Here is a 143458-nt window from a genome sequence, read left to right on the forward strand (position 1 = left end):
GTAACAATTTTTAAAAGACATGTTTAGAAGTGTTTAGAAGATAATGATCCAAACGCTGGCAAATGGGACTAGCTTGATTGAGGCATCTTGGTTGGCATGGACCAGTTGGGCCAAAGGGCCTGTTTCTGTGCTGTATGACTCTATGACACTAAATGATTGCAAATGATTAAAAGGAGTTATGGGAATGGCCATCCCCACCACCTCCTCTGGCAGAGGGGGTTCGGAGGGATAGCGGTGGGAAAGAGTTCAGAACCAGGAATAAAATTAAAGCCAGGTTGTTCAGGGATTTTGTCTGGGTGCAATTCTTCACACAAAGAATTGTGAAGATCTACAAAATCCCAGCACTGAGATTGAATGAAATTTTGTTCAGCTCATTAAGGTTGGCTGAACGGAAGTGGATAAGTTGAGGCAAGCTACAAGTTACCATGATCTCAGCAAGCGGCAGGAACAGATAGCCCTGAGCTGGTTCCACGTCCCTGCACGGCACAATGGTCTGGTGCTCCTGCCTTACAACTCCAGTACAAAGTGGCGACTAACTCCACGTCGCTGATACAACCATAACGTTCGGGTCAAAGTTGGGGCGATGTTACCCTCGGCCACATGTAATGGGCTGCGGCATCGCTGGAAAGGGTTAAACAGGTTGTATTTTCCCCAGTTCCTATCACTTATGAGAGAAAAAGCCGAGATAACAAAGGACCTTCAACAACTGATGGAGTCGGTGTGGGATAAGCAGGCTCAGGTTAACAGAGAGATCTCTGATCTACGGGCTGTTCACAGGGACACACCGAGACAGACATCAAGTGCTGCTGGAAGCTCACCAATTGGGTGAAAGATGCCCCTTTGGTCCGTCCAAAACTTGTTGGTCTTCCAGCACAGCGAGGTGTCCGTAAGGAAATGCTGCCGACTGGCACATTCCAGGCTGCAGGAGTACGTGCTGAGGGACGCACTGAAGCAAAGGCTCTGTGCGGAAGGACCACAGTCAACTCCTTCCACTATCGCACATGGAGGGGCTGATTTGGGTGGGGAAGCCCCTCAAACATTGAAAGGGTTTATCACGGTAGTGTAGCGGTTAGCGTAACGCTTCACAGCGCCAGCGACCCGGGTTCAATTCCGGCTGCTGTCTGTAAGGAGTTTGTACATTCTCCCCGTGTCTGCGTGGGTTTCCTCCGGGTGCTCCGGTTTCCCCCCACATTCCAAAGACGTACAGGTTAGGAAGTTGTGGGCGTGCTATGTTGGCGCCGGAAGCGTGGCGACACTTGCGGGCTGCCCCCAGCACACTCCACGCAAAAGATGCACTTCGATGTACATGTGACTAATAAAGATCTCACCATCACCACCACCACCCCAGGGGGCCACATAAGTGACAATGGTGCCATGGTTTTAAAAAAATAAGTTAACACTACCGAATGTATTGACCATGAATGCAAGAAATTCTACATGGTTTATTCCTTTGTATTTTTTTATTATGAATAGTTTATTTTTGAAATAATTAAAAAAATGCAACCCCAGGGACCCAGGTTCGATCCTGTCCCTGAGTGCAGTCCATGTAGAAGTTGCATACTCTCTCTATGATCATCTGGGTATCCCCCAGGAACTCCGGTTTCCTCCCACATCTCTAAGACGTGCGGGATGGTTAACTGGCCGCTATAAATTACCCCTGGTGTAGTTAAAGGAGAGTTGACAGGCATGTGTGAGAGAGGGAGCAAGTTTCAGGGGTAGAGGAAAATGTGATGGGGAAATGAGACGACTCCCCTGGCCGCCTGTGCTGGTCGTTATAGGTACAAGACATGCAAATTATTTCTGAGACAACCTTAATCTAGTAAAATGTGGTTGCGCAAAGCTTTCACTGAATCATTGCAGTACCAGAATTCTCAGATCAGAGAGGTCACAAGATGAGAAATGGCAAATGCCCCAACATTGATTTAGAACTTGTATTGGGGTATTGATTTGAGGTTGTATAAGACATTGGTGAGGCCAAATTTGGAGTACTGTGTGCAGTTCTGGTCACCTAACTATAGAAAGGATATCAGTAAGATTGAAAGAGTACAGAGAAGATTTACTAGCATGTTGCTGGGTCTTCAAGAGTTGAGTTACAGGAAAAGATTGAACAGGTTAGGACTTTATTCCTTGGAGCGTAAAAGAATGAGGGGAGATTTGATAGAGGTTTACAAAATTATGGGGGGTATAGACAGAGTAAATGCGAGTAGGCTCTTTCCACCTAGATTAGGAGAGATAAGTACAAGAGGACATGACTTTAGGGTGAAAGGGGAAAGGTTTAGGAGGAACATTAGGAGGAACTTCTTCACTCAGAGAGTGGTGGGAATGTGGAACGAGCTGCCATGTGATGTGGTAAATGCGGGCTCACTCTTAAGTTTTAAGAATAAGTTGGATAGATACATGGATGGGAGAGGTCTGGAGGGGTATGGACAGGGTGCAGGTCAATGGGACGAGCAGAATAAAGTTTCGGCACAGACTAGAAGGGCTGAATGGCCTGTTTTCTGTGCTGTAGTGTTCTATGGTTCTAAGGTCAGGGAATGATAAAGAGAGGGCATCATTCTATATCTAGGGGCGGTACAGTGGGGTAGGCGGTCGAACTGCTGCCTCACAACTCCAACAACCCAAGTTTGATCCTGACCTCTGGCTCTCTCTGTGGAGTTTGCAACTTCTCCCTGGGACCCCCATGGACTCCCGCCCCCCCCCACCCCTCCACCCCCCCCCCCCCCCCCCCCGAGTGATCCGGTTTCCTCCCACGTCCCAAAGATGTGGTGAGTGGTAGGTTAAGTGGCTGCTTTAAATTGCCCCCTTTAAATTGCCCCTAGTGTGAAAGTGGAATCTGGGGTGCTGATGGCAATGAGGGGAAAAGGAGGAAGAGAATGAAATGGGATTGGTGCGTTGAGTATAGAAGTTGGGATGTTATGTTGCACTTGTACAAGATGTTGATGAGGCCACACTTGGAGTATTGTGTTCAGTTTTGGTCACCCTGCTGTAGAAAAGATGCCACTAAGCTTGAAAAAGTGCTGAAAATATTTATGAAAATGTTGCCAGGACTCGAGGGACTGAGTTATAGAGAGAGGTTGGGCAGGTTAGGACTTTATTCATTGGAGCGTAGGACACTAAGGGGTGATCTTATAAAATCCATGAGGGGTATAGATAAGGTGAAGGTGCACAGTCTTTTTCCCAGGGTTGGGGAACCAAGAACTACAGGGCAGAGGTTTGAGGTGAGAGGGGAAAAATTTAAAAGGGACCCTAGGGGCAACTTCTTCACTCAGAGGGTGGTTGTGTATGGAACGAGCTGCCAGAGGAAGAGTTTAAGGCAGGTATAAAAACAACATTTAAAAGACAGTTGGGCAGGTACATGGATAGGAAAGGTTTAGAGGGATATGAGTCAAATGCAGGCAAATGGAACTAGCTTAGATGGGCATCTTGGTTAGCATGGACGAGTTGGGCTGAAGGGTCTATTTCCACGCTGTATAACACCATGTCTCTAACATTGGTGGAAATGAGTGCTCACTTGGTGGGCTGAAAGGCCTACTTCAGTGCTGTGTAAATCTAAGATTAACCCATGATGTAGCTGACCAAAAGAAAAATACAGACATTTACACAGCACCTTCCGTGACCATAACCACAAGACACTTAGTTACTGAAGTACAGTCACTGCTTTAATGCACACACCCAACTTGAACACAGCATCTTTTAAAGCAGCACCGGTTAATCCTTTGCAAAATTTCTTTTAAGAGACAAATTCTGGACAGAGCAGCAGAGAGAAGTGCCGAGCTCCTCTGCAAAACAGCACTGTGCGATCTTATGCAGCCGACTGAGAGGGTACATCACTCCAAACCCAAAGCAGCACCTCCAGCAGTGTAGCACTCCCTCAATACCATACAGAATTGGGTTTCATGCCCGAGTCTGCAATGGGGCTTGATTCTGAGGTGTGAGAAATTCCCACTGGGTCATTGGGCAGAATTCATTGTGACTGAGTCAGGTAATTAGGGAATGGATTAACTATTCAAATGCAGCAGTGGACTCTAGTAGCGATCAAAACAGCCCCACGTACTGACGATGAAAGAGATACAGGACATTTCTGCAAACAACACAACTGATGAGTCAGTACCTGCAGAAATTCAGAAGTACACTCTGAGCAATTTCTTCGAGAAACAAAGGACTTTCAGATGCTGGAATCTAGATGAAAAAACAACAAGATGCCGGAGGAGCTCAGCAGGCCAGGCAGCATCCGTGGAGAAAAGCAGGCGGTCAACGTTTCGGGTCAGGACCCTTCTTCAGGACTGAAGATGGGAAAAGGGGAAGCCCAATATATAGGGAGGGAACAGCAGAGCAGTGATAGGTGGACAAAAGCGGGGCGGCGGGGTGGGCACAGGGCAGTGATAGGTCGATGCAGGTAAGAGATGGTGACAGGCAGGCGTGGGGGAGGAGGGGAGAGCAGATCCGCCAGGGGATGGGTCAAAGGGAAGGCAGGAGGTGCCCCCATGGGGGGAGGGCAGGAGAGGAGAAGAAAAAAAATAGACAAGGAGAGAAAAAGAGAGCTAGGCTAGGAAAGGGAAGAAGAGGCATGGTGGGTGGGGGGGGCGTTTTGGTTTACTTAAAGTGGGAGAATCCGATGTTCACTTTAAGTAGATCAAAGTCACTCTAATCTCCCACTTTAAACAAACCCCCCTCCACCACGTCTTTTCTTTCATTGCCTCTCCCTCTTTTTTCTCCCCTCGCCTATTTTTTTTACTCTCTCCTCTCCCTCCTTCCCTGTGACCCATCCCCCGGTGGATCTGCTCTCCCCTCCTCCCCCGCACCTGCCCATCACTGTCTCTTACCTGCATCTACCTGCCCACCCCGCCTCCCCTCTTTTGTCCACCAATCACGGCTCTGCTTTTCCCTCCCTATATATTGGGCTTTTCCCCTTTTCCCATCTTCAGTCCTGAAGAAGGGTCCTGACCCGAAATGTTGACCGCCTGCCTTTCTCCACGGATGATGCCTGGCCTGCTGAGCTCCTCCGGCATCTTCTTGTTTTTTCATCTGAGCAATTTCTTAGGTTTTTTGTTTTTCTTCAAAGCACAAAACAACAATGAAAAAATTTAATCAGCATGACCTAAACCACCAAGACATCTTATTTTACAGGACTGAGGATATGAACAGCACTGCCCCACAAGGCTGGGTCCTCAGCCCCCTACTCTATTCCTCATACACTCACGACTGTGTGGCCAGATTCTGCTCTAACTCCATCTACAAGTTTGCAGACGACACCACTGTAAGTGGCTGTATCTCAAATAACGATGAGTCGGACGGAGTAAAGGAAGGAGATAGAGAGCCAAGTGACATGCTGTCATGACAACAACCTTTTCCTCAATGTCAGCAAAACAAAAGACCTGGTCATTGACTTCAGGAAGGAGGGCAGTGCACACGCTCCTGTTTACATCAATGGTGCTGAGGTCAAGAGGGTTGAGAGCTTCAAGTTCCTAGGAGTGAACATCACCAATAGCCTGTCCTGGTCCAACCACATAGATGTCATGGCCAAGAAAGCTCACCAGTGCCTCTACTTCCACAGGAAGCTAAACAAATTTGGCATGTTCCCTTTGACCCTCACCAATTTTACAAATGCACCATAGAAAGCATCTTATCTGGATGCATCACAGGTTGGTATAACAACTGCTCTGCCCGGGACCATAACACATCACAGAATCCAGCCTCCCTTCCGTGGACTCTGTCTACATTTCTCGCTCCCTCAGTAAAGCAGCCAGCATAATGAAAGACCCCACCCACCCCGGACATTCTCTCTGCTCTCCCTTCCCATTGGGCAGAAGATACAAAAGCCTGAAAGCACGTACTACCAGGCCCAAGGACAGCTTCTATCCCACTGTTATAAGACTATTGAATGGTCCCCTAGCACAATAAGATGGACTCTTGACCTCACAATCCACCTCGTCATGGCCTTGCACCTTATTGTCTGCCTGCACTGCACTTTCTCTGTAACACTATATTCAGCGTCCTGTCATTGCTTTTCCCTTGTACTACATCAATGCACTGATGTGATGAAATGATCTGTATGCATAGCATGCAAAACAAAGTTTTTCACTGTAGCTTGGTACAAGTGACAATAATAAACCAATTTATCAGTTTACCAGTGTGGTGCAGCTAACAGAGGTTTAATCCCGACCTCAGGCGCTGTCCACATGGAGTTTGCACATTCTCCCTGTGAGCGAGGGGGTATTCTCCCTGTGAGCGAAAGGGTTTCCTACTACAGCCCATTCTGGTCACCCCATTATGGGAAGGATATGGAGGCTTTGGAAAGGGTTCAGAAGAGGTTTACCTGGATTAGAGGGTATGAGCTCTCAGGAGAGGTCAGACAAATTTGGATTGTTTTCTTTCTGTACACAGAGAGTGGTGGGTGCCTGGAACACGCTGCCAGGGGTGGTGGTGGAAGCAGACGTGATAGTGGCGTTTAAGAGGCTGTTAGACAAAGTTTTTCACTGTACCTCGGTACGTGCGACAAAAATAAACCAATTACCAATCAGGGCTCCAGCTATCTCCTCCCTTGTGTCCACGAGCATTGTAGGAAAGATCTCATCTGGCCCTGGGGATTTATCCACATTTATGTGTTCCAAGACATCTAACACCTCCACCTTCCCAATACTGACATGCTCCAGACTATCTACATACCTTTCCTTGAACTCACTACCTTCCACGTCCTGTTCGTTCATGAATATATGTAGATGGAAAGTATTCATTTAGGTCCTGGCTCCACACATCAATTGTTCCCTCTTGTTCCCTGAGAGGACTCACTCTTTCCCTGGCCACGCTCTTGGCTCCAGATATACTTTGAATTGTACAAGATAGAATTAGGCGCATCTATGCTGACCATTGTGCCTATCCATACTGAGCCTACTTGCCTATTCTCTTTGGAAAAAAAACTCCCACCTTTTAGATGTCCTTATACCCACTAGCATCTGCTGCCAACCTATCTCCACCAGGTCCTAACACTGTTGAAGTCAACATTCGTCCAATGTAGGACCTTAACTTGAGGACCAACCTTATCCCTTTCCATAACATAGAAACATAGAAAACCTACAGCGCAATTCAGGCCCTTCGGCCCACAAAGCTGTGCCGAACATGTCCTTACCTTAGAAATTACTAGGCTTACCCATAGCCCTCTATTTTTCTCAGCTCCATGTACCTATCCAAAAGTCTCTTAAAAGACCCTATCGTATCCGCCTCCACCACCGTTGCCGGCAGCCCATTCCACACACTCACCACTCTCTGAGTAACAAACTTACCCCGGACATCTCCTCTGTGCCTACTCCCCAGCACCTTAAACCTGTGTCCTCTTGTGGCCACCATTTCAGCCCTGGGAAAAAGCCTCTGACTATTCACACAATCAATGCCTCTCATCATCTTATACACCTCTATCAGGTCACCCCTCATCCTCCGTCACTCCAAGGAGAAAAGGCCAAGTTCACTCAACCTCATAAGGCATGCTCCCCAATCCAGGCAACATCCTTATAAATCTCCTCTGCACCCGTTCTATGGCCTCCACATCCTTCCTGCAGTGAGGCGACCAGAACTGAGCACAGTACTCCAAATGGGGTCTGACCAGGGTCCTATATAGCTGCAACATTACCTCTCGGCTCCTAAATTCAATTCCACGACGGACGAAGGACAATACACCATATGCCTTCTTAAACACAGAGTCAACCCGTGCAGCTGCTTTGAGCGTCCTATGGACTCGGACCCCAAGATCCCTCTGATCCTCCAAACTGCCATCCCGAATTATCCAGTATTTTGATCACATTTGCCAAAGTTTTCTCCCACTAACACTCCTACCTGCTGCCCAGTTTGATTTCCTAAATTAAGGTCGCGCAATCCTGTAGTTCACAGGATTAACCACATAGTATTTCAAAAAACTCTCTTGGAAGCACTTAACAAATTCTACCCCATCTGAGCCCCTTGCACTAAAGCAATTCGTCAATATTGGAAAAGGTAAGCCCACTGTTATAACCCTATTGCTCGTATATCTTTCTGCAGTTTGTTTACATACCTATTCCCCTAATTGGAAGGCTGATAGTATGACCCCAGCAAAGTGATTGCCTCAAAGTGATGGTGGACAAGCACTCAGTGAGCAGAAGTGCCTGTTTCTCTCTCTAACTCCATAATACTTGAGGATACATTTTTAAAGCACAGCCACAAAACAGATTCTTGCATCCCTGCACCTGAGGAACCTTCCTGGACCACCGCAGGTTCTCCCATTCCTGCTCAATGCAAGTTCTTCCCTGCAATTTCCCTCATTTTCCCCTTCATTTCCTCCACCTGACCCTTTCCACAGCGTTGACTGAAACGTGCAAGATCCTGAGGGGTACAGACAGGTTGAACGTACAGAGGACATTTCCTCTTGTGGGAAACTCTAGGACAACTTTTAAAAAAAAGAGGTCAACCCATTCAAGACAAAGGTGAGGTAAAATTCTGTCCCTCAGAGGATCATGTTTTTAGACCATAAGACATTGGAGCAGAATTAGACCATTTGGCCCATCGAGTCTGCTCCACAATCACGGCTTTTTTTTCCAACCCCATTCTCCCGTCTTCTCCTCGTAACCCTTAACCCCCTTACCAATCAAGATCCTATCAATCTCTGACTTAAATACACCCAATGACTTGGCCTCCACAGCCCTCTGTGGTAATGAATTCCATAGATTTACCACAAAGAAATTCCTCCTCATTTTAAAGGGATGTCCCTTTATTCTCAGGCTGTGCCTCTGCATCCTGGACTCTCCTACTAATGGAAACATCATGTCCACTCTATCGACATTCAGCATCTGGTAGGTTTCACTGAGCTCCCCCCCTCATCCTTCTGCACTCCACTGAATACAGGCCCAGAGCCATCAAACACACATTAAGCCTTTCATTCCGGAGATCATTCTCGTGAACCTCTTCCGGACCCTCACAATATTCCAAATGCAATCCGACCAATACCTTATAAAGCCTCAGCAGTACATCCTTGCTTTTATGTTCTAATCCTCTCAAAATGAATTCTAACAATGCATTTGCCTTCTTTACTATCGACTCAACCTACAAGTTAACCTTAAGGAAATCCTGAACTAAATCCCTCTACACCTCCAATTTCTGAATTTTCACCCCATTTAGAAAATAGTCTACACCTTCATTCTTCCTACCGAAGTATGTAACCCCACACTTCCCTATGCCATATTCCACCTGCCATTTTCAGCACCAGCGACCCCGGTTCAAATCCGGCCGCTGTCTGTAAGGAGTTTGTACGTTCTCCCCGTGTCTGCGTGGGTTTCCTCCGGGTGCTCCAGTTTCCTCCCACGTTCCAAAGACGTACGGGTTAGGAAGTTGTGGGCATGCTACGTTGGCGCCGGAAGCGCGGCGACACTTGCAGCCTGCCCCCAGAACAGTCTACGCAAAAGATGCATTTCACTGTGTGTTTCAATGTACATGTGATTAATAAAGGTATCTTATCTTATTTCTTTGCCCACTCTCCCCACCTGTCCAAGTCCTTCTGCAGACTCCCCGCCCCCACGACTAGAACTCTCTTCCTCAAAGGGCGGTGGAAGCCAGTCTTTGTTGGTTTTTAAGGTTGATATTCTTGACAGATAAAGGTGCCAAAAGTTAGATAAGAACATGGAGGTGATCAGACAACTATGATCTAATCAAATAGCAGTGCAGGCTTAAGGGACAATGGCCTACTCCTTCTCCTAATTCATATACTCCACAATATCCCTCATTTTCCCCCTTCCATTGCAGATGCTCTTTGCATCGTCCCTCATTTTACCCCCTTCTGCTGCACGCACACTGCAAATTTCTCATTGTACCACATTTCAAATGCTGTGACATCCCTTATTTCCGCTGTTGCAAACGCATTCTGCAACCTCATTCAGCTCATTCGCTTCTACTGAAAGACGCTCCCTGCAAATATCCCTCTTGTCCTCCACTGCAGACCCCTTACTCAATGTCTTTCGTTTTGCCCCCTCCTAATGCAGCCTCCTGTCAGTCAAGATCACCTTACACAGGTTGTGGACGCAGCAAGCATTTCCCTTGATTGACGGGCGCTGCAGCTAATCAACAGGCAGGAGACCCCGTCCATCAGCGCCTGCCGCCAATAGCAGAGCTCGGTGGATGGGCCGGGGGCGGGACTAGGTGCCGAGCCCGGGCAGACCGGATCACAGGTCGGGCAGAATGTGGCCTCAGGCCGATTTAAAGCTTCCTCACTCCCAAACCCTCCCTTATCTTAAATCTGTGAACGATCCGGACCCCACTTACCGAGCCGTCGGGGCCGCGGTGAACCCGACGCAGCTTCGGTCCGACGATGCAGCGGAGCAGCCCCATCGCCATCGCTGCCATCCAGCCGACCACCGACCGCCGACTACGGGGCGCCCGCTGTACAGGTTCACGGCGATGAAAACGCGACCGCACATATTTCGATACGAAGCCTCAGCGCAGAGACAAGCACATACTTTCCACGTACGCTGCCCGATTTGATGAGTATTTGCAGCATTTTGCGTGCAACTGCAATCTTTTTTGATCTTCTCAGAAAGAGTTGGTTGCACATGTTTTTATTTTTTGCGTCACCTCCAATTATTGGTTATTTCAAAGCATTGAAAGTCAAAGTCGAGTTTATAGACACATGCACAAGTACACGTGTGCACAGGTGCAATGAAAAACTTATTTCCAGCAGCGTTACAGGCACAGAGCATCAGATAAGCAGCATTCGCAAGAAAAATATAAACTAACATAAATTATACACAATATTTGGAAGAAAGAACACAATTAGAGCAAAAAAAATCCACTTTAATGCAAAGTGGTCATAGTGTTGCTAAACTCTAATGAATTGGGTTGTGCCGGTTGGTTCAAGAACTGAATGGTTGAAGGGAAGTAGCTGTTCTTGAACCTGGTGGTGTGGGGACTGCAGGCTGCTGTACCTCCTGCCCGATGGGAGCTGTGAGAAGATGGCACGGCCCGGATGGTGGGGATCTTTGATGATGGATGTTGCCTTCTTGAGGCAGCGCCTCATGTAGATACCACCGATGGTGGGGAGGGATGTGCCCGTGATGTATTGGGCAGAGTCCACCACTCTCTGCAGCTTCTTACGTTCCTGCACATCCTGCACATTCCAATTGCTGTACCAGACCATTATGCATCCAATCAGGATACTTTCAACACTACATCTGTAGGAGTTTGTTAGAGTGTTCAGTGACAAGCCAAGCCTCCTTAATCTTCTGGGATGCAAATTTCAATGATGTTGCCTCAACACAAGTTCCCACACAGCAGAAGATGCCTGCAGCTCCACAGCAACCGGCAAATCCATCCCACTGGTCTCCCAAACACTCATTTGTTTTTATCGCTGTACATAAGTCAGGCACTCCTAACCTGAAGAGGACCTGTACAGACCTAGTCTCTCACATGACAACCCTGCCATCCCAGGAATGATACCACTGGGCTGTGTGGCTCAGTAGACTGGATGGAACAGCTTCATCAGACCAATGTAAAAGATCCCGTGATACTCCTTTAAAGAGAAGAAGAGTAGGCCATTCAGCCCACTTGACTGCTCTGCCAAACAATATAATGTATGTCCTCTGTCCTATGTACGTCCTCTGTTGTGTGAGTCTGGGGGAAATGACATTTTGTTCCGCCAGGTGTTTTTATAGCATATGGCTGAATGACAATAAAGTAACTTGTACTATTCTGGACCTGGTTCTCAGCACCCAGCTAGGGAAGCAGAATCCTCACATCAGACCCTATTCCCTTAGTGTTCAAGTGTCTCTTGATCTCACCCTTGAATGTAGTCATGCTACAACTTTATAAAACTCTGACTCAGCCACAGCTGGAGTGTTGTCTGCAGTTCTGGTTACCACACTATAGGACATGGCTGCGCAGGAGATTCACCAGGATGTTGTCCGGAATCAACTGCTTCAATTATGAGGAGAGAGTGGATAGGCTGAGCTTGTTCTCCTTGGAGTAGAGGAGGCTGAGGGGGGAGCCTGGTAGAGGTGTGCAAAATGATGAGGGACAGAGATAGAGTGGGTGAGAAGAAACATCTCCCGATAACAGAAACATCTCAAACCACAGAACATCGGTTTAAGGTTGGAAGTAAGAGGTTTGGTGGAATTCTGAGATAAACCCAGAGGGGGGGTTGGAATCTGGAGCGCACTGCCTGTGGGGGTGGTGGAGGCAGGGACTCTCACAGCATTGAAGAAGTATCTGAACAAGCACTTGAATCGCCAAGATATTGAAGCCTATGTTCCAAGTGCTGGTAAATGGGATTGGTACAGATGGGTACTTGATGCTCAGCACGGGCATAGTGGGCCAAAGGGCCTGTTTCTGTGCTGTACAATATCTGACTCTGACTGAGCATCAAGGGCCCTCTAAAACAGCAAATTCCAAAGATCTATCACCTTTTGCAACTGGAAGTTTCTCCTCATCTCCTTCCCATGTGATCAATCCCTAATCCTTGGACCACAGTGCCTGGCTCTGGAGTCTCCATCAAGAAGTAACAGCCTCTTGGCATCCACTCTTGTCAGAGTCTTTCAACATCCTGCCAATATTTACCCGGAACAGATTATCTTGTCCCTTGCAGTTGTCTCTTAGATCCCCGACGATATGAGGGTGACAATGCTACAAAAAGGATCTCATTGACGGCAGGACTTCCCAAAGCCATTCTGTGATATCGGGGAAATAAAGCAGTTTTTTTTTCAATATCATACCAGAAATTCAGACAATAGGAGCAAGAGTGAACTATTCAGCCTCTCAAGCCTATCCTGCTATTCAAAGTTAACCTAAAGTAGTGGGTTAAAGGTTGAATTCAAGTGCTTAGTTCCAAAGACAGTTTTCAAGACTAGCAGAAGGTGAATGAAAATCGAAAGGAAAATGCAGATACCGGAAACCTGACATAAAAACAGAAAATGCTGGAAACACTCAGCAGGTCAGGCAGCATCTGTGGAAGGAGACACGAGAGACTGCAGACACTGGAATCTGGAGCAACACACAAAATGCTGAAGGAACTTGGCGGGTCAGGCAGCATCTGTGGAGGGAAGTGGACGGTCGATGTTTCGGGTCGAGACCCTTCAACTTGAGTCCAGATGAAGGGGTTCGACCCAAAACATCGACTGTCCACTTCCCTCCACAGATGCTGCCTGGCCCGCTGAGTCCCTCCAGCATCTCATGCGTTGCCCTGTGGAAGGAGAAATAGTTATGCTTCAAGTCTGGGCCCCCTCGTCGGAACTGGGAAAGTGAGGAAACAAGTTAGCTGTTCCTCTCTCCACAGATGCTGTCCAACCTGCTGAGTGTTTCCAGCATTTTCTGCTTATAAGGTAAAAAATTTATTTAAGATGATTCAATCGGATAGTTGGACAACATTTCTGGAATAAGGGAAAGTATCATTATTCCTACATCCAGCAATTCTCACCGGTGATTTTCACAGCTTCAGGACACCCTAAATTGAGTGTGTAAAAAGAATCCTACTGCACTTTTTTTTGGATAGAATTATCCTCCTGGTTCTGGCTAGTTACCCCCCTATTTCTGGTTTATCTTCCACACTTAAATCATCAAGGAAAGCTTTTCAGGTCAGTCTGTGGAAGTTGGCTGAGTGCAAATGAGTAATTCTGTTTGCTAATTACAGCATGGATGGACCATAGTCCAAAAATATTTCATTGGGCGTACACACTATATGACTATTTGGGATGTGCAAGTGTTGCTGCCCTTGTTAGAAATGTCTACATCATGTAACTGAATTTAAGTAATGGCATTTTTTAATGTTGTGAAAGGTTATTTATAAATACCGTAGTTTCCCTTGTGTTCTCAGCTCGGATGGAGTCATGTTTTCCAGAGATATACATTGGGCTCTTGGCTTTGCCTCAAACATTTCAGTGACCTGATGAAGCAATGGAACTTTGTCAAAGCTTGCAAGGAATGCTGAGCTGGGACAAACAGTGAGGTCATTAAGCTGGAAAGGGTGCGGAAAACATTCAGAAGGATGTAACCAGGACTGGAGGGATTGAGTTAGAAGGAGATGCTGGATAGGGCTGGGACATTTTTTCCCTGGAGTGTGTGGGGTGACCTTATAGAGGTTTATAAAACCATGATGGGTGCAGATAAAGTGGACGGTCACAGTCTCCTTCCCAGGGTAGGGGAGTCTAAAACTAGAGATAGTTTTAAGGTGAAGAAGGGAAAGGTTTAAAGGGACCTGAGGGGCAACTTTTTCATGCAGAGGGTGTTTGGTATATGGGACAAGCTGCCAGATGAAGCTGTAGAGGCAGGTACAATTACAAGGTTTAGAAGACTTTTGGACAGGTGCATGGATAGAAAAGGTTTTGAGGGATATGGGCCACATGCAGGCAAATGAGACCAGCTCAGACCACCATCCTGATCAGCACGGACAAGTTGGGCAGAAGGACCTGTTTCCAAGCATGGCAGTGTAGTGGGGCAGGCACGGTAGAGTAGCGGTAGGCATAACACTTTACAGCGCCAGTGACCCGGATTCAATTCCCACCACAGTCTGTAAGGAGTTTGTACATTCTCCCCGTGACTGCATGGGTTTCGTCCGGGTGCTCCGGTTTCCTCCCACATTCCAAAGACGTACGGGTTAGGAAGTTGTGGGCATGCTATGTTGGCACTGGAAGTGTGGCGACACTTGTGGGCTGCCCCCAGAACACTCTACGCAAAAGGTGCATTTCACCGTGTGTTTCGATGTACGTGTGACTAATAAAGATATCTTGTCTTATCTTAATAGAAAGAGAAAAACCAAGACAAAATGATGACTGGCAGAAATGACCAGTTCTGACACAGAGAGACAGAAAGACTGTTTTCCTGAGTCCTGGAGACTGCAATGTACCCAGATAACAGATGAGGAGTTGTTCCTCAATGGGGCTCATTGTAACAGTGCAGGATGCTACAAACAGAGAAGTCATAGTTGGATGGTGAACTATGTAGTAAAGTTATCATGTATGTGTTTCCCTTATGGAATGCAAGTGATGTGGGCAGAGCTGATCTTTATTGCCACCCCTAACTGTCCTTGTGAAGGGCAATCAGGAAAAGTAAACGAATCAAGAGGTTAAAGTCCTGGGCTCAGGTGAGGGTCACGGGTTTCCGGCTCCAAGTCAGAGCCAATCAGAAGCGTGGATCCACAATTTTAGTTCCTTATGACTGATGGATGGAAGTTATACTGCGTGGCCTGATAAACAGTGCAGCGATTGCCAGTAGTTGTCCTCAGTGGGGAAATTCTTCCTATTCAGTTCACTCACTTGCTTTGATTTCAGAAATAGAACATAGAACACAGAACACTACAGCACAGTACAGGCCCTTCGGCCCACAATGTTGTGCCGACATTTTATCCTGCTCTAAGATCTATCTAACCCTTCCCTCCCAAATAGCAGCCCCCCCATTTCTCTATCATTCATGTGTCTATCTAAGAGTCTCTTAAATGTCCCTAATGTATCTGCCCCCACCACCTCTGCCAGCAGTGCGTTCCACGCACCCACCACTCTCTGTGTAAAAAATTTACCCCTGACATCCCCCTTATACCTTCCTCCAATCACCTTAAAATTATGTGCCCCTCGTGTTAGCCATGTACTTTATTATGAGGCAAGACTGGAGAGGCTGGGTCTGGTTACGCTGGGGCAGCAGAGGTTAAGAGGGGAAGTGATTGAGGTATATAACATTGAGTGGTATCGGTAGGGTAGTCTGCAGGAAACATCCCCATGTCAGAGGTAGATAAAGCTGTCAGAATCAGAATCAGGTTTATTATCATTGACAAATGTCATGAAATGTGTTGTTTCGCGGCAGCAGTACAGGGCAAGACATAAAGACATAAAAATGACTATAACTTACAAAAATAAATAAATAGTGAAAAAGAGGAATAAAGAGGTGGTGTTCATGGGTTCATGGACCGTTCAGAAATCTGATGGCAGAGGGGAAGAAGCTGTTCCTGAATCGTTGAGTGTGGGTCTTCAGGCTCCTGTACCTCCTCCCCGATGGCAGTAACGAGAAGAGGGCATGTCCCGGATGATGAGGGTCCTTAGTGATGGGTGCTGCCTTCTTGAGGCACCGCCTCTTGAAGATGTCCTCAATGGTGGGGAGGGTTGTGCCCGTGATGGAGCTGGCTGAGTCTACAACCCTCCGCAGCCTCTTTTCGATCCTGCGCAATGGAGCCTCCATACCAGGCGGTGATGCGACCAGTCACAACGCTCTCCACCGGACAAGAAGACAAATTCTAGTCCACCGTACTAGAAGACAAATATTTAGGGTAAGAGGTTTAGTGGGGAACTGAGGGGGACCTTCACCACCCAGGGAGTGGGGGTACCTGGAACACACTGCCTGAGAGAATGGTGGAAGCAGAGCCGCTGACAGCATTTAAGACGTTTTATCTACCTCTGATATGAGGAAAAGGTTCCTGCAGCCTGCCCTATCTATAATCGACCAGAATTTCATATTATGTCCCCTCTTACCCTCCTCTGCTCCAGGGAAAATAGACCCAGCCTCGCCAGCCTCTCCTCATCACTGTCTATATTATGAATAAAGTATATTTTTGAATTGTCGAGGCACTGAAGGGCATGGGCTGAGTGCTGGAGTGTGGCAGTAATGCAGATTGGCCCCCAGTGGTCAGTGTGGACATGGTGGGCCGAATGGCCTGGCTCCATGCTATACATCTCTACACAGTGAATACAATCCAGACACATCTTTCTCTGCATCTCTGTGTGGGACTTGAAGACCTGAGTTACAGGGAAAGGTTGAATAGGTTCGGACTTTATTCCCTGGAGCGCAGGAGAATGAGGGGAGATCTTATGGAAGTATACAAAATTATGAGGGGTATAGATAGGGTGAATGCATGCAGGCTTTTCCCCCTGAGGTTGGGTGAGACTGGAACTAGAGGACATAGGGTGAGGGTGAAAGGTCAAAAATTTAAGGGGATTCTGAGGGGGAGCTTCTTCACTCAGAGGGTGGTGCGAGTGTGGAACGAGCTGCCAGTGGAAGTGGTAGATGCGGGTTCAGTTGCAACATTTAAGAGAAGTTTGGATAGGTCCATGGATGGGAGGGGTTTGGAGGGATATGGTCCGGGTGCAGTTAGGTGGGACTAGACAGAAGATCAGGTCAGCATGGACCAGATGGGCCGAAGGGCCTGTTTCTGTGCTGTAGTGCTCCATGACTCTATGCATCACTTGTAGAATCAAATCAACACATTCCCTTACAACGTGTCAAGGCCGCTCATGTCTCTTCCTTAGACACTGCACCCATGAAAAGTTTGAAAGAGTTACACAGGCCCCATCCCCTCAGTGTCCAGGTAACAGGCTCCGGTCGTTCCCCACAGCACTTCCATGCACCCCTCTCCACTCCTTCACGAAACATGGTCGTCACTGGCAAGGTCAATAGTTGTAGAACATAGATCATAGAACTGTAAGGAAAGAGTTAAGTTAGCCAAAACTCATTTCAGATTCCTCCTTCGTATGTGCAGTAGTGTGTAACACGACATGGTGTCAGCTCGGACTGTGGGAATGTTTTGAGAACTGACAGGAGTACAGATGCACGTCCTTGAGATTAGATACCAGTGAAGAATGTTTTCTTCTTTACAGACCTGTTTCTATAACCTTCAACATGTGTACAGTGCCTCCTTTGTTTGCAAACACCTCTTTCTGTTGAATCAGGACAGAACAAGGAACGAATTTTCAAATATTTTCGTTACAAGAACATAGAACAGTACAGCACAGGAACAGGCCCTTCGGCCCATCATGTCTGTGCTAAACACGATGCCGAATTAAACTGAATCCCTCCTATGATCCATATCCCTCCATTCCCTGTACATTCATATGCCTATCTAAAGACCTCCTGAATACCACTATTGTATCTGGCTCCACCACCACCCCTGGCAGCCCGTTCCAGGCACCCACCACTCTCTGTGTAAAAAAACTTGCCCTGCACATCTCCTTTAAACATTTAATCATTCAAAATGACGCAGACCATCTATGCCTCTCCTAATTTTATAAACCTCCATCAGGTCTCCCGTCAGCCTCCGACGCTCCAGAGAAAACAACCCAAGTTTGTCCAACCTCTCCTTATAGCTCATACCCTCTAATCCAGGCAGCATCCTGGTGAACCTCTTCTGCACCCAATTAAATTACCCTTGAGTGGACACCTCAAAGGGCACCTTGCCCCCTGTGTCTGTGAATATCAAGAGTAAATCACAAAAGCAAATTCTGCCAGATCTCTGAGAGTTTTTTTCCCCTCACCTTGGACTGATGGTAAAATTTTGGTTAATTTGTCCTTGGTGATTTAAGTCGGTGTGAGTTAAGAGCGAATTGGTGAGTGAAGTGCTGACCTTTGTGAATGGGTCAAAGAACATAAAAGGCCAAATATGGGCATTTATTGAGTGGAGATCTAGGGGCGGAGGCAAAATCAGGGGAAATGCCTTAGAGGGAACTGGGCAGGGAGACGAAGTTGCGGTTTGCTCCTGAAATATGCATATATTTCAGGGTGAGATACGAAAGTTCCTCTGCAGACATGATTGAGTGGTCGCTGTGTTTGTGTGTGCGTGTGTGTGTGTCTGTGTCTGTGTGCCAAAGCGAAAACAGAATGAGATCCCGGCCGATTTCTTTTTGTGGCTCATCACAAAAAAGAAATAAAGTTGGGGATTTTTTTTTCAGCGGGTTCCGGGACTTCCACCCGGGGATTTCCGAAATGCCGCAGTGAACCGCCGCCTCTTGACCGGTGAAAATGTCAGCCTCGTCACTCCGAGTTCCCCAAGCCGGAGTGGGTAATGGGGACAGAGTGTCTGCTCTCTCGGGGGAGACGCCAACACTTCTTTCACTCTGTTCTCCTGGAATAGTCATCGTTTAGGGGTCTCCCTCACTCCCTCTCACATACACAGCAGAAAGCAAAGGGCACAACATTACTCAGAACTCAGGACCGAGGGATTCAGACGGGGTGGGAAGAGGGAGGCTGATCATGGCCGGAGACGGGGAGTGGAGAAGGATCGGGGGAGAGACGGGGGGAGTGGTAGGTGCAAAATGAGGAGGAGGGGGAAATGGGGAGGAGGAGGGGGAAATGGGGAGGGGAGGGGATGGAGAGGCAGGGGAAAGTAGGATAGGTGGGGGAGGCAGGGGGAGGGGGAGACTGGTAGTGTGGGCGAGGAGGCGAGGGGGGAAGGGAGAGGATGGGAGAGAGGGGAGGGGGAGAGTGGGATGGGGAGGGGAGCGGGAGGCAGGGGAGGGGGATGGGAGAGAATGGAGGGGGAGGGGAGGGGGCGAGGGAGAGGGATAGGTAGGGGAGGGGAGGGGGAGCGAGAGGGGAGGGGAGTTGGGAGGCAGGGGTGGGGAGGGGAGTTGGGAGGCAGGGGAAAGGAGGGGAGGGGGAGAGGGAAGGCAGGGGTGGGGAGGGGAGATGGGAGGCAGAGGAGGGGAGTTGGGAGGCAGGGGAGGGGAGCAGGATAGGTGGGGGGAGGGAGGGAGAGCAGAGAGAGAAAGGAGGGAGAATTAAAGGACGGAGAGCGGGGAAAGGATGGAAAAGCTTGTGGGATTTGATCCAAGGTGGAGAGGAAGGGAAATTGAAGGGGAGGGGAGGGAAAGGAAGGGGTGGGGGGAGAGGAGGGGAGAGACCAAGGAAGAAAACACCATCCAAGAGTAAGGAGGGGACAAGTGAGGCGAGAGCTTGTAACAGGGAGCACCTAACAATCTGCCGGAGGAGCCCTAGGTTTCTCCAGCATATTCCAGATCCAGATCGCTCCAGAATCCCAGCACCTCGCCTCTCCGGCTGTAACAGCGAGACGGGCGAGGTCCCGGACCCGGGGAAGGCAGGCGTGTCTGAACCGGATTCGGGAGCAGCTTCCAGTCATTGCGAGAGAGAAGCGAGGGAGTCAGTCACAGTCTGACAACCCTGTGATATACGACTGTGCGCCAGCAGGTCTCCAGGGGATTTGCACAATCGACATCGACGCCCGTGCGGGTAAAAGTCCCGAAGGAAATTCTGTCACTGAGGCTTGCGTGGAATTTCCAGCGGCGCCCTACATATTGGGCCATTCCTCCGCCCAGTCTCCCAGTTACACTCCCGACCACGGAAGTACCGAGGAGCGCTCCTTCCGCACACGGTGAGTTAACACACTATCTGTACTGAAGTTCGCCCATTTGTTGCAGGACTTCGGTTTCACTGTGCAATGTGTTGCTAAACGCCGTTTAAAGTGTGCTCCGTGTAATAACTGGTGTCGGATTAAACTATTTGTAATAAAAAAAAGCCCACACTGGCCACTGAATGGTGAGTAACCTTTGCTCTCTCTGCTTCTGCCTCTCTCTGTATCTCTCCCTCCCTCTCCCCCCCCCCCCCCCCCCCCCGTCTGTGTCTGTCTCTCTGCTCGTCCTCGTCGTTCTGCTTCAGTCGCTGACCCTCCCCTCCCCTCCTCCTGGGGCTCTCGCTTCTAATTTCCATGTAAGAACGAGCTCACTGGGATAAGGCAAACCGAGCGACGGATGACAAAGATGAGGCCGTAGGGAGGCGATAGTAGACGAGGAGAGGACCCGCCAGCCCAGCGGTCGGGATGGACGGGGCGAATTATCCGTCTGTTCCGAGCCCCACCAAAGAAGTGGACAGCGGATCAAGCGACCGACTAGAGGAATGGTCCATCGGACAAGGGACCCGAGGGTCGAATTGTATGCGGGGCAGGTGATCCGTGGGCCAAGCGGTCGAAGTGGGCTCTGAGAACAACCGGTGTAATATTGATCCTTAGGAGCTAAACGATCCAACGGACAAGTGATCCACTGATGCCTGGGTGAAGCGATCCACTGATCCAAATGGTCCACTAGGCGAGTGATCTACTGGGTGAATAATACACGGCCAATTGATCCACTGGACAAGTGACCCAAGGACTAAATGATTTACTGGATGTGACCCATTGATTGAACGATCCCCTGGGCGAGTGATCTGTGGGACAATTGATCCAAGCAACGCGTAAGGCAAATGATGCCCAGGCCAAGTGATCCACTGCTCCGTATGATCCAGTGGGAAACTGATCCATTGGATGAATGATCTCGTCGGTCAAAGGGTGCACTGGACTTCACCTCGTGGGCAAATTATTCCTGGGATGTTTTCTAGCTCATGTGACACCATGGAGGAATGATCCAAGGACCAAGTGGTCCGTTGGACAAGTGAGGAAAACATAATCCTACATTTACAGGAATCTTTATGTTGGGAAGTGTTTCCTGGCTAGGTGGCTTGGCTTGCTAATTTTGCTTCCACAAGAAGAAATGGCTTCTCTCCATGTATTATCAATTCCTTTAAGCATCATAAATTCCTTGATATTACTCTAACATAGCTGTTATTTAAAGATATTTATTTTACTCTGAGGAAAAGAAATCTAGATTATGCCAGCTCTCCTTGTCAGTTAACTGCTCTTAGCCTGGTATCATTCCAGATTATAAAAGCTTTGGGATGGGTGGATTTATGGTTGGTACCAGTATTCCGAATGGCTCCTGTTTGGTGCCTACAGTTGGAGCCAGCCCATGTGGTGCCCTGGATTCTCAACAGTGAACACTAAATGAGGAAGAGATGATGACCTCATGATCTACCTTGTTGTGACCTTGCACCTTATTGCACTGTACTTTCCCTGTAGCTGTGACACTTTACTCTGTACTGTTATTGTTTTTACCCTGTACTACCTCAATGCACTCTGTACTAACCCAATGTAACCACACTGTGTAATGAAATTACCTGTACGATCGGTTTGCAAGACAAGTTTTTCACTGTACCTCGGTACAAGTGACAATAATAAACCAATACTAATACCAATACACTGGTTTGGAAGGGGCAGAGTAATATAAGGGAAATAGTCACAGAGTCGTGGAGTGGTTACGGGATGGGAGAAGGCCATTCAGCCTGTCAAGTCTGTATTGAGTCTGTGCAAGAGCAATTCAGCCAGTTCCCCATCTCCGTTCTCTGCTGAGAGCTCTGCACATCCTGATGGTCACCCAGTTCCTCATGGACCACTACAATTGAACTTGTTTCCATGGCTACCCCTGGCAGTGCACTGCCACTCTTTACATTACACTGCTTTCCATTGTGTTAGCTTTGATTCTTTTATTAATTACCTTCATTCTTTTTCTTCCCCCACCCCACCCCCGCCCCCATTCTTGACCTTTTTGCCAGTGGGAACAGTTTCTATCCACTCTGTTTATGGCCTTCATGACTTAATTCCTTTTATCAGATCTCTTAGCAACCTCCCCTGTTCCAAGAAGAATAGCCAAAGCTTCTCCAGTCTGTCCACAGTCCCTCATCCCTGGAATCATTTTAGTTAAACCCTCTACTTGATCTCGACTAACACCCAGACTTGGACACATTATTCCAGTTCAGGTCAGACCAGCCTTATAAAGGTCAATCGTGACTTCCTTGTTCTTGCATGGGTTGTTTTTTGGACTCCTGGTCTATTAAGGGATACAGTAAAGGATGAAGGAGATTCACCAGGCTGATTCCTGGGATGAGAGGGCTGTCTGATCAAGAGAGGCTGGACTGGTTGGGTCTGTATTCCTTGCAGTTTAGAAAAATGAGGGATGACCTTGTTATATAAGGTCCTGGAGGGGTTTGACAGGTTGAGACTCAAGAGACTGCAGATGCTGGAATCATGACCAATAAACAAAATGCTGGAGGAACTCAGTGGGTCAGGCAGCATCTGTGGAGGGAGATAGACAGTCAAGCTTTTGGGTTGACACCCTCCAGATCGAGGGCCTTGATCTGAAATGTCAACTGTCCATTTCCCTGACCTGCTGAGTTCCTCCAGCTTTCTGTTAGACGTTGAGGTGTTTCCACTAGTGGGAGAGTTATGAACAAGGGGACATGGTTTCAAGAGAAGGGGCCAGTCATTTAAAACTGTGTAGAGGTTTTTTTCCACAGAGGGTGGCAAATCTTTGGAATTCTCCACCCCTGGGGGCTGTAGAAGCTAGATCATTAGAGGTATTTCAGGTACAGGGAGGTAAACTTTTGAAAGTTCAGGGAATTGAAGGCTATGAAGATCTGGCACAGAACAGTTGAGGCCAGCATAGATCAGCCATGAGGGGCTGAGTGGCCTATTTTCTTGTGTTCCTTTGTTTTGTTCCTGTACGGTATTGATCTCCTTGTAAAGCCTAGGATTTTTTATTCTTGTTTAACCACTGTCTCAACCCGATCTAGCACTTCTGGCGAACCATCCATTCACACCCCAGGTTGTCCCAGAGGGACCGCAAATAGGTGTTGCAACTTGGGAAGACATATCAGTGTAGGACTTTCACAGTGAACGGTAAGGGCACTGAGGAGCGTTGTAGAACAGAGGGACCTAGGAGTACAGGTACATGGTTCCCTGTAAGTGGCATTGCAGGTAGATAGGGTGGTGAAGAAGGCTTTTGACATGCTGGCCTTCATCAATCAGGGCACTGAGTATAGGAGTTGGGATGTTACATTGCAGTTGTACAAGATGTTTGGCGAGGCCGCATTTGGAATATTGTGTTCAGTTTTGTTCACCCTGCATTCGGAAAGATCACCATTAAGCTGGAAAGAGTGCAGAGAATTTACGAGGCTGTTGCCAGGGCTTGAGGGACTAAGTTATGGAGAGAGGTTGAGCAGGTTGGGACATTTTTCATTGGCGCATTGGAGCATGAAGAAATGTATAAAATCATGAGGGGCATAGATAGGGCGAATGCACACAGTCTTTTTCCCAGGGTTGGGTAATCAAGAACTAGAGGGCATAGGTTTAAGGTGAGAGGGGCGAGATTTAATAGGAACTCGAGAGGCAACATCTTCACCCAGAGGGTGGTCAGTATGTGGAATGAGCTGCCAGAGGAAGTGGTTGAGGCGGGTACTTTAACAACATTTAAAGGGTAATTGGACTGGTACCTGGAAAGGAAAGTTTAGAGGGATATGGGCCAAATGCAGGCAAATGGGACTGGCTTAGATGGGAATCTTGGTCCGTGTGGACCAGTTGGGCCGAAGGGCCCGTTTCTGTGCTCTATGACTCTCTCTGTCCATATAACCCTTGTAGAATTATCCCCTTTAGTTAACATTGCCTCTGTTTATTCTTCCTGCCAAAGTACAAGCCATATGTTTCTCAGCTGCAGAACCATAATCACTACAGCTTAGCAACACTATGACCACTAAAATGGGCAGTTTTTTTTGTCCTAATTGTGTTCTTTCTTGTAAAAATTCTGTATAATTTATGTTTACTTTGTGTTTTTCTTGTGAATGCTGCTTATCTGATGCTCTGTGCCTGTGATGCTGCTGCAAGTAAGTTTTTCATTGCACCTGTGCTTGTTGTCACATGTACTTGTGCATGTGACAATAAACTCGACTTTGACTTTGACATCTGCCACCCATCTATCTTTTAACTAATATTGCGTACTTTTACAAAGTGAAGGAAATAAAAGAAAATCTGTAATTGTGGGCCTCTGAATGCTGGAGTTTAAGTGAGATCTCATTCACAAAGGAGTCTGATTTTCTTTCTCTGTATGAGTGGAGAGGGAAGTTCAAAGAAACTGAAGTAAATCAGAATCAAAACTGAAATTAAAAAAAGGCATCGGCTTTTCATGTGGACCATGCCTATGGTCAAATAGTTCCAGGGAGCTTTCTATTTGGACTTTAGGTCTGAAAACATTTGTGGGACTTTTTGTCTACTCAGGCTGCCCTTGACAGATAACATTATCAGGAAAGGTATGTGGGGTGGGGTGGATCGGAATGTACGGTGACTTATATAAATGTGTTTCACTTTGATAAAACGAGAAACCCTTATTAACAAGCCCTTGGTTACTGGAAGAACTATCCAAGGTTACTCGCATTCTTAGCTCTGAATCAAATTCTTCTGGGTCTGAGTCCCCACTTGAGAGACTCAAGCAGAACAAAAACCCAAGGCTGACATTTCTTATGGGCACCTACAAGAAATCTCATGGCACTTTTCTGAAGGGGAGCAGGCTTGTTATTACCTGATGTGGGGTTTCGACCCGAAACAGCAACAATTCCTCTCCCCCCCCTCCCCACAGATGCTGCTCGACCCACTGAGTTCCTCCAGCAGATTGTTTGTTGCTCCAGATTCCAGCATCTGCAATCTCTTGTTGTTCGCCTCAGTGCCCTGGCTGACATTAATCCCGTTTTTTTAGAATATCTGGACTCTGCCGCATTGCTGTTTGTGAGATCTTGCCGTGCACAGACTGGCTGCCACGTTGCAACACTGGTTACACTTCATGGGCTGTAGAGTGTGGTGGGATGTTTAGGAAAGGATGTGGTGCCACATGAATGTAAGTTTTTTTTTCTTGTTTACTTGGTTTAAGTTTGAGTAGGGGAATATTCCCAGAGCCAAGGACATGAGCCTGCTTCCTCTGAAGCATGGGGATGAGCCCCACCTCTACAGTTCGGTGTGCGTGGAGAAGATGGCCCCGTTCTCCAGCACCGTCGCAGAGGAGACAGACGGAGGTTACGTGACAAACACTGACTGGGACTACAACCGCAAGTACTACTGCGGCGCCTGTGGGCTTCTGATGAGGGATCCGGTTCAGACGGAGTGCGGGCACAGGTTTTGCGAGACCTGTCACAAGAAAGTATTGTACGTTGTCACTGCATCCCAGCGCATTGCTGTCTGTGTGTTCTCTGCTGATGGGATAGAGCTGAATCGTTGAAAGGATTTAAATCACAGAATCATACAGCACCTTATCTATTCCCACCTCAATACCGACCTTGATACTCATCTACACTAACCCATTTGCCCACATCAGACCTGTACCCCTCTATCCTATCCAAGCACCTGTCCAAATGCCCTTCAAGTGTTGTAATTGTGTCTGCCTCCACCACCTCCTCTGGCAGCTCGTTCCAGACACCCACCACCTTCTTTGTGGAAAAACTTAGCCCTCACACTTCCTTTGAATTTCTCCCCTCACCTTTAGTTCCGGACTCCCCTTCCCTGGCCGAGAAAGATTCGGACTGCCTCTGTTGCTCGTAATCTTGTAAGCATCTCTTAAGGTCACCCCTCAGCCTCCTATGCTCCAGTGAGAATAAACCCTTCCTGTCCAGTCTCTCCGTAACAACTACAGCCCTCCATTCCGGGCAATGTCCTGGGGAATCTGGAGACACGAGAGACTGGAATGTGGACTAACAAAAAACAGACGAGCTGCTGGAGGAACTCAAGTGGGTCAGGGAGAATCTCTGGAGCCATAACGTCATACTGCATGGAAACAGGCCCTTCGGCCCAACTCATCCATGCCGACCAAGATGCCCATCTAAGCTAGTCCCGCTTGCCCGCATTTCGCCCCCATCCCTCTAAACCTTTCCTATCCACCATGTACCTGCCTTTTAGAGGGAAATGGACAGTTAACTCAGTCCAGATGAAGTGTCTTGACCCAAAACGTTGACTGTCCATTTCCCTCTACAAATGCTGCCTGACCTGCTGAGTTCCTCCAGCAGTTGGTGAATCTGTTCTGCACTCTCCCTACTGCTACCACGTCCTTCCTGTAGTGTGGTGACCAGAACTGCACACAATATCCCAAGCAGTCCCATTGCTGGTCAGTGTGTCCCTTTGGGCTGGTCAATCAAGGGTGTTCTTGCTTAGAGTCCTCAGGTCATGGATACAAGGGGGTAGTGTAGTGATACAGCGGGTAGTGTTGCTGTCTCACCAGTCCAACCATGTTCGATCCTCACCTTGGGCGCTGTCTGTGTGGAGTTTGTACGTTCTCCCTGTGACCTTGTGGGTTTCCCCTGGGGGCTCCAGTTTCCTCTCATGTCCCAAAGGCGTGTGGATTAGAAGGGTCATGGGGGGAGTAAGTGGGGAATGGGACCAATGGGATTGCTCTGGGAGCCAGTGGGCTGAATGGCCTCCTAATCATAATGAGATCAAATATGAGGGCCACTGCATTAAATTCACCATGTTGCCTCGCAGTTCCAGAGACCTAGGTTCGATCCTGACCCTCCAGTTCTATCTGTGTGGAGTTTGCATGTTCCCTCTGTGATTGCATTCCACCCCCACCCCCACCCCCCACCTCCCGGGTGCTCCAGTTCCCTCCCACATCCCAAAGACGTGCGGGTCGGTAGGTTAGTTGCCCGCTGTAACTTAGCACTTAGTGAAGAAGTGGCTAAAGAACCAAGGGGAGCTGATGGGCATACGTGAGAGAGAATTGGTTGTAGGGGTAAAGGGAAGTAAGGAGAGGGGAATGCGGCTGATGGATTGTTCTCCTGGGAACTGGCATTGATCCAATGGGCCAAATGGCCTCCTTTGTGTCATAATATTTAAATATTCTTACACATATTTAAGCATCAATTAATCTTCCTTCTCTCTCGCTGGCCTACAGGAAAGAATTGATGATGTGTCCGTCTTGCCTGAGGGATAAAGAAATATATGAGAGGGTTTCAGTGGCTACATTTGAAAAAGTAAGAAAATGTGCTCTGCTTAAGGTCAAATGTTAAATAGTGTGATTATCCAGTTAAAGACAGGCAATGCCGGGAAGACTCAGCAGGTCGGGCAGCACATCTGCGGGGGAACAAAATTACAGCGGAAGAGTACAGGACCTGAGACATTGGCTGTTTCTCTCTCCACAGATGCCGCCTGGCCTACTGAGTGTTTCCAGGGTTTTCTGTTTTTATTTCAGATTTGCAGCATCTGCAGTAAATGAATCTCAAAGATGCTGCAATTCTGAAATAAAAACAGAAAACCCTAGAAAAGCTCCTCATGTCAGGCAGTATAGTGTTGTAAAAACATAGAAACAGGCCGAGTCTATGCTGATCATCATGCTTTTCTATGCTAATCTCACTTCCCTGCATTAAATCCATATCCCCCGGTGCCCTGCTCATTCAAGTACCTGTCCAGATGCCTCTGTTGCTACTGTTCCTGCCTCCTCATTTCAGATACCAACCACTTCTGTGAAAGATTTACCCCTCAGATCTCCTTTAATTCTCCTCCCTCTCACTCTAAGCCCATGCCCTCTAGTTTTAGACATCCCACCCATGGAAAACAGACTCTGGCTATCTACCCTATCCATGCCTCTCATGGTTTTATATACCTCTATCAGGTCACCTCTCCGCCTCCCCGTCGCTCTAGGGAAGACAGACCCAGCCTGTCTAATCTTGCCTTCTGTGGAGAGGAAAACAGACAATGCTTGAAGTCATAGGCCCTTCATCAGAACCGACAAAAAGGACATTAACTGTTTCCCTCTCCACGGATGCTGCCTAACCTACTGAGTATTCCCAGCATCTTCTGTTCTCATTTCAGATTTCCAGCAGCTGCGGTATTTTATTTTTATTTTGATGATCCGGTTTATTTTTAAGGGGAACTGTGGGATTTTCCACCTTTCATCCCCACCGCTTCCCGTTCAGTGAAGTGGAAGGTGTGCCACCGCAGTATACGGCTGTCCTCATGGTTAGTTCTCAGGGTCCATTCTGCCAAGTGCAACTTTGCATGCCAAGGAAGCTCACTGGAAAAATCCCATTGGAAATTCCCAGGCAGCCCACTTTTGGTTTTCCCATAAACATCCACAGAAAGTTTAGACCCTGCTGATGAAAGGGAGGCTTTGAAAATTCCATGCCAGCCAGTTTATGAGGAACTCATGAAACTCGTGTCTTATGAGGGTAGGTTGAGTGAGCTCCGGCTTTTCTCTTTGGAGTGAAGGATGAGTGGTGACTTGATAGAGGTGTACAAGGTGATAAGAGGCATAGATCGAGTGGACAATCAGAGACTTTTTCCCAGGGCAAAGATGGCTAACACAAGGGGGCATCATTTTAAGGTGATTGGAGGAAGATATAAGGTGGATGTCAGAGGTAAGTTTTTTTACACAGAGGGTGGTGGGTGCGTGGAACGCACTGCCAGTAGACGTTGTGGGGGCAGATACATTAAGGACATTTAAGAGACTCTGAGATAGTCACATGAATGATAGAGAAGTGGGGGGGGGGGCTATGTGGGAGGGAAGGGTTAGATAGATCTTAGAGCAGGATAAAATGTTGGCACAACATTGTGGGCCGAAGGGCCTGTACTGTGCTGTAATGTTTTATGTTCATTGCCTTGTCTGGTAACATTTAAGACTGGATCGTGTTCTCCTTCCAGGGGGTGGTGGATGGCAGAGACGAGATCAGCATTTAGTTCCCCCCCACCCCCCAGCAGTGGTCTGAGCCACCTTCACACATGTTGTGATATATGGAAGGAAGCTCCCAGACTCTGACAGCAGGGGACACAGTGGCACACCTAGCAGAGCCACAGTCTCACAGCGCTAGAGACCCAGGTTCAATCCCGAACTCCGGCGCTGTCTGCGCAGAGTCTGCACGTTCTCCTCCATGTTCCCTGGTTTCCTCCAATATCCCAAAGACATGCAGGTCGGTAGGTTCATTGGCCGCTGTAACTTGCCCCCAAGTGCCTGGGTGAGTGGTAGAATCTGGGGGGGGGGGGGTGGTGGGAATTAATGGGAACATGGAGAGAATAAAACAGGGTTAGTGTAGGTGAATGCTTGATGGTAAACACAGACTTGGTGGGCCGAAGGGCCTGTCTCCACCTGCAAGATGAAGTGACTGGAATATGTTTCCAGGTCAAGATGGTGTGTGACTTGGAGGGGAACTGGTCAATGAACCTGCTGCCCTTCTCCTTTTGGGCCACGGTTGTTTTTGGATTTGGGACATGCTGTTAAGGAAGCTTCATGAGTTGCCACGCTGATCGCTGTGGATGGCACTCACTGCAACTCATGGTGCAGGGGGTGAATGGTATAGACGGTGTATGGGGTACCAATCAAATGGGTTGCTTTCCCCTGGATCGTGTCGATCTTAGAACATAGAACAGTACAGCACAGGAACAGGCCCTTCAGCCCACAATGTTGCGCTGAACTGATTAAACTAGTAATTAAAAGCTTACTAAACTAGTCCCTTCTGCCTACACAAGGTCCATATTCCTCCATTCTCTGCACATCCATGTGCCTATCTTAAAACGCCTCTATCGTATTTGCATCCACTACCACCCCTGGCAGCACAATCTTGGATCTACACCCATCCAGGCAAGTGCAGAGTATTCCATCGCTCTCCTGACCTATGGTTTGGAAACTGCGGGAAGGCTTTGGAAGCTCTTCCATCCGAGCGTACATTGCTCTTATATTGACACGGCTAGTCCAGTTTCTGATTGGTGGCCGGGGACTGGGCAACGTTCAGAGACAGTGGTCACACTCTCATTGGAGAGGTGATCATTGCTTGTAACTTGTGATGAACGGGGTTAGCGGTTATTGACTCATTGTGGCTTTCTGTATATTTCAGTGTTTTAAGGACAGGGCAATTGCGAAAGAGATCCTAAACCTGGAGGTCTCCTGTCTAAACCAGGGCTGCACGTGGACTGGTCCACTGAGGGAACGAGAGGTAAGTCCTTTGCCTTTGCTTCACAATACTCTCACTTAAATTATACATTGAAGGCACAAGTTATGCAATAAAGGTGGATATTTCAAATATATTGGTTCTTGTTGGCAAATCCTGAGTTGGGACACATTTCTTCCCTGCAGTCCTGAAAATGACAATTTACTCAGCTGAGGATAGACCTTTAAGGCACAGGAGCAGGCTACTCATCCCATCATATCCTGCATCTGTATGGGTCTATGATTAAAACTGGGGCGGCACAGTGGGGCAGCTAGTAAAGTTGCTGCCCCACCGCTCCTCCAACCCAGGTTCGATCCTGGCCTCCAGCACTGTCTGTGTGGAGTTTGCACATTCTTCTTGTGTTTCCCCTGAGTGCTCTGGTTCTGCCCCACCTCCCCCCCCCCCCCCGCACTGCACAGAGGGGTTCAGGTCGGTAGGTCAATTGGCCACTGTAAGTTAATTGCCCCCATTGTGTGGGTGAGGGGTAGAATCAGGGGAGAATGAGGGAAGAATAAAATGGGTTCAGTGTAAGCGGGTGCTTGATGGTTGATGCGGACTTGGGTGTGCCAAAGGGCCTATTCACCTGCTGTATAACTATTAAATATTCTTCACTGGCTGTCTCCTTTACAGTCCAGCTAACCTTAAATGGTGCTTGACAGTCCGCAGTGCTGATTGTTTTGTGACTAAATGATCTGGTGTTTGGTAGTGAGGTCTCGCTCCGTTGTATCAGCCCTGCTGTCACACCAGGGCCAATGGTAAAGTGTTTCAACTACGGCTCACCCTGCCCAGTGAACCTACATCTTCCACCCCTCGTCATGGCAACGTGAAGCAGGAAAGCCCCAGGAGCGATCCCTTGCCCGCGCTGCTGGCAGAGAGGGGAATGAAGACAGTTTGATTTGACGGTGTGCCATTACTCTGGTTCCAAGCTGTGATCATGTTTGTTCTTGGCATTTTAGGCAGAGCACAAGATGAATTGCGAGCAGAATCTCCGGAGGTGTCCCTTCAGTGTTGTTGGCTGTGAGGAGATGGTGAGTGTCAATCCATTCATTCAGTTAACGAGGCTTCCAACCATTGTCTAGGCTAGGAGGGGAAGGCCTGTGCTCGAACGCTGGATAACATAAGGAAGATTTCCCATTAATATAGCACCTTTCACGACTTTGGAACATCCCAGTGTTCTCCAAGCTGATGGAAGTTCTCCTTTGAAGCCTAGACTGTATGTAGGAATATTATGTATGGCGGCCAATTTGTAGACAGCAAGCTCTCCCGTATCTCTGAATATTTTGGCAAAAAAAAAACTATTAGGCTGTGGGGGAGTGGTAATGACAGAAGGGGGGGGGGAGCAAGTGGAACCACTGCCTCACAGCTCCAGCGACCCAGGTTCGATCCCGGCCTCGGGCGCTGTCTGTATGTGGAGTTTGCATGTTCTCCCTGTGACCGCGTGGGCTTCCCCTGGGTGCTCTGGTTTCCTCCCATGTGCAGGTGGGTGGGTTAATTGGCTGCTGGAGATGGCCCCTCATAGAGCTGGGTGGTAGAATCTGGGATAATAAAATGGGATTAGTGTAGGATTAGTGTAAATGGGTCGTTGATGGCCGGCATGGACCAGTTGGGCCGAAGGGCTGTATTGTCCTCCAACATAAGGTATAGGAGCAAGTGTAGACCATTCGGCCCCTTAAGCCTTTTCTGCCATTCAACAAGTTCAGGGCTGACCTGCTACCTCAACACCATTTTGTAGCTGTATCTTCACACCCCTCAGTTCCTCTCACATCCAGACCTCAGTCAGGAATGCAATCAATGACTGACCTCCCACATCCTTCCGGGGTGGAGAATCCCAGAGATTCACTCACCCTCTGCTGGAAGTCCTGCACACCTCAGTTTTAAATGACCACCCATTAAACTATGTCCCCCGTTCAAAACTCTCCCCCTTAGTGGAAGCATCTGGACAACTACTCAGCACTGGTAACTTCTGTGTTCCCACATATCACCCTCCACCTTCTCCCTCCCTTTCCCCAATGGCTCCATCTACCTTTTGTTTTACCATGTCTGCTTCCAACTACCATCCATTTGCCTCTCGTCTCCAAATTCCACCTCTCCCCCCCCCCACCCCCATCTGCACATCATTATACACCCCTCCTTGGTCCACCAATCATCGACTGCCCCATGTGTCACCCCTCCCCTCTCCTCTTTCTCCTGGCTATCCCCCCCTCTCCACTCTCAGTCCCAATGCAAGGTCTTGATCTGAAATATCGCCAGTTCCTTCCCCCACCCCCACCCCCCACAGATGCTGCTCGACCTGCTGAGTTCCCCCAGCAGTTTGTTTGTTGCTCCAGATTCCAGCATCTGCAGTCTCCTGTGTCTCCACATCTACCCAGTCGTGTCCTCTACGGCTCTTATATGTTTCAATACTGTGACCCCTCCTTCTTCTGAACTTCAAAGAATATAAATCTTATTTTTGTAGCTACTCATGATAGGACAACACTCTCATCGCAGTAATTAGCCTTCTCTCTTTTAAATGAGGAGAGCAAAATTGCACACAGTAAACCAGGTGTGGTCTTACCAAGGCCACTTCAAGTTCACATTCCTGGTTCCAGTTTATAGTCATGGGCATACACACCCAGGGTATAAATGCCAAGGAAATTAGCATTTTGCAACAGCGGCACAGTACGTTACAGACACGGCAAACATGTTAACATAAACTTAAATTCCACTTAATTATGCATAACTTACCCGGCAAAATAAACACAACAACAAGCACACGTTGAGAGAGAGAAAAAGAAATCTCTGAGAAAAGTCTCTGAGGTAATGTTGGGGTTTCTCAGGTGGGTTCAAAACCCTTGACGACAGTGGGGAAGAAGCTGTTGTTGAACCTTGAGGTGTGGGGTCTTCCAGCTCCTGTACCTCCTGCCTGATGGCAGCATCGAGAAGAGGGCATGTCCCAGATGGTGGGGGTCCCTGATGATGGATGTTGCCTTCCTGGGACATCGCTTCTTGTAGACGTCCTCGATGGCGGGGACAGCTGTATGTTCTCCCCACCATTAAGGACACTACAAGAGCCCTGTATGGTGTGACGTTTAACACACCCCTGGATGTTCCTTTGACTGCCTCACCTTCCTCTGAAAAAGCCCTTCCAAATTACAACACTTATTGATCCAGCTATCAAATGTTTAGAACATCGAATACTACAGCACAGTACAGGTCCTTTGGCCCACAATGTGGTGCCGACATTTTATCCTGCTCTAAAATCTATCTAACCCTTCCCTCCCACATAGCCCTCCATTTCTCTAACATTCATGTGCCTATCTAAGAGTCTCTTAAATGTTCCTAATGCATCTGCCCCCATAACCTCTGCCGGCAGTACGTTCCACGCACCCACCACTCTCTGTGTGAAAAAACTTACCATTGACATCCCCCTTATACCTTCCTCCAATCACCTTAAAATTATGCCCCCTTGTGTTAGCCATGGTCGCCCTGGGGAGAAAAGTCTCTGACTGTCCACTCAATCTATGCCTCTTATCATCTTCTTTGCAGATCTCCAATCACAAGATCGAGGAACACATTCAGACCTCCATCCAACACCATCTGAACTGTATCCTCCGGAGCCTACAGCAATTCAGGAAAGTGCCCTATGAATGTCCCAGCCTGGAGGGAATAACTGGGAATCGGAAAGAGATGGACACAGAGCCCAACCAGTGGCTAAAGGAGAAGTCACAGGGTGAGAATGCCCAGGAAGAGCTGAAAGTGAAACTGCAGACTTTCGAAAACATTGTCACTGTGTTAAACCGTGAAGTGGGACATACAATAAGTACTGTGGTAGAGCAGGAGAAGTGGATAAAGGAGCAAGACGCAGTGATTGCACAGCTAAAGAGCAAGGTAAAAATTTCAAGTGTAGTTTCCCGCCAACGACGAATTGAGAAGAGGTTGGGTGAATCACGGGAAACAGTCGACTTAAGCAGTGGTCAGTCTAGTTAAAGAGCAGAGGAAACAAACAACCCCGATAAATATGGGGTAATCCCTCCAGGAAATGGAATGAGTGGATGATTGTTACATACAAATTTTGGACATTAAATCAGTCTCTTTACAGCAGTGTTGGGACCAAACTTCTCGACCTTTACCACCCGGATTTGCCACTCTTTTATTTTCATTGTTCATCGTCGAATGAACATTTTCTAAGTGCCCCAGTACTACTGCTCCAATATAACATCCCACTATTTTCCCTATGGCTGACGTCAGGCTATGGAACTTTGCAAAGTGAGAAGCAGTGCATCCACTACCTTAGAACATGGAATGGCCCTTCGGCCCACAATGTCTGTGCCAAACACAATGCCAAATTAAACTAATACTCTTCTGCCTGTACATGGTCCACATCACTCCATTCCCTGAATATTCATGTGTTAACCTAACAGCCTCTTAAACGCCACTATCGTATCTCCTTCCACCACTCCTTCTGGCAGGCCGCTCCAGGCACCCACCACACTGTGTAAAAAAAAAACTTGCCTTGCACACGTCCTTTAAACTTTCCCCCTCTCGCCTTAAATGCATGTCCTCTAGTATTTGATATTTCTACCCTGGGAGAAAGATTCTGACTGTCTACCCTAACAAATGCCTCTCATAATCTTATGAACTTCTCAGCCTCTGATGCTCCAGAGAAAACAACACAAGTTTGTGCAACCTCTCCTTATAGCTCATGCCCTCGAATCCAAGCAGCATCCTGGTGAATCTCTTCTGCACCCTCTCCAAAGCCTCCACGTCCTTCCTGTAATGGAGTGACCAGATCTTCTTCAGCACTTCATTCTAAACCTTAGCATGCCAGCCATTGGGTGCTGGGGTTTGTTGGTTCACAGTCCCATTACTTTCTGCAGTACTAGCTTCTACCAATGCTAATCCCAGTCATCTCCCCATTCACCTAAACTTGATGTTCTCTGCTATTTCCAAGAGGATTTCTGTGTCTTCTGCGAGAACAAACACAAAAAGATTCATTGCTTTGCCACTTCCTTATTCCCCAACGTAAGTTCTTCTGCCTCAGAAGAACTGAGGTTGGAGAAGAAAGTACTTGCCACATTAATATTTTAGTTTCTTTATTTCTCAATAGATCACTTTCATGTTTCACTTTCCTTTCCCGATCAATGCCTTGGTCCTCTTCTGCTGATATCGGGATTTTTTTCCCCAATCCTTAGGCTTACCTTTCTTTTAAAGTTCAAGTTAATTGTCAATAGGCATACATGTGAGGGTATAAATGCCTTGAAAATCAGCCTTTTGCAACAGCAGCAAAGTACATAATAAGCATAAGTTAACAGAAATGATACTTAGCTTACAAGACAAAATCAACATGACTTGGCAACACTGTAAGTCTTTTCCCTTTTTTCTAATATTTAACCACCCTTGTTAGCCATGGCTGGATATCTCCTCTCACTGAACATTGTTAAAGGGACTCACCTTTGTTATAAATTAAGTACTAATCTATTAAATGTTAGCCCATGCTTGCTTATGTATGCAAGACATTTCCAGAATGTGAAGATAGGAAATCACGCAACGCTGGACTCGAAAGAGCCTCTGGTATTGTTGTGGAAACAGAAATGATGTAAATACACAACGAGTCAGGCAGGGTCAATGGAAAGAGAAATAGGGTCAATGTTTCAGGTGGGAAACTCTTCATCAGAACTGGGAAAGTGAGAAATCTAGTTGGTTTTAAATTGCAGAGAGGGCTGGGGAGGGACGAAGGGAATCCTGGTACCAGGATTTCTGTGTTAATAAGCTGTTGAGATCATCAGGTTGATAGGTTAATGAGGGCAGGTTGAGAGAAAGAAAACAAACAAAGGGACATGTAAAAGCTGTGAAATGGAGGTCAGAGCTGCAGGAATCTCCCCACCGATCGGGCAGAGTACAGACACAAGATGCTGGAAGCTGGAGCCAAAGATCCAGCTGCTGAAGGAAACTCAGTGAGTCCTGATGTAGGGCCTTGACCTGAAACATCAACAATCGCTCTGCCTCTACAGATGCCGCCTGACCTGCTGAGTTCCTCCAGCAGTTTGCTTGTTTGGATCAGGCAGAGTAACTGCAGAGAGGAAAAGCTGAATTAATATCACAGGTAGATAACTACAGTAGAACTGGCCACTTCTAACACAAACAGAGAAAAGCAAGGTAGCCGAAATCACTGAATTTGATATTGAGTCCCAAAGGTTGTGATGTGCCCAGACTGGGTACTGGTGTGTGCTATGGTGAACACAAGAATGGTGAAAATGAACAAATGTGGAGTTGTTACCAGATACTCAGTTGTGACCTTTTCTGAAATTACCTCACCAGATACGACAGAATGAGAAATCAATTTGCCTCAAGGACGTGGTGATAGCCGACCTTCAGTTTCGCCTTGAGGTCTTGGAGAACACCTCGTACGATGGGACTTTTGTCTGGGGAATCTCTGACCTCAGTCGGAAGATGCAGGATGCCATCGATGGGAGGACTCCCTCAATCCTCTCCCCACGTAAGATTCCAATATAATTTTGCAAGCAGAATCTAATATGTTTAGAACAAGGAAATGGCCTGCAAGTGCAACATCTGCCCAGCACATCCTCAATATCACATGCGCTCACAGGGGAAAAAAAACAATGGTAAAATGCTGAGCATTTGTGACCAGTACCTTAGAGTTGGGCTTTGAAACTGCTATCACCTTCCAACCTGAATGACTTGAGCTGTTGCCTAATTAAAAATCGGTGGACCTAAGGGGCTGTAGAAACATGTTACAGGCCATCTCTGGGTAACAGGCAGGTTCCGTTTTTACAGATGTCCTTAAGTCAATTTTGTCCGTAAGTCAGAAAATACAGAAAATCACTTGATATGGTAACCGCACTATCACTTATCTGCATCTACCTATCACCACCCTGTGCCCATCCAGCCTCCCCTCGTTTGTCCACCTATCACTGCTCTGCTTTTCCCTCCTCTATATTGGGCTTCCTCCTTTTCCTATCTTCATTCCTGAAGAAGGGTCCTGACCCGAAACGTTTCTCTGTCTTCAAATGTTATCATTGTACCTGCCTCTACCACCTCCTCTGGCAGCTTGTTCCATATACCCACCACCCTTGGCCCTCAAGTCCCCTTTAAATCTTTCTGCTCTCGCCTTAAGCCTGCGCCTTCTAGTTTCGGACTCCCCTACCCTGGGACAAAGGCTGTGACCATCCACCTTGTCCTTGCCCCTCAGGATTTTATGGACCTCAGCCTCCTTTACTCCAGGGAAGACATTCCCACCCAATGTAATCTCTCCCTTTAACTCAAGCCCTCCAGTCCAGGCAACATTCTGGTGAATCTTTCCCGCACCCTCTCCAACTTAACCATGTGGTGACCAGAACCAGCACGGCAGGCACGGTAGCGTAGCGGTTAGCGTAACGCTTTACAGCGCCAGCGACCCGGGTTCAATTCCGGCTGCTGTCTGTAAGGAGTTTGTACGTTCTCCCCGTGTGTCTGCGTGGGTTTGCTCCGGGTGCTCCGGTTTCCTCCCACATTCCAGAGACGTATGGGTTAGGAAGTTGTGGGGGTGCTATGTTGGCGCCAGAAGCGTGGCGACACTTGCGGGCTGCCCCCAGAACCCTATGCAAAAAGATGCATTTCACTGTGTGTTTTGATGTACATGTGACTAATAAAGAAATCTTATCTTAACTGCACACAGTACTCCAACTGTGACTTCACCAACGATTTGTTATATTATTCTGAAGCAGATTGATTGACAGGGCAAAGATGAGAGCATATTTTCGGCACAGCAGTGCTTACAAGTGGAATTCCAGACTGCCAATTTATCGACCATTTCTCTCTTTCTCCTCCCAGCGTTCTTCACATCTCACTGCGGCTACAAGTTATGTCTGAGAATGTACCTGAACGGTGATGGAGTGGGAGCAAACACCCACCTCTCTCTTTTCCTGGTCATAATGAAGGGCAAATATGATCCCATTCTGGAGTGGCCATTCAGCAAGAAGGTAAATGAACCTTGCCATATCCCTGGGTAACAAACTGGTAGATCCCCTCAAGAAGATGAAAGAGATTCATTGGGTTTGGTGTAGAGAAGATGTTTCCGGTGGTGTGGGAAAATTGATGGTCATAAATATGAGGGAGTCATAGAGTAATACAGCAGGGAAACAGGGCCTTTGGCCCAATTTATCCAAGGTGCTCATCTAAGCCAGTCCCATTTGCCTGTGTTTGGCCCATATCCCTCCAAACCCTTCCTATCCATGTAACTATCCATATATCTTTTAAATGATGTAATTTTACCTGCCTCAACTACTTGCTCTGGCAGCTCCTTCCATATACTGACTATGCAGGCACAGTAGTATAGCGGTTAGCGTAACGCTATTACAGCGCCAGTGACCCGGGTTCAATTCCTGCTGCTGTCTGTAAGGAGTTTGTACGTTCTCCCCGTGTCTGCGTGGGTTTCCTCCGGGTGCTCCGGTTTCATCCCACATTCCACAGACGTATGGGTTAGGAAGTTGTGGGCATGTTATGTTGGCGCCGGAAGCGTGGCGACACTTGCGGGCTGCCCCCAGAACACTAGACGCAAAAGACGGATTTCACTGTGTGTTTCAATGTACATGTGACTAATAAAGATATCTTATCTTACCCTCTGGGTGAAGAAGTTGCCCCTCGGGTCCCTTTTAAATCTCTCCCCTCTCACCATAAACCTCTGCCCTCTGGGTTTTGGTTCCCTGTCCCTGGGAAAGAGACTGTGTGGATTCACCCTATCTATGCCCCTCATGATTTTATACACCTCTGGGGAGATCCCCATAGATTCTGGAGAACTTTATCCAGGATGGCTAAAATGTGGAGTGCACCACCAGCAAGGATATTTGAGGTGAATGTTGTCCAAAGGAATGCTGATAACATAAGAGATAAAGGAATAGGAGAAATTGATGGAGTTAGGAAGATGAAAAATGGTGTACGTGACCGCTCAGTCCTGCTCTGCTGTTCAATATAATCATCGATGATCCACTGAGTCATCCACTTTTCTGACTGATCCCAGTCGATCTTATTGCCCTTCATGTCCAAAAACCTATCAAACTCATCTCAGTCCTAAATGGACAATCCCATATCCCAAGACTGTGTCCCCTAGCCTTGTCCATCCACTACCTTGCAACGCCAGAGACCTGGATTCGATCCTGACCTCCTGTGCTGTGTGGGGTTTACACATTCTCCCTGTGACCGCGTGGGCTTCCCCCGGGTGCTCTGGTTTCCTTCTGCATCCCAAAGAAGAATAAAAAGAATCTTAAAAAATGGAGTTAACGTAGGAATAGTGTAAATGGGTGGTTGGTGGTTAGCACAGACTTGATGAGCCAAAGGGCCTGTTTCCTTGCTGCGGGAGCACAGGAGTGAACTGATTTCCTCTCTGTTTTCCTCCAGGTGACCTTTAAGCTCCTGGCGCAACAAGACAGGAACCACCAAGTGGTCTCGGCCTTCAAACCAGACATCGGCTCTGCCTCCTTCCGGAGGCCCACCCACACCATGAACGTTGCCAGCGGCTGCCCGCAGTTCCTGCCCCTCACCCACCTGCGCTCCAACTGGCGCGCCTACGTGGCGGACGACACCATGTTTGTAAAAGCCATCGTGGAGACTTAGAGGTCTGGTTTCCATAGCAACCTAGGCAGGAAGACACCTGCTTCGGGACATAGTGTGGGCCCCAATGCATCTGGGGTGGTGGTTGCCTGGGGAGATGCAACGATGAGCTCTCCTCGTCCTGGAACCATCCTAGAACTCTGAACTGCACTTTCTTCACATGTTTCAAGTTATTTTTATTGGGGTAATGTTAGAAATCTATATTTTTTTAACGTAATGTAAATGATATTAATTAATATTTTTACAGCTGATGCTTAGATGAGGGAGAAGCCTCACGGAGCGTCAACAATTGAAGGGCCTCAGCCTGTTTGGTACTTTCCAGCTGGAACAAGGAAATAGACCAGTTGGATCCTCAAGCCCTGCCTGCTGTTCAATATGGTCATGGCTGATTTGCCCCAGGCCTTCTCCTCTCCTGTGCCAGTTCCCCTGGCACTCAAACTGCCAATCTTTCAGTTGCTTATCTACCTCCTCTTGGAATGCCTCCAAGTGATGTGGGTGCATATTCAGCTCCTCGCTCAGTTTAGACCCCACATTGGTTTGCAGAGGTGAGCACAGTGTTTCCCTCACTTGCAATCCAGAGGCACGGGCCAATGATCTGAGGTGCTGTCTGTGTGTGGAGCTTGCATGTGGCCGCCTACCGCTCTGGGACAGAGCAGAATCTGGGAATAAGGGGAAACTGGGTGGGAGAGATCAGGGATAGTCCACCCACCCCATCAGCACATCTCTCCTATTTTCCTCACGTACGTGGCCCGATGTTCCTCAAAAGCTTCCATGTTATTAGCCTCCACTGTCAGCAGTCCTGCGCTCCATATTCTCATGAAGAAAGTCAAACTAGAGTAGGGAACATAGCCCAGTGGTGCAGCAAGGAGAGCTGCTGCCTCACAGTGCCAGAGACACGGGTTCGATCCCAACCTTGGGCACTTGTCTGTATGGGGGATTTGCACGTTCTCCCTGTGCCCTGGTGGGTTTTTTCCGGGGGCTCTGGTTCCCTCCCACATCCCCAAAGACGTGCGGGTCGGTAGGTTAATTGGCCGCTGTAAGTTGCCCCGAGTGTGTGGGTGAGTGGTAGAATCTGGGAAGGGGGGGACGTTGATGGGAATGTGGGGAGAATAAAATGGATTAGGGTAGGATTCATGTGAACAGGGAACTTGATGGTCAGTGCGAACTCGGTGGGCTGTAGGGCCTGTTTCTGTGCTGACTGTTTATACGGCTAAATCTTCCTCCGTCCAGCAAAGGAAATGGCGAACAGGATGAGTTACCAAGGGCTGGACGAAAAGGGTCAGTTACCCTTTGGGTCGAGAATGGTTAGCAAACGACTTGCAATTAGAGGGAGAGACTTCGTAGTTTTGATCTCTGAAGCAAGCACACGGAGGGTTGTCTGTTCAGGAGAACACAGAGGGCGTGGGATAGTTTCACACCATAAGCAGCACGCCTAAGACCCTGTCATTTACTGAATCGGTAACTCCCAGCCTGACTGATGGGGGAATTACCCAATTACCTTCCTTGTGGCATCACTTTATACAGCTTTTGCTTTTCTAATTTAATGAAATTATGACGTTGGTTTGATGTTAAGTTTTGGTATTTACACAATTCAATATTTACATAATTAAAACACTAAACTTGCTCTTTTTTTTTAATCATAAATTGCTTTATGGACATCGACAGTAAAATGATGATGGTCTGTGAACCTTGGGGCAAAGAATACAAAAGCCAGGAAGTTATGCTAAACATATAAAGCATTAGTTCTGCTGCAGCCAGTGTTGTGTTCAGTTCTGGACATTAGGAAAGCCATGTGGGGCTTGGGAGGGAATAGTCTGTTCTGGAGGGTAGTGTTTATGATCCTGGGGGCAGAAATGAGGTTATTAAGCTAAAAAGTCTGGTGGGGGGTGTGGAAGGAGATTGAATGGAGGTGTTTAAAGCCACAAAAGGAAGAGGATAAAGTAAATAAACAAAAGGTATAGATTTAAGGTTCAAAGAGCAGCGGTGACAGGAGGAGAAATATTTTAAACCAATAGATTTTTGGATTGGATATAAGATACAGATCCAACAGTAGTCTTCAAAATGGTACTGCATAAAGACTTGAACGGTGCAGTATTGCAGGGAAAGGCTGGAAGACCGAGGAAGTGACACTACCTTTGAAAGATCCAGGGCTGCCTGCATTGCCAGACTGTCCACCTCCTGTGTCGTATCACTGTTCTTTTAAGGCTGTTATCACTGAAAGTTCACGAGGTGGTCTGATCCAAATGAATAAATATATTGTTTGTAATGATTCAGAGAATCTTCTTTCTGTGCTTCTCCAATAACATCTTGCCTCTATACCTGACGCTGTTGACTGGTTGCTGTGGGTGGCGGGAACAATGAGTATATTTGGGAAGGAGAGACGGGGTGGTTAAGCAATAGATACATGGTTGTACATCTTACAAATGGGGTATGGGGAGGGGAGGGGTGCTGTGGTGAATGAGACCAAAAACACGTGGGGATTCAACAACACGGCAGTGGGGGTGGCACAGTGACGCAGTTGGCAGAGCCTCTGCCTCATGGTTCTGGTGACCCGACTTCGATCCTGACCTCGGGTTCCTTCTGTGTTGGAGTTTGCCCATTCTCCCTGTGACCGGGTGGGTTTCCTCCCACATCCCAAAAACGTGCAGGTCGGTAAGTAATTGCCTCACGTGTGTAGGTCAATGGTAGAATCTGGGGGCAGGTGGGGAATTGATGGAAATGGGATTAGTTGCAGAGTCATACAGCACGGAAACAGGCTCTTTAGCCCAACTCGTCCATGCCGACCAAGGTGTCTTCCTGAGCTCGTCCCATTTGCCTGCACTTGGCCCATATCCCTCTAATGACCTTTCCTATCCACGTACCCGTCCCAATGTCTTTTAAATGCTGTAATTGTATCCCCATGATACAAATCTTTGAAGGTGTTAGGGTCAAGTTGATATGTTACACATATTATTTTGCAGGTGCCATTAGCTGAGAAAGAACCAAATTACTGTATGCGGTTCTCCCGAACAATCTGTTGAAAATCCAACATAATTAAAGTGGAACAAAATACAAGATGCTGGAAGAACTCAGTGGGTCCGGCAGCATCTCTGGAGGGAAATGGACAGTCAACATTTCTGGTCAAGATCCCAAAACATCGGCTGTCCATCTCCCTCCACAGATGCTGCCTGACCCGCTGAGCTCCTCCAGCGTCTTGTTTTTTGCTCCAGATTCCAGCATCTGCAGTCTCTGCCGTCTCAACAATTAAAGCGGAATAGGACTTAAAAGCTCACTGTTAATTTGTGACCTGGTCATGGATGAACAGTTGGCAGGGCTTTAGGAAAAGGCAGATGGAGGGAAAATGGGATTATTTGGATTTCTCTATCAATCGTCATGCAATGAGGTTCAAGAGGAATGGCGCACTCTTGCTCCTTCCACAGAGGGAACAGTTATGAAGGGGGAGACACAAGAGACTGCAGATGCTGGAATCTGGAGCAACACACAATCTGCTGGAGGAACCCAGCGGGTCGAGCAGCATCTGTGGGGGGAAAGGAATTAGAACCATAGAACAATACAGCACAATACAGGCCCTTCGGCCCACCATGTTGTGCCGACATTCAAACCACACCTAAGAGTATCTAACCCCTTCCTCCCACGTATCCCTCCATCTTAAATTCCTCCATATGCTTATCTAACTATCTCTTGAACTTGACCAACGTATCAGCCTCCACCACCACCCCAGGCAGCACATTCCATGCACCAACCACTCTCTGGGTGAAAAACCTCCCTCTGACATCTCCCTTGAACTTCCCATATCGACATTTCAGGTCAAAGCCCTGCATCGGGATGGTTTTGACACCGCAGCCTTTTCAGGAGCAGTAATCAGGAAGCAAAGATTTAAGATAATTGGTAAAAGAACCAGTGGGGAGATGAGGAGAAATTTATTTATGAAATGACTGGTTATGACGTTGAATGTATTCGCTGAAAGCAAATTCCACAGCGACTTCCAGAAAAGAACTGAAGGGCAATGAAAAAGTACAGAGGGGATTCGGGAAAAGCACCCAGATATCAATTCCTAGCACAGACTCAAAGGTTAAAAAGAAAATTGAAAGCATAGCCAACATCCAACTGATAAGAAAGTTTAAGTTCACTGTGCATGGTACACAGGTTAAGATCCTCCTCCCAGCGAATCAGTGTGGGCTCATAACTTCAGTCAGCATAAAAATCTCCAGCTGCTCCTGACTACTCTGAACTGAGTGTTGAGGGTTCCTGTTTCACATTTTCAAAAACAGAGGGGTTTGTTTCTTGTCTGAAGCCCTGGGAGACACAAAGTGATGGACCTCTTCCGACATCTGCCCCAGCTCATTGAGTGATGGAAAGATCGTAGGTTCATCAAGAGATTGAATCCAAAATGTAGAGGATAGAGTGCCATCCTTTGCCGAAAAGTAGGCTTGCCAACTTTCCCCAGGCCCAGAGGTTCAAACCATCATGGGACAGCCTCAGTGTCTGCGTCCAGAGAGAGTGCTCCCTGGAGGAAGGATGTACACCTGCACTGCACCTCTTCTGGAGTCAGGACAATCACAGTTCATGATTCACATCCGAAGGCAGCCACTGTTGTAAGGCGGGAAATGCAAAGGTCAATTTATGCATAGCAAGCTCCCACAGAGAGCAAATTAAGAACGACCAGATAAGCTCTTTTAGTGATGTTGGTAGAGGGATAATGTTGATTCAGGAAACTGGGGGTGAGATGTTTGGAGTAGTAGAGAGCCATTTACGTCCACATTGCATGGTGGGGGGGGGGGGGGGGGGGTGCTGGATTTAGTCTACTATCCACAGGGTGGCACTCTATCCTAAATTTGGATTCAATCTCTTGAAGAACCTACAACCGTCCATCAACCAATGAGCCAGGGCAGATGTTGGAAGAGGTCCATCGTTTTGTGTCTCCCTGGGCTTCCTCACTCTCAGACGATATATTGGGACTTTTGTTTTCTACTCTACCATAGCTCTGAAGCAAGAAAATCCCATTTCTTCCCACCACCCCCACGACTCTGGTATGACAAGCTACCTCCGCACTGCCAGGGGTTGGCAATGCTCTGGGGTGTGAGGAAACAATTAAGCAACATCCCAGAAAGTACCATGAAAAAAAAATCCAATGACCAACAACTCAGGGGGAGGTGAAAGAATTATTTTCCCCCCCAGTTGTTCTGCAACTCATACCTACAAAGGGGACAGGTGGTTTGTTGGGAGAAAAAGGAGGCTGGCTGCTCATTAAAGTTAGCTGGTTAGAGCTGAAACAGTTCAGAATATGACGAGACATTGGTTAGGCTCAGACTACTGTGTACCATTCTGGTCACCAAACTACAGGAACAACTTGGTGGCAATAGAGAGTGCAGAAGAGATTCACCAGTAGCAACAAAAAATCTGCTGTAGAAACTCAGCAGATTGAGCAACATCTCTGGGGGGAAATAGAATTGTCAATGCTGGAATCTGAAAATGTCGACAAATCCTTTCCTCCCCACAGATGCTGCTTGACCCTCTGAGCTCCTCCAGCAGATTGTTTGTTGCTCCAGAATACAGCATCTGCAGTCTCTTGTGTCTCCGAGATGCACCAGTATGTTGCCTGGAACGGAGGGCTGTAGTTACAAGGGGAGGTTGGACAGCTGGGCTTATTTTCATTGGAACGTAGCAGGCTGAGGGGTGACCTTACAGAGGTTTATAAAATTATGAGGGGGTATCGATAGGACAGGCAGTCCTTTTCACAGGGCAGGGGACTCTAGAACTATAGAGGGCACAGGTTTGAGGTGAGAGGGGAGAAATTTAAAAGGAGATCTGAGGGGCAAGTTCCCCCCCTCCCGCCCCACACACACACACACACACGCTGGTGAATGTCTGTAAAGAGCTGCTGGAGGAGGTGGTGGAAGGAGGCACAAATACAGCATTTAAAAGGCATTTGGACAGGTAGTCAAGTTTATTGTCAGGTACAGGTACGTACACTGAAAAACTTGCTTGCGTCAGCATTACAGGCACGTGGGTTCAAACCACATACAAAACATAAATTATACAAGATAGTGAAAAGAAAAAGACTGTAAATCAAGACAGTAGTACAAAAAAAAACAAAGACAAGTCCATTGTAGTGCAAGAGTCCACCTTGTTCTGTTGCTGAGGTACAGTTAGGGTTGTGCACTTCAGTTCAAGAACCTGATGGCTGTGGGAAAGTAGCTGTTCCTGATCCTGGTGGTGTGGGGATTTGGGCTTCTGCACCTCCTGCCCGATGGTAGCAGCAAAAAGAGGGCATGGCCTGGATGATGGGGGATCCTTGATGATAGATGCTGCCTTCTTGAGGCATCGCCTCTGTAGATGCTGTAGATGGTGGAGACAATTGGATTGGACAGGGATGCAGTTCTCTCAGGTGGGAACCTCAGCGTGGACGAGATGGGCTGTTTCTGTGCTGTACGATTGTATGATGGGGTCTGGCCCGCTAAACCACATTGCCCTCGGCCGATGAACAGCGGAGGGAGCTCTGGCTCCCCGACAGAGAGATGGGAACGGGAAACGGGACGTCAGCGGATGCTCTCCGCCAGCCTGTTCAAAGCCTGCGAGAGGGCCGTCACGGTGTCGAGGACCCTCTGGCGGTCCGCCTCCAGCAGCCGCCCCCCGCAGCGCTGCGCAAAGCGGTCGGGGTGCCAAACGGCCCGCTGCTGCCTCAAGTAGCGGCGGAAGGCGTCCCGCTGGGTCCGGTCCACCCCGTGGAGGATCACCCCCACCATGTCCTCCACCGTCCCCCGTGGGTCGGGCCAGGGGACGTCGGCGTAGCCCAGCCGGCCAGCCCCCTCCCGACCGAACACCTGGGCGCAGCCCTGCTCGTAGCGCCGCTTGCGGCTGCCCGCCACCTCCTCCGCCTTCTTGGCCCCCCTCTCCAGGTACAGCTGGTGCTCCGCCTCCAGGCGCTGCTGGAACTCCCGCTGCTCCCTCTCCCGGTCCCCAGATGGCCTCCGCCGCCGGCTGCCCTCCGCCTGCGCCCGCTTCGCCGCGTACTCCCTCGCCAGCCGCTCGGCCCAGTCATCATACGTGCACGGCTCGGGATCCGGCAGGGAGTAATCCTCTTGGGTGAAGGAGGAAAGAGACTGTTAGTCAGTCCGCAGGTTACAGGGGTGTCGGTGACAGTGGAGGTGGTTCGCAGGGTTTACGGGGGGATCTGGATCAGCTGGGCAAGTGGGCCGAGGAATGGCAAACGGAGTTTAATTCGGATAAGTGTGGGGTGCTGTATTTTGGCAAGACAAACGAGGGTAGGACTTTCACAGTGAATGGTAGGGCCCTGGGGAGTGCTGTAGAACAGAGTGACCTTGGAGTACAAGTTCATGGCTCCCTGAAAGTGGCATCGCAGGTAGACAGGGTGGTGAACAAGGCTTTTGGCATGCTGGTCTTCGTTAGTCAGGTCACAGAGTATAGAAGTTGGGATGTTACGTTGCAGTTGTACAAGACGCTGGTGAGGCCACATTTGGAATATTGTGTTCAGTTTCAGTCACCCTGCTGCAGAAGCGATGCCATTCAGCTAGAAAGAGTGCAGAGGATGTTGCTGGCACTTGAGGGACGGCACTATGGAGAGAGGTTGAGACTTTACTTATTGAAGTGTAGGAGAATGAGAGGTGATCTTCTGGAGGTGTATAATATCATGGGGGCATAGATAGGGTGAATGCGCAAAGTCTTTCTCCCAGGGTTGGGAAATCAAAAACTAGAGGGCATAGGTTTAAGGCGAGAGGGGAGAGATTTAATTGGAACCTAAGAGGCAACATCTTCGCCCAGAGGGTGGTCAGTATATGGAATGAGCTGGCAGAGTAAGTGGTTGAGGCAGGTACGTTCACATTTCAAAGGTACTTAGACAGGTCCATGGATAGGAAAGGTTTAGAGGGATATGTGCCAAATGTGGGCAAATGGGACTAGCTTAGATGGGAATCTCAGTCAGCATGGACCAGTTGGGCCGAAGGGCCCGTTTCTGTGATGTATGACTCTATGACTGTGAGTTTAGACAGTCCGACAGCATGGGAACAGGCCCTTCGGTCCAACTTGTCCGTGCCAACCAGGTTGCTTAACAAGGTCAAGAGCCAACCAGGTTGCATGTTACTCTATCCATTCCTTCCTAGATTCCAGGGAGAAGCTTCCACTCGTCACACCCATTGATACATGCCCCCACCCCCAAGCCAAGCACCATCCTGACTTGGAAATGTTCCTTCACTGTCACTGGGTCTAAACCCTGGAACTGCCTCTGCCTCAGAAGGTTGTGGGTCATTAATTGCACTCCTGAGATCTGAATGGGAAAAGAATTGAGGGATGTGGGGAGACCATAAGACATAAGAACAGAATTAGGCCATTGGGCCCATCAAGTCTGCTCTGCCATTCAATCATGGCTGATTTTCTTTTCAACCCCATTCTTCCACCTTCTCTCTGTAATCAAACCCCTTACCAATCAAGAACCTATAAATCTCCAATATATAAATATACCCAATGACTTGGCCTCCATCACCCTCTGTGGTAATGAATTCCACAGATTCACCACCCTCTGGCTGAAGAAATTCCTCCTCATCTCAGTTCTAAAGGGACGTTAGTTTATTCTGAAGCTGTGCCCTTGGATCCTACACTCTCCTACTAATGGAAACATCCTCTCCACATCCACTCTATCCAGGCCTTTCAGTATTCAGTAGGTTTCAATGAGATGCCTACCTCATCCTTCTGAATTCCATCGTACAGGCCTGGAGCCATCAAAAGCTCTTCATACGCAAAGCCTTTCGTTCCTGGGATCATTCCTGTGAACCTCCTCCGGACCCACTCTGGATACTGTTAGGCAGAGCAGACCCGAGGGGCAGGACGGTCTACACTTACTCCTATACTTTATGTTAGAGTCATAGCGTTATAAAACATGGAAGCAGGCCCATGCTGACTAGAGTGTCTATCTGAGCTGGTCCCATTTGCCTGTGTTTGGCCCATTTCCATGTCCCTGTCCAAATGTCTTTTAAACATTGTAACTGTAGCCACCTCCACCACTTCCTCTGGCAGCTCGTTCCATGTTTCCACCACCTCCTATGTGGAAAAAGTTGCCCCTCAGGTCCCTTTTAAATCTTCCCCCTCTCACCTTAAATCTATGCCCTCTAGATTTAGACTCCCCTACCTTGGGGAAAAGACTGTGACCATTCACCTTATCTACACCCCTGATGGTTTTATACACCTCTATAAGGTCACCTCTCAGCCTCCTACGCTCCAGGGAAAAAACATCCCCACTTATCCAGTCTCTCCTTCTAACCCAAGCACTCTAGTCCTGGTAACAGACACAGGTAGTGTAGCGGTTAGCATAACACTATTACAGCGCCAGTGACCCGGGTTCAATTCCCGCCGCTGTCTGTAAGGAGTTTGTACGTTCTCCCCATGTGACTGTGTGGGTCTCCTCCGGGTGCTCCCGTTTCCTCCTACATTCCAAAAACGTACAGGATAGGAAGCTGTGGGTATACTATGTTGACGCTGGAAGCGTGGCGACACTTGCGGGGTGCCCCCAGAACACTCTACGCAAAAGATGCAGTTCACTGTGTTTCGATGTACACGTGACTAATAAAGATATCTTATCTTACATGTTGAAAATCTTTTTTTTCGTACCCTCTCCAGTTTAATGACATCCTTAAACATTTATATGTGCCAAATCCCAAAGATATCTCAGCGTTGATGGTCTCACAGTGTATCTTCAGTGCCTACCAGAGAGGCTGTCTGCCCTCTGTGCTCTCGACAGACTGTTCCCACGGACACACACTGAGACATACATCAACTGCTGCTCTGGAGGATCATCAATACATGTAGATAGGGTGGTAAAGGTGGCACATGGTATGCTTGCCTTGATCAGTCAGAGCACTGAGTGTAAGAATCGGAAAGTCACGTTGCAAACCTTGGTTAGGCCGCACTTGGAGTATTGTATGCAGTTCTGGTCGCCCCATTACAGGAACAATGTGGATGTTTTAGAGAGAGCGTAGAAGAGGTTCACCAGGATGCTTCCTGGATTAGAGAGTATTGGCTATAAGGAGAGGTTGGACTAACTTGGGTTGTTTTCTCTGGGGTGGCAGAGGCTGAGGAGAGACGTGAGAAGAGGTTTATAAAATTATGAAAGGCATAGATAGGGTAGAGATTCAGAGTCTTTTTCCCAGGGTGGAAATGTCAAAAATTTAAATTTAAATTTTTAAGTTTTATTTACAGAGTGGTAACAGGCCCTTCTGGCCCAACGAGTCTGCGCTGCCCATTTTAAACCCAATTAACCTACCCGTACATCTTTGCAATGTGGGAGGAAACCAGAGCACCCAGAGGAAACCCACACAGACACGGGAGAACGTACAAACTCCTTACAGACAGCGACGGGAATCGAACCCCTATAGAATATAGCTTAACACTGAGAGGAGGAAAGTTTAAAGGAGATGTGTGGGGTAAGCTTGTTTTTAAACACAGAGAGTGGTGGGTGCCTGGAATGTGCTGCCAGGGGAGGCAATGGAAGCAGACATGATACTGGTGTTTAAGCAGCATTTAAACAGGCACATGAACAAGCAGGAAATGGAGGGATATAGACCATGTGCAGGCAGATAGGCTTCATTTAATTTGACATTTGTGGGCTGAAGGGCCTCATCCTGTGCTTTACTGTTCGATGTTCTGTACAACTCGGTGAAATACGCCGACACTCACTGGTCTTCCAGTGTAAGATGTCCACAAGGGAATGCTGGCCAACTGGCACAGTGCAGGACACAGGAGTACGTGCTGAGGGATGCACTGAAGTTCAGTGCAGCCACCGCAAAGGCTCTGTGGGGAAGGATCACAGTCCAGGATCCTGCTGTCACTGGTCACTGAGAGGCCGGGCCCTGTGTAACAGCCTCTCAAATGGTTCATGGGTGCATTGTTCATGCAGGAAGTAGTAGTGGTGTTGACGCATCCTGAAAGAATGCATCAATTCGATGGTCACAACAAAATGCAAGGAACAACATGTACCGATTGTATTGTCTGAAAGTATTATGAATAATGTGAGAAACTAATGGCCGGAGGAACTCAGTGGGTCAAGCAGCATCTGTGAAGGCAGAGGAACAGTCAACATTTTCGGTCGAGACCCTGCATCGGGACTGATGAATAAGTGATTCTGAATTTAATTGCTGATTGTAAGTTGCCCCAGGTGTGTAAGTGGGTGGAAGAATCTGCAGGGAGGGGACAGGAATGTGTCAAGAATAGGTTACAGGGAAAATAAGTGAAGGATGGAATGTGGAAGACTCTGACAATCTACCCTATCTTTATAAGACCACTTATCAGAGGTAAATAGAAATAGATAAGTTATGAATAAAGCATATTTTTGTAATTAAATTAAAAGGTTTTGTCTGCCCTCCAGTTTAGAATTAAGATCATTTCTTTTGGTTTATTATTAATTTTTTTTGATTTGGGTTTTTTTTGTCATATAATTAAATCTCTTTTCAATTTTCCTTTTGTATTATGTTCACTTTGCAAGAGAGAGGGAAGTCTAGATTACTTTTGTTTTACTCCTTGTGATTATATATATCAACTGTTATGATTGCTATCCTGATCGCTCTCTGCACCAGATGTATAATTACTAATGTTATATATATTAATTTGTACTAATTTGAAAATTAATAAAAAATTGAAAAGAATTAAGATCAGGAAACAATTTAGAGTGTACTTTTAAAAAAACAGATGTGAGAGTTGGTACTCCTACCTGGGATTCAGGGAAAGGTAACTGCCATCAGCCCAATCCATGTCTTTATGGTTCAGATTGGTACTTGTGTTAAATGTACTTTTGCTTTTAAATGCAGCTCATCGTGACACCGACACACAATACCAGCTGGTGTGGTGTGTGCTGAAACTTTCAATCACCCTCCATGCAAGAACATATGGGCAGGCACGGTAGTGTAGCGGTTAGCATAACGCTTTACAGCGCCAGCGGCCCAGGTTCAATTCCCACCGCTGGCTGTAAGGAGTTTGTACGTTCTCCCTGTGACTACGTGGGTTTCCTCCAGGTGCTCCGGTTTCTTCCCACATTCCAAAGACATACAGGTTAGGAAGTTGTGGGCATGCTATGTTGGCGCCGGAAGCGTGTCAACACTGCGGGCTGCCCCCAGAACGCTCTACACAAAAGATGCATTTCACTGTGTTTTGATGTACATGTGACTAATAAAGCTATCTTATCTTAAGAAATAGGAGCAGGAGTTGGCCACATGAACCTTCAAGCCTGCTCCCCATTCATCAACATCATGGCTCATCTTCTACCTCAGAGACATTTCCCTGCACTATCCCCATATCCCTTTATCCCGTTAATGCCCAGAAATCTATTGATCTTTGTGTTGAATGAACACAATGAATGAGCTGCCACAGCTCTTCAAGTGCTGACTGATACAGAGATTGCTTCAGATAGCGGGTAGGACAGCAGTTGGTGGGTCAGTCCTCCAATTCTACCTTTCACCACCTGAGAAGAGGGGTTGGAGTACTTTCCCCCCAAGTGGTTCAGAGCTTTTCCCTACTTCCTTCCTCCCCCCCCACCCCCACTGCAGATTCCCTACTCCCACAGGGGTGAAAACGAGGAAGAAACAAAGGATGACAGAGCGAAGGAGGCAACCACAAGAGAGAGCACGTGTGGGTTTTGAGCCACGATACCCTGCCACCAACAACAGGGACCAGGCTTGACAGACAAGCTTGTTTCATGCCTGGCACATTTCAGCTGCTGGTAGATAACTGGGTGGGGAACTTTCTGGTGACTGGTAAGCCCCTCTGTATTCTGGAAGTGACTTCCTTGCTTGCTTTCTTTTTATGTATTGACACAGATTCCCCTCAGATACAGAAGGCATCTGGATTTTGAGGACACATGTCAAAAAGCTTGTAGATTACCACTCCCAACTAGGGGTTATGTTCGGACTTTCTGAAGCTCTGAAGTATGGGAAAGCCTTTGAGGGGGTGTAGTGGAGAATTATTGGAACTGAATCATGCCCTATAGTTATATGGAGGCTATGTAACGTCCACACTTCTAACAGAGTAGCAGCTGGTAGAGCTGCTGCCTTACAGCTCCAGAGACCCGGCTTCAATCCTGAACCCTGATATTGTCTGTGTGGAGTCTGCATGTTCTCCTTGTAACTGCATGGGTTTCCCCCGGGTGCCCCGATTTTCTCCCACATTCCAACAGTGTGCGGGCTGGCAGTTTAATTGCCCCATGTAAACTGGTGCTTGTGTAGGTGAATGGTAGAATCCGGGCGGGGGGAGGGAAGAATTGAAATGGGACAGCGGGGAGAACAAGCTACAGGGAAAATGAAGTGATGAATGGCACTGCCAGCACAGACTCGATGGGCCGAAACCACCACCTTTCATGTCGTAAGGAAATACAAAAACAAAATACGGAGAACTTGGGTGGTAGATGTAGAGTAGATTGCAGGAAACTTTTCCTTCTATCAGAGGTGAATAAAACTGTAGAATATAGATGCAGGATAAGGGGCAAGAGATTTAGAGGGGATCTGAGGGGGAGCTTTTACACCCAGAGGGTGGCGAGTACCTGGAACACAAGGCCTGAGAGAGTGGTGGAAGCAGAGTCGCCTACAGCACTTACCAAGGGTCTAGACAAACGCCTGAATCATCCAGGCACAGAAGGCTACAGGCCATGTGCTGGAAGATGGGATTAATATGGAAGGGTTGCCTACTGTCCAGTGTACTTGTGGTGGACCGAATGTGGTGACTATGACGTTCACCAAACAGCTTGCGATTCTACTTACTGCCAGTGTATTGATTCCCAATGTCATTCACCTCCTCTGCTGCTATCCCGGGGTCCTGCTGTGACCTGGGACCATTCCCATGGAGAAGAGAGGGTTAAAATGAGTCCGAGAGGGGCTCACGTTGGGCAGAGCAAATGGGAAATTATAGAAGTTCTTGTCCGCTGGTTATTGATTCTTAAGATAATTCAGAAAAGATTCAAGGGAGTGAAAGGTAGAAGTGTTGACCACAAGGAGTGTGTGAGCTGAGCAACACAGACAGATTTAAAGGGAAGATAGTTAAACACAGGAGGAAGAAAGGTTATGGTGACAGAGTGGGAGGAGGCTTGCATGGAGCAAAAATATCACCATAGACTGGATGGGCCCAATGGCTTGATACAAATACTATGCATTTGTCTAGAGGGCACACCTTTAAGGTGAGAGTGGGAAAGTTTAAAGGGGACGTGTGTGGCAAGTTTTATTTTCCCCACACAAGCAGTGGTAGGCGCCTGGAACATACTGCCAGGGGTGGCAGTGGAAGCAGATATGATAGTGGCATTGAAGAGGCACATGAATTTGCAGGGAATGGAGGGATTTGGATCATGTGCGGGCAGAAGGGATGGGTTTAATTTGATATCATGGTCAGCACGGACATCGTGGCTGAAGGGCCGGTTCCTGGACCGCACCGTTCCATTTGGAGGGTAGTGGAACTGATGTTACATTCCTCCAGATCCTCTTCCACGGGCTCAATCTAACATACTCGATCCTTCCCCTCGTCGATCCTACAACTCACCTTCATAGCGACCACATTTCTGGTAGAATTCGTCCTCGCATTCGCCGAACAGCTTGCAATACCACTCCCTGTCGGCATGATCCTTCCCTGTGTCACATGCCTCCTCTGCCTCTGCCCCAGGGTCGTCACTCGCCTCGTCTGCCTCTGTTCCAGGATCCTGCTGAGAGGTTTGAAAGAGAAGTCTATGTACTGAAACTGTGTGTGTGGGCATGGGGGGTGGGGGGGGGGGGAGGTGGGGGTGCATAAAACTCCTTCAGCAAACAACACTTATTTGCTAGTTCATTTTGAACACCTGCAAACAACATCCTACATTTTGCTGAGAGGTGCCACTGCCAATTTTGCACAGTGAGCTCCTACTGATAACTAGATGGTCTGATGTTGGGTGTTTCACAGTGGGATAAGTATCAGACAGGACACTGGGGTGGAGTAATTTACTTTCTTTACACTTCTACTAATTTCACAGTTTTCATCAGGGGCACATCCATCCCCTAAATCGGTGGTATCTACAGGAGGTGCTGCCTCAAGAAGGCAACATCCATCATCAAAGATCCCCACCATCTGGGCCATGCCATCTTCTCGCAGCTCCCATCGGGCAGGAGGTACAGAAGCCAGAAGTCCCACGCCTCTAGGTTCAAGAACAGCTACTTCCCTTCAACCATTCGCTTCTTGAACCGACCGGCACAATGCAAATTACTACCTCAGTGTAGCAACACTTTGTACCACCTTGATCACTTTGCACTAAAAATGCTTTGTTTTTTTTCCGCTCTAATTGTGTTCTTTCTTGTGCAAATTGTTTAATTTATGCTTAATTGATGTTTCTCTTGTGAGTGCTGCTTATCTGATGCAATGTGCCTGGGATGCTGCTAAGTTTTTCATTGCACCTGTACGTACTGTGCATATAACAATAAACTCAACTTAAGTGACTTCAGAAGAGCTTCATTGTATTTGGCCTATGTTTTAGTGATTTAATAAACAATAAATGAACTCATAGCTATCCCACATAAACTACCACAAAAGTGTTATCTTTCCTACAATAATTTTAATCCCTTTGTGAAATGCAGTCTTGAATTAACTTAGATATCAAGGGAAACGAGGGATAAAGGGTTCAGGCAGAATGGGAGCAACACACAAAATGCTGGAGGAACTTAACATCTATGGAGGTCAGGCAACATCTATGGAGGGAAACAGACAGTAGACATTCGGGTCTCGACCCAAAACAGCGACAGCTGAGCTCCTCCAGCGTCTTGTGTGTTGCTCCAGATTCCAACAGCTGCAGAATCTCGTGTCTCCATCAAGAATGGGCTTCACAGTGGTGCATTAGCAGAGCTGCTGCCTCACAGCTCTGGTGACCCAGGTTTGATCCTGACATCTGGTGCTGTCTGTGTGGAGTTTGCACATTCTCCCTATGACCATGGGCTGCTCCAGTTTCCTCCCACATCCCAAAAATGTGTGGGCTGGTAGTTAATTGCCTGCTGTAAATCGCCCCTAGTGTGTAGGTGAGTCGCAGAATCTGAGGAGGACGGTAATTGATGGAGATGTGGAATTAGTGTAAAAATGGTTGCGTGATAGTCAGCATGGACTTGATGAGCCAAACACTGTTTCTGTGCTGCATCCCTGCATATCTAATCAGAGAACCGTAACAACACGGAAGGGAAGCCATTTGGCCCATCAAGTCCATGCCAGCTACAAACAACCTGCTGGAGGAATTCAGCAGGTCAAGCAGCATCTGTGGGGAGAACGGAATTGCCGACATTTCAGGTCAAAACCCTGCAGAGCTCAGGATCTCTAAAAGAAGTCCTAAGCTTCCAAAATCCAGTTGGCTAGTCTGGAAACTTAAGCAAGCCGAGGGTAGCTCAGACCCTCAGAAAGAGTGTTTACCTGATACTTTGTCATTGACCTGAGTATTTCTCTCGGAGTGACCCCGTCCTCATTCAACACATCCATGGCAGCTGGGCAATACTTCCTCAGAGGCGCCACGAGATCCTCATAGACTGAGAAAGAACAAGACTGCATCACATTAGACAGTAGAGCGCTTCCCTCTCTTATTGACACTGCTCGCGGTCACGCTCTGGACCTAGTGGTCAGGGAACAAGTGCCTTACTCTGCGGACTTGAATGCAGAAATCTAGGGTTGTCCCTCCCAGTTCAGTATCGAAGATGTTCAGATAGGTACTTGGATAGGAAAGGAGTAGAGGGATATGGGCCTGATGCAGGCAGACAGGATTAGTATAGACAGGCAACACGTCACATGGACAAGGTGGACCACAGGGCCCTTTTCCATGCTGTGAGCCTGTATCCTGACTGGTTGCATCAATGGCCCGGTACAGCAATTCCAATGCACAGGAATGTAAGAGGCTGCAGAGAGTAGTGGACACAGCCTGGTCTGTCATGGCAGAGCCCTCCTTACCACTGACAGCATCTACAGGAGGCGATGCCTCAAGAAGGTGGCATCTACCATCAGGGATCCCCCACCATCTGGGTCATGACTCCTTCTCACTGCTACCGTCGGGCAGGAGGTACAGAAGCCTGAAGTCCCACACCACCAGGTTCAGGAACAGCTACTTCCCTACAACCATCGGGTTCTTGAATTGACCTGCACAACCCTAACCCTACCTCAGCAATGGAACCTCTTGTACGACCATGGACTGTCTATGATTGCATCTTTTTTTTTGCATTAATGTTTTGTTTTGCACAGTCTTTTTTTTCCTCACCTTTCATTGTCTTGTATAATTTATATTGTGTGTTGTCTATACCTAGGTGCCTGTGATGCTGCTACAAGCAAGTTTTACCTTGCACCTGTACCTCACTGTACTTGTACACATGACAATACACGATTCAACTGGACTGGACTGCACTGTCAAAGGCACCGTCTGTCACACTAAAACATCTAAGTGGGGCCCTATAACGCCATCTTGAGGGGGATGTGAAGTATCCCCGGCATTATGTTGACAGACAAAGGAGCTCGCCCCATTGGTTTGTACCAGCTGCCTACCTTGTGGTCATCGCTTGGCTATTTGGGGAATGCTGCTGTGTATTGCTACATTTACCAACATGCGATGCTTTAACATAAATCATTGCATGAGCCACTCCGAGTTCGTAAAAATCAGGCCCAGTATAATCCCCGGTAATTACATGTGAAGGAGTGGCCTGTTGGAGGTCAGAAGGGGTACTCTTTATCCCGCAGGACAGGAGGTGAAAGATCGCTAAAGGCTTGATGGCAGATTGAGCCAGATTAAACTTCACAACCAGTGTTCAGTGTTTTTTTTATGGGAAGAAAGTATCACAAGCCAGGACCAATGTCATTGCACATCCTAACTGCCCTTGAGTAGACGGTGGTGAGCACCTTCTCAAACTGCCGCACTCTTCCGGTGAAGGTGCTCCAGAACTTAGACCCAATGACAATGCAGGACAATAAAACTCTAATATTCTGCCATGTGACCATTCTGAAATCCCAATGCTTCAGTATCTGGGTCACGGGTGGTATTTCCCACACTCCCTTCACACTCACCTCGGTTCCAGTTCTTGCATTCCCGTTAGGCTAACCAGAGTCCTGGTTCCTGTGCTGCCCTGAAACCCACCACGGCCCCAGTTTTCCCGCTCCTCTGAAAATCACCAAGGCCGGGGTTCCCTTCCCTGCACTCCCCTGAAACTCCAGTTCCCATGCACCCTTGAAACTCACTGGGTTCACTGGCAGATTATAACACTAACTTTTTAAAAAGTGCATTTAAAGTGTGTTGGGGAATTAATAGGAATAGAAACATAGAACCATAGAACACTAGAGCACAGAAAACAGGCCATTCGGCCCTTCTAGTCTGTGCCGAAACCTTATTCCACTAGTCCCATTGACCTGCACCCAGTCCATAACCCTCCAGACCTCTCGCATCCATGTATCCATCCAACTTATTCTTAAAACTTAAGAGTGAGCCCGCATTTACCACGTCAAATGGCAGCTCGTTCCACACTCCCAGCACTCTCTGAGTTAGGAAGTTCCCCCTAAACCTTTCCCCTTTCACCCTAAAGCCATGTCCTCTCATACTTATCTTTCCTAATCTAGGTGGAAAGAGCCTACTCGCATTTACTCTGTCTATACCCCTCATAATTTTGTAAACCTCTATCAAATCTCCCCTCATTCTTCTATGCTCCAAGGAATAAAGTTCTAACCTGTTCAATCTTCACCTGTAACTCAACTCCTGAAGACCCGGTAACATTCTAGTAAATCTTCTCTGCACTCTTTCAATCTTATTGATATCCTTCCTATAGTTAGGTGACCAGAACTACACACAATAACATTGAATAATCTGGGAAATCTTTCAGTCCAGCACCACTAAAGTCCAAAAAATGCCAGATTATCGGAGTTTTACTGTTTTTCCAAGTCAGGGTGGTGAGCGACTTGGAAGGGAAGCTGCAGGTGGTGCTGTTCCAAAGGAGTAGCTTCCCTTGTTTACAGTAGTCAGGGAGTTGTTGTCGGAGCAGCCTGGGTGAGGAACTGCACTGCATTTTGATGGCTGTACTCACTGCAGCCACAGTGTGAAGTGAATTAAAGTTTAGGAATGGTGGGTTGGATGCTGATCAAACACACTGCCGTACCTTGAATGACCTTGTAGCTGCAGAATTGATGTCACTGGTTCACTTGAGCTTCTGGACAATGGTGATGTCCAGTATGTTGGTGATAGGGGTCTCAACAATAGTATTGCCACAACCATTTCTAATGCAATGGAGCAAGTCAGCAAAAATCCTTGCTCCAAATGCCCTCTGGTTTGGTTTGTGGCTGGTCTGAGATCTGGGAAATTGTCACCCGAGGAGCAGCTCTGTAGTTTTCTGCATTTTGACTGCTTTTGTAGGGTTTACAGTAGATTACTGCTAGAGTGAAGCTCATATCCAGAGACATCTATGATGTGGCTAACCTGTCTTATGGAACTGTATGGAGGGAGTTTTGCTCTGTATCTAACCCATGCTGTCACTGCCCTGGGAGCATTTGATGGGACAGTGTTAAGAGAGCTTTACTGTGCAAATAAGGCCCTTTTGTTTTGCTTACCCTGGGTTTGGTGTCCTTGGGAATCGATTCGGTGTGAGTCACTTTGAGATGGTTTCTTTTATCTGTCACAGAGTATATCCCTACAAACACATTGCCTTGTCCTGAGGGTTCACAGTATATTCCAGCCTCCCCTACTGGATTGAGTGAGACAAGTTTACATCGAGTGAGTTCTGAAGGTGGTCATGAAGAAACATTCGGTGAGTCAGGTTCCCTCCTCAGTCCCAAGCACAAACCCAGGGGACGCCTGTGTTATGGGATGTGGTGGCACAGGGTACAGGAAGCTTAACTGGAGATGAATGCTTGATCTCCCAATCCATCTCATCGTTGCCCTTGCACTTCATTTACCTGCACTGCACTTTCTCTGTAGCTGCTACACTATATTCAGCAGTTTTCTTTTTACTACCTTGATGTACTTAAGTTTTGCATGATCTGCCTGGATGGCACCCAAACAAAAGTTTTTCACTGTATCTTGGCACATGTGACAATAATAAACCAATTCCAATACTTTGTATTTAACCTGTATTGTCCCTGCCCTGAGAGAATGTGAAGGAATAGGAGAAAGGGAGCTTTAATCTGTAGCTAACCTGTGCTACCTCTACACATGATGGGTCTATGTAAAGGGAACTTTACTTTGTATTTAACCTCTGCTGTTCCCACTTTGGAATGTGTGATGGACACTGTAGAGGGAGCTTCACTCGGTGTTCAACTCCTGCTGACAGTGGTTGAAATGGAAAGCATCCCATCTTGATCTCCCAATCTACCTTGAAATAGCTTTTGCATTGTACTTGTCTACCGCACTGCACTTTCTCTGTAACTGTAACACCTTATTCTGCATTTTGTTATTGTTTTCACTACTCAATGTACTTATGCATGGAATGATCTATCTGGATGGCATGCTAATGAAAAGATTTTCACTGTATCTCAGTATAAGAGAGAATAATAAACCAATACCAATTAAGCAGCCTCACCATTGCTCCCTTTGAACAAAACATCCAATACCAGCTCCCCCCGTCTTTGGCTCGGCACCCTCCATCTCTGCCGCCCCTTCAGTTCCACATTACCTCGCTCTCCCTTCCTCACTGCCTCCCTGGCTGCCAGGTGCAGCGGAGTATTTCCTTTCTGGTCTTGGATCATCGGGTCGGCTCCGTACCTCAGCAGCAGACGGGCGGCTCCGCCCTCCCTCCGTGTGCAGGCCACGTGTAGCGGGGTGCGGCCCTTCCGCCCGGCAAACGTCACCGGGAGCTGCCGGTGCTTGCGGAGGTAAGATTTCAGCTTCGGTACACTGCCCTCCTCCACGTAATGCAGCAACTTCTTCTGCTTCCGGGAAACCATGGCAATGGTCCAAACCCTGGCATGGTATAAAAGAAAAGCCAATCCCCATCATTGTGAAACAGTCAACTCTTCGAAAGTGTCCAGAACAGAAAACCCAATTATTTATAGTGAAGGCATGGCTCGGACATGGGACTGTGAACCCCAAATGGCCGGGATTAGTAAGTATTCAGTGCAGTGAAACAGACCATTTGGTCCAACCAGTCCTGGGATTTATGTTCCATGTGCATCTCCTCCTAAACCTCTTCTTCCCTTCCCATCCCATTCCACTCCACCTCAGCTCCCCTTTAAACTTCTCTCAACAGCTCCCTGTGGGAGCGGGTTCCACATTCTCAACACTCCTTGAGCAAAGGAAGCTTCGTCCACATTTCCTTTAGGAACCGTCCTGTATTTACAACACGTTGGTGTGCTATTGTGCACCACTACATCTACCTGCAAATGAAAACCCATCTCCACTTCTGCCTTACTGAACCTTAAAAACTAATCATGTCAGCCTTGACTATCTGGTTTTGCCCCAAATGTTTGATCCTCCCTTGTAGTTTAAACTTCCCAGTTCTGATATGTATAAATTGGCTTCCCCCCCACACCGTCTTTATCGTTTTTCTAACAGAATTATTCACAGAACTCCAGATATGATCTAACCAAGGTCCACTACACATACACGTCTGTTCATGTATAATGTGGCGCATTTTGGACTAGAAAGGAAGTAACAAGAGGAATTTATCATCCCCTTAACAAATAAACACGAGCACTAAAGTAACCAGAAATGGATACGGAACAACAATTTGAAAATGGCAACTAACAGGGCAGAACTAATTATAGAGAGCAGGAAAAATCTATTGTTATCTGATACTCCCACGGGGAACTATTTCAGAGCAAGAACCAGTGCTCCTCTGAACAAGAGTCCATGTGAAACAGGCCCGTGAACTACTGTTCCGAGGAAGGAGACTGGAAGAAGAGGGAAGAGTCATTCAGGGAGCAGACAGCCAGAATGAACAGGTCACAGCCAGCTCATAACTGAATTATTGTACACACTAGCATCGAAATAAATCAATATATTCACAATAAAGTCTGAAAACTGGAAATGAACAGAATATATAAGACAGGTAACTGAAAAACAACAAAAACTGTGGATGCTGAAAATCTGAAATAAAAATCGAAAATACTGTAGAGACTCAAGAGACCGTAGATGCTGGAATCGGGAGTTTCTGTTGCTCCAGAAAACACTGCCTCACAGCACCAGAGACCCGGGTTTGAAACTGCTCAAAATATTTCCTAGTCCTGCTCTGCCATTTAATAAGATCATCAATGATCCTCTGTTTGATTCATTTTTCCAACTGATCTCAATATACCTTAACGTCCAAAGATCTATCAGTGCTGAATGCACTTCTGAGCTGCGTATCCAGAGCTCTCTAGGAGGGATGCCACTGGTTTACAGCACTGTGAGTAGAGACATTTCTCATCTCAATCCTAAATGGACAATCTCTTATCCCGAGACGGCGCCCCCTGGTCTCGTCCAACCGCTATATCACGGTGCCAGAGACCTGGATTTGATCCTGACCTTAGGTGTTGTCAGTATGGAATTTGCACATTTCCACTGTGACTGCCTGGGTTTTCCCAAATGCTCCAGTTTCCTCCCACATCCCAAAGACATGTTGGTTGATAGGTAAATTGCCCCTGGTGTGTAGATGAGTGGTAGAATCCAGGAGGAGGTGGTGGGAATGTGGAGAGAATAAAAAATGGAATTAGTGTAACTGGGTGGTTGATGTTGGCATGCATTCGGTGGGCTGAAGGGCTTGTTTCTATGCTGTATCTCTATGACTTTGAGGAATGGCAGAAAAGAGTAAGAGGGTCATTGGAGACACAAGAGATTGCAGATACTGGAATCTGGAGCAACAAACAATCTGCTGGAGGAACTCAGCGGGTCGAGCAGCATCTGTGACAGGGAAGGAATTGTCTCGGGTTAAGACCTTACATCAGGACTCAGAACAACTCTTCCCCCCAACCCCCCCAGATGCTCGACCCACTGCGCTCTTCCAGCAGGTTGTCTGTTGCTTCGGACTAAGAGGGTCAATGTTTCACGTCCGTGACACTTCGTGACGATCCTGGATACAGTCTGCTCAGTGTTTCCAACATTTTCTGTGTTGTTGTTTTAGATTTCCAGCATCTGCAGATTTCTGCATCATGCAGGAGGAACTCAGTGGGTCAGACAGCATCTACGGAGAGAAATGGACAGTCGTCTTTTCGGGTCGCAATTCCTCCAGCAAGGACTGAGGACACCACCAGGTTCAAGAATAGCTACTTCCCTTCAGCAATTCGGTTCTTGAACCAACCTGCACAACCCTAATCACTATCTCAGTATAGCAACACTACGACCACTTTGTACTACAATGGACTTTTTGTTTTAGTCCATCTGTGTTCTCTTGTAAAAATTGTGTATAATTTATGTTTATGTTTTTTTGTGACTGCTGCTTATATGATGCTATATACCTGTGACACTGCTGCAAGTAAGTTTTTCATTGCACCTGGGCACACATGTACTTGTGCATGTGACAATAAACTCAACAAACTCAGAACAACAAATTTCATGACAGACAAGTCAGTGATAATAAACCTGATACTGATTCTTTGACTTTGTTTTGTGTGTTGCTCCATATTCCAGCAGCTCCACTCTCTTGTATCTCCCTCTGCAGATTTCTGCCTCGTTTGCTCCACTGGGAGCTGGCATGGACTTGAAGACACAAGAGACTGCAGATGCTGGAGCAACACACAATCTGCTGGAGGAACTCAGTGGGTCGAGCAGCATCTGTAGGAGGGAAAAGGAATTGTCAGAGTTCATTGTCACATGCACAAGTACATGTGTGCACAGATGCAATGAAAAACTTACTTGCAGCAGCAAAGACACAGCATCAGATATGCAACATTCATAAGAGAAACACATAGGTGCAATGAAAAAATTACTTGCAGCAGCATCAAAGACACTCAGCATCAAATATGCAACATTCATAAGAGAAACATAAATTATACACAAAGTTTACAACGAAGAACACAATTAGGAAAAAAAAACATAAATTATGCACATTTTTTTCAAAAACAGAACACAATTAGAACAAGAAATAACAAGAGGTTGCCGACGTTGCGGGTTAAAACCGAGTCCAGATGCACCTCTCCAGCCCACCACCACCACCCCCCTCCCACACACCCACCACCACCCCCCTCCCACACACCCACCACCACAACCCCCACCCCCTGTCCCACACCCACCACCACCCCCCTCCCCCCACACACCCACCACCCCCCCACACACCCACCACCACCCCCCTCCCCCCACACACCCACCACCCCCCCACACACCCACCACCACCCCCCCACACACCCACCACCACCCCCCTCCCCCCACACACCCACCACCACCCCCCTCCCCCCCACACACCCACCACCCCCCCACACACCCACCACCACCCCCCTCCCCCCACACACCCACCACCCCCCCACACACCCACCACCACCCCCCTCCCCCCACCACCCCCCTCCCCCCACACACCCACCACCCCCCCACACACCCACCACCACCCCCCTCCCCCCACACACCCACCACCCCCCACACACCCACCACCACCCCCCTCCCCCCACACACCCACCACCCCCCCACACACCCACCACCACCCCCCTCCCCCCACACACCCACCACCCCCCACACACCCACCACCACCCCCCTCCCCCCACACACCCACCACCACCCCCCTCCCCCCACACACCCACCACCCCCCACACACCCACCACCACCCCCCTCCCCCCACACACCCACCACCACCCCCCACACACCCACCACCACCCCCCACCACCCCCCTCCCCCCACACACCCACCACCCCCCCACACACCCACCACCAGTTGCTCGACCCGCCGAGTTCCTCCCGAGGTTGTTTGTTGCTGGCACGGACTCAACCGGCCGAACAACCTCCTTTCCGAGATCGGACGTTTCCAGGCCGTACCGTTACGATTCTAATAACCAGAAATGAGGTATAAACTTTAAAACGAACACCAACCGCGATGAGCAGGGTCTTTGGTGGTGGAGGGGCTCACAGACGAAACCGTGCCGAGAGAGACGACGACCGTCCTGCCGATGGATCCCGCCGCCGGTTGCCAGGGACAGACGTCACTTCCTGCCCTGGGGCCGGAAGTTGGGCCTGGCTGGATGGGGGGGGGCCGAGCCCGCCGACCGAGGACTGAGGACAATCCGGGGAAGCGCGGACCCTCTGGCTGGATCCACACGGCGCGCAAATAAATAACCGCACCTCCATTAAAAAAAAAGGCAGCGAACTGGTAAATCTTTTTATCTTCCGATTTTAACCCCCCAAAAAAATCTTAATGCATTTCACTTGCATGTCCGTCGGATGGCAAATGGTAGCCATTTAGATCGGAGAGCTGCTTTAGCCAAAGAAGGTAGAAGTTTTTTCCCTTTTGGGGGGAAAAACGGGGGAAGAAGGAAATATTTGAACGTGTTGATGGGGGGGGGGGAAGTATTTGAACTAGGCCGCGTTGCTACGGGGGATGGGAGGGAACCGGGACAACCTAGGATGAAGGAGGCAGTTCCCGCCTTCCCGTTGGACCTATCGGAAGAGGGGAGCTGAAGGGGGCTCAGACGCTGATTGGTCAGCCGCCTTGTCAATCAATGTTCGCGCGCTTCCGGCTGTTAAAGATTGGTTGACGGGCGCGGAATCGTGGCCGATGCGTGGAGATTAAACGTTTCGTGGGGTTGCCAGCGACGGGGAACGAACGGGTTTTTTAATCGCACGGGGTTGGTGTTAAGCATTGCTCGTGTTCTGGAAAGCCTTTGTAATGGTTGCCTAGTTGCGCTAACGAGCGGGCCGCTAAGTGGAAGGCGAAGGTGGTGCTTCCGCAGTGCACGCTGGGGCTTGTAGTTGATCGGGCTGGCGAGCATTGGGTGCCGGGGGTGACGTCAGCGCAGGACTACAACTCCCAGCGGGCCGCGCGGCCAACCCAGAACAGGCGCAGTGACGGGTGAAGCCGCATTCCTCCTCCTCCTCCTCCTTCCATCCATTGCAAGGAGAGCAGCGGCCGCATCTGAAGCTGTTGCCCAGGAGTTCACTCGGCTCTTGGGTGCCAAAACACCGCTCTACCGCTTATAAACAAGACCATGCGTGGGATCTAACCGCTGACCATCTCCAGGCCGACGTTGTAGGATTTCCTGCTGCCTTTTGCTCTGGTTTTGTCAGGTACCTGCTTTTCTGCACCCATTTCAGCATTTTCTGTTCCAGGTATATTAATGACCATTTTCTTTTCGTGATTTTTTTTCCCCAAGGTGAAATTCTAAGGATCTATTAGTCACATTGCATTGAACCATGCAACTAGAATGGTTATGGGGAGGATCACATTACAGTTTGAGGTTAGGTGTTTGGGTTTTTTCGTTTTACAGTGATGTAAACGTCAAAGCTATTTAAACCATTTTGTTAACACATGCAGCCTTGTGTATATGGTTATTTTGCAGCGTCCCTAGGATGAAAAAATACTGCAAGTTGATAAATGATTAATATCTGCAACAAGTTCCTCTTGTTGCAGTTTGATTATTTATGTGCTTTCTAACAGCTCTTGTTTAAATCTGCAAAATTTCTATTTCAATTGCTTTAATTATAAAATCAGAGAAATGGTGCAGCACATGGCCAAATGGTCTGTCCTGGGTATTTGAAAGAATGGCCTAATTCCCCCGGTGCTTTTGTAGTCCTACAGATTTTTTTTCTTTCAGGGCCTTTTTAAAACCATTTCAGGTACCACATTGCTTGAAGATGGCTTTTCCTCATTTGCCTCTTTTTTTTCAATCTATGGCTTGTGGAAATTGTCTCTTTTTTTCCTATGTCTTTAGTTATTTCAGACATCTGTATCGGATCGGCACTTGGATCCAGTTTCTCTGGGGTGCCCATGCAACTGAGGTCATTCCTCCCAGTAATAAATCTTTTCTGCATCCCTTACTTGCACCTTTGCTTCATTGCTCCCTCAAGAGCAGAGAATTTAGCACAAGCTCTAATTTGCTAAATCAATGTTTCATAAAGGTTCAACACAACCCTCTTGTATTCTGTGCTCCTGTTTCAAAGCCCAGAATTTAACTTGAAGGGTAGATGAGGGAATCTATTTGCGGCTCCTCCCCAGGTTATGAATGCTCGACTTGTAGACACCTGGTACGTAAGAGCGACCATTTGGGAGACCAACAGAATGGATGGGGATGGATTTGCCAGCTGTTGCAAGCATCTTCTGCTGGGTGGGAACGGGGCATTTCCGGCCGCCTCACTCACTCACTGAGGCTGACTGGCCACTGCTCTTCCTGGCCCTGCTCACACTCCTGTCACAGCTGTTTCTGTTTATTTCTGACATGAACAGCTCGGGTTACAAACCATTCTGGGAATGGAATCGTGTTGTAACCCTGGGGATTGCCTGTACTTCGTGCATCTGAACTTTCAAACAAGTAACTGGTAAGGTTATTATAGAAAATAAGGGTTCAGAGGATAACATTTAGAATGAATTGAGGATTGGTTTAAATGTCAAAAAAGTAAAATTACAAAGTAAAATTGGGGTCTAGATCTCCCCATTGTGGTGGTAGAAACAGTCAATCAGTTCTTTCAAAAGATAATTGAATATGCTCAATTTGGAGGGCCATGGAGAAAGAGCAGGAGAAAGGGACTGACTGACTGGATTGTTCCACAAAGAACGAGCACATCTCTGAATGTGCTGCAATGCCATAACAGTTCTGTGATTCTACGATAGAATCAAGTAATACATTGATCAGGTGGGGCAAGGTCTTCCTTGATCTGCTGAATTGTGCAGCAGGCTCCTAGTTGCTCCCAACTCTTTTTGTTCTTGTGTGCAGATCACACCTTGTGTTTTACACTCTCTTCTGAACCTGTCCTCTCACTTTCAATGATTTCTGCACAGATGCACCCAGGTTCTACTGCCTTGCATTTCCATCAAATTACATTTCCTTTCATGGCTCTTCCTATGAGTGAGTCATGTTATACCTGGCTGTGATAATTTTCATCTGCCACTGGCCTATGTGTCACTTTGCAATCTATCATTATTATCCTCAGTGTTCAGTACACACTTCATAGTGCTGCATCGGTACATTTTGAAGGTGTGATCTGCACACTCTGCATCATCATTAATACATGTTGAGGACAGTACTGTTATGCCACTGTACTGCCCAACTCCACCAATTTTTACAGATGCACTGTAGAAAGCATCGTCTCTGGATGGATCATTGCTTGGTACAGCAACTGCTCTGCCTGAGATAGCAAGAAACTTCAGAGTTGTGGACCTGGCTCAGCATGTCACAGAAACCAGCCTCCCCTCCGTGGAATGTCTACACATCTGCAATAAGATGGACTCTTGACCTTACAACCTACCTCATTATGGCCTTGCACTGTCTGGCCTTGTCTGCCTGCCCCGCACTTTCTCTGTAACAGTAACACATTATTCTGCATTCTGTTATTGTTTTCCCTTGTGCTACCTCAGTGCATTTTTGTAATGAAATGATCTGTATGGATGGCATGCAAAATAAAGTTTTTTCACTGTACCTCAGTACATGTGATGATAATAATAAACCAATTTAACTCCAGTCTGAAAAACTGACAAGAGTTCCCTACTGATACAATGCTTGCCATTACTGCCTCTTTTGTTTCAATGGTTTCAATATTGCTGACAATCCTATTGTGTCACATTTGGAAAAACTTTATATGCAATATTAAACCCATTTCCCTTTGCAACTTCATAAAAAGCAAAGTTGGTCAGGTATTGGCTTTAACAAATCCAAGCTGGCTTTCCTTCATTAATCCACACCAAGTGGCGATTAATTCAATCCCAGATTACCATAGAACAATACAGGCCCTTCGGCCCACCATGTTGTGCCGACCTTCAAACCACACCTAAGACTATCTAACCCCTTCCTCCCACATATCCCTCTATTTTAAATTCCTCCATATGCTTATCTAACAATCTCTTGGAACTTGACCAACGTATCAGCCTCCACTACCACCTCAGGCAGCGCATTCCATGCACCAGCCGCTCTCTGGGTGGAAAAACCTCCCTCTGACATCTCCCCTGTACTTCCCACCCATTTACCTTAAAGCCATGCCCTCTTGTATTGAGCATTGGTGCCCTGGGAAAGAGGTGCTGGCTGTCCACTCTATCTATTCCTCTTAATATTTTGTATACCTCTATCATGTCTCCTTTCATCCTCCTCCTCTCCAATGAGTAAAGCCCTAGCTCCCTTAGTCTCTCCTCATAATGCATACTATCCAATTCAGGCAGCATCCTGGTAAATCTCCTCTGCACCCTTTCCAACGCCTCCACATCCTTCCTATAATGAGGCGACCAGAATTGGACACAGTACTCTAAGTGTGGTCTAACCAGAGTTTTGTAGAGCTGCATCGTTACCTTGCGGCTCTTAAACTCGATCCCATGACTTATGAAAGCTAACATCCTGTAAGCTTTCTTAACTACCCTATCCACCTGTGAGGCAAAGATTACTGGTTGTATTGCTGCAATTTCCACTCGGGTAACTTACCTGCTTTGTATATGTGCAGATCTCTCAATTTTTAACCTAAACCTTTTCTCAACTCTCCTCTCTGTGTGCGTTTGGCCTTTTGTGGAGTGCTTGCCTCAGCCATGCTATCTGCCTCTGGTGGATTTCCATTTTAATGCTAATTGGTCCCACTGCACCAGCTATTTATATAAGTACTGGAGAAGCCGTTTTGTATTTGTGAATACTTGTACTCTTTCTGCTGCTTATTTCTTTTTACCCTCCTCCTTCCCCCCCCCCCCCCCACACCTTCAGCCTAATTCTCACTTGTGTTATAAACCTGCTTTTGTAGTCATTTCTTCCCCACTCCTTGTTTTTGCACATTCTGATGTGCCTTTCTTGTCATGAAAGGATCCCTGGATTTGGTTGTCAGGACAGATCTATTTTTAATCCACTGAAACTGGCTGTGCTCCAGTTGAGTTTTTTTTAATTGATGACTTTTTGTCATTTTCCACTATTAATATCAAATTTCTTATTATGATCACTATTCCCTAAATGTTCCCCAATGACTCCGTTATTTCCCCATTCATTCCCCAGAACGGGATCCAGCCATATCTCCTTTCTAATTATACTGGGAGCATACAGATGAAAAAATGTTCTTCTGAAAGTATTTGGAAAACCTTCCCTCATTTAGCTCTTTACGCTATTACTATCCCAGACTATGTTAGCATTAAGTTTTCATTATCTCAACTATGATAGCTCTTGCACATCTAGAATTTCCTTGCATATTTGCTGCTCTACATCTTTCCCACTGCCTAGCAGCCAAAAAGATGCATTCAGCAGTGTAATGGTTTCTGTTTTTAATTTTTGTTGCATAGTTTCAGTCTTTGACCAAAGTTCTTCCCCTCCAGCACTGCGATATTCTTAATTAGTACTGCTACAGCTGTTCCTCCTTGTCTGTCTTGATCGCCCTGCGTCCAGGGATATTTAGTACCCTGCCACTTTTTTTTTGGTGCCGGGTCTCTCTAAATGCCTTGTCACTTCTGTTTCAGTGCTGGAGGAAAACTGGAAGACCAGCCAGAATATTTGCATTTTCCACCCCTGTGGAATTCCAAGTATAGACTTGCCGAATTTTATCCAGTATTATGACATTAAAGCATGTTATTGATGTGAATTGTTCACAAGTTATACTGTGTCTAAACATTGGCCTTGCAGTCATTGTTAATCAAGTACTTTGTTGTTCAACTTATTTAGTTAATTGAAAATGTGAGGTAAAGCATCACTGACACAAGTGGCATCTTTTTTTGAAGTCATGATGACTTGAAGATGCTGCATTTAGCAATGCAGACCGAAAACTAAGGCAATCATCTGTGGCAGAATTGGTAATCCATTACATGAGCTAGGCAGGTTTGTCTTTCTGGTTTATAATTGACCAGCCAACTTGATTCACAGGTTCAATATAGGGTGTAATAGACAATAATGTATGAGATGGTCTTCAGGATCAGTATATTGAGAAAACAGTGAGGGGACCGGTTATTTTGGATCTAGTATTATGTTACGATAAAGGGTAAATTGATCTGATAGTTAAGAGTCAATTAGGAAACTGATTATGTAATAAAAACAGAAAATGCTGATGCACTCAGGTCAGGTAGTATTTGTAGAAAGAGGAAGAGCTAATGTTTCAGTTTAACGACCCCTTGTCAAAACTGGAAGAAGGTGATCCTGAAGCATGCAATGTTCTTACAGGGCTTGGCAGGGTAGATGCGGAGTTGATGTTCTCAGGCTGAGGTGCCTGCAACCGGGGGTCACAGTTTCAAAGTACCATTCAGAACAGAGATGAGACCAGGGGGTAGTGGGTCTTTGGAATTCTCTACCCAAGGAGGTTGTGGAGTTGCTGAGTACGTCCAAAAAAGAGGTTGAGGACCCTTTAGATTTTCAGGGATCTGTACTCAATGTAGGAAAATGACACATGATACAAAATCAACCACAATTTTATTGACCAGGAGAGCAGACAGGAGGGGCCACATGGCTTATTTCTGCTGTTTCTTACTTTCAGTTGGCTGGGAATTCATCTCACTGAATCAACTCAACAGAACATTTCCCTAAATATAAAAGGAGAAAGGTTGCTGGTCCTCTATACTGGTAGTTTTTAACTGGCCAACTTCCAGAATCCTGACATACGTTGCAAACCTGTCCTAATCTTTCTCCTTTGGGTTAGCGAGCTAAAAGATATATTTCCATCTTAAAGCAAAGGATTTAAGCTGAGCAGCTGTTAATTTCTTGATAGCGTTGGCACCCTTTAATTTTGACTTTCATGTCATGCTCCCATTGGTTAAAAGTTATGAATGGGAATGTTATATAACTTGAATTTTATAATTGAGAAGACCACAACTTATGAGAAAAAACATGATATTTCATTGATTATAAATAATAAAGCATTTTTTTCATTACCTCTGGTTTCAATCCATTTTATAGCCAGTGAAGCATGTCACCAATATAATGCAGGAAACAGGGCAATCTTTTATACACAGCAGGATCTGCTAGCAGAAATGTAATGAATAGTAAGATCGCCCATTATGTGATGTTGCTTTATGTATACATTTTTGAACAGGACAGGGTTAATATTTTTTGGATTGGGATCTTTTCTGCCTAGCTGAGAGCATAAATTTAACATCTGACCGGTAAGACAGTATATCTCCCAAAGTACAAAACTCCATCTGTACTTCATGAGAATATCAGCTTAAATTTTTGGGGCTTCAGTCTCAGGTGGAACCAGACTGTTTTCATTCAGAGATGAGGGTACTCCCAACTGAGTAGATGATATGTCGAAATTTAGTCTCTCGAACTGCAACAGCACCACATTAAAAGTAAACATAAAGCAAGCAGAGGGAGCTGTTATTTTTCAAAGTAGCAGAGAGAATTGGGGAGGATGGTGCAGATGATGTTGGATTTATGGGCTTTCAAAGGCATTTTGACAGAATACCATATGTTAATGTAATTGAAACCCATGGGATTGAAGACAATAATATGAATGTCTGAACACCAGAGGAAACTCTGCAATGTAGTAAACAACAGGCAGGTGAGTAACAGCCTTCAAACGGTTTAAGCTGTATTATTGGATAAAACTTAACACCAGAAGTATGATGTGTTTTCCTGCATATATTGAGGAGTGACAGCATGTACTAAATGGGGCAATTTAAAATGGTTGCACATTCAGGGAGATCTGGGGCTGTACTTATCCAAACTTGGACAGTTAAAAAGCCTGCTAAACCATGGGTTCCTTGACTTAAAAATAGTTGTATTTTGTTTCCAAGCAGTGGAGTTCTGCTAACTTTTGTCATACTTGGTTAAGCCTCAGAGTATTATGTTCAACTCTGGATGGTGTTCTTCAGAAAACAGGACAGTCCTTGGAGTGGATGCAGGTGTCTACCTGAAATAAATATTTCAATGAGTCCTTAAGTTTTAACTTTCTGTTAACAATGCCTTCTGGTTCTGAGAGGTACAGGATGTTGATGTGTAGCCATAGTTACGATAACTGTAGCAGTGAGTTTGTACTTGGCAATACCCTAAACCAGCAAAGTGATAATGACCTGAATACATTTTTTTGATGTTGTTGCAGTTCCAACAGAATGGACTTGTTTTAAGGGCACAGATGAAATAGTTAATGTGTCCAGGTTCTGTTTTAAAAATGATGTGAATACATAGGTGAGTGATCTACTGGCTGAAAGTCTGGAAGCAAATTTACAAGCAATTTTCAAAAGACAGTTGGATATATACTTTTACAGCACTGCAGAGAAGTGGCAGAGGTCTTTGAAAGAGCCCGTGCAGACAATATTTCAGTGCTTTTGCATTTTATAATTCCATGCATTTTCTAGTATTGGACCAAGAACAACACTCAGTTGTCAGTAATAACTTAATGTTGCAGCCAGCATGTTTGAAGTATTGAGAGGCTGGTTCATAATTCTAGTATTAATGCTGTTTACTGTAGACATTGAAGCTTGTGGTGTTGGATGGAACTTATCAACCTGGCAAGAATGGTAGGAGACAGAACAGGTACTCATTGGAATCTCACAAGGATCTGTGTTTGGGGTCCTAGTTATTCACTGTATATATCAATTGGAATAGAAAGTTATATAACACAATTTGCTGACCAGTCAAAGGTAGGTGGCATTGTAATCAGTGTAGGTGGAAGCATTAAATAGATTGAATGGACAAAATAGTGGTAAATAAATTTTAGTGTGGGCAAATGTGAGGCATTTCACTTTGAGTCTAAAAAGAATACTTTCTAAATGGTGAAAAGATGGCAGTGGATCTTCAGATATCCAAGTCAAAAAGACTTGGTAGTACATTCATAGAAATCATTAAAATGTCATGAGCAGGTAGTTATCAAAACTGCTAGACTTTATATCCAAGAGATTAGAATACGAGAGAATAGAAGTTGTGGTGCAGCTACGTAAACATCTGGTTACTGCATTTTGTGAGCAATCTTTGGCACTGCCATCTTCAGAAGGATATTAATGAACTGCAGTGTAGATTTACCGGTGATACCTGGATGCCAAAGGTTAAACTCCAGTTTGGAGTTTGCAGAAGCAAAGGTTGTGTTCCGTGGATGGCTAAAGGGCAGTGTGATATTAGGAAACGATGGGATTGGCAGAAAGGAGCTATTTCTGTTGGTTGAAAACTCTGACTTGGGGGGGGGGGGACTGTGAAGATTTACCGTACCTATTAGGAAACACTTCTAGCTACAGAGAATACACTGGAAGTTTGGTGCTCTCTTTCACCAGGTCAGTTAATATTGGGGAACCTGTGCATGAAATTTTTCATTCCTCCTTGGCTAAGGAGTGTGCTGGAGTATATTGTACAATTGCTTAAAGAGAGAGGAAAGAATAAAACCAAGTAACTATAGGCCTATTAGTTTTAACTTCAGTGGCATGCAAATTACTGGCATTAATTCTAAGGAACGGTATAAACCTTCCATTGGAAAGGTGCAGATTAATCAGTAGATTTAAGCTAATTTAACTAAATGAGCTTTGTTGAGGAGGCAACAAAGAAAGCCAGTGAAGTGGTGCATTGGATGCAGTTTGTGAACTTTAGTGAGGGACCTCGGTTGAGTTAGTATGAAAGACCAATTTCCATTAGCAGAAGGGTGGAAAACCAGGGGGCAGGAATTGGCAGAAGGATTCAAGGAGAGATGAGAAAAAGATGAGATTTACCAGGATGCTGCCTCAATTAGAGGACATCTCTTATGAGGAAAGGTTGAGTCAGCTTGAGATTTTCTCTGGAGCAATGCAGGATGAGAGGTGACTTGATAGAGGTGTATAAGACTATGGGGGCAAAGATAGTAGACAGGCAGCACCTTTTCCCCAGGGCGACAAAGGCCAATACCGGAGGACATCAGTTTGTCAGAGGAGGAAAGTTTTGGGGAGATGTCAGAAGTAGGTTTTTTGTTTTACGCAGAATGATGGGTGCCTGGAATGATGCTGGAGGAACTCAGCAGGCCAGGCAGCATCTGTGGAGAAAAGCAGGTGGTCAATATTTCGGGTCAGGACACCTCCTTCAGGACTGAAGATTGGAAAAGGGGAAGCCCAGTATATAGGAGGGAAAAGCAGAGCAGTGATAGGTGGACAAAAGAGGGGAGGTGGGGTGGGCACAAGGTGGTGATTGATGTCTATAATTCCTCAAACTTGGAACCCCGTATATCTTTAGTTGAGGCATCTTGGGCATGCACAGTTTTTCTGCATCTTTTGAAGCAGTATTTCCAGCTGCTTTGAACGTCTTGGGAATTCATTCTTAAGCATTGTTAATTGAAAGGTTTCTGGATGCAGAAGTCCTCGACCTATCTGAGAAGTGCCTAGATGTGTGCTTAAAGAGGTGTCTGCTTGCCCTAGTCTCTCCCACACATACAAATTGGGTGCATGATGGGTCATCTAGCCATGCTTGCCTGTGCTGTCATTTATCTTGATCACTGCTTATCTTCTGCCTCAGTGTCACTTACTTGCCCTATCCTTAAATGCCTTGAATCTCCTAATAGCCAGAAACCTGTCTACCTCTGTTTCAAATAGATTCAATGACTGAATCTCCACAGTCCTCTGAGCTAAAGAATTCCAAAGATTACACCCCCCCCCCCCCACCCCCCACTTTGAAGGAAGGAATTCTTCCTCATCTTGGTCCTAAGTGGCTGGCCTCTAATTTTGAGATTGTGACCCCTGGTTCTGGACAGCCCAGAGGAACATCCTTCCTGCATCCACCCTGTCAGAATTTTGAGAGCTTTACCCTTGTTCTTGTAAACCTTAAAGAATACAGGTCAAGCCTATTCAGTGTCTCATCATACAGCAAAGTGTTGCCTGAGGAAGCAGGTGGGTCTTCATTGCACTCCCTCCATGGCAAGTTTCCTTTTCCTGGGTAAGGAGACTTGTACCATACGGGGGAGAAGATCTGCCTATCCCACCCAGTTAACAATATGCCTAATGATGCCATTGCCTATGGTGCCAACGTTAAATAAATGTGGGAGAAGATTAATTTGGAAGTGGTCCTGTGTCATCCATGGGAGGAGAGTCGGGGATTAAAGGTTTGATGGGCTCTGATTTGAAACCAGATCAACAACCTTATCTCTTGCCAAAAATGCCGTCTGGTTTCTCGATGGTTCGCTGAACAGCACAGATGAATGTGTTCCTGGATTTGAGGTTTGCTCATCTTGCAGACGACAGCTCTGGAGAGGACATCAGTTATGCTAAGTACCCCATGGCTGAGAGGGAAAGATTGCAGTGTAATGTGGCAGTCAGCCAGCTTTTAATTGGTGGAAAGTCTCTGCTGTGGATGAAATCAGGATCGATTGACTAGCACGCCATTATTTGCTATCTGGATTCCTGTGTGTGTGGTCCAAGTAGCTGGCACTCCCAGCCTAGATCCTCAGCGAAGTAGTGAGTTGAAGAATGCTGAAACAAATTGTCCTATCGGTTTTTTTTGAACTGGAGTGGAGAACAAGCTTGCTCGAGGCTGCATTTGCAGCAGAAATAGGGTATTGACGTTGCCATTTTATAAGCACTTTAGTGGGTGATTGGTAATTACAGATCAGTGGGCAGAAGTTAAATGCTACGAGGAGAAAACATTGCAGTTTAAGTGAACTATTTCACAGAACCATCGACATTTTACGTGGCAGCAAACATTGTGACATCACTGCAGCCAGCTGGCAGCATCCGTCACCTGCAAGCACTGACCTCGCTTCACTCGGCTGCAAGAGCTTTGACTTCATAGCCGTCAGTTGGTGACATCACTGCAGTCAGCCAGCACTGTGACATCATTCCAATCAATTGGTGATGCAACTGACTGCTCATTGCAGTTGGTAACTGCAACAAGGAAGGTGCCTTCCTCTACTGTTACAACTTTATAACTTGCAATGCCCAGACGTAGAAGCATGGACACTTCACTTCTACCAGATGGTGATTTGCAGCTCCCCAATGAAAGACGTAGTAGGTTTTTTAAATATTGAAATCAACTGTACACGAGTGTTAGATTTGTAACTTGTATATTGTGAAATTAAAAATAGGCAAAATGGTTAGAACTTTTCCTTGATCTCATTGTCAGTTTGTAGGAACTTGTCAAGGTTTCTCCCGAGAGCATCTCTCACAGCTGCAAACTCCAGCTGTGTGGAACTTGGATTGCACCAATGCATGGAAATGCTGTCAAACAGCACCAGACCTGGTCTCATTGCCCATTACTTCTGTATCACCAAGGAAAATTCCTGTGTTCCTGACCGAAGTACACTGGGAGTATCTTCACAGTGAAGGTATTGAAGGCCCACTGCCATATTCTGAAGGGAAACATGATGTGGTGTAAATGGTGACCTTGCCAGAAACATTGTTAAAAAATGTGGCATATCAGATTCTATTAATAAAGTATTCCTTCACCCTTGGAGAATCACGTTTGGCTTTATAATTAGCTAAATTGTGTGTGCTACTGTATTTCTCTTCCAACATGCTGTGATAGTATAAGGGCTACAGATGCAGAATGAAAAGCACCCATTCAACTCCATACATTGTTGATAAGGTCCCATTCCACTGCACTTCCTTCCACCAGAAGCTCAAAAAGTTCCTGTAGTTAAGTTGACAAACTAGTCAAAGATTGCCATATTGTTTGATCTTTTATTTATTTCTTTTTGGGATATGGGTTGTCACTACAAGGCCAACATTTATAGTCTGTTCCTCAATGCCATTGAGAAGGTGGTGCTGATTCGCTAACTGAACTGCTGCAATCTTTCTGGTGAAGGTACACCATGGGGTTATTGGGTTAAGAGTTCCAGGACTTAGACCTAATGATAATGAAGGAACAGCATTATATTTCCAAGTCAGGGAGGTATGCCTGCACGTGACGGTGTTCTCAAGTACCTGATGTCCTTGTCGCCCTCCATGGGATATGTTGTGGTTTTAGGAGGTGTTGTCAAAATAGTCTGGGTGAGTAACTGCAGTGAATTTTGTCAGTGGTACATGCTGCAACCACTGTCCACTAATGGTAGAATGTTTAGGCTGGTGATTGATATGGCAATCACATCGGCTGCTTTGATCAGGATGGTGTCGAGCTTCTTGAGTTTTTGAGCTGCACTAGTGCGGACAAGTGAAGAATATTCTATCACTCTTCACTTGCTTAGATGAGTAAATCACTTGCCACAGGGTACCCAGGCTCTAACTTGTAGCCCTTTGTAATGTAGCTTGAAGGAGAAAACTAAATGTATACATTTATTGTCAGTATTTTTTAGATCCATTAATGTTATCCAGTGTTGAAGACTCCGCTTAGTTTATATTTTGAATATCTCTTGTTACAATTTGAGATATAATCAGATGGGCCATGCTGAAATGTCAAGATAATTGTCATTGAGACTACAGCACAGAAACAGGCCCTTCAACCAATAATCATGTGACCATCTAGACCAATCCCATTTACCAGCACTTGGTTCATAGCCTTCAATGTGGTCTTTTGTAGCTTTCAATGTCTTCATAATTCAAGTGCTTGCCAAGATACTTAAATGTTGGGAGAGGACCTGCCTCCACCACACATTCAGGCAGTGCGTTCCATATTCCAACCACCCTCTGGGTGAAAAAGTTCTTCCTCAGCTCTCTGTTAAATCTCTTGCTCCTTACTCTGAACCTGGGCCCTCTAGTTGTAAATACCTCTGCTGTGGAGTAAAGTTTCCTTCAGTCTTGTCCTATCTATGCCCCTCATCATTTTGTATACCTCTGCCAGATATTCCAACCACCCCCTCCTCCCTCCGCCTCCACTCCAAGGCAAACAAAGCCAACCTATCCAGTCTCTCCTTGCAGTGGAAACCTGCCATTCCAGGCAACATCCTGGTGAGTCTCCTCTGCACTCTGTCCAAGCAACCACATTCTTCCCATTATGTTGTGATCAGAACTGTACACAGTACACCAGCTGCAGCCTAACCAATGTCTTATTGAGTTGTACCATAAAACCACCCTGTTCTTGTATTTTATGCCCTGGCTACTGAAGGCAAGTATCCCTTGTGACTGTCTCGAGGTACGAAATGTTTAGAACTGTGTGTACAGTCTTTCCTGTCGTCTTTGCATTTTACGTTCAAGTTTAGTACAACAATGGCTCTGTTCAGCTGTAGTAGGATACCAGAAGTGGGGTACAGCTATAGGAACGTCTCTTATAGTGGCATGGGACACTTATTGCAGCTTCCACATGGTGGATTGTGCAGTAACTTCTGTTTACTGTACTCATTTCCTGTTCTGAGAGCTCTCATGCCTGGAGGGTGATTCCACAATCAATAAACCATTGTCTGGATTTAAAAATTATTTAATCTAGGTTGATAATTAATTGTAGTTTTAAGTTCCCCACTTTGTTACCAGCCTTGGCCTGGTATGGAGGCTCCAATGTACAGGAACGCAAAAGGCTACAGAGAGTGGTGGACTCTAGCCAGTTCCATCACGGGCACATCTCTCCCCACCATTAAGGATATCTACAAGAGGTGACATCCATCATCAGGGACCTCCACCATCCAGACTGTGCCCTTTTCTTGATCAGGCAGGAGGTACAGGAGCCTGAAGGCCCACACCTTAAGGTTCAACAACAGCTTCTTTTCACGTGGTCTTTAGATTAAAAGGAAGTCTGGAATTATGTACAATAGGCTGTTGTTCACCTTGTTTCTCCAATGCTGCCATTGTCTGAAATCCCCCAGAGGTGCAGTTTCCAGCTGGAATCAGGGTTTATACATTTAGTGCAACACAGAGTTCTGTATTTTCTTTGTCCAGCTCGGTTTTGCACTAATTTTGTATTCTGTATATACTGTTTTTTGCACTATTTGTACTTGCACAATTTTTTCTGTCTGCATATGTCCTCTGTTGTGAGAGTCTGGGGGAAACGACATTTTGTTCCTCCATGTGTTTTTATAGCATATGGGTGAATGACAATAAAGTACAAATTGAGGTGGAGAACAGGAAGCTTGACTTTCACCTACTTACTTTCCCCTCTCCTTTCCCCCTACAACTCCCAGCATGGACAGACCGTGGCAATTCTGGCTCTACTTTCAAGTTCGTGTATTGTTGTCATAGGCATGCATACACGTTGTATAAAATGCCTGGAAAATGAGCTTTCAGCAGCACAGTACATTATAAGATGAGGACAAACATAAATTAACAAACTTGAATTAACATAAAATTATATACAACTTACACGTGTGCAAAATAAACATAATGACACTAGTGCAAGTTGAGAGAGAGAGGAAAAAAATATAGTCAGAGGTAATGTTTTCAGGTTGGTTCAAGAACCTTATGGCAGTGGGGAAGAAGCTGTTCAACCTCAGTGTCTTCAGGCTCTTATACCTCCTGTCTGATCAAGAAGAGGGCATAGTCCGGATGGTGGGGGTCCCTGATGATGGATGCTGCCTTCCTGAGACGACATCTCTTGTAGATGTCCTTGATGGTGGGAAGCGCTGTACCTGTGATGGAACTGGCTGACTCCACTACTCTCTGTAGCCTCTTGCGTTTCTGTACATTGGTTGCATCACAGTCTGGTATGGAGGCTCCAATCAGAATGCTTTCCACTGTACATCTGTAGAAGTACAGCTCTGATGGTAAAGGAATTATAGGATATGGGGTCAGTGCAAAAAAAACTGGCACTGAGGAAGAAAGATCAGCTGTGATCTTGAATGGCAGTTAAGTTTCTGTTTCAATCACCAGTGACTATCCACAACCTCTGAGCTTACAATTCATGAGAAAACTCAGTAACTCCAATTAATGGGTGGCGTCACAACTGTACCCATGCTAACCCCATGAGAAGGCTAACACAACAACCAAGGGCTCTACTTGATGTCCTTCCACAGCAGTAGGCAGAGCAGGTGCCGGGGAGAGTGGCCTCCTCTTATGCTCTGTCTTGGCTTAGATCAGCAAAAGTTACAAGTTACTACTTGGAGGCCTCGCAATGCAGTGATGGTCATTATATTCAAAGTCCTTCTGGCATGATCCTATTCATGACCTCTGATTGTAATCAGGGAACTTTAAGGAGTTTGTGTATTCATTTTTTTGAAGGTGGACATAGGTACCTGAGGGTTTTGAGTTCCAGATCTTAATTCTCGCTGAGGGAAAGGCATGTGAGGGTTGGCTGTCAGAACTGTCTGGACTACCTCATCGAGTTATAGAATCATGAAGCACAGAAGGGGGCTGAGTGGGCAAGGGTCTGGCAGATGGAGTGCAATGTTGGTAAATGCTAGGTCATCCACTTTGGGAGGAAAAGTAGAAGATCAGATTATTTAAGTGGTGAAAGATTGCAGCATGCTATTGTGCAGATAGACTTGGGAGTGCTTGTGCATGAATCGCAAAAGGTTGGTTTGCAGAAGGTAAATGGAATGTTGGCCTTCATTGCCAGAGGGATTGAATTTAAGAGCAGAGAGGTTGTGCTGGTAGCTGTGAGAAGATGGCATGGCTTGGATGGTGGGGATCTTTGATAGATGTTGCCTTCTCGAGGCAGTGCCTCGGGCCAATCCTTTTTGATGGTGGTAACCTCCCACCACTTCAGGAAACTCCATTCCAAATAGTTATTCTGAACCATTTTCAAAGTTACTGTTACTTCTGCTAATTCTTCATAGCAACTCTGAATTCATTTTAAACAAAAGATTCCTTGTGTCTTTCCTGAATGTCAAATTTGCAAATTCTACTTGTTGATAAGGGGTTCTGTCCCAAGTTTTCCCAGTGTTTTTATACATCAATTGCAAGGCTTTTCAAGGAGTTGTAATTGGCCCACTTTGGGCAAGGTCAGCATGTGTTTTTCATTGGGGTGAATGTGGCTGGGGAAAACTGACTTTTCCATCTTCCCCCCCCCCACACCAGGCATGGTTCCTGTCAACTGATCAGAGGGATATTGGTGACGCCAGTGGGGCTGTAAGTTTGGGAACATTTCCCCTGTTGTCCATCACCCCAGAGGATGTGTGGTGGTGAGTTCAGTTACTGTATAAGGGTGAAGAGATTACTATGGGAACTAATCAGGGGTTCCAATCATGCAGTCCCTTGGTGTTAATCAATTCAAAATTGGCAAGTTTCTATGTGCTCTTTCTGTACCTGTACCTGTTGTGTCAGTGTCTTTTTATCAATCATTCTGCAACTGGAAAAGTTGAAATAAAATTCATGGCAATAAAATTAATGTGCTGAGCCAGTAGTTATAATTTTATGCTCCCACAGCCTTGCATGCTTTGTCTGTCTGTTCTCAGTGATACTATACTTTCTGCTTGGCATTGTTCAATTAGCAAAGAGGGCATCCTGATCCACTCCACGAACACAGTCTTAACCCCTCCTTGTGTAATTTGTCTGAATTTTCCTATCGATGTGCTGTAAATCCGTTAAGTGTTGTGGATAATGGGAAGATTTTTGGGTGTTTGGTTCCGGTTTCTTTAAGTGGGACCTGGCTGGGTTGACCAATCGCTGGGAATTCATTCATCTCCACACAAGCCAGTGGTTTGAATTTGCTCCCTGCTGCAGATTCTTGAGTACAGTACCTGTTCAGTATCGGCTGGTGGAGTCCGCAATATCCTTTAATGGTGGGAGGAGAGATATTTGTAATTGATCTTGGCCCAGTTCCTCCTCTTACCCAGCCTTTAATCTGTTCTCGGAGTGGATGACAAAGGAAATATTTGAGGAATGCATATTTTAATGTCAATTCTTTTCCTTGTTCTGTTTCTTCATTGCACAACTTGTCGGGAAATCTCAGTAAAAGGGGTTCTTCAAAGTTAGATTTTAAATAGATTGCAGAATATCTGCATATTTTGCTAAAGGCAGGTATTTCTTATCCAGCTCATCAAGTTTGTGAGCTTTGTTAATGAATGATTTTTAGCAATGATTTTGGAGATAGTGTTTGCTTGGAATGCAGTCTCTGTGGTACAGATGCCAGAGCCCAAATATGCTTCAGCGCCAGTTATACCATTGTGAATATGGTGACAGAAAGAATTCTCTCATCTTGGGTGTTGGGGTGACAATTCAATCAAAACCTCAAGCTTAGCCCAAGGTCATGTCTGACAGAGTATAATTCAAGTGTTGAGCACATGGTGGTTTTCCTCTGGGAGTGGATGATGAACTAAGCTCTTCGTGTGCTGTGGTATGTTGTTCTGCCACCAGAATAATGGCAGGGCTTAAAAGAAAAATAGTTAACTTGTGAGGACAGGTTACGTAGATACAAATATGGATGATTAAGCAGCAATTACATTGGATAATGCAAAGATGAATGGTTCAAGGAGTTGGGTGGCTGAATAGAAACCATTTTCTCTGGTGGGGAGGATCTCGAAGTAAGCAATGTAAATTTATAATATAATATAAAATTATATAGGAGCAGAATTAGGCCATTTGGCCCATTTAATCTGCTCTGCCATTCGATCGTGGCTGTCTTTTTTTATTTCAACCCCATTCTCCTGCCTTCTCTCCTTAACCCTCTTACCTGTCAACCTCTGATTTAAATACACCCAATGACTTGGCCTCCGGCACTCCGTGGCAGTGAATTCCACAGATTCACCACCTGGCTGAAGAAATTCCTCCTCATCTCAGTTTTAAAGGGACGAACGTTTTATTCTGAGGCTATGCCCTCGGATCCTAGACTGTCCTACTAATGGAAACATCCTCTCCACGTCCACTCTATCCATGCCTTTCGGCGTCTGCTAGGTTTCAATGAGATCCCCTCCCTCATCCTTCTGAACTCTATCGACTGCAAGCCCAGAGACAGCAAACACTCCTCGTACATTAAGCCTTTTATTTCTGGGATAATTCTTGTGAAGCTCCTCTGGACCCTCTCCAGCGCCAGCACTTCTTTCCGTAGTTATGGGACCCAAAGTTGCTCACAATATTCCAAATGCAGTCTGACCAATGCCTTGAAATCAGGCCATTTAAGAATAATGTCACAAAGCTTTCTTTGCTCTAAGATTGGGTGAAGTCTGAAACTCCGTCCCCCAAACAACTGGTGGGTGTGATGGATGGTGGCAGCAAATCCCAAGCGTTTGTTGGATCATCTTTTCGTTAAGTGAGGACTGCGAAAGTTGTGGAACCAAGGCTCATCAGTGGAGTTGCTGTATAGAGCAGTGCTCTGACTTGATCAGTGGAGTACACTTGAAGGTCATCTGGCTGCATGTTGATGTTAAATGAAATTCTGTGTACTTGTTGGTTGATACCAGTGCAAACAATGTGGCTGCAGCCAGCTTGGTATTCGTGATTGTCTTGTTACCTGTACTGACTCCTTAAACTGTGGCAGGACAATGGAGCTGGTCTCATAACTTGAGCACTGAAATCGTGGAATTTCCCTTTAAAAGACCTATAATATCAGCAGTAAATGGAGACTTTGGTTTCAAAGGACTGGGCTTCAGGTTAATTTGAATTTGCTGCAGCTTTTTAAAGGGTATTAGTGTGTTTAGTTGCCAAGGTGCTTGGGCATGGAAGCAATTGGTAATCTCTCTGTTACCCTGGTCACCGCATCTCTGTTTAGAGCAACTGGCCTGACACCGTGTGACAGCGGGAAGTTTTGTGCCGAGTTCCTGTAGCAGGAGTCCTGCTCACTTTCGGAGTCTTTGCATGTGGATTTGCCAGATTCAAACCAGGACTTATCAGATTAAATCTAGTTCTGAGGGTATCATCTTGTAAAGTGAGAATAAAGTTGACCTGAACTTGCAGAACAAGAGGTGAGTTTGCTGAGATGCATGAGATCATGTGTGGGATTGGCAGTGGGATGCTGAGATGCTTTCTGTGAATTGCTGCTAAATCGAGAGCTTGAGGGTATAGTCTCACATTAAGGAGTCGGTCTTTAGAATGAGGAGATGATGCTTTACACAAGTGAATGTGAATTTTTTGCAATTCTCTTCCCTGGGGATAGTGGACACAGAAATTTAATTTGTTTTTCAAGGCTGAGGGATATTAGGGCAACCAGGGAACCTGGGTGTATGGGGATTGGGCAGGAGAGTGGAATGAAGTTGGGAATCAGCCAAGGTCTTGCTGGAAGACACAACAGGCTTGAGAAACCTATTGATCAACTCGTGTTTCTTATGTTCTTGCACTTAGTGCAGTGGTCACTTGCCCTGCCTCCAAGTTGCCTGCATTCTATTGGTCACTGAAGGACTTGACTTTAAAAGATATTCTGAGTATTTGATGTAATGTAACCTACTGCAGATCTATGGATTACAAAGTGAGATGAGTTTTCACTTTTGCCTACCCCTGAGGCAATGTAAATTGAATGGGTAGAGCAGAAGTTACTGCTTCCTCTGCATAGCTCCAGTGACCCGGGGTTTGATCCTGTGTGGTTTTGCACGTTCTTCCTCTGACCGCATGTGATTTTCCCCAAATGCTTCCGTTTCCTCCCACATCCCAAACACATGATAATTGATGGGTTAACTAGCTGCTAAAAATTACCCCAAGTGTAGATAGGTGCCAGGAAAATCAGGGGAAAGTTGATGGACATGTGCGAGAGAAGGTTCCAGGGAAATAAAGGAACTGATGGGAATGCATTGACCCATTGGGCTGAATGGCCTTGTTCTCTGTTGGAAGTAAAAATGACTAAATAAGATGAGAAAAGGCTGTTCTTGTCTACTGGAAATTGCCACAACTAGCTGATTCTAAGTGATTTTGCACTGTTGCTTCTTTAGTACAGCTCCCCTTTCCCCCACAACCACCAGCTTGTTCTAATCACACTATTCTGCCCATGCGGCAACTTCCATATCCAGTCTCCCCTTCCAGATGTCAGCCTCTGAAGTTCTTCCCATTGTCTATCCTAATTTTCATTGATCACTCTGGGTTCCTTGGCACTTAGCAGTTCTGAAAGCATTGCTGCAGGCTTATTGCACGAGTTCTACTGGCCTTCTGAGCTGTTCCTGCTGAGACGTCTGTTCTGAGTTCACAGGGTGGTCAAGGCAATGCACAGTGGTCCCTGCCTTTGGCCAGTGCTGCTTATCGATGTTTCACTGTACATGTTAGAGTTCATGATCAGTAAGAAAGTTACCCAAAAGCTGCAAAGACTCTTGATACCTCTTGTAATCTTGTACAGTTGGGCCCAAGGTTTGCTTCCTCCCTCCTGTTGCTTACTGGTAATTCACAGACAATATCTATTTAAAAAACCAAGTGGAGTTGATCTCAGTGAGATCATGGCTGGCCTTCTGCATGAACTTCCCGCCCCATTCCTAATCTCTAGATCGCTGAAGTATCCAAAAACAAATGATCTAACCTTTAAAATGTTGCTGAAAAAATTTCTGCTCGTCTCTGTCCTCAACACTGTTTCGCTCCAGCCCTTCCACCACCCCTCCTCCTCTCCAAGGACCCAGATGGATGCACACACAGTTGTTCTTGAAAGTTTCTGCACAGTGAGCAGATTGTACTGTTGGGTTGAACCAGCTGAGTGATTATGTTGAAGATGTCATGGTATGTGTTCTAAAACACTGGAAATCTCATGAGGTAGAGGGCAAACAGCCGACACTGGCTGTGTTAGCTGCACCATGGGCTCCAATCCTCATACCAGGGATGCCCTGTTTTGCGTAGACAGAGCTGATCACAGCTGGTGAGGTAACAGCGGCTGTCTAATGGATCAAGACCACTCTCAGAAGGAAAGAAAACAAAGCACTTCCACATCTTCTAGAGTGTCCTGCAGCTGCAGGATATCCTGAAGCCCTTTCCAGCCAGTGACATGCTTCTGATAGTCCTGTCACCTGTAATCCAGAAAAAATGCAGCCTGTTCATATTGCAGCCTATGCCCACAAACAACTGCATGATAATGAGGTTCCTAATTTTTAGAATTTCCCTCTTGAGAAAGATGCCCTGGGATCTTTCATATTCACTTGAGTGGGCAGATTGAAAATTGAGTCTAAAATGATCCAGGAAGTAACACTTCCTCAGAACTGCACTGGGAGAGTCCTCCCTAGATGTGTGTCCTCTGCTCTCTGAAGTAGGAGTTGAATCAGTATCTGGTTTGAAGCAAGAATGTGCTCACTGAGCCTGTGTTCTAGTAAGCTCAGACAGTTCGTCCTCCTGGTTACTCCAGTGACCCTTAAGTGATTCAAAAAGAGCAAGAATATGTTCAGTAGGATGAGGGCAGAACTGAGCTCTGGTATATTGGGGGGAAAATGTGGTTCACCTCACAGAGCAGCACGAGGTACAAGAGTGCTGGTGGCCATTAATGGCTTTTGAAAGCATGTGCGTCATGGAGGTGTGGTGCAGATAAGATCGAGGATGGGCAGCACCTCCAGGCACTTGTATCGAGGAGTAAGAGGCTGTTTGTGAGCCAAAGTGGGTGTGATGGAAAGGGCTTCCATTCCCCTGAGTACTTATTCTCTCTCTCTCTCTCTCTCCCCCCTTCTGTCCCTGCTTTCAGAGGATACAAAGATGAGCAGCTCGGAAGAAGTGTCGTGGATCTCCTGGTTCTGTGGGCTGCGTGGCAATGAGTTCTTCTGTGAGGTAAGCTTGCTGATGAAGACGGGCTTCAGGTGGTGCATTGGCCAGGTGCCCAAGAGGACAGCACTGGGGATTTACTCCCTTCCCTGGAGAATGCAGAGAGGGCAAGCAGTGACTGATTCATCAAGGCATTCCAGGTATTTATTTTCAATGGCAGGGCGGTGGAAGTTTGTAAGTATCTTAATGGCAAATAGTGAGTCATCCTTAGTGTAATGCTAACAACATTATTGTACAAGTATATCATGTATGGTGGCCCTGAGCCAAAAGAGTTAACGAGATGGACAACAATGAATAACCTGCATTGTGGATTTTGACCTGTTTGTTCACTCACTCAAATCTCAACACTATCCAGGACAAAAGATAGTAGAAATCAGGAACGCCAATTCCGGCATTCCATTGTATACTGGTAAAGAATTTGTATTTTGTATGGATTTCATTGCAGGAAGTCTTGCAGAGAAATAAAAAAAACTGCAGGTGCTGAAAACCTGAAATAGGAACTTAAATGCTGGATGTACCCAGCAGGTCGGGCAGCACCTGTCGAAAGAGGAACAGTGTAAAGAATGAGGCTTCTTAATTCATCCAACGCACAAGCTCTTCCACTTTATACAGGCCAAGCAAATACATTTTGCCCTCGTTACTGTTAATCTTGTTCGTAACCTTCAGCTGCACTTGGAGACCTCTGAAATTTCTTTTCAAAGTAAACTGGTCCAGCTGTCTTCCTTGGATTACCTTTATTCTAAAATTTGGGATTAAGTGATATTGGGAATAGTGCAGGAAAACGGCACTGAGGTTGAAGATTAGCCATGATCGTGATGAATTGCAGAGCAGGTTCAAAGGGCCTAATCCTGCTCCTATTTACGTTTTGCTCTTATTGCTGCTGCAGCCTCTGTGTTAAGTTTGTTCGTCTTGCAGTTCTGATCTGCTCTCTGTGACAGCATTTGCTTCCAAGTTACTAAACTGCCTGTATTTTTTTTTTAACTCTCTAGTTCTTCAGTGGGGCTATAGGTGGCTGCTTTTCTTGTTTTGCCTGTCAGTCATAAAATAAGATGACAGGACAGAAATGAGAAGCATTGTCTTCACCCAGAGGCTGTGGCACAGCTAGTGGGGCGCTGCCTGACTGCTCCAGGGACTGGGTTTTAATCCTGACCCCCGTCTCTGTGGAGTTTGCACCTTCTCCCTGTGATTGCGTGAGTTTCCTCCAGGTGCTCTGGTTTCCACCCAAGTTCCAAAGCTTTGTAGGTTAATTGGCTGATGTAAATTGTGTGGGTGAGTGGTAGAATCTGGGAGGAGTTGATGAGAATGTGGGTAGAATAGTCTACAGGGAAAATCGGTGAGGAAACAAACGATTGCCCAAATATTCTCCCCCATATCATAAGGAAATGTGAAAATATTAACAACAAACAGTCTGCTGGAGGAACTCAGCAGGTCAAACAGCATCTGGGGAGGTGGGGGGGAAGCGGGAATTGTGGTCAAAACCCTGCATCAGGACAATTCCTTACCCCCCCCCCCCCCCCCCACAGATGTTGCTTGACCTGCTGAGTTCCCCCAGCAGATTGTTTGTTACTCCATATTCCAGCATCTGCAGTCTCTTGTGTCTCTGAAAATATTAGGATGACCATATTTGGGATTGTATCTTTTATTCAGGAGCTGTTGTTTAGTCTCTTTCTCTGCCTTCTAGGTTGATGAAGATTACATTCAGGACAAGTTCAATCTGACTGGACTGAATGAACAGGTGCCTCATTATCGTCAGGCGTTGGACATGATTCTTGACCTTGAGCCTGGTACGTTGCAAAGATTTTCATGATATGGTTTCATATGGGGCCAGTGGAATTTGGACTAGTGTCTGTGCCAATCACCAGGCCAACTGCTGTATTTATCTGACAAAAGAAAAGCTTAGAACCCCACGACTAACTGAATAAGGATGTGGAAGAGGCAGCTGGTTGTCCTGATCATCAAGTAGTAGTGTGGGAATGGTGATGGTTATGAGCATGTTGTGGAAGGCAAGCCTGCCACCTCTTTCAGAACTGAGGAATATACGGTATATTCTCTTTCCCAAATGACCCCAGCAAGTATTTGGATACAGTGGCAAAAAACAGATGCTTTAAGATCATGAGGGGCGTAGATAGGGTGAATACACAGTCTATTTTCCAAGGTTGGGGAATCGAGAACTAGAGGACATAGGGTTAGGGCGAGAGGGGAGAGATTGAATCGGATCCCAAGGGGGATCTTTTTCCACCAGAGGGTGGTCCGTATATGGAATGAGCTGCTAGAGTAAGTCATTGAGACAGGTACATTAATATCATTTAAAAGGCACTTGGATAAGTAGTGGATAGGAAAGGTTTAGTGAGATTAGGGCCAAAAATGGGCAAATGGGACTAGCTTAAATGGGAATCTTGGTCAGCATGGACCAGTTGGGCCGAAGGGCCTGTTTCCATATTCTGACTCTATGGGTTTGTTGGGCATTTCAAGGTGGTGAAAAATCTGCAGTAGTGCTCTCCTACCAGAGGATGGTGCTGTAGCCAATAAATTCCAAACACTACATCTCGCTATCTGTTCAAGTGTAACATTTTCCTTTTCCCATGTTGAAAGACCACTGCATGAGATCACCAGCTTCAAACAGCACTAAGTACAGTTTTATGCTGATGGACTCTGACAACTTCTGATGTTCTGAAAACTTCCTTATGGCCAGTGAGCCAGAGCAGAGGAGGAGTGTTCTTGGATTTGGTCTGGTGTCCCATGGCTGAAAAGCTGACATGCTAGTCAGCCATTAAAGTGTGATTAGTATTTTCCTAATTTGTACTGCTGGTGTCTCTTGAGCTGCTTCATCTCAAGGACCTATTGTTCAGTGTTTCCTGACTCCTGTTCTTGGAGCAGCAAACATTCTGCAGGAGAACACATACCACACAATAATCCAAAGATGGGGACAAGGTCATTGGTCTCCTGGGATCAGACCATTTGTGGTCCACTCCGGGACTTGAGCACAGAACTTCAGCCAGTGCCCAGAGTATAGTGCTAAAGGAAAACTGCATTCCAGCATCGTCTTTCTGATAACGTGTTAGAACAGAGTTCTTTGTCAGGGAAACAGCCACTAGATATTGCAGTTGCTGGTGTCCTATTCAATATTTATTCCTGAATCAATATCACTATTGATAGGGGTAAAGGAATTGTTGATGTTTTGAGTCAAAACCCTGCATCAATAGTGGGGACAGACACACAAGCAGATTGTTAGTTGCTTCAGATTCCAGCATCTGCAGTCTCTTGTCTCCTGTGGTTTTCTTTCGTAAGTGATTTCTCAGTTGTGCCAACATCCCTACCATCTGGTCTGTGCTTTGCAGGCTTAAGAACAGCACTCCAGCCCAATGCCCTATTGCAGCTCAGCTTGTTCAGTGTAAGATACCCGCTTCCTGTGCTGTGCAAAGCAATGTCCAGGGACTGTTTGTATCTTCCACTGTGTGTAGGAGCAGCTGGCACTTTGCTCAGCAGTTCCTTTGATGACTTGAGATCTGAAACTCATCCTGAGATCAGTGTGTCAAAAGAAGTAAAGGTGTTGTGTTCATACAGTTCCTCAACTCATTGAAGCGCTGCTTTTGTGTAACATGTATCCGCGGATGTTGGAGGCACAGTAGCTGACTTGCATACAGAAAGGTTTAAAAGGGAGCAATCTCCAAGTGATATTGATTCAGGAGTGAATATTGATTAGGACACCAGCAACTGTAATATCTAGAGGCTCTTTAATGGACAAAGAACTATGTTTTAACATGTCATGCAGTTTTCCTTTAGCACTATACTCTGGGTACTGGCTGAAGTTCTGTGCTTAAGTCCTGGAGTGGACCACAAATGGTCTGATCCCAGGAGACCAATGACCTTGTCCCCATCTTTGGATTATTGTGTGGTATGTGTCTCTATTCCAGCAGCCAATACTGCACGGTGTTTTCCCTGTTGGATGTACTATCTTGTATGTGTGGCCCCAGTTTTGATCTGCAACTGGGAAGTGTTTCACAGGGCAACAATCGGCTGGAGGAACCCAGAGGGTTAGGAAGCATTGGGGGTGGGGAAGAGAGGAATTGTTAGCATTTCAGATCAAGACCCTGGATCAGGATTCCTGATGCAGCCCTTTGACCTGAGGCACCAACCATTCCTTCTCCCTTTCCCTACAGATGTTGCTCGACCTGCTGAGTTCCTCTGGCAGATTGTTTGTTGCTGCAGCTGCTGAATCTGCAGTCTCGTGTGTCTCCACTGCTTCACAGCATGTGGCTTGTTGAGCTCGTTCGTGGTTTAACAATGACATATTTTCTTATAACACAGAAGGCAGCCATTCAGTACATTGAATATATGCCAGCTCTGAGCAATCGCATTCCCCTGTTTACTTCCATGTAATCTAATCTCTCACATGCCCAGTAGTTCCCCTCCTAATTCTCCTGTAACTTGTACACTAGGTGCAAATTACAGGGGCCATTTAATCTACCAACCTACTTGTCTGTAGAGTAGGGGAGAAAACTGCAGCACCCCAGTGAAACAACAGGGAGAATGTGCAAACTCCACATAGGCAGCACTGAAGGTCAGGATGGAATCAGGGGGCTGGAGCTGCAAGGCAGCAGCTTTACTGACTCTGCTGCCCCTGAACCTTCAGAGGATCCCCCACCTGTTCTCTCTGATGGGTTTATTTATTCCTGATGGGTTATTTTCAGTTTAAGTTTGTTTGTTTTCATCGGCATACATCAGGTATATGCAACATGAAAATTAGCTTTTTGCAGCAGTATCACAATACATCATAAGACAAGAATTTCAGAGGATTAGAATATAAAAGCAACGATGTAATGCTGAGGCTTTGTAAGGCATTGGTCAGACCGCATTTGGAGTATTGTGAGCAGTTTTGGACCCTGTATCTAAGGAAGGATGTGCTGGTGTTGAAGAGGGTCCAGAGGAGGCTTACTAGAATGATCCCAGGAATGAAAGGGTTAATATATGAGGAGTGTTTGATGGCTCTGGGCCTGTACTCGCTGGAGTTCAGAAGATGAGGAGATCTCATTGAAACCTCCTGAATATTGAAAGGCCTGGATAGAGTGGATGTGGAGAGGATGTTTCCAGTAGTGGGAGAGTCTAGGACCAGAGGGCACAACCTCAGAATAAAGGGACGTCCCTTTAGAACTGAGATGAGGAGGAATTTCTTTAGCCAGAGGTTGGTGAATCTGTGAAACTCGTTGCCGCAGATAACTGTGGAGGCCAAGTCATTGGGTACATTTAAAGCGGAGGTTGATAGATCCTTGATTAGCGAGGGCATCAAAGGTTACGGGGAGAAAGCGGGACAATGGGTTTGAGGGGGAATAATAAATCAGCCATGAGCAAATGGTGGAGCAGACTCAATGGGCCAAATGGCCTAATTCTGCTCCTATGTCTTGTAGTCTTATGGTTTAAGAAGAAACAAGTTCACAAACTTAACATGAATTAATTTATTTTCTGGCATAATGTTTGGTACAGTAAGGAGGTATTTGTCCATGACTTTGCTAAAGCAGGCAGATAATAGCAGTCTGCTGTGGAGGGCCACTGTGGCAATGAGGTGCTTAACATTGTTGTGTTCTCATCAGATGAGGAGCTGGAGGATAATCCAAACCAGAGTGACCTAATCGAGCAAGCTGCTGAGATGCTGTACGGACTGATCCACGCCCGCTACATTCTCACCAACCGAGGGATCGCGCAAATGGTAGGTCTGACTGCGGAGATCTTGCAGGGTCTGATTGGGAGAGGGGAGCAAGTGAATAGAAATGTTGACTTTGCATTGGGAAAGGATTCAAAAGTATACAGACTCTCTCACCACCTCCGGTGAATGCACTCTGTCTTTTTCCCAGGGTTGATATTTAATTGGACAACAAGTGAAGGGACAGATGTGGTGTAACTGGGAACAGGAGAAGCAATATCAGCACCCTCTCTCCAGGGCACAAGGAGCAGCAGTTAGGAAGTTAAATTGCTGAATCGGTCACACTTGGAAGGCTGTAAAGGTGTGCAGGACGCCACAGACGAGGTCAGAATAGGAGTGAAGTGTGGCATGGGAAGAGTGTAGAAACTATTTACAAGGATGTTGCCGGGACTCGAGGCTGAGTTATGGAGAGAGGTTAAGGAGGTTGGGACTTTTTCATTGAATCGTAGGAGAATGAGGGGTGATCTCACAGAGGTAAGGGGCATAGATAAGGTTAATGTGCACAGTCTTTTTCCCAGAGCTGGGGAATCAAGAACTAGAAGGCATTGATTTAAGGTGAAAGGGGAGAGATTTAATAGGAACCTGAGAGCCAACTTTTTTTTAAGAGGGTGATCAGTATGTGGAACGAGCTGCCGGAGGAAGTGGTTGAGGCAGGTACAATAACACCTTTTAAAAGACAGTTGGACAGGCACGTGGATAGAAAAGGTTTATAAGGTTATGGGCCAAATGCTGGCAAGTGGGACTAGCATGGACTAGTTGGGCTGAAGGGCCTATTTCTGTGCTCTGACTCCTGACAACCCTTCTTACAGCACCCTGCTTATGTTTGTAGGCATGGTAGCCATGCCTTAAGCTGCCCAGCTCTGTTCTTGATGACCTTGTTTATTGCCGGCAAGAGCAGCACATATTCAGTGTGGGAGCTCTGTTTCACTGGAGAGCCCTTCAGGATAATGTTCACATAGGCATCAAATTCCTGTAGAGTCTCAGAGACCCATTGTTCCAACTTGCTAGTTACTACCTTCCTTTCCCAACTGCTCTTCCCTGCATAACCCTACAGAATATTTAGGGATTTATCCAATGCTTTTAAATCTGTTTCCATTTCCCATTCCACCAATGCACTCCCAGTGCATTTATGTAAAATAACACATTCTTGTCTCCCTTCCTCACCCCTATACACCCTTGATATTTCTCTCCCTCCCTCCCTCCCTCCCTCCCTCTCTCCCTCTCTCCCTCCCTCCCTCCCTCCCTCTCTCCCTCCTCAATGTTTATCCTCTTGCCGATGGATGCAGTCTCTCTTGCCCTACCTCTTGTAAAGATCCATTAAAATTTAGAGCACTGAATTGCCTCACTCCCTGGCCTCCCAAATAAATAAAGCCCCTTGTGCTCACTGCCATTCTTTCAAAACACCCTTGAGATGTTATGTTCTCCCAGCTGCAGCCTGGACCTGGAAGCCCATGTGGTCCTCCTGACACTCCAGGGCAGCAACCAACAAGTCATAGTTGGGGTACAAGATGTGGCCAAACCTTTGGTCTCGTGTTTTTGCTGAAGAGACAAAAAGTTCCTCAAGGAAATCCTGAAAGAAAAGTTATGTAAATGTAGGTCAGTCAGAATTTTCCAAGGGCGTTGACTGTTTGGACGGAGAATCTCTCAATCGTGGGCTCAATGCCAAAAACATGTTTATGTACAGCCTTCCTTGGCCAAATAAATTCCATGTTTCCATTTTTCTTGAAGAATCTATTGCTAACACTGCTGCTTGGTCTCACACAGACTCTGGCACCTTTTGTCCCCTTTGAGTCACTACTCACCCAACCCAATCCCCAGTCAACTCTGAGGCTATGCCAAATAACATCACCTCCTTGCAATTTGTGAGGCAAAGGTACCTTCTTCCACAGTACCCACCAATCTAGATATTTGGGATTGAAAGCAGTCCCCTCTCTCCACCCCTCTCCTAAGCAGGAAAATTCAATGAAAAAGGATGGATGGACTTTGCATGCAGGGTGATGAGTTTGCATTGACAACTTCCTCAAAGCAGTTACATAACAATAATTTGCATCTTGTACAATGTGTTTACAATGTGCTTTCACAAGAATGCCAACATACAAGTTTTGTACTGAGGCACGTGCATTGCTGGGATGGACTCCACAGAACTATGATATTATATTTTAAAAGATGAGACTTAATGCACTAAATGAAGTGCTGACTGCTGATGGTATCGCTGCCAATGAGGAAAGGCATTCTTCCTCATTCTGAGCATAAAGCACCCAGCCAAACTTCTATCTTAAAATCTGCAGATTAGGCTTTGCGAGTAAAGTCCCCTGGGGTTGGGTTACTTCTGTGTTAGGAATGCCAACTATGCTCTTCTGACTTCATGAGTCATTTTCCACCCGAGGATTGCTAAATGTAAGAAGTGGCAAATAAAAGGCCAATGAAACAATTATGCCACGTAGATTACCAAAGTTGAGTTTTAGGAATAAATTTGGGTGGTATTCTGACAAACATCCATCACCACCATTTAGGGAGCAGCCTCTTTGACGCCCAAGTCACCTGTATTAAAGCTTGCCACATTATAATGCTTGGGAATGTTTTTGAGAGCTTGCTGGGCCCCAAACACAGTAGCAGAATTTACTTTTGTGCTGATGAGGTCTATTGGTGATACCCGTTAGCTCCCTGATTATGGAAGGGCATCCTCTGCACCGGGTGCTCCTGGCCACTGGGCAGCAACACAGAGTCCAATGTCAGTTTATCACAGAATTCCTGGTTCCACAGGAAGTCAAGTAGGAGCATGGTGGGCTGAAGGGCCTGTTTCTGTGCTGTACAACTCTGACTTAATGACTCCAGTCTGTGCTGCTCTGTAAGTGCCTCCTCCCACCACCTTCATCTCTTTTTCCTTGTGTATTTATCTCCACTTCCATGGTGTTGGGCAGCAATTGGGCTCAGTCACTCATGGGAACGGTGATTGTGTCAAGTTATTGATCCACTGCCTGCCTAGAGTGCAGTCGTCATCTCTATTCAGCAGGGTCAAAAACCAAGTGGACTGAGGCAAGGTAACAGGAGGGGTCTATTCAGCCCCTCAAGCCTGTTCCAGCATTGGATTATATTATGGCTAAGAGCTATTGTATTTGCATGCATGCGTTGTGCTAGCTCTTGATATCCTTGCCTAAGAAAATACAATTGGTTGGAAAGTTTTTGTAATTGACCTGCCATCTCACTAGGGCTTATTTTCTGTAACTGGAACCTGTCTCTTGCCATGTCTAATGGGACTCATTTGTTCACTTGCAGCTGGAGAAATACCAGCAAGGAGATTTCGGCTACTGCCCTCGAGTGTACTGCGAGAACCAGCCCATGCTTCCCATCGGTAAGTAGTGTGAATAGTGACCGAAATTATCAGATTGTCACTTTTTTATATAAATAAAGGTCTCAGTGCACTTGCTGGTTAACAGGGTGCTTTTTGCAATTGCGGTCGCTGTTGGAGCAGAGGGAGGTTGGGTTGTGTGCAGCAAGATCCCAGGAGCTGTAGCATGTTCTGACTAACCCCAGCCATCACCGTTCCAGCAGTTTGCTCTTTGGTGAGCAAGCATCCCTTGCCTTGTTTTCCCACCCCCACTGCCACCTCCCAGCTCTGTACGTTACTCAACACTCAGTCCGTTATCATCAGGGGAGCCTGAATCCTTCCTGGTGTTTGGGGTATGTAGGATGCCTAAATGGTGCATGTAACTGAGTCTTGGTTTGGTTGGTAAGGACTTCATTCAGATTTGATCCCCTTTCTTCCTATTCGTTGACCATGATGCTTTGAAGTGAGGGACTTTGTGACCTTGTGGTTTAGTTATGGGACTTGTGATCCTCAGATCCTGGACAACTTGGATTTTGTCAATTAAAACTAAATACATTGTTGTGGCTGTGGCAGAAGAAAGGGTAGCCCAGCTGTGGTGGTTAATACTGCTTCATGTCTTCAGTGCCCCGGGTTCAATCCTGACTTCCACTGCTGCCTGTGTGAAGTTTGCATGCACTTTCTGTGATCAGCTGTGGTTCCTGTGGATGCTTCCATCTCCTCCCACATCCTAAAGGAATGTGGGTTGGTGGGTTAATGAGTTACTGTCAGATACCTCTCGTATGTAGGTTGTAAGGAAGTCAGAGAGGTGTCAATGGGCATGTAACAAGCTACAGGAAAATTGGGTGGGGGGTGGGATTGCTCAGACAGTATAGACTCAATGGGCTGAATGCCCTGTTTCAAGAAAATACGAATGGTGGCCACAGATATCAGATTGTCGTTTCTTAAGCAACATTCAGTAATGTTTGAGGAAGGTCTGGCATCCTTCCCATTCACGTGACTAGCAGTTTAAACACTAATCTGAATAACATGCTCTGTATGTGACCAAGGAAGGGAGGTGACTTTTCCTGTTTTCAGCCCTGCCTTGGATGACGGGTGCTCTGTTCTCTCCTTCAGAACAGCAGGCGATGCGATGGCTCTTCTGCCTGCCCTTCTAACCTTGCTGCTCTGTTTAGCTGTTAACTGCAGATCATTGCTGTTGAACACTATCCATAGAGTCAGTCACACAGCACAGAAACGGGCCCTTCGGCCCACTCTGTCCATGCTGACCCTTTTGCCCATCCACACCAATCCCATTTGCCCACATTAGGTCTGTATCCTTCTATGCCTTGCCTGTCTAAATACCTCTGACTCCAACATCTCCTCTGGCAGCAAGTTCCAGGTAGTAGCTACTTTTTTCTTTGTAAACTACAAATGATTGTAGGTTGCCTCAACTACCCACCTTTTGAACCTTCATAACTCTGGTCACCCCATTGCAGGAAGGATGTGGAGGCTTTGGAGAGGGTGCAGAAGAGGTTCACCAGGATGCTGCCTCAATTAGAGGGCATGTGCTATAAGGAGAGGTTGGACAAACTAGGTTTGTTTTCTCTGGAGCATCAGAGGCTGAGGGGAGACCTGACACAAGCTTACAAGATTATGGGAGGCATAGATAGAGTAGACAGCCGGTATCTTTTTCTCAGGGTCCAAATGCCTAATACTGGAGGGCATGCATTTAAGGTGAGAGTGGGAAAGTGCAAGTTTCTTTTTTTACACAGTAGTGGGTGCTTGGAATGCGCTGCCAGGGGTGGTGATGGAGGCAGATAGAATGCAGGCATTTGAAGCTCTTGGAGAGCATATGAATATGCAGAGATTGGTGGGATATGGGCCATGTGCGGGCAGGAAGGATCAGTGTAATTAGGTATCATCAGTTTAATTAGTTCGGCACAACTTCAGTGGGCCAATGGGCCTGTTCTGTGTTCTACAGTCTGGGTAGTCCAAAGACTGGCGGGGCAGTGAGAGGCTGTGTTGATCGCAGAGTTAACCCCCACACCCATAGCTTGCCTGAGCGCCGTGTTGTCTTGTGGTTCCTGAGCTCAGGAGAGAAGTAGATCTGGTTTGTCAAGTCTGTTCTCAAAATTGTGCTCCAAAATATTTACACTGGCCACCCAACCTGCTCAGAACTGGAAAGCGGGTAAACAAGACTTTAGTTTTCGACAGAAAAGGCTAAGCTAATGCGGGAAAATCCTTATTGGGCAGTTGAGTCTGGTGTAGGTGACCTTGACCCCATTAATTGTCCCTTCCATAATCTCCTTCTGAAAGCCCCATATTGTCATGCAAGGTGCTATTTCGTAAAGGATGTAGTATTTGGCCTGTTGAATCCATACTGGTCCTCCTGTGGATCTTGCCCGATAAACAGCAAATGCAGTTCTCTCATGAAGGCGTTCAGTAAGCCAGCATCCACTGCACAAGTTGGCAGCCTGGACTCGATGGGTCGCAGTCAGGGAAGAGTGTGTAGCTAAGTTTATTTAGTGCTCTCTCCAGCACAGCACTGTGACTGATTTGTGCTGCTCACTCAGTCCCACTTTGGTGATGGGAGAAAACTGGACTGAGCTTGACATCGATGCAACGAGCCCCCTCCAGCATGGCCTCTCGGGGCATCCTGATGTACCCGTGCAAGGCTTCGAGAGATGGAAAATCCCGTCCCATCCTGTCAAAAGTTGTGGGAAATAGAAGAGATTTGGTTTAATCTGGCATCGTGTTGGACCACGAACAGCCTGTGCTGTTCTGTGTTCAAAATGGGGAAATGACACTGATAATTTGAAAAGTATTAAGGATCAGTAAACAAAGACAAAAGCTTTTTGGCCATACACGAGAGATGAGATAAAGATCTTTACCCGGCAAGGTAGAAGCTGGAATTGATACCATGAAACTAGTGGCAGTTCTTCAATAATAACTTCAGGGTGTTGGAGAAATACCTGAAAGTAGAAGTGGGAAACTGATTGGCTGACTCGTTCAGTAGGCCGGTGATGGATCCAGTGACAGGCTATATTTATGACAAATTATTTTTCCAGGAACAGTTTGAAGTAATTTCAGCTGCTCGGTGTTGTTTGGCTCCTAATTCCTCTCCCCTCCCACCAGGTTTGTCTGACATCCCCGGCGAGGCCATGGTGAAGCTGTACTGCCCCAAGTGCATGGACGTGTACACGCCAAAGTCCTCGCGGCACCACCATACGGATGGAGCGTATTTCGGCACAGGCTTCCCTCACATGCTGTTCATGGTTCACCCAGAGTACAGACCCAAAAGGCCAGCTAACCAGTTTGTTCCAAGGTAAGGGTGGGTGGCACAAGGTCAGGCAGTAGACACGTGAAGAGACACACGAGACTGCAGGTGCCGGAATCTGGAGCCACACACAAAAAGCTGGAGGAACTCAGCAGGTCAGGCAGCATCTATGGAGGGAGATGACCTGAGTCCTGATGGTCTCAACCCGAAACATCAACTGTTTATTTCCCTCCGTAGATGCTGCCTGACCTGCTGAGTTCCTCCAGCATTGCGTGTGTGTTGCTCCAGATTCCAGCATCTGCAGAATCTCTTGCGTCTCTGAAAAGCTGGAGGAACTCAGCGGGTCAGGCAGCATCTGTGGAGGGAAATGGCAGTCAGCGTTTTGGGCCGAGACTCTCCATCTGGACCCAATACGTCGACTGTCCGTTTCCCACCATAGATGCTGCCTGACCCGCTGAGTTCCTTCGGCTGTCTGTGAGTAGACACTTGAGGGGTTCTTACTGGATTCTCTGGAGGAATAAGCCCAAATAGCCAATGGATTCTTTCTGGCTATCTGTTTCTACCTGAACACACATGGGGTCTAACCCTGAACGGCTGCTAAAACCAAACCACTGCTTTCATCTTCAGGTTAGTAAGGTTTGCCAGCATTTACCCACTTAACCAGGCAGTGGAACGGGACTCCCAAGCACAGACTGAACTCCAGCCCTACACACAACCACATACTACTCTTGAGAGACCCGCACTGCTGTGAAATCTGCCCACTGCCCCTGCAACAGATCACAGCTGGTGCATATAAAGCAGGCCCACTGATTTCAGGGAGAGGAACCAGTTCACCTCACAAGACTGGGTTGAAGTTAACTTCCTTTCATTTGCTTTATTTCACTTGATATAAATGCATTATTTTTAAGTGTACTGGTGTTTTGATTCTCGAATCATGCTGGAATGCATTTGAACATTTCTGAATGCCAAAGCCAATTTAATTTGGGAAATGAATTAGGAACAGGCCACTCGGCCCCTAAAACCCATTGCACCATTCAGTGCAGTCATGGCTGTTCTGATTGTAATCTCGGCTCTGCCTTCTTGCCCATCCTCTGTAATCTCTCACCCATTTACTTGTCAAGAGTCTTAACACCTCTGCCTCAAAAGCATTCAAAGATTGTCCATACTGCCCATTGAAAAAGAAAGTTGCTAAGATTTGTGACTGAGAGAGAAGAAGATCTCCTCAAGCCAATAGTTTTAGACACTAACACCCCCCAATTGTTCTAGATTCTCCCACAGGGAGAAACATCCCCTCCACATCTGTCCTGACTACACCCCTCAGAATTTTACGGTTTGATCATCCATTCTTCCAAATTGCCAGAAATTTGAGTGCAACCTGTCCAAACTTGGACAAACTTGTGTTGTTTTCTCTGGAGTGGCTGAGGGAAGATCTGACAGAGGTTTATAAGAAAGGCATAGATAAGAGTAGACAGCTGGTATCTTTTTCCCAGGGTTTACCAGAGGGTGTGCATTTAAGGTGAGAAGAGGAAAAGTTCAGAGGAGATGTTTGGGGCAAGTTTTGTTTTGTACAGAGAGTGATGGGTGCCTGGAATGTGCTGCCAGGGGTGATGGTGGAGGCAGATACGATAGAAGCACTCAAGAGGCTCTTAGGCACATGAATGTGCAAGAAATGGAAGGATATGGACATTGAGTAGGCAGAAGGGTTTAGTTTAGTTGGGCACTTGAGTACTAATTTAGTTCGGCACAACATCATGGGTTGGAGGGCCTGTTCCTGTGCTGTACTGTTGTAACCTGCCCATTCCAGGCATCGATCTTGCCTAACTACATCCTTGACAGCTAGTGAGCTTTTGAGCGAGTCAGGTCCTTGCCTGGAATGGCAGCAACACCAGCAGAGGCCCTGCTGGCCTTCAAATAGCCTGGGGCCAATTTCAGTGTCCCTGTCACAGAGTGCATCAGGAGCCTACTGCAAGAAAGTGGACTCCAAGGCTTCAGGAAACTCGCCTGCCAGTGGAATATTTCTCCTGCAACCCATTCCCCCCGACCCATGTTTTATTTCTACCTGCTAACCCGACTTGTACTGGTAAACTAGTACTGAGGTTTACAGCAGTCGACCGCCATCTTGACTTGGAGACGCAAGAGACTGCAGATGCTGGAACCTGGAGCTGTGCACAAAATGCCAGAGGAACTCAGAGGGTCAGGCAGCATCTACAGAGGGTTAATGGGCAGTCGACATTTCGAGTCGAGATCCTCCAGTCAAGATGAAGGGTCTCGACTTGAAACGTTTACTGTCCATTTCCCTCCGTAGACACTGCCTGACCTGCTGAGTTCCTCCAGCGTTCCCTGTGTTGCCGTCTCGACTTGTCTTTCCCCTGTTCAGTGCCCTCACTCAGAATATCAGTCAGAACAAGCCTCTTTCCCAAGTTTATTACCACAACCACTCCTCCTTTACGCCTCACCCCTGAGGGAGCACTGATTCCAAAAGTGAGTGTGCCAGCAGGTATTTTGGATTGCTGACTCTACATGAGTTACGATCGGAAGTTGGGAAGATCCCACTATGAAGATAAAGAGCAAGAAGGTGGGACTTGCTCACACACGGTGGACGAGCTGAACACTGCGGATTCCTTTAGTCGTACAGCATGGTTACAGGCCCTTCGGCCCAGCGAGTCCATGCTGACCATGGTGCCCACCCACCTTGTCCCAATTTCCTGCATTCGGCCCATAACCCTCTAGGTCGCGGCCCTGCATGTACCTATCCAAGTGCTGCTTAAATGACTTAATGGAAAACTAAATACATAGAGCACTACAGCACAGGAACAGGTCCTTCGGCCCACGATGTCTGTGCCAGGCATGATGCCAAATCAGACTAATCCCTTCCATACCCCTCCGTTCCCTGCATATTCGTGTGCCTGTCTGAAAGGAATGCCACTATCTTATCAGCAAAGGAAGAGAAGAATGAGGGATGTGTTCCTTGGGTCAGACAGTGAGTGTTGGCATGGGCCAAGATGGCCTGTAGATCACAAGACAAAGGAGCAGAAAGGCCATTCAGCCCATCGAGTCTGCTCCGCTACTTCACCATGAGCTAAGCTATTCTCCCATCTAGCCCCGACTTCCAGCCTTTTTCCCCATATCCTTTGATACCTTGACTAATTAGATACCTATCAATCTCCTCTTTAAACACCCCCCACTGATTGGGCCTCCACAGCTGTATGTGGCAACAAATTCCATAAATCCACGACCCTCTGGCTAAAGAAATCTCTCCTCATTTCTGTCCTAAGTGGGTACCCTCTAATTCTAAGACTGTGCCCTGTAGTCCTGGACTCACCCACCAAGGGAAACAGCTTAGCCACATCTCCTCTGTCCAGTCCTTTCAACATTCGAAATGTGTCTGAGGTCCCCTCTCATTCTTCTGTACTCCCGTGAGTACAGTCCAAGAGCCGACAAATGCTCATCGTATGTAAGCCCTTTCATTCTGGGAATCATCCTTGTAAATCTTCTCTGAACCCTCTCCAACAACATAGTTTCCATGACAGATTCAGGGTGAAGCCCTCCATTCGAGTGGCAGGAGAAGTGGTGTTGTTAGTGTAGCTGCCAGAGACCCGGGTTCAATCCCGACCTTGGGCCTGTCTGTGTGGAGTTTGCATGTTCATCTGGTAACTCGGGTTCCCACCCCCACCCACCCTGCCCTCCGGTCGCTTTCGCTTCCTCCCACAACCCAAAGACGTGTGGGTTGGTAAGTTAACTGACCGTTGTCAGTTGTCCCCAGTGTGTTGGTGAGTGGGAGATGATGAGATTGGGAGAGAACGGTGTTGGATTAGTGGTTGATGGTTGCACAGACAGTGGGCCGAATGGCCTGTGTGCCTTGGACACTACTTTTTTGGAAAGTGTTGAGGCTTTTGGTCTCCTTAAATATCATTCCCTCTTCTCGCTCTTTTTCTCCCACTCCCATTAACTCTCTTGGAAAACCCAGGAACAAGCTACAACCAAATAAAAACCCGAGGGTGATGTAATGGCTTGACACTTCACCCCACTTCCTGAGACTGTTGTTGGATTCCAAACCAGACTGGTAGGCTGAAAGCATCCTCTCTCTTTCCCCAAGCGCCGTGTGTGAAATGAGTTTGACACAGTTCAATCCAGCGAACACTGGTCTGGAGCAGGAAACTAGTGTCGCAAGGGGACAGTGGAAGCTACTCCTCTGAAGGTTAGTCTGAGGTAGCTTCGCAGTACAGCCACTAGCCCTGTACCCTCACCAATGCAGTGCTGGACACTGGGTGCATGGGCGGGAATAGGAAGGTGTTCTGTTTCCCCAGTGCTGAGCCCCATAGCTCGAGTTTAAAAATGGGCATTTTATGCAGTCTTCCCTCATCGTTCGGGCGAATTGTCACTGCTTCTCCTTGAGGCCAGGACCTTCCACCAGACGTGCAGTGCTTCGAACTGACCGCAGAGTCCAGGGTGGAGATCTGTCTTAGATGACACGAGTGAAGCATTGCTTCCTCCCTCGTTGCACACCAGCCCTCTTGAGAGACCAACATTCCAGCACTTGTTTCTGTGCTGACCTTTTATCCCTGAGCAGTAACTGTAAATGATTTGCAAGTGCCATACAGGCAGCACCAGAGGTCAGAATTACATGGAACAGCACAGGAACAGGCCCTTCAACCTAATTAAACTAGTAATTAAAAAGCCTAAATAAGGGCAGAGATAAGTTGGGTGGTCACATTCTTTTTCTTAGGGTAGGGGAGTCTAAGAGTAGACATAGATTTAAGGTGAGAGGGGGAAGATTTAAAAGGGACCTGAGGGGTCACAACTTCACATAGGGGGTGGTGAGTCTATGGAACAAGCTGCCAAAGGAAGTGGTAGAGGCGGGTACAATTACAGTTTTCAAACGCCATTTAGACAGGTACATGGATAGGAAAGGTTTCCACGGGTATGGGTACAACGCAAGCAAATGGGACTAGCTCAATAACTATCTTAGTCAGCATGGATGAGTTGGGCCGAAGGGCCTGTTTCCATACAAACTAATCCCTTCTGCCTACACCATGTCCATATCCCTCCATTCTCTACACATTCATGTGCCTATCTAGGAGCCTCTTAAACTCCTCTATTGTACCTGCCTCCACTACCAACCCTGGCAGTGCATTCCAGGCACCCAACACTCGCTGTGTTTAAATATTTAACAAAAACTTTCCCTGCACATCTCCTTTTGAACTTTCCTCCTCTCACCTTAAATGCATGCCCTCTAGTACAAGTTTCAACCCTTGGTAATCACTGTTGTTCTCTCCAAGGCACAGATGGTGAAAGGCAAGCTAGTAATCTCCTTGTACTGCAGGAAGTTATGGAGAGACGTTTGAGAATGTTGAAGGTTTTTGAGAGTTTGTTGAGGAGGGTCTGTTCCTATTCACAGAAACGAGAGGTCACAGATAATGGGGAGAAGGCAGGTGGGAGAGATGAGTTTTTAATGCTTCATGTTGTGTTCTGGCTGAACCAGCTAAAGGAAACACTGAATAATAGCTTTAATACTTGTGAAGACAGGATTTTCTGGCCCAGAGGAGGTTGAGAGTAACTGGGCACAGTCTCCAAGGTGCCAAACACAAGCATGCATCCCCCCCCCAATTCTCCTGTGCTCCCAGCCTCCAACCCTTTTATTTTTGTCTTTTAACTCTCTCCCTCTTTTTTTTCCCCCACCGCCAGGCTTTACGGCTTCAAGATCCACCCCATGGCTTACCAACTCCAGCTCCAAGCCGCAAGCAACTTCAAGAGCCCCGTCAAGACCATCCGCTAGAGAAAGATGGGCAACCCCTCCAAACGTCCACATTTAACAGTGTGTCAGCAGACAAAAGATATATGCCGCAAGGCTGTAGACGGTGTTCACTCTAACAAAAGAAACTGTTTGCCCCCTCCCCCCCATCCTCCTCTCCCCATGCCCCCTCTAAAGCCACATTTATTCTGTTATTCAGGGTGTGTGCCCTGTGTCCTATTCACAGTCATGAACTGAAGTTGGTGCCAATGGATTTCTTTCAGTGGAAAAACAATACTTAAAATGTCTCATCAACAAAAAGCGTGTGTGTGTTGGCCAGAGTGATTTATTCTCAGTTCAAACCCATGCATCCATCCAGCCTACAGTCTTGGGTGGTGTTGAATGACCTCCATGCTCGCGTTCCTGTTTCTCAAGGCAGTCTTTGTTGCTGGGCTTCTCACCAGGGTGTGACAGAAGGGTTAGGGGTCTCGGGCTGGGGCTGGATGGTATATATACTACCACCCTCCACCTCAATGTCTGGTTTTTCTTTTCTCCCCCTGTGCCTGGAAGGGGTTTGCTTTGTCCTTCCTGTGCCACAATGTGTGAAGTTTGTGGTTACAGTCCTGGTGTGCAGACAGCAATTTAGATTGAAGAATTGAAGAGCATCACATCAGTCGGGTATCGAACAATGTTCTACAGTGTACCATAGAACTGCCATTTTGTTACAATCGATTGGTACTATAGACCAAGTGATGAAACTGTTCAGGGGAATGGTGTTGGGAGTTCAGAGAACATAACGTTTTGTGATCTCTGGGCACCCATGCTTTTGCAGCATCAGGTTGCTTGTTTCTCTTCACCTCTCCACCACCGCCCCCCCCCCCCCCCCCCCATATAATCCATAAAACATAGCATGTGTGTGGAAACTCATTTTGAAAGGGCCCTGACCATTTGCATCCAAATGAGGCGATTCCCCCAGGCATTGAACGAGTGACTAATTTTATTGATCACCTTGCCAAGAGTGAAGACTCTTTGGGTTCCTTTTTTTCCCCCTTGCCCCCACCCACTGCCCCTGTCTACTCCAGGTAAGTTAAGGTCATTCACTGTATTGTATGTATTGTATAAAGGATGTTGACTTGGTAAAAGCTGCCTGTGTGTTTTTTTTTAAAGAACATGTTTAATTGGTTTAGGAATTGTTACTGATGTTTATTTCTGAATAAACACGTACTTGATTGAAGTGACAACGGATTTCAATTTACCGATTCTGTTCGGAAAGTGCATGCCAAATTTGATTGTTGGCCCCTGTTGAAAGTTGGTGGCAGTCTGTCAGGACCTAGATTTCTTTTCCCTCTTCAGGGAGGTTACTGCACAGTTTGGAACCTGAAGACCTGGTGGAAGAAAGATAAACTGAGGGTGCACAAGGCTGGAATAAGACCTACAGAATATAGTGGGAGAAGTTCTTATTCTCTGGCGTCTCAAGGCCAGTGAGTGGCCATTTGCAGTAGCAATTTTAACGGGGACAGTTCAGAGGGGAGATGAGAGCCCACTGCTGCAGCGTGGAGTCACACTGGCTGGATTGATACAATAACCCTGTAAGGGTTGGAAATCTGAAACTGAAAGCACACTGCTTAAACTACAGAATCTGCGGAGACGGAAACGGCCAGCATTTCAGGTCACAGACTTTAGATTGAAGAATGAAAAGCATTACATCAGTAGGATGTTGCACAATGTTCTACCATAAAAATAAATTGCGGGAAGGGGGAGGGCTGCAGAAGGCATGCGTGTGATGGTGTGGAAACTGGTTTTGGCAGTAAAATTGCTTTCAGTACCAGCAGTTGGACAAAGGAATTGAACAAACCTGTTGGAACAATGAGAGGCAGAACACGGCACTTGAAATCTGAAGCAAGGATGCTGGAAACAGGTTGATCAGGTAGTTTAATTACTTAGACTGGACATCACCTGTTGAGAGGAGGAACTAGCAACATTAGACATGAATCATCTGGCATCAGAATTGACCAGGTTTTCTTCCCTAAAGGTTGTTACTTGGACCTGAACAAAATTTACATTTGGCTGCTTTGTCTTCCTAGATCTGCCATCTTATCGCGGAGATGGTCAGTCCCAAAAGTGCCAAAGGTTCTTGTTGTAAAAGATTGCCGATTGCTACTGTTCTTCAGAACCCACCTCGCTTGCTTCCCCTGTAATTGAGCAGCTCTACAACTATTGTGAAGGTGGATAAGACATGTTGCACATTTGTTACACAGGAGGCAGGGTTTAAAATCTAGCCTGCATTGGAGGTGCAGGTAGCAACATCATAGTTTAAAACTCATCATTTGGCAGATAATTTTCTACATGGTTCTTGTACATTTTTTTTCCTTCCCTACCTCATAACCCAAGAGGTGTGAATGGTTAGTCTGCCTGTCTTGGAGTAAATTTCCCCTCACTTGCATTTCATGATAAGTACTGAATGTTGGGAACATAATGGACCAAGTTAGTTTTTCCCATTACAGGTAGCCTGTGTTACTTTGTCCAAACCATGTCATTGTATCCAAGATCCCATATGTGTTGTAATTTAGAGATGAAAAGATCGTGGTGGCAGAAAACTGAGCAGTTAATGTCCATCAAACCATGTTATTTTCCCCATGTTATTTCCTTCCAGTATCACAAGTGAGGGATTTGCATTTAGTTAAATGATGTGGATTTGAAACTTGGTGATTGTAAGTGTGAAACTGCTGGATTGTCAGGAAGAAACCCAACCCATTCATTCATATCCATGAAGAATGGTTGTCTCCTGGTCTGGAAATACATGCAACTCCAAATCCTCAGCAATTTAGAGATGATTGGGGAATTTGTTGGATTTGAGAATATATTGACTACAACAAATTAACATCTTGCACACTTGTGTGCAAATTAATACCCATTGTAAATATTCTCAAATCATTAATTCATTGGAGCTATTGGATTGATAACTATTGGAGAGGATTCTTAGAATATAGAACAGTACAGGCCCTTTGGCCCACTGTGTTATTCCGACCTATATAAACCTACTCTGCGATCAATCCAACCCTTCCCTCCTACACAGCCCATAACCTTCCATTTTTCTTACATCCATGTGCCTATCCAAGAGTCTCTTAAATGTTCATATTGTTTCAGCCTCTGCCACCACCCCCGGCTGTGCATGCCAGGCTCCTAGGGATAGGATTTACACACATTTGGGAAAACGTGGCCTGATTAGGGACAGTCAGCATGTCTTTGGGCAGGGCAAGCCATGTCTTACAAACTTGAGTTTTGAGAGGATGACAAAGGTGGGGGAGTGGGTGTTGTTTACATGGACTTCAATAAGGCGGTTGACCAGGTCCCTCACAGCAGGTTGATCCAGAAGAATCAGGTTTATTATCACTCTTGTATGACGTGAAATTTGTTGTTTTGTGGGAACAGTAAGATGCAAGTGATCTGGGGTAACTTGGTAGTTTGGATTCTGAATTGGCTTGCCGCTGGAAGACAGAGGGAAGTGGTGTTGGGTCATCTGTGACCAATGGTGTCCCACAGGGATCGGTGCTGAGCCTTCTGTTTGTGATGACGTGGCTGTAGATGGGTGGGTTAGTAAGTTTGCAGAGGACAAAGATTGCCAGAGCAGTGGACAGTGCAGGGGGCCGTCAAAGGATACAACAGGATATAGATCAGTTACAAATATGGGCAGAGAAATGGCAGATGGAGTTTAATCTGAACAAATGTGAGGTGCTGCACTTTGGGAAGTCAAATATAAGGGGAAATGTACAGTTAATGGCAAAACCCTTAACATCACTGATGTACAGAGGGAGCTTGGGGTCTAAGTCCATAGCTCACTGAAGATGGCCATGCAAGTAGATAGGGTGATTTAGCATGTTTACCTTCATCGGTTGGGGCATTGAGTATAAGAATAAGGAAGTTATGTTGCAGTTGTATAAAACTTCAGTTAGGCTGCACTTGGAATATTGTGTGCGGTTCTGGTCGCCCCATTACAGGAAGGATGTGGAGGCTTTGGATAAGATATTTCTTTATTAGTCACATGTAGATTAAAACACACAGTGAAATGCATCTTTTGCGTAGAGTGTTCTGGGGGCAGCCCACGAGTGTTGCCACGCTTCCGGCGCCAACATAGCGTGCCCACAACTTCCTAACCCGTACGTCTTTGGAATGTGGGAGGAAACCGGTGCACCCGGAAGAAACCCACGCAGACAGGGATAGCGTACAAGCTCCTTACAGACAGCGGTGGGAATTGAACCCGGGTCACTGGCGCAGTAATAGCGTTACACTAACCGCTGTAGAAGAGGTTTTCCAGGATGTTGCCTGGATTAGAGTGCATGAGCTATTGTACTGACATGGTTGTTTTCTCTGGAGTGTCAGAGGCTAAGGGGAGACCTGAAGTTTATAAAAATGAGAGGCAAAGATAGGGTGGACAGTCAGAATCTCTTTCCCAGGTAGAAATGTCAGGTACTAGAGGACATGCAGTTAAGGTGAGAGGGGGAAAGTTTGTTTTTAAATAAATAAATAAATATTTATTTATTTGTGTGTGTGTGTGTGTGTGTGTGTGTGTGTGTATATGTATGTATGTGTGTAGGTGCCTGGAACAAGCTGCCAGGGTTAGTGGTGGAAGCAGATACCAAAGTGGCATTTAAGAGGCTGTTAGATAAACACATGAATATGGAGGGATATGGATCATGTGCAGGCAGAAGGGATTTAAATTAACTAGACATCGTGTTTGGTGCAAGCATTGTGGGCCGAAAGGCCTGTGATGTACTGACCTATGTTAAATTTACTGCCAAATGTGGCTGTATATTATCCATTCTCTTTCAGTCCTGATGCAGGGTCTCGACACAAAATGTCGACAAACCCTTTTCCCCCAAAGATACTGCTCGACCCGCTGAGTTCCTCCAAGTCTTTTTTCGCTCTAGATTCAAACAACTGCGGTCTCCTGTGCCTCTTGTATATATCTATCGTGCCCTTGACTTAATGACCATCTGGACAAATTGTCAGGGGGTCTGGACGTGTACAGTTCCAGACTGTGTAATGCCATCCCCTGAAGGATATAAATCATTGAGATAGATCCAGCAGTTTAATAGTTACCATCGCAGAGAATAGATTTCCAAATCTCCATTATTTATTTAAGCAAATGTAAATTCCTCATTTGCAGTACAATGTAAGTAATTTCAACAGGTAAATTGGACACAAATGAGGGGAGGCAGGAGTGGATGAATGTTGCTGATAACAAAAACCCCTTCCTGCAAACTGGGAGGGGAACCTATGCACTCTGAATGGTGTCATGGGATCATTTGCATCCACTTGCGATAGCAGATATCTGGCACTTGGAAAGATGCAGAATGGAAACGGCCTTTTGGCCCATCGAGTCCGTGCTGGCTGACAACTCACTCCATTTACAGTAATCCCATTTTTATTTCTATCAACTCCTCCAAACCAGCAGCCCCCCCCCCCAACCCCAAATTCTACCACTCACCTATCCTCTAGGGGTATTTTACAGTGGCTGACCAACCTACAAACCTCTACTTCTTTGGGGTGGTGGGAGTGGGAGATGGAGGAACTGGAGCACTCAGGGAGGGGTGGTGAGAACCCACGCCCCACACAGTCACAGGGAGAACTGTACAAACTCCACACACCGACAGCACCAGAGGTGGGGATGGAACCTGGGTCCCCAGAGCTGTGATGCGGCAGCTCTACCCGCCACGCCACTGAATGCTTGCTAATTTTATCTTGGGTTTGTAAGGGTTGTCTGCGTACCTTTCACTAACCCATGAAACCGTAATCTTTTGACCTAACTCAATTCATTGACCGCTCTGTCACCCAGTGCCATTGCTGTGAAGTAGTCCCTGTTTTTTTTTCCCTAAAAGTTTCTAAATAAGGGGGCTGCAAATGTGTAGTCGTAATGAAAAATCTAGAGATGAAATTGAATTCAATTCCAGGAGCAACAAGTAGGCAAAGGAATAAGGAGGACACAAGAAATTCTGCAGATGCTGAGATCTGGAGCAACACACACAAAATGCTGAAGGAACTCAGCAGGTCAGGCAGCATCCATAGAGGGAAATAAATGGTTGACGTTTCGGGCCAAGACCCTTCATCAGGACTGGAAAGGAAGAAGGCAGAGGCCAGAATAAGAAGGTTGAGGGAGGAGAGCATGTGCAGGCAAGGTGATACGTGAGTCCGGGTGAGAGGTAGGTTGGTGGGGGATGGGGAGGTGTGAGAAGCTAAGAGGTGATGGGTAGAAGAGGGAAAGGGCTGAAGAAGGCGGCCCACTGCCTTCTCTTACCAGATTCCATGGAATAAAGGGAAGGACGGACAGGTCATGAGGGTGGGGTAAGGGCAAAGAGAAGGGGGCCACAGGAACAAGGGAAGACAAAGGAGGGGGGAGAACAGGAGAGGGGTTACCAGAACTTAGAGAAATCGATGTTGAGGCCGTCAGGTTGGAGACTCCCAAGGCGGAATACGAGGTGTTGTTCCTTCAACCTGCGTCTGGCCTCAACGTGGCAGTAGAGGAGGCCGTGGACAGACGTGTCAGTGTGGGGGTGGGATGTGGAATTGAAGTGGCTGGCCACTGGGAGATCCTTGCTTTTGTGGTAGGTGGAAAACGAAGGAAAAAGGAAACCTTGAATGGGGATAGGCTGAGGTGGATTTGTGTTAAAGTTACGAATGGCTCAAATAACACTCTTGTCCCTGAATCAGAAAGTCCCAGTCCTGAAACGTCAGCATAAAAAAGACAGGCTGGTGTTTTGGTATAATCCTGAGGGAGTGCCACATGGTTAGAGGATTGCCTCACTGGTTGAGAGAGCAAACCAAGCCCCTGTCTGTTCTTGGGTGAAAACACAAGAGACTGCAGATGCTGGGATCTGGAGCAACATGCAGTCAGCAGGGGGAACTCAGTGGGTCATTCTCACTTCCTTATCGGAGTGTGGCAGTGATAGCCCTTCGTGCTCCTGCCTATCTCCCTCCAGCAGTCATCTCCAACCTTCACCCTCGCTTCCTCCCACCGCGCTTCATCTGTTCTTTTTCCTCTCTCTTTTGTCTGCCTCCATCTATCATTCTCCTGCCACATTCTCCCAACTCCCACCCCCACTGCCCTCCCTGGCACTACTGCCCGTCATCTTAGACCCCATCCTCAGTCCACCACTCACCTCGGACCCCTTTCTCACCACTCCCCTCCTCTGCTTTATACCGGCCATCTCCCCTCATGGATGCAGGGTTTCGACCCGAAACATCGACAATTCCTTTCCTCCCACAGATGCTGCTCGACCCGCTGAGTTCCTCCAGCAGATTGTTTGTTGTTCTGAGGTGAATGTTGGAGTCAACACAGAAATTGTCCCTTCAGCCCATCAGGCATGGTAGTGTGGTGGTCAGTGTAACGCTTTACAGCGCCAGCGACCCAGGTTCAATTCCCGCCGCCATCTGTAAGGAGTTTGTACGTTCTCCCCGTGTCTGCGTGGGTTTCCTCCGGGTGCTCCGGTTTCCTCCCATGTTCCAAAAACGTACGGGTTAGGAAGTTGTGGGCATGCTATGTTGGCGCCAGAAGCGTGGCGACACTTGCGGGCTGCCCCCAGAACACTCTATGCAAAAGATGCATTTCACTGTGTTTTGATGTACATGTGACTAATAAAGATATCTTGTCTTACGTCCATGCTAACCTTGCCCATTTACACTAATCCCATTCACCAATATTAAGTCTGTATCCTTCTATGCCTTGCTTATTCAAGTGCATGTCTAAACATCTCTTAAACATAGTGATTGTATCTGTATGTTTAGAAAGATGCCATTGAACAATCGAGGAGGAGCAGAGAAGTTACCCTTGGTGCCTTGTGTCAATATTTAAGCCCCAACTGACATTACAGAAAGGAGATGATCTGTTGCTTGACTGGGCTTGTTGTGTGGAATTTGGCTTGCTTAAGAAAAATGCTTGACTGTTTTTAAAAATAAAACAAGATGCATCAAGTTGCGAAATTTATCTTTCATGGAAGTTCAGGACGGAAGCAACTGCCTCACAGGGCCATAGCCAACAGAACAAGGCCAGTGCTGTTCAGCTTCCCCTTTTGTTCCCTGGGTTCTAGTTTACACAAAACTCTGAACCAAACAATTGATGCCATTGTCGTTATGTAGCTGCCATCGTGTCTTTCCTTTTCCTTTCCTAATGGGCTACAAGCTCGACTCAGTGTGACTCGTGTCATGGATGGTACTCAGCTCCTCTTTCCAGAAGAGAGGAACTGTTGGGTGGGAATGGGCTCCTGGGGTTTGACCCATTGCCCTTCTATGCACTGACCAGCCTGCTTGTTACATAGGAAACTCTCTAGCCCTTTTAACCCACAAAGTATTCACCCCACAGCATCTCAAATGTGAACTGCTCCAACACTTCCCAACTTACTGTTCACCCATTGCTCCTGTTCTCACTGACATACATTGTTTGAGCACAGGCCAATGTAACAAAAATATCCCCCTTCCAAAAGTTCCCAACTTACACTGTTCACTCATTGCAAGGGTGGCACAGTAGTGTAGCGGTTCACATAACACTATTACAGCGCCAGTGACCCGGGTTCAATTCCACCACTGTCTGTAAGGAGATTGTACGTTCTCCCCGTGACTGTATGGGTTTCCTCCCACATTCCAAAGACGTACGGGTTAGGATCTGTGGGCATTCTATGTCGGCACCAGAAGAGTGGCAACACTTGCAGGCTGCCCCCAGTGCATTCTCAGTAACGCAAAAAGATGCATTTCACTGTGTGTATCAATGTACGTGTGACTAATAAATAAGTCTTATCCTGTTCTCACTGACCTACATTGGCCAGTGGTCAAACAATGTAATAATTCTTTAAACAAAATATCCTGGCTTTCAGATCTCGCTGTGGTCTGTCTCTGTGCTCCCTTCCAGGCTATGTTTCAAGGCTTCTGTTGTCCTTCGGCTTTGACCTGTGATCCTCCCCCAAATACCACACTCCACCACAGGCCACAAGTAATCAAAACACGCTTGAAAACAAGGATGTTTCTTAATTTTAAAAAAATTACATAGCCAGAGGATGTCACCCAATAGGAGCCACAATGGTTGCAGTAACTGGTCTGAAGGAACTCAGTGGGTCGGGCAGCGTCTGTGGAGGGAGATGGACAGTCGACGTTTCAGGTCGAGACCCTTCATCTGGACTGATCTTGACTCGAAATGTCGACTGTCCATCTCCCTTCACGGATGCTGCCTGACCTGCTGAGTTCCTCCAGTTTGTTGCTCCTGATTCTGTCACAGAGTACAGAAACAGGCCGTTCGGCCCAAAAGCTCCATGCTGACCAAGACCATCTGCAGTCTCTTGTGTCCAGATAGTAACTAGTCTGCCTCAGGTCCACCATGGTGAACATCTGTGAAGAGATTCTGGGCTTTTCCACCAAAAAAACACAGGGACTGGTTTGCCGGGAATAACCAGGAGATCCAGGAGTAATTAATGATGAATGCAAGACGATCCAGGATTGGAAATTCCATCCTATCTCTGGGAGGGAAGGCATTCTGAGGAATGGGGGAAAAGAACACAGGAGATCCACTGTCCAGCTCATAACGGCAATGTGCATTAGAGTTATACAGCGCAGAAACAGGCCCATCAGCCCAACTAGTCCACGCCGACCAAGATGCCCATCAAAGCTAGTCCTGTTTCATGGAGTTCGACCTATATATAAACCTGACTCTGATCCCGTGAAACGTTTCCTATCCATGTACCTATCCAAGTGTGTTTTTAAATGTTGTTACTGTACCTGCCTCAACCACTTCCTCTGACAGCTCATTCCACATACTCAGCACCCTCTGGGTGAAAAAGTTGCCCCTCAGATTCTGATTAAATCTCTCCCCTCTCACCTTAAACCTATGCCTCTAGTTCTCGATTCCCCAACCCTGGGAAAAAGACTGTGCGTGTTCACTCTTCGTGATTTTATACACCTCTATAAAATCACCTCTAATTCTCCTACGTTCCAAGGACTAAAGACCTAGCCTGCCCAACCTCTCCCTACAACTCAGGCCCTAGAGTCCCGGCAACATCTTCAGCATTCAGGACCAAGAGGAAGTTGGTACTTGCTGGAGGGAGCACTTAGAAGAGCTCCTCAGTCCAGACTTGGTTACTGATCGTCCTGGACTCTATACCCCAACTCAAGTAGCTGAAAAGACTCTCTCGAGCAGATGGCATCCCTGCTGAAGTTCACAAACTTGGCCTCCAGCATAAATTCACAGCCTGCTCTCCCTCCACCAAGAGGAGAACAGCGGAGGCACTTCCTTAATGTCTGTCACGGGGAGATTCACCTCAACTGCCTCCTCAATAAGTCTCTGTGGGAGAAGGCCAATTAAAAACATATTTTATCCATTCAAAGCAATGTGGGCTTTGGATTCCAAACAAACCACTGGTTACACCGCACTTTGAGTATTGTGTATGGTTCTAGTTGCTGCACTGAGGAAGGATGTGATGGCAGAAAGGATTCACCCGCATGTTGCCTGGAATGGAGGGCTGTAGTTATTACTGTGTTTGCCTGTACTACATCAATGCACTCTGTACTAACCCAATGTAACTGCACTGTGTAATGAATTGACCTGTACAATCGGTTTGCAAGACAAGTTTTTCACTGTACCTCGGTACAAGTGAGAATAATAAACCAATCCCAATAAGGAGTTTATTGTCACTGGAATGTAAAAGGCTGAGGGGCGGTGTTATAAAAGTTTATAAGATTATGAGGTGAGTACACGGGGCAGATAAGAGTCTTTTTCCCAGGGTGGGTGAGTCAAGAACGAGAGGGGACAGGTTTAAGGTGAGAAGGGTAAACCTTAAAGGAGATGTGAGAGGTAACTTTTTCCCATAGAGGGTGGTGGAGATCTGGGGTGAGCTGCCAGACGCGGTGATGCAGGCAAGTACAATTACAATGTGCTTGGACAGGTACTTAGATAGGAAAGGCGTAGAGGGACACTGGCCTCATCTGGGCAAATGGGATTCGCGTAGTTAAGCTTCGTGGTTGGCATAGATACCTTGGGCGGAAAGGTCCCGTTTTCTGTGATGTGTAATTCTGTGCCTCCAATAAACAAAAGCCGTACAAAGTTGCAGATGCTGAAAATCTGAAGCAAAACCAGAAAATGCTGGAAGTTCTCAGCAGGCCAGGCTTGTGTTTGTGGGAGGAGAAACAGCCAATGTATCCGGTCTGTCTGACGAAGGGTGGCATATCCGAAAGATTGGTTGCATCGTGGTCTGGTACGGTAATTCGAATGCACAGGAACGTAAGAAGCTGCAGGGATTTGTGGACTCTGCCCCACATATCAAGGGCACGTCCCTCCCCACCATCCGGGCCATGCCATCTTCTCGCAGCTACTATCGGGCAGGAGGTACAGAAGCCTGAAGTCCCCACACCACCAGGTTCAAGAACAGCTACTTCCCTTCAACCATTCAGTTCCTGAACCAACCAGCACAACCCTAATCACTACAGTTTAGCAACACTATGACCATTTTGATCACTTTGCACTAAAATGGACCAATATTTTTTTGTCCTTTCTTGTAAAAATTGTGTATAATTTATGTTGTCAATTTCTGTTTCTCTTGTGAATGTCATGTATCTGATGCTCTGTGCCTGTGATGCTGCTGCAAGTAAGTTTTTCATTGTACCTGTGCACACATGGACGTGCACGTGGCAATAAACACGACTTTGTGGTTGTTTCTCTTCCCACAGATGCTGCCTGACCTGCAGAGTGTTTCCAGCACTTTTGTCTTTACCTCCAAGTACTGGACGTTGGCGCTTAAAATGATTAATTTCCAGTGAATGAGGTGGTTGAGAATAGGCAGACCAGTATGAGTTTGCACCAGCCATAACATTGACATTTACTTCCAGAAAAGTTGACAACCACAGATAGGTGGAGTCGGACATTTGTTTTGTTCTCCATAGTTATTTTTAACTCACAAAGGTATGAATGTATACTGCAATTCCAACACCACACCCCATCTTGGTTCGATCTACATGCAGACACTTCATGCATCACCCATTATACGAAAAATACTTGAAATGCTCAAGGGGTGGAGAGAAACAGAATGAACATTTTGATTAACCCTTGCAGATACTGACAGACCCGCATAGCCTGCATTTAAGGTTTTTATGTTGCTTTTACATTTGTATTAAAACTTGTTCATGGCACATCCAACAACCTCCCTCCTTTGCATCCCAAGAGGATTTTGCCACGAGTGCAGGGTTTGTTTTTGTCACATGTACTGAGATACAAAGAAAAGCTTTTGGTTGCGTGTCATCCAGACAGATCACGCCATACATAAGTACATCAGGAGGGTAAAAATAAAAGCAGAATGCAGAATATACCGCAGATACCACCGTAGGAGGCCGTATCTCAAACAATGATGAGTAGGGGTACAGGAAGGCAATAGAGAGCTTAGTGGAATGGTGTCATAACAACAACCTTTCCCTCAATGTCAACAAAACAAAAGAGCTGGTCATTGACTTCAGGAAAGGGGGTGGTGTACACGCACCTGTCTACATCAGTGGTGCTGAGGTCAAGAGGGTTGAGAGCCTCAAGTTCCTGGGAGTGAACATCACCAATAGCCTGTCCTGGTCAAATCACATAGATACCACGGCCAAGAAAGCTCACCAGCGCCTCTACTTCCTCCAGGAGGCTAAAGAAATTCGGTTTGTCCCCTTTGACGCTCACCAACTTTTACCAATGCACCACAGAAAGCATCCTACCTGGATGCATCACGGCTTGGTATGGGAACTGCTCTGCCCAGGACTGCAAGAAATTGCAGAGAGTTGTGGACACAGCCCAGTGCATCACAGAAACCAGCCTCCCCTCCTTGGACTCTGCCTTTACCTCTCGCTGCCTTGGTGAAGCAGCCAGCATAATCAAAGACCCCACACACCCGGGTCATTCTCTCTTCTCTCCTTTTCCATTGGGTAAAAGATACAGGAGCCTGAGGGCACGTACCACCAGACAAGGACAGCTTCTACCCCACTGTGATAAGACTATTGAATGGTTCCCTTATACGATAAGATGGACTCTGACCTCATGATCTACCTTGTTGTGACCTTGCACCTTATTGCACTGCACTTTCTCTGTAGCTGTGACACTTTACTCTGTACTGTTATTGCTTTTACCTGTACTACCTCAATGTACTCTGTACTAACTCAATATAACTGCACTGTGTAATGAATTGACCTGTACAATCGGTATGCAAGACAAGTTTTTCACTGTACCTCGGTACAAGTGACAATAATAAACCAATACCAATATAGTGTTACAGTTACAGAGAAAGTGCAGCACAGGTAGATTAGGAGATCACCTTTTAGCATATGAGAGGTCCATTTAAGAGTCTGATATCAGCAGGATAGAAGCAGCCTTTGAGTCTGGTGGTACACGCTCTCAAACTTTTGTATCTACTGCCTGATGGAAGGGGGGAGAAGAGAGAATGTCTGGGGTGGTAGGGCTCCTTGATTATATTGGCTGCTTTCCCGAGGCAGCTGGAAGTGTAGACAGAGTCAATGGAGGGGAGGCTGGTTTGCCTGATGGATCGGGCTATGTTCACGGCTGTCTGCAATTCCTTGTGGTCTTGGGCAGACCAGTTGCCGCACCAAACTGTGATGCATCCGGATAGGATGCTTTCTATGGTGCATCTGTAAAATCTGGTAAGTGTTCTCGGGGGTATGCCAAATTTTCTTAACCTTCTGAGGAAGTAGTGGCATTGGTGCACTGTCCTGGCCATAGCGTCCATGTGGCTGGACCAGGTCAAATTGTTGGTGATATTTACACCTTGGCACCTGAACCATCTCCACCTCAGCACCACTGTTACGGACAAGGGCATGTACTCCACCCCGCTTCCCGAAGTGAATGTTGGAATTCTAGGATCCAGAGGTTTAGATTAACACTTCAGGGACCCGGATCACAAAGTATTTAATATCCAAACTACTTTCCAATTCAGTGCAATGCCTGCAGGAGTTTTGTGGCAATACAGTGTTAAAAGTTAGGCAGTACCACTTGGTGGGGGGGGGGGGGGGGGGGGGCGGCTTGCGGAGTTGACCCTTGATTGGCAGCTTAGTGCATGCAGGATAACATGCTGGAAGCCGCAGATGGTAACACACTTCCTAGATGCTGTTCTATTGACCTAAATGGAACTGAATTTCAGAAGCAGTGTACAATGTGCAGTTGTGTCAAACATCACTGGCTGGGGAAGGAATTGTTCCATTTCATTCAGACACCCTTTACATTCCCTCTTCTCCTCCCTCCCATTGAGGAGAAGATACAAAAGCCTGAGAGCAGGTACTGCCAGGCTCAAGGACAGCTTCTACCCCGCTGCTATAAGACTATTGAACGGTCCCTTAGTACGATAACATAGACTCTTGACCTTACAATCTACCTCGTAAGGTAAGGTATTTTTATTAGTCAGATGTACATCAAAACACACAGTGAAATGCATCTTTTGCGTAGAGTGTTCTGGAGGCAACCCACAAGTGTCGCCACACTTCTGGCGCCAACATAGCGTGCCCACAACTTCCTAACCCGTACGTCTTTGGAATGTGGGAGGAAACCGGAGCACCCAGAGGAAACCCACACAGACATGGCGAAAACGTACAAACTCCTTACAGACAGGGGCGGGAATTGAACCTGGGTTGCTGGCACTGTAATAGTGTTACACTAACCGCTACACTACCGTGCCTGCCCAGTCATGGCCTTGCACCTTATTGTCTGCCCGCACTGCACTGCACTTTCTCTGTAACTGTAACACTTTATTCTGCACTCTGTTATTGTTTTCCCTTGTATTACCTCAATGCACCGATGTGATGAAATGATCTGCATGGATGGCATGCAGAACGAAGTTTTTCATTGGACCTCAGTACATGTGACAATAATAAACCAATTTACCATTCATAAAATTTGTTTCAATAATGGTGTCAATTGTCAGAAAGCCAGATTTTACAGGGAACTGCTAACAGGCAGAACAGGCTGCAGGAACACCCCAGACAAACCGGAGGCAGAGACCAGCTGATAGCAAAGATGGGAGATCGTATTCCAAGCCTTTGAGCGTGGGGTTAATATCTGGGGCTTGTACCTTGCAGATCAGCCACGATCACTATCCAGTGCTAATTGAGTGTTCAAAGTCAAAGTCAAGTTTATTGTCACATGCACAAGTCCATGTGCGCACAGGTGCAATGAAAAACTTACTTGCAGCAGCATCACAGGCACATAGCATCAGATAAGCAGCATTCACAAGAAAAAACATAAATTAAACATAAGCTATACACAATTTTTACAAGAAAGAACACAATTAGAACAAAAAATCAAAGTCCATTTTAGTGCAAAGTGATCAAAGTGGTCACAGTGTTGCAAAACTGTAGTGATGAGGGTTGTGCAGGTTGGTTCAAGAACCGAATGGTTGAAGGGAAGTAGCAGGTGTGGGACTTCAAGCTTCCCTGTACAACCCAAAACTGAGCGTGTCACTCAGGCCACCATGTGGGTGGGAAGCCCATCAGCGGCTAAGGACAGAGGTTGCAGTGATAAAACTTTGCAGCAAGTGAAGAAATCTACTTTGACTGGGTTCCTGTTGGAAACACCATAAGGTTACAGAATAGAGTCACAGACTGTTGCAGTTTGGAAAGTCAACTCAAGGCAGGGCTTTCGCAGTGAATGGTAGGGCCCTGGGTGATGTTGTACAACTGAGGGACCTTGGTGTTCAGGTACATGGTTCCCTAAAAGTGAAGTCACAGATAGACAGGGCAGCGAAGAAAGCTTTTTGCATGCTGGCCTTCATCAGTCAGGGCACTGAGTGCATCAGTTGGAGGAGGATGGTGCAGTTGTACAGGACGCTGGTGAGGCCGCACTTGGAGTACTGCGTTCAGTTTTGTCACCCTGCTATAGGAAAGATGTTATCAAACTGGAATGAGTACACAGGAGAATTATAATGATTTTCCCGTTGCGTTGAAGGGCCTGTTTCCGTGCTGTATGACATCTACAGCACAGGAACAGGCCCTTCAGCCCACCACGTCTGTGCCAAACAGGATGCCAAATTAAACTAAATCTCTTCTGCCTGCACACAATCCACATCCCTCCATTCCCTGCACATTCATGTGTCTGTCTAACAGCCTCTTAAACGCCTCTATCGTATCTGCCTCCACCACCACCCCTGGCAGCCTGTTCCAGGCACCCACCACTCTCCATGTAAAACATACTAATCCAGCACATCTCCTTTAAACTTTCCCCCTCTCACCTTAAATGCACGTCCTCCAGTATTTATCTACACCTATCCGATTTACCTGCATCTAGTCCTTAGAAATAACTCAGACCCCCATTACTACCCCCGATACCACATCCCACAGCTTAAAAACCAAGAAACCCCATCATCTGATATCCTTGCCATACTGCAGAGGAATGAGATGTCCCTCCATCCAAGCAGTACAAAAGGAACCAATGGTGCTTTGATTGGGGTGAATTATTTCCCAGAGAGGGAAGTGTAAGGTGTTGCACTTCAGGAGATCCAATGTAAAGGGATGGTACACAGTTAATGGCAAGACCCTTAACAGTGCTGATGGTTAGGGGGATCTTGGGATCCAAGTCCATAGCTTCCTGAAGGTAGCTACACAGGTTGATAAAATGGTAAAGGAGATATATGATATGTTTGCCTTTATTAGTCAAGGCACTGAACTTAGGAATCAGGAAGTTATGTTGCAGCTTCATAAAATTCTAGTTCGGCCACATCTGGAGTATTGCATTCAGTTCTGGTCACCCCATTACAGGAAGGATGTGGAGGCTTTGGAGAGGGTGCAGAAGAGGTTCACGTGGATGCTGCCTGGATAGGAGGGTATGAGCTATAAGGAAAGGTTGGACAAACTTGGGTTGCTTTCTCTGGAGCGTCGGAGGCTGAGGGGAGACCCGATAGAAGTTTATAAGATTATGAGAGGCATAGATAGAGTAGACAGCCGGTATCTATTTCCCCAGGATTGATATGTCTAATACTAGAGGGGACGCATTTAAGGTGAGAGGGGGTTAGTTCAAAGGAGATGTGCAGGGCAAGTTTTTTTACACAGAGGGCGGTGGGTGCCTGGAACGTGCTGCCAGGGGTGGTGGTGGAGGCAGATATAAGAGGCATTTAAGACGTGCTTAGAAAGGCATAAGAATGTGCAGAGAATGGAGGGATATGGATCACGTAGAGGAAGAGGGATTACTAGTTTAATTAGCTTGGCACAATACTGTGGGCCGAAAGGCCTGTTCCTGTGCTGTACAGTTCTATGTTCTGTGAACAAAAGTCACCAGGCCAAGCTGAACGGGGACAGGAACAGTGTTTTCAGGATGGTACGCAGCTGAGAGAGGGAAGGGAAGCAGAAGGCAAATGGTCATCGATGTTCTGGGAAGTGGGATGGTATGTTTTGGGTCATTTGATTATTTGCCTCCTCCCTCAGGCTTTATACAACCGCTCCACTCAGAGTGTTCATCAGAAGCAATAGAGGACTTCAGTTACTGCTCTGGCACCCTGCTTTGCTCTTCCACAACCCGACTGTGTTTGAAGCCCAACCGGTGAAGTCAAAAATGAAGTATCTGCTGCCCCTTGCATGTGGTCTCGCTTTCTGCATTTCTCTGGGTAAGAAAAGTGACTTACTTCTAAACACTTCCCACATTCAGTATCTTTATCTCGATTGTGTTGATTGTAAATATGAATTTTGCATAAGAAAAAAATGAGAAGACTAATGGAACACTGCCCTTTATCTCAATGCGACCAGCGCAGCGGAGAGGGAGGGAGATCATGCCACAGTTGTACAAAGCAGTGGCTGGAACCCACATGGAGTGGTGTGTTTGGTTCTGGGCACCGGCCTGGAAGAGAGGCAGCGCAGATTAATGATGCCAAATATGAAGCAGTGAATTTACAAGGAAGGTTACATGGATTTATGCTCGTAATCCCATGTAAGCAATAGATTAAGGGGTCTGTTGGTTAAAGCAATCGGCAGCGTAGGTTTCTCTGGTGAAGAGAATCCTTAATTAGTTCGGCCCAACAGCGTGGGCTGAGGGTCCTGTTCCCGTGCTATCTCCTATCCCAAAGACGTGAGGGTGGGTGGGTTAAATGGCCGCTGTAAATTGTCCCATGCATGTAAGTGAGCGGTAGAATCTGGATGGGGGGAGTTGGTGGGAATGTTTGAATTAAAAGGGATTAATGTGGGATTAGTGTAAAGGGTTGCTGGTGTTCAGTGCAGACTCAATGGACCGAAGGGCCTTTCCCCCCATGCTGTACCCCTCTCCGACTCTGACAACCTGACGTGGGGTGTGAGGGAGGCATCGACAAACCCTGCACCAGTTTTCAAAGCGGAGGGGCAAGAGAAAGCGGCTTAGTGATAAAAGCAGGTGAGTTGGTGGAGACGAGAGGTGGAAATGTTGCGATAAAATAGGCAGCCAGTCAGCGACGGGGGATGGAAGCAGAAATCTATGGAAAGGCAGAGTCAATGACGTGGCAAATAGGAACGGTGAGGGTGTGGGATTTTCCATGAGAAAGATTAGCTTTCAATTCATGGGGGTAGATAAATGTTTGAACGATTATGGAACCGAGGGCTATGGGGAAGAGAAGAAGGGCTGAGCCCAGAGTAGATTGACCATTGAACAGCAGGGAAGACTGAGTAACCTACTTGTATCCATGGTATGTGTTCTGCCCCCTTGTCCAGGCTTTTCGCTTTCTCACTGCCTCGGGAAAGCAGACAACATAATCAATGTCCCCACCCGCCTCGGGCATTCTCTCTCCTCCCCCCCCCCCCCCCGCCCCATCAGGCAGAAGTTACAAAAGCCTGAAAGCACGTACCACCAGGCTCAAGGACAGCTTCTATCCCACTGTTATAAGACTATTGAATGGTCCCCTAGTACGATAAGATGGACTCTTAACCTCACAATACACCTCATTATGGCCTTGCACCTTATTGTCTGCCTGCACTGCACTTCCTCTGGAGCTGTAACACTTTATTCCGCATTCTGTTATTGTTTTACCCTGTACTACCTCAACGCACTGTTGTGATGAATTGATCTGTGTGAACGGTATGCAAGACAAGTTTTTCACTGTACCTCGGTACAAGTGACAATAATAAACCAATTCCAATTCCCTCAGCAGCACTGTGTACCACCAGTGTGGCAGTACAGAGCACAGACTCCATGGGGTTAATGGGGAAGAGGGGCATTCAGTTCATCTAGAATATCCTAGCCCCCATCCCAGCAAACAATCAGAGCTACAAGCATTTCTCACTCAGCCTAAGAAACAAACTGGAGCAGCCACGCACACAATGTGGCTACAAGGGTAGGTCAGAGGCTGAGAAGCCTGCGGTGAGTTATTCCTAACTCCCCAATGCCTGTCCACCATCTCCAAGGCTGAAGTCAGGAGTGCAATGGAACACTCTGCACTTGCCTGGGTGAGTGCAGCTTCAACAACACTCGAGAAGCTCGACACCATCCAGGACAAAGCAGCCCACTTGATAGGCACCCCACCCGCAACTGTTCACTCACTCCACCACCGACACACAGCGGCAGCAGTTCGTACCCTCTGCAGGATGCATTGCTGCAACTCAACAAGATTTCTTAGACAGCACCTTCCAAACCCACCACCTCTAAACTGGTAAATGGGTTTATTGTTGTCACCTGTACCAAGGTACAGTGAAAAACTTTGCTTTGCATGCTATCCAAACAGATCATTTCATCACATCAGTGTACTGAGGTAGTACAAGGGAAAAGGAATAACAGGATGGGACTAGCAGAATAAAGTTTCAGCACAGACTAGAAGGGCCGAATGACCTGTTTTCTGTGCTGTAGTGTTCTATGGTTCTGTGTTCGATGGTTCTAATGCAGAATAAAGTGTTACAGTTACAGAGAAAGTGCAGTGCAGGCAGACAATAAGGTGCAAGGCCATAACGAGGTAGATTGTGAGGTCAAGAGTCCATTTTATCGTACTAGGGAACCATTTGATAGTCTTATAACGGGGGATAGAAGCTGTCCTTGAGCCTGGTGGTACGTGCTTTCAGGCTTTTGTACCTTCTGCCCGTTGGAAGGGGTAGAGGAGAGAATGTCCAGGGTGGGTGGGGTCCTTGATTTCCTGAGGCAGTGAGAAGTGTAGACAGGATCCACGGAGGGGAGGCTGGTTTCCGTGATGTGCTGAGCTGTGTCCACAACTCTCTGCAGTTTCTTGCAGTCTCTGGCAAAGCAGTTGCCGTACCAGGCCGTGATGTGTCCGGATAGGTGGACAAGCTACCAGCTAGAAGGATGAAGGCAGCAAAAGCGTGGGGGGAAAACCACCGCCGGGAAGTCACCCTCCAAGCCACACACCATCCTGACTTTGGAATATATCACTGTTCCTTCACCATCCCTGGGTGAAAATCCTGGAATTCCCTCAGAGGGGTTCAAGAAGGCAGCTCACCACCACCTTCTCAAGGGCAATAAGGGATGGGCGATGAATGCCGAATAAATAATAATTAAAGAACTACCTTCTCTACCCGTTCTCAATGTACAGGTTCCTGCCTGATGTGTTACAGCTGTCATGGAACAAAATCCATGTGCAAAGCCAAACCTATGAACTGTACTGGCTCTGACGACATGTGTTACTATGGATTTGGATACAAAGGTCAGTGCGAACCACTAGGAAACAAGAAACCCTCGGCAAATCGGGGCACATTCGTGGCTGGAGAAACAGAATTAACGTTTCAGATTGAAGAACCTTGGTCAGAAACGGGAAAGAGATAACAAGTTGTGGGCAGAGAGGGTGGGAGACACATTGACAGGACAAAGGGAACAGCAGGAAAGGAAAATTTACAAGGACGTTGCCGGGACTCGAGAGACCGAGTTATAGGGAGAGGTTGGGCAGGCTAGGACTTTATTACTTAGAGTGTAGGAGACTGATGGGTGATCTTATAGAGGTGTATAAAATCATGAGGGGCATCGATAGGGTGAATGCGCACAGTCTCTCTTCCGGGGAGAAGGAATCGAAAACTAGAGGGCATAGGTTTCAGGTGAGAGGGGAAAGATTTAAAAGGATCCTGAGGGGCAACTTCTTCACTCAGAGGGTGGTGCGTATATGGAACAAGCTGCCAGAGGAAGCGGTCGAATCAGGTACAATAACAATATTTAAAAGACACTTGGATAGGTACGTGGATGGGAAAGGTTTAGAGGGATATGGGCCAAACACGGGCAAATGGGACTAGCTTGGATGGGGATCTTGGTCGGCATGGACCAGTTGGGCCAAAGGGCCTGTTTCCATGCTGTATGACTTTGTGACTCTCTAACAGGATGGGTCTAGATCAAATGGACAACTGCGGGCAGTTAGACCCCACTCCCTCGCCCCGTCAGAGGTATTCCATTTGTCTGATCCATTCCCCCATTCCCTGCCCTCTCTGTAACTCAAAACAACCTTGATTTTCCCGCATTCCCAGTTCCAGCAAGGAGTTATTGACCTGAAACTTTAACTTTGCTTCCCTCCCCACAAATCTGAGGGTGTTCAATATTTTCAGCTTTTGCTTCAGATTTCCAACAGCTGCAGGTTTCTTTTTTGATATTCAAGAATCGATTTGCGAATGCATCGTTTTCATGATAAATATCCCTTTCAGCAAGTCTGAAATCATTTAATTCAGCAACTTGTTTGGTTCTAAATAGTCAGTAGAGGAAACTTTAATCTGTACTGTAAAAAAAATCTGGCTCAATTTAATTCAAGGTGCCAATTCACTAATACTTTCTTAAAAGATATGCAATTGTAAGGGAAAATCCTTGGAAGCAGAATGAAACTTCTTAGCTAACTCTCAGAGGGATATCATCAACGTAGTGGGTCAAATGGCCTCCACCTGTGCTCTGAAATCCTACCAATAGTTTGATCACTTATTTAGAGATGTATGGGAATCCTAAAATTGAACGTGCTAAACCAGCAATTAGTTATAAGATAAGATTTCTTTATTAGTCACATGTACATCGAAACACACAGTGAAATGCACCTTTTGCGTAGAGTGTTCTGGGGGCAGCCCGCAAGTGTCGCCACGCTTCCGGCGCCAATGTAGCATGCCCACAACTTCCTAACCCGTACGTCTTTGGAATGTGGGAGGAAACCGGAGCACCCGGAGGAAACCCACGCAGGCACAGGGAGAACGTACAAACTCCTTACAGACAGCGGCCGGAATTGAACCTAGGTCGCTGGCGCTGTACGCTAACCACTTAGGGGGCTGTCATTTAAAACTGAGGAGCGTAAGAATTTCTCTGCAATCTCTGGAATTCTCTAGCAACGCACAAAAAGCTGGAGGAACTCAGCGGATGAGGCAGCATCTGTGGAGGGAAACGGACAGTTGACCTATCAGCTCAAGATCTTTCATCTGGGCTTAAAGATAGAGGGGAGATAGCCAGTATAAAGAGGCGGAGGGAAGGGGTGGAGCAAGGGGTGGCAGGTGATAGGTGGATGCAGGTGAGGAGGGGTGATTGGCAGATGGAGGAGGGGGGAGTGGGAATAGCGACAGAGGCCGGGAGGTGATAGGTGGAGGCGACGGAGGGCTGCAGACGGTGGGATCTGACGGGAGAGGAAGGTGGAGCGTGGAATCGTGAGGGAGGTAGGATGGGAACAGTGGGGGGAGGGACGGTGTGGGTGATGGGCAGACAGAGTGGGTGGAAGAGGGGAAAGAAATGGTGAAGGGGGACTGGGGTGATGTAGGAGGAACTGGGTAGATCAGGACGAGGGAGAAATGGGACAGAGGAGGCTAGTATATAAGAGGGACAGAGGTAGCTAGTATAAAAAGGGCTATCTCCCATCTATCCCTCAGTCCAGATGAAGGGTCTCGACCCAAAACGTCGACTGTCCATTTCCCTCCACAGATGCTGCCCGACCCGCTGAGTTCCTCCAGCTTTTTGTGTGTTGCTCCAGATTCCCAGCATCTGCCGTCTCTCTTGTGTCTCTGGAATTCTTGACCCTGGAGTGTTGTGGAGGTTAGGACACGGGAGGTATTTAGAAAGAAGGTAAATTTCTGAAATAACAGGGAATTGAGGGCTTTGTGGAGAAGAGAGATGAGGCCTGGGGCAGATCAGCTGTGAACATATTGAACGGTAGGGCAGTCTTGAGAAGCTGAGTGGTTTACTCCTGCCCCTATTTCCTTAAGTAATGTTTTAGCCATGGGTTCTTTTTACTTTCACAGACGAGCAAAAGCAATACTCCGCTGGATGCACCAATAGTTCCATGTGTGAGGGGAACATGGCTGTGGTAATGATGTACGAGGTGAAGTACAATGCCACCTGCTGCATGGCCAACCTTTGCAATGAAGGCAGCCTTGCCATGATGTCTCGTCTACTCTACCTCACTCCACTCACCCCCTGGTTTGCACGGCTTCTCTGAAGTAGGATTTGCTTCCAACACGTGCATGCACACTGTAACTTCCCGGGAGTACTTGCGTGTGCCGTGATAATAAGTCTTTCTAACACACAGTGATTTCACTGCATAATGTAATGCAAATTAAAAGTATAAAACCTTTTACATGAAGAATTCTATAGATCCTCTGGTCTGGGGATTGACTCTTCTACTGGAACAGCTCCAAGGATTCCAGACAAATTTCATATTTTCTTACGCCATTCAGCCCATCTGGTCCATGCTGGCTCACAGAGCGAACCCATTTCCCCCACATTTTCACTGCATTCTTATCCATCTACACCAGGCCAATTAACCTACCAGTGATCCTGGCAATCCACTGAGGGGGGTCCAATGATCCTGATCCAGCAGGGGAACCCATGGGGTCACAGGGAGAATGTGCAATCCACACACACACACACACACACACACACACACACACACACACACACTCACACTGACACACACGCACACACACACACTGACACACACCGAGACACACACACACACACACACACACACACACACACACAGACACACACACACACACACACACACACACACACACACACGCACAAAGTGCCGGAGGTCAGGATCGAACCGGGGTCTCCAGAGCTGTGAGGTCTAACTGCTGCACCACTGTGCCACCCCAAGTGTGCGCTGCAGTTGTTTCCTCTTTTCAAACCGCTTGTTATTTTCAATCGTTTGAGATGGCAATATGTAGAGAATTGTGCAGCACAGAATATCTTCACTTTTAAAACACATTGTGTTTTTTTTTAAACTTGAAGAGAAACTACAAGGGAGTGGGCATTAGCACTGGTGGGGAGTTAACTCCACCTCTGTCTGCCGCCTCAGGGAATTATTGGTGAATAGACACTCTGGTTTTGTTTAAACTGCTCACAGACTTTTCCCCGTCTGTTGCCTTCCATGGGAGTGGGGACACGCTGCATTCCAATGATGCCAACATCCGATTTCAGTTCCCACCCCAGCCCATTTGTGTGAAATCCCAGTGGATCTAAGCTTCCCCATCAAAAGGTGAAGCACTGAGTCTGGAGCAGAGTGTGGGAAGGGGAGAACTAGAGATAAGCACAGGACGGTGAATGTGTTTGAACCTTGGCTATATGAGCTACAGGGAAATAAGGGGAGAATGAGACTGGTGGGATTGCTCTTGTGGGAATTGGCATAGACCTGATGGGCCAAATGGTCTTAAGTAAGCTTAAGGTAGTCAAAAGCAAGCAAATATACATCGAAATATTACAAGTAGATTTATATGTATATTCTCGTAGCAGAGAAAATAGTTTCTTCTTTATCAACTCGTGTGCAACTATCACTTGTTCCATTTTCATCAGCATAGGTGCTGTGTGCCTTCCGTTGTTTAAGTACACTTTGGAACTGGAAGCATTGTTTCACTGGTCTTTTGCTGAGTCCTAATAAACTACCAATGTGCCAAACGTGAACCGTCTCTTTATTGTCCCCAAACCACCTTCTTTGCTTTACTCCCTCCACTGCGTCTTTTTACAAAATAAAACGTTATTCGGCAAGATTACCTACGATGCCTGCACACATTACAGGGCGGACCTGAAGGGAGAGATGGAGCCTCAGCTTAACATTTCACCCAGCAGCTGTCTTCAGCGGTCTCCGAATTTACTTAAAATTTTACTAACTGGAGATATGTGAAATGTATAAAAATTCTTATTCTCTTCAAGCCAAGTTAATTTTGAAACATTAATAATAAATGACTGAGCCTAAATAATATCGTTTTATAATCCATGGGGTTAAGGCCCCAGTTTAAAATGTTGTCTCCATTATTTATTCCCCCTCCCCACTCTCTCCCCTCATCGTCCCCTACAACCACTTCACGCCTGCCTTCCCCTCTACGTCGACATCAGTGCCTCTACATCTGCCAGATCCTCCAAAAGTCTTTCCCCACCCCCCCATCTCCCTTCTTGATATTCTCTACCTCATTGTCTCCCCACATCTGTCTCCCCGCATCAACCCATCCCGACATCTCTCTCCCTTCCTCACTGCCTCCCCACATCTCCCCACACATCAGTCCATCCCAACATCTGTCCCCTCTTCCTCATCGACTTCCCACATGTCTCCCCTTCACATCTCTCTCCCTACGTCAGCCCATCCCAACATCTGTCCACTCTTCCTCAATGACCCCCTACATCAATCCATCCCAACATTTCCACTCCTCCTCATCGACTTCCCACATCTGTCTCCACATCTCACTCCCCATGTCAGCCCATCCTAACATCTGTCTCCTCCTCGCTCCCTCCCCACATCTGTCTCTCTCAATGACTTCCCACATCTCACCCCTATCAATCCATCCCAACATTTCCCTTTCCTCACTGACCTCCCACATCAATCCATCCCAACATCTGTCCCCTCTTCCTCACCAACTTCCCACATGTCTCCCCTTCCTCACAGCCTTCCTCCCTTCACATTTCTCCCTTCTCTCACTGCCCTCCCCTCATATTATCCTGTATCTGACAGCCCCTCCCTCACTGCCTCCCTGTGTCCACCTGCCCCGGTTCTCTCCCTATGTCCCTCTACCCTCCCACACTGCCCCTCTGTAACTCTATCAGTCAAGCCCTTGCCCATTCACTTACTGTGTCCCTATCCCATTGAAGCCTCTCAGCACCCACACCGGAACTCTCAACGCCATCCTTGCAGTAGTCCGACAGCAGAGTTCCGTAAGGAAAATCAGCATACCATCAGATTACTGGGTTAGCCCTGCTGCTTAAGGGTAAGGTTCATGTGTTATGTATGTCTTTTTAGAAAAAAAGAATAACAAATCAATTTTATTTACAGAATTGGAGCATTTCAGTAGTTTGTTCTTCCTGCAGAGCTCAAGCTGAATAAGTTGTGTAAGCACCTCTTGTTGTATGTACATCTGCAAGAGGCTGCAGACAGTAGTGGATATACCCCAATCTGTCACAGGCACATCCCTCTCCACAGCATCTACAGGAGGTGCGGCCTCAAGAAGGCGGCATCTATCATCAAGGATCCCCCACCATTAGGGCCATGTCCTCTTCTCGCTGCTACCGTCGGGCAGGAGGTACAGAAGCCTGAAGTCCCACACCACCAGGTTCAGGAACAGCTACTTTCTTACAACCATCGGGTTCTTGAACTGACCTGCACGACCCTAACCCTACCTCAGCAACGGAACACTACGGACCACCTCTTGCACTACTGGGGACTTGTCCGCAATTGTGTCTTTTTTCATGCACCAATGTCTTCTTTTTAGTCTTTTTCTCTCTCTCTCTTCACTGTCTTGTATAATTTACGTTCTGTGTGTTGTCTGTACCTGTGATGCTGCTGCAAGCAAGTTTTTCATTGTACCTGTACCTCACCGTACTTGCCTCGACTTGAGGTATAGCAATATCCTGTTATGGTACAGCACACCTTAAACATTTAAACCATGATGTACTGAGCTACTTCACAAAAGCATTATCAGTCAGAACTTGACATTGCTGCACTTCAGGTGATATTAGCACATTAGAAAGTGTGAAGGTTTCTTATAACAATACCAGAGGCCGGTTGGCCCATCAAGCCTATGCCAGGCCTCAGAGCAACCCCATCAATCCCTTATTTCCCTGTAACCCATTCTCTAAGTCATCCGACTGTGAGGTTGGCTCAGTTTTTCTCTCCCTGTAAGTACAGTCTGATCTTCCATTAGAAGAGGTAGTACAGACAAAGAAGCAGAATCACTCCCTAATTGCCCCATTATCATGGTCTCACCCTATCACAGATATACCCTCTGTCCTACCCCACCCTCCCATCATCTTCCCTGCAACTTAAAATTACTCTTCTTTAAACCTACCTTTCCCACTCATGAAGTGTCTTTAATTTCAGATATCCAGCATTTACAGTTTCAATTTACATTTTTTAACCCTCCTTTATTCAGTTAACACAGAGCACAGAAGCTACCTGATCTGCTGACTTCCTCCAGTGTTTTTTTGTGCTGCTCCAGATTCCAGCAATGTCTCTGTAACACGGTCCTGGCTGCCCAGCCTGAGCTAATAAGGGTATTACCCACCGCTAGTAATGGGTAAATGGGGAAGGGGTCCCAGAACAGAACTGGTAGAATTTGTGAGTGACATTATATATTTTCTTAAAGCTTACATATGCCTAAATCCCCATCCACAAGACTTAGGAGACCATTCAGCCCATTGAGTCTATGCCAGCTCACTGTGCAATCCCATTCCCCCCACTAATTTTTCCCTCCAACCTATTCTCCCTATATTTTCATGTTTCCTCCTCAGATTTTACCATTTACCCAAACGCTGAAGGCTATTGACAGTGAACCCACCAGCATCTTTGGGACGTGGGATGAAACAGGAGGAAGCATTACAAACTACCCACCAGAAAAGCCGGGGGTCAGTCACCATCGGACCCGGGATCACGAGCCACGGGGCAGTTGCTGTCCTAGTTATAGAATAGAATCATGCAGCATAGAAACAGGCCCTTCAGCCCACTGTGTCCATACTCATCATCAATTATCCATTTACATTAAGAAACATTTACAGAAATGAGTTTGAATCCCACCATGGCAGCTGAGGAATTTAAATACATGCGGTTTAGTAAATCTAGATTTTTTTTAAAAAACTAGTCACAGTAATAGTAACCATGAATCTACTAGATTTGGTAGAAACTTATCTGGTTCACAAGTGTCCTTCAGAGAATGAAGTTTGCCATCCTTATCCAGTATGACCTATATGTGACTCCAAAATTACAAATGTACTTGCCTTCTCGGTTCAGGACCAATCAGGGATGGACAATAAATGTTGGTATTACAGGTGATGTCCACATCCCATGAACAAGTTAAAAAAAATTATTGTTGCCAAATGGTGGCCTCTCTACTGTAAGAAACAGATCCTTCCTTTTCATCTTATCCGGGCCTCTTAATTTTACACACTTTGAATCTCCACTCTGTCTCTTACATTGAAACGGAAAAAACTTCAATGTGGCCAGTTGTTCCTCAGAACGAAACCTCTGTAGCACTGATAACATCCTCAAGTTCTCTACAAACCCTCTTTAGTGCTGTCACATTCATCCTGTGCTTTGGTAAGCAAAAATCTGCACTGTACTTAGGTTGCATTTTTCTCAGTTCTAGAATGGTCTCCCTGCACTTTCACTTTAAATCTCAGCCAATAATACCAATATACCTTCACAATAACTCGAGTTACTTGTGCTGCTATCTACTGGGATCAGGAGAGGTGTAACCTGAGGTCCCTTTGCTTTTCTCTGCTTCTTATTGTGTATTCGCTTGCCTTTCCTGCCCGACAATGCAGTTTTCTCCGCAACAAATTTTACTCACCACTTTTCTGCCCAATTATTTATATACCAACAGTTTACAATTTTCATCCTAATGAGCAAACTGACAATTTTTGAATCATCTGCAAACTAGCTAATCATCCTATATTGAAATTTAGATCATTAAAATGTACCACAAAAAGCAAGGGACCTCATCATGAACTTTGTGCAATCTACTTCAAATTGTCATCCAGTCTCTTGACTCTCTGCCATTGAGCAAAGATAAATCCAGATTTCAATTTTTCTTTGAAACCCACAAACGTTTATGTTTCTGAATAGTCTGCCTTGTGGGATTTTGCAGTTACCTTGCTAAAATATTGTACAATTTTATGCAATTGGTAAATTTTCAGTTCTGGTTTTGGTCAACATCAAATGTGCCACCCTCATGAAATATTTTTGAGGGAGAACAGTCCTTGATTAATCTGTGCCTTTCAAATGATGATTTAAGGAGTACTCAGAATTCTATAGAATAATTTACCCACCACCAAAGTTGCACTGTTGTATCACTCTTAGTTCTCATGTCTCCGGCACTCTGTTTGTCCCTGTTCCTCCAGTTTTTCAAGCTCCACCTTTCTCGAATGGAGGTTGTCCGTAACTTATTTGCCTCCTCCCCAGCCTTCATAAGACTGTTCCAGTGAGACCACTGTTCAAAAGCCAGAGATTTCAGAAACTCAACTGCGGCATTTCTCTCAGTGTCTCTTTTAGTGTTTAAAACTCGAGCTGATCAAATAAAAAAAAATGAAATACCTTCTGCTCCTTGGATGTGGTCTCATTCTCTGTGTCTCTCTGGGTAAGAAACTCAAAACTATCTCTAAATTTTTCTCATTGTTATGATTACTTCCCCATTTTCATTAATTGTCCAGCTTGTAGTTGGGATTTTCATTGCAGATGATGCCAGGGGTTTTGCACAGTGTTCTCACAGCTTGTAGTTGGGATTTTCATTGCAGATGATGCCAGGGGTTTTGCACAGTGTTCTCACAGCTTGTTGTTGGGATTTTCATTGCAGATGATGCCAGGGGTTTTGCACAGTGTTCTCACAGCTTGTTGTTGGGATTTTCATTGCAGATGATGCCAGGGGTTTTGCACAGTGTTCTCACAGCTTGTAGTTGGGATTTTCATTGCAGATGATGCCAGGGGTTTTGCACAGTGTTCTCACAGCTTGTAGTTGGGATTTTCATTGCAGATGATGCCAGGGGTTTTGCACTGTGTTCTCACAGCTTGTATTTGGGATTTTCATTGCAAGTGGTGCTAGAGGTTTTGCACTGTGTTCTCACAGCTTCAGGGACCCTCTGGTTCAATCCAGACCTTGGGGTGGGGAGGGGGGTGGCTATCATTCTCCCTGTGATTGCGTGGGTTTCCCCCGGGTGATCCTGTTTCCTCCCAGACCCCCAAGACATGCTGGATGGTTAATTGTCGACTATAATCCGCTCTTTAGCGTTGGTGGGTGGCAGAATCAGAGGGCTTGTATGTGAGAGAATAAATTGGAGGGGCTATTGGGAAGTGAGGAGAAAAGGAAAGGGACTGATGAATCACGTTGTTGTAGCCAGGTGGGTTGTAAAGCTGCCTTCTGTGTTGTAATAAGTATGTAAAACAAAGTTTGAGAATTTATGGAACATTGTTCATTAATTTGGTATTACGAAAGAGACTGCCGTTATGTTTATAGTTGTTTATCTTGTTCTATATAATTTAAATTGGTAAGCAGTTTATTATTGTCACATATCCTGAGGTACAGTGAAAAACTTTGTCTTGTATGCCATCCATACAGATCATTTCACCACATCAGTACATCGAGGTAGTACAAAGGAAAAGTAATAACATAAAATGCAGAATAACGTGTTACAGTTAGGGAGAAAGTGCAGTGCAGGCAGACAGTAAAGTGCAAGGTCATATTGAAGGCAGATTGTAAGGTCAAGAGTCCATCTTAACGTACTAGGGGACTGTTCAATGGTCTTCTAAGAGAGGGACAGAAGCTGTCCTTGAGCCTGGTGGTAGGTGCTTTCAGGCTTTTGTATCTTCTGCCCGATAGGAGGGGGAGACCGATGTAAGAAACAGAAAGCTGTAATAGTAGGGGATTTTAACTTTCCACATATTGACTGGGACTCCCACACTGTGAAAGGGCTGGATGGCTTGGAGTTTGTCAAATGTGTTCAGGAAAGTTTTCTAAATCAATATATAGAGGTACCAACAAGAGAGAATGCAATACTTGATCTCCTATTAGGGAACCAGACAGGTCAGGTGACAGAAGTATGTATAGGTGAACATTTTGGGTCTAGTGACCATAATGTCATTAGTTTCAAGTTAATTATGGATGAGGACAGGTCTGGTCCTCGAGCTGAGGTTGTAAATTGGAGAAAGGCCAATTTTGTGGAAATGAGAAAAGATCTAGGAAGAGTGGATTGGGATAAGTTCTTTTCTGGCAACGATGTGTTCAGTAAGTGGAAGGCCTTCAATTGTAAAATTTTGAGAGTGCAGAGTTTGCATGTTCCTGTCAGGATTAAAGGCAGAGTTAACAGGCATAGGGAACCTTGCTTTTCAAGGGATATTGGCGACCTGGTTAAGAAAAAGAGAGAGGTGTATAGCAAGTATAGGCGGCTAGGAACAAATGAGGTACTTGAAGAGTATAGAAAATGTAAGAAAATACTAAAGAAGGAAATCAGGAAGGCAAAAAGAAGACATGAGGTTGCACTGGCAGATAACATGAAGGTAAACCCGATGGGTTTCTACCAGTATATTAAGAGTAAAAGGATAGTAAGGGACAAAATTGGTCCCCTAGAAGCTCAGAGTGGTGGGCTATGTGTGCTGCTGGGGTGGTGGTGGAGGCAGATACGACGGAGGAATTTAAGAGGCTCTTAGATCAGTGCATGAATGTACAGAGAATGGAGGGATATGGGCATTTGTGTAGACAGAGGGATTAGTTTAGTTAGACATTTAATAACTAATCTAAACAGGACCTGTTTCTGTGCTGTACTGTTCTACGGAGTACTGCTACTTAGATCTACGGAAGGATTCACACAGAGGAAAGGGTATTTGAGGGAAGGAATCCAAGAGCAGAGGCATTGATGGTGTGTGTGTGTGTGTGTGTGTGTGTGTGTGTGAGAGAGAGAGAGAGAGAGAGAGAGAGAGAGAGAGAGAGAGAGAGAGAGAGAGAGAGAGAGCGCAAGAGCGAAAGAGAGAGTGCGAAAGAGAGCGAGAGAAAGAAAAAAAAAGACCCAGACAGTGAAAGGAAAATGAGAGAAAAAAGCAATCAGTGAGGCACAGAATGAAAGGAGTGATTGACAGAAGGAGCAAAAGAATGATCCGGGCGGTAAGAGACTGAGATAAGGAGAACATGCAGGAGAAAACAATAGTGATAGTGAACAGAACTGAATATTTGACAATATCTCAGAAATGTGCTAAAACCGGATATGAACTCAGGTTCTATGGGAACAACTGCTTGTCTGTTACAAGGATAAGTACAGGTTGTTTCTTGTGTCTTTGTACAAAGGCAGGGCCAGAGGAAATAGCATCATCCTTGGACTGCACACACTCAAAGTTTGAGTTTAATGGTCATAGCTGATCCACTTAGCCCATGTTTCACTGTTTTGGCAGCATGGGCAGCTTTCTTCATTGCATCATAGTGAGTTAAAATGTCAATTATTACCATAAAGAAAACTTCCTTCCTCGGAGCATTGTCATGGAGAGCCTAGTGACATGAATGTCCATGTCCCTCAATGACAGCAAAACAACAGAGCTGGTCATTGACTTCAGGAAGGGGGACGGTGTACATGCACCTGTCTACATCAATGTTGCTGAGGTCGGGAGGGTTAGGAGCTTCAAGTTCCTGGGAACGAACATCACAAATAGCCTGTCCTGGTCCAACCACGTAGACGCCACTGCCAAGAAAGCTTACCAGTGCCTCTACTTCCTCAGGAGGTTAAAGAAATTTGGCATGTGCCCTTTGACATTCACCAACTTTTATCGATGCGCCATAGAAAGCATCCTATCTGGATGCATCACGGCTTGGTACGGCAACTGCTCTGCCCGGGACCACAAGAAACTGTAGCAAGTTGTGGACACAACCCAGTGCATCACAGAAACCAGCCTCTGCTCCATGGACTCTGTCTATACCTCTCGCTGCCTTGGTGAAGCAGCCAGCATAATCAAAGACTCCTCCCACCCGGATCATTCTCCCATCTCTCCTCTCCCATCAGGCAGAGGATACAGCAGCCTGAGACACAAACCACCAGGCTCAAGGACAGCTTCTATCCCACTGTGATAAGACTATTGAACAGTTCCCTTATACGATGAGATGGAGTCTTGACCCCACAATCTACCTTGTTATGACCTTGCACCTTATTACACTGCGCTTTTTCTGTAGCTGTGACACTTTGTACTGTTATTGTTTTTACCTGTACTCCCTCAATGCACTGTGTAATGAATTGACCTGTACGAACGGTATGCAAGACAAGTTCTTCACTGTACCTCGGTACAAGTGACAATAATAAACCAATACCAATTACCAATACCTTCCATTTTGTTCATTCCTTCCCTCTATTACACAAGGGAAAATCTGGCACAATGGGAAGGGAATCACAATGCCCATTCACCATGAGTGCTTCTGAGATTGCAGTCGGAGGGTCCAGCCTAAAGTCAAAGTCGAGTTTATTGTCACATGCACAAGTACATGTGTGCACAGGTGCAATGAAAAACTTACTTGCAGCAGCATCACAGGCACATAGCATCAGAGACACAACATGCATAAAAAACATAAATTAAATGTAAATTATACATTAAGGAACACAATTAGAACAGGAAAAAACAAAACTCCATTGTAGTGCAAGGTGGTCACAGTGCTGCTGTACTGAGGCAGTGATTAGGGTCATTGTGCAGGTTGGTTCAAGAACCGAATGGTTGAACAGAAGTAGCTGTTCCTGAACCTGGTGGTGTGGGACTTCAGGCTTCTGTACCTCCAGCCCGATGGGAGCTGCGAGAAGATGGCATGGCCCAGATGGTGGGGATCTTTGATGACGGATGTTGCCTTTTTGAGGCAGCGCCTCCTGTAGATACTTTCAACTGTGGGGAGGGACGTGCCCGTGATGTATTGGACCTAGTCCACTACTCTCTGTGGCTTCTTACATTCCTGCGCATTCGAACTGCCGTACCAGACCACGATGCAACCAGTCAGATACTTTCACAGTACATCTGTCCAAGTTTGTTAGAGTGTTCGGTGACATGCTATGTTCAGTGACTAGGAGGAAGCTGTCCATCTATTGAGGTTTGCAGGTACAAAATCGTACACAAAAGTACATATAGAGAGTAAACAGGCCCTTCGGCTCGCTGACTCTGTGCTGAACATCAAGAAACCATCTACACTAATTGCATTTCATTTTCCCCACATGCCCATTAACTCCCTCTAGATTCTACCACTCACCTACACACCAGGGCCAAGTCACAGTGGCCAGTTAACGAACCAACCGCACATCGCTGGGAAGTTCATGGTGGTGGAATCAACGCTGCTCAGAGATGGAGGACGTAACCCAGGCCATAAGAGAGTTAAAGAACAACCTTGCACCAGTTTTCACAGAGGTGGAGAGTGGGGAATTAAAGTGGGTGTGGAGTGGGTTAGTTATAAAAGATTGTAAGCGGATGGAAAACAGAGGGAGAAAGAGAAGGAGACAATGAACCGTTCAGTTTATAACACAGACAGGTAGGGAGATGGTAAAGCAAATAGAAACAAAGGGATGGATCAAACAAGAAACATCAAAGAACAAAGGGTGGCTAAGGAGTAGGATTTTAGATGAAAAACAACAAGATGCTGGAGGAATTCAGCAGGTCAGGCAGCATCCGTGGAGAAAAGCAGGCGGTCAGCGTTTCCGGTCAGGACCCTTCTTCAGCACTTTACCTTGTAAAGTAGGATTTTACCTTGGATTGAGAGTCTCTTTTTCACGGCCTGTTTCCTTGCAGGGGTACTGCATGTTGTCATTGTGCCAGTTGCAAGTGGCTATTCGTACAGAGGGCCATTCAACCCATCTGAATTCATTCATCATAACCTTCTCCCCCCACCCCACCCCCCAACCACACTCAACAGTAGGGCAGCCAGTGACTCATACACTCACTTGCAGAGATTTGTGAACACAGCCCAATCCATCAATGCAAACCAGCCTCCCCTCCACTGACTCTGGATACACTTCCCGCTGCCTCCGGAAAGCAGCAAACATAATCAAGGAACCCTCCCACCCTGGTCTTTCTCCCTTCTCCCCTCTCCCATTGGGCAGAAGATATAAAAGCTTGAGAGCTTGTACCACTGGGCTCAAGGACATCTTCTATCTGGCTGTTATAAGACTCTTGAATGGACCCCTTAAATGCTACAAGACAAACTCTTGATCTCCCGATCTACCTCCTCGTGGCCCTTGCACTTTATTTGTCTGCCTGCAGTGCACTTTCTCTGTAACCGTAACACTATATTGGGCATTCTGGTTTCCTTTTTAACTACCTCGACAAACTTATGTGTGGAATGATCTGCCTGGATGACATGCAAACAAAAAATTTCTCGTTATATCTGGGTACATGCGACAATGATAAACCAATTCCAATTCCTTGTTGTACCTGAAATCTAAACGTCAGATGCATACCAGTAGTAATTCTTTGAGAGAGGTTCCCGTCAGTTTTACAGGGTTTGTCCTTGTTCTTATTGTTGCAGAGATCTACAGAACTAACAGTGGGGAGGGATGGTGAAATGGCAAGCCAACTCCCTTTATCACGAGGAGCAGCCCAAGTCAGATTTCCCCCTTTGTGTGATGAGTTCCTTGAAAATAATCCTAAATATGTCTCTCACTTGCCTCAGTCTCTTGTTTTCCTCTACGAATTCAGACCTATTTAAAAGTAAAAGGTCAAGCTGTTTACCAATTGAAATGTAAGGTTGTGTTCATTTTTACTGGATTTGTCCACTCAGTCATCAAGTATATTTAAAACCTAGACCGCCACAGCTTTTGGACAGCAAAGAATCGAAGGACGGGAAAATGGGATATGGATACGATGGTAGACAGTTATCCATGATATCACTGACAACTGTCTACCATTGTATTCATGTGGAGGGCTTGCTCTGAATTTCGAATGCCATTTCGTTCTTTAGACTATTATTGCTGCTTTGGATTAATTCATATTTTCTGAATAGTGATACAAAGCGTCACTCATTTCTCACTCAATCTTATCTCCCCTGTTCTCAATGTGCAGGTAACAGTTTGCAGTGTTTCAGATGCACAATATCAACGAGTAAGTGCACATCTAAAATGGTCAACTGCATTGGACCTAACGACAGATGCTTCCTCCAAGTTGGGAAAGCTGGTAAGTGAGAACCAATTTGAGATGCACAGCTCAGGTCATGTTGTTTTAATGATAAATTTGTCATTCTAATGATAAGTCTGAAAATGCTTAATTCAGTGGCAATTTTGCTCGCCCTAGCGGACAGAAGAAACGTTCATGAATTCTTTGGCTTGCATTATTGTAAAGAAACAGGACATTTCATCTCATGGAGATATATAAAATCACGAGGGGCATAGATAGGGAGAGCAGTCTTTTTCCCAGGGTTGGGGGAAGGGAAGACTACAGGGCATAGTTTTCAGGTAAGAGGTGAAAGGTTTAATAAGAACCTGAGGGTCAACTTGTTTTTACACAGCGGGTGGCAGATCTATGGAACCAGCTGCCAGAGGTTGAGGCAGGTACGTTAGATACATTTAAGAAGTACATGGATGCGTAATATGGATGACAAGAGTTTAGAGGGATATGGGCCATGTGCCAGGTAGACAGGGTGGTAAAGAAGGCATTTGGCACGCTGGGAGTCAGGGAGGTCAGGTTGTATAGGACGCTGGTGAAGCCGCACTTGGAGTATTGAGTTCAGTTTTGGTTGCCCTGCTACAGGAAAGAAATATTAAACAGGAAAGACTAAAAGAAAATATTTGCAAGGATGTTAGAACATAGAACACTACTGCACAGTACAGGCCCTTCAGCCCACAAATTGTGTCGACATTTTATCCTATAAGATCTATCTAACCCTTCCCTCCCACATAGCCCTCCATTTTTCCAACATTCATGTGCCTTTCTAAGAGTCTCTTAAATGTCCCTGATGTATCTGCCTCCACCACCTCTGCCGGCAGTGCATTCCACGCACCCACCACACTCTGTGTAAGAAACTTATACCTTCCTCTAATCACCTTAAAAATCCTCCCCCCCCCCTCCCGTGTTAGCCATTGTCGTCCTGGGAAAAAGCCTCTGACTGTCCACTCGATCTATGCCTCTCATCATCTTGTACACCTCTATCAAATCACCTCTCATCCTCCTTCTCTGCAAAGAGAAAAGCCCCAGCTCACTCAACCTATCCTCATAAGACATGCTCTCCAATCCAGGCAACATCCTGGTAAATCTCCTCTGCATCCTCTCTAAAGCTTCCACATCCTTCCTATAATGAGGTGACCAGAAATATATACAATACTCCAAGTGTGGTCTAACCAGTTTTATAGAGCTGCCAGAGGAAGTGGTTGAGGCAGGTACGCTAGATACATTTAAGAAGTACATGGAGTACTTCTTAAAGTACATTTAAGAAGTACCTCGCGACTCTTGAACTCAATACCCCAACTAATGAAAGCCAACACACCATACACCTTCTTAAGCTTATTGACCTGCGTGGCAACTTTGTGGATCTATGGACGTGGACCCCAAGGTCCCTCTATTCCTCCACATGCCTAACCTTGTCCTGCCATTAACCTTGTATTCTGCCTTTAAATTCCATTTTCCAAAGTGTATCACTTCACACTTTACAGGTTGAACTCCATCTGCCACTTCTCAGCCCAGCTCTGCATCCTATCATTGTCCTGTTGTAACCTATAGCAACTTTCTACAGTATCCACACACCACCAACCTTCGTGTCATCTGCAAACTTACTAACCCACCCTTCCACATCCTCATCCAAGTTATTTATAAAAATCACAAAGAGCAGGGGTCCCAGAGCAGATCCATGCAGAACTAAAGAGGGTTTGTAGAGAACTTGAGGATGTTATCAGTGCTACAGAGGTTTCGTTCTGAGGAACAACTGGCCACATTGAAGTTTTTTCCGTTTCAATGTAGGAGACAGAGTGGAGATTCAAAGTGTGTGTGTGTGTATGTATGTATGTATGTATGTATATTTCTTTCTTTCTTTCTTTCTTTCTTTCTTTCTTTCTTTCTTTCTTTCTTTCTTTCTTTCTTTCTTTCTTTCTTTCTTTCTTTCTTTCTTTCTTTCTTTCTTTCTTTCTTTCTTTCTTTCTTTCTTTCTTTCTTTCTTTCTTTCTTTCTTTCTTTCTTTCTTTCTTTCTTTCTTTCTTTCTTTCTTTCTTTCTTTCTTTCTTTCTTTCTTTCTCTTTTTATTAGTTTTCAAATTAATACAGATTGATATATAGCATCAATGTTTGTACATGTAGTACAAAGAGATCTGGATAACAATCATGGCATGGATAATCATAAGGAACAATAAGATATAAAAAAATCTGTAGATCCAACGATCTCTTAGTAAATGAATATAATATAAAAGAAAGAAAAAGATTTATTATA

The 143458-nt window shown here is 46.4% G+C and overlaps 4 protein-coding genes across 13 annotated transcripts in view; 2 read left to right on the forward strand and 2 right to left on the reverse strand.

Moving 5' to 3' along the window:
* The window catches only part of abhd16a (abhydrolase domain containing 16A, phospholipase), a 76097-nt gene extending 65718 nt beyond the window's left edge, over nt 1-10379 (reverse strand). Inside the window, exon 1 of one of the 3 annotated variants that reach the window (XM_052043584.1) lies at nt 10279-10379. In XM_052043584.1, coding sequence (XP_051899544.1) covers nt 10279-10359 — 81 coding nt within the window. In that variant the 5' untranslated portion in view covers nt 10360-10379. The remainder of the gene's footprint in view (nt 1-10278) is intronic. The other 2 variants (XM_052043583.1, XM_052043585.1) reach the window with 2 other exon arrangements.
* A 9199-nt stretch (nt 10380-19578) lies between these two features.
* Nucleotides 19579-42161, forward strand: LOC127586057 (TNF receptor-associated factor 2-like). Of its 4 annotated transcripts, none has more exons than XM_052043847.1 (10): nt 19579-20086; nt 20371-21137; nt 25275-25546; nt 27282-27360; nt 30214-30312; nt 31263-31334; nt 33832-34173; nt 36604-36781; nt 38116-38264; nt 39679-42161. In XM_052043847.1, the coding sequence occupies exons 3-10, from the start codon at nt 25308-25310 to the stop codon at nt 39892-39894; spliced, it is 1374 nt and encodes a 457-aa protein (XP_051899807.1). In that variant the 5' UTR covers nt 19579-20086; nt 20371-21137; nt 25275-25307; the 3' UTR covers nt 39895-42161. The 4 variants fall into 4 exon arrangements, with proteins under 4 accessions (XP_051899807.1, XP_051899809.1, XP_051899805.1 ...); XM_052043849.1 differs by having other exon boundaries at nt 20427-21137; XM_052043845.1 differs by lacking the exon at nt 20371-21137 and having other exon boundaries at nt 19580-20086.
* Nucleotides 42162-45825: 3664 nt separating this feature from the next.
* On the reverse strand, nt 45826-64949 carry nfkbil1 (nuclear factor of kappa light polypeptide gene enhancer in B-cells inhibitor-like 1). 3 transcript variants are annotated; one of them, XM_052043829.1, is made up of 5 exons: nt 64825-64949; nt 60510-60796; nt 56293-56405; nt 54415-54571; nt 45826-46972 (listed from the first exon to the last, which is right to left on the reverse strand). In XM_052043829.1, the coding sequence occupies exons 2-5, from the start codon at nt 60778-60780 to the stop codon at nt 46431-46433; spliced, it is 1083 nt and encodes a 360-aa protein (XP_051899789.1). In that variant the 5' UTR covers nt 60781-60796; nt 64825-64949; the 3' UTR covers nt 45826-46430. The 3 variants fall into 3 exon arrangements, with proteins under 3 accessions (XP_051899789.1, XP_051899786.1, XP_051899788.1); XM_052043826.1 differs by having other exon boundaries at nt 54415-54574; nt 64825-64948; XM_052043828.1 differs by lacking the exon at nt 64825-64949 and adding an exon at nt 64664-64747 and having other exon boundaries at nt 54415-54574.
* A 4-nt stretch (nt 64950-64953) lies between these two features.
* csnk2b (casein kinase 2, beta polypeptide) lies at nt 64954-106461 on the forward strand. Of its 3 annotated transcripts, XM_052043830.1 has the most exons (8): nt 64986-65101; nt 81644-81747; nt 87138-87220; nt 88896-88998; nt 92803-92918; nt 96189-96264; nt 99355-99544; nt 105182-106461. In XM_052043830.1, the coding sequence occupies exons 2-8, from the start codon at nt 81738-81740 to the stop codon at nt 105270-105272; spliced, it is 669 nt and encodes a 222-aa protein (XP_051899790.1). In that variant the 5' UTR covers nt 64986-65101; nt 81644-81737; the 3' UTR covers nt 105273-106461. The 3 variants fall into 3 exon arrangements, with proteins under 3 accessions (XP_051899791.1, XP_051899790.1, XP_051899792.1); XM_052043831.1 differs by lacking the exon at nt 81644-81747 and having other exon boundaries at nt 64954-65101; XM_052043832.1 differs by lacking the exons at nt 64986-65101; nt 81644-81747 and adding an exon at nt 65599-66015.
* Nucleotides 106462-143458: the final 36997 nt, after the last annotated feature.

This window comes from Pristis pectinata, chromosome 34 (genome assembly GCF_009764475.1).
Source record: "Pristis pectinata isolate sPriPec2 chromosome 34, sPriPec2.1.pri, whole genome shotgun sequence".
NCBI lineage: Eukaryota > Metazoa > Chordata > Chondrichthyes > Rhinopristiformes > Pristidae > Pristis > Pristis pectinata.

What these genes read in the sequence shown, in the direction of transcription:
- csnk2b (XM_052043830.1), top strand. An exon ending in GCAATGAGTTCTTCTGTGAG is followed by an intron (nt 87,221 to 88,895) that starts GTAAGCTTGCTG and finishes TCTGCCTTCTAG; the next exon opens with GTTGATGAAGATTACATTCA. An exon ending in CCAGCCCATGCTTCCCATCG is followed by an intron (nt 96,265 to 99,354) that starts GTAAGTAGTGTG and finishes CCCTCCCACCAG; the next exon opens with GTTTGTCTGACATCCCCGGC.
- nfkbil1 (XM_052043826.1), bottom strand. Translation starts at nt 60,780, where the DNA reads ATGGTTTCCCGGAAGCAGAAGAAGTTGCTGCATTACGTGGAGGAGGGC. An exon ending in AGTGAGGAAGGGAGAGCGAG is followed by an intron (nt 56,406 to 60,509) that starts GTAATGTGGAAC and finishes GTTCTTTCTCAG; the next exon opens with TCTATGAGGATCTCGTGGCG. An exon ending in GGTCAATGACAAAGTATCAG is followed by an intron (nt 54,575 to 56,292) that starts GTAAACACTCTT and finishes CAAACCTCTCAG; the next exon opens with CAGGATCCTGGAACAGAGGC.
- LOC127586057 (XM_052043847.1), top strand. Translation starts at nt 25,308, where the DNA reads ATGAGCCTGCTTCCTCTGAAGCATGGGGATGAGCCCCACCTCTACAGT. An exon ending in GTCCACTGAGGGAACGAGAG is followed by an intron (nt 30,313 to 31,262) that starts GTAAGTCCTTTG and finishes TTGGCATTTTAG; the next exon opens with GCAGAGCACAAGATGAATTG. An exon ending in AGTGGCCATTCAGCAAGAAG is followed by an intron (nt 38,265 to 39,678) that starts GTAAATGAACCT and finishes GTTTTCCTCCAG; the next exon opens with GTGACCTTTAAGCTCCTGGC.